Source organism: Python bivittatus, unplaced genomic scaffold (assembly GCF_059951505.1).
Source record: "Python bivittatus isolate LINGU-HERP-01145 unplaced genomic scaffold, Pbiv_v1 ctg000500_np1212, whole genome shotgun sequence".
NCBI lineage: Eukaryota > Metazoa > Chordata > Lepidosauria > Squamata > Pythonidae > Python > Python bivittatus.
The window spans coordinates 1,686,456-1,805,107 of record NW_028277079.1 but is presented as its reverse complement, the minus strand read 5'-3'; the positions used below and the strand labels follow the sequence as shown (position 1 = coordinate 1,805,107).

The following is a 118,652-nucleotide window of genomic DNA, read 5'->3' as shown; positions in this document are numbered from 1 at the left end:
TTCCTGACAGTTTTGGTGCATTGGCCGGGAAAGGACAAGCTGAGCATTTGCTCTCAGCTGCTCCTTCCTGGAACTACCCACACCGTTGCTTCAAAGGTCTAAAGGTAAGAAGGTACGTGTTTGGAAGTTCCAATGGGGTTTTGGTTTCTTCAGAATTTCTGATATGTATCTTATTATGTAAGAAGTATTCCGGCTATGGAAGAGTTGCTATGCTCGAGGGCGAAACAGTTCAGGAATTCCTGTAGCTGGGAACTTGTCGAAGCTGGCGTTGAAGGAGCTCCGCTAACGTGGTGTTGTAATCAAGGTCGCGCCTTGAAGTTTATTTCTCTATCCTTTTGTCTATTCTTTTGTTTCAGAGATCTATACCTTTACTTTGATGACTATTTTTCATACTTTGGTTTCTCTTTTCTACCTGATGGGGTGGCTTGGGTTTTGCTATGAGATTTCTCATTATTTGGCGATTATTATGTTGCTCATTTATTTTTGTCCGTGTTGTTTATATTGCATTTATTGTGAGTATTTACGGTCATTATTGTTTTATGTTTTTGTTAGTTGTTTGTCTAGCTGCTCTATTGTATTTCACATAGGGGCGTTGTCAGGATCTACGCAAACCAGAACCTTCAATTGTTTTTATTTCGCTTTTATTGCTAACCAAACTTTTGCTTTTACTGCTAAACGTAGGTCAATAGTGAAATGCTGGGAATGTTATTCTAACCGTTTGCTTGGCCTGCCATAAACAGGGGGGAGAGGAGGCCAGGTGCCGTTATCTTTATCTTGAAACAAGCATCCAAGGCCAAGAGGTGTGAGAACCGGGGCAAGGCGCGAAGAGCTGCAAGCGGGAATAGAAACCTAGAAGGGGGGGAAGTTGGGCTTAAAAGGACAAGGCTTTGCTATGTAGAATTAGACTCAACAAACTATGATGCTGTATGCTTCTCCTGAATAACGAAATCTCTGATGGAACTTTTAGTCTCCAGAGGATTTACTGAATTTTGGGATTGAGTGTGCAGACTCTGACATTTTGTTGAGTCTCACTCCACTTTACGAGGGATTTACTGGGGAACCAACCACCGTGGAGAAATCCCTCGAAAAGCCGACCGCGGCTGCGGAAATGGAGGAGGAGTGCCCTGTGGCCGGGGCCGTAGGTGGATCTGAGGGGGAGGAATCCCTGACCAGTACCTACCCGACTCCCCCGCCACCACGGAAACCTGACCGGTGCAAAACTAAGTTGTGGAGCATGGAATTGCTGACTGGGGAAATGTCATTCCTAGACATGGCCCCTGATAAGCGCTGGGCCCTGACGACAGGGAGAACCGAATCCACACGGAGGGGGACCGTAGAAGATTGCGTGCAGATCCTGCAATCGGAAAACACCTTGATAAAGAGGGAGCTGATGAGGATGAGCGAACTCGTCTGTCATTCAGGTCTGTACCAAAGCCCGGGTACAGAGGGGGAGGGCGAAGAAGAAGGGCTGGAAGAATCGCTAATAGCCCCACCAACCACGTCTGCAACCCCCGCAGCCTCGGCAGCCCCGGGTCCTCCGGCCGGCCCAGCTCCGCCACCTGCGCCCGCCCCGATGATACCTCGGAGGGTTGCTCCAATCCAAGCCCAGCAAGATGCCCTTTTAAAGCGCTGGGGGTTGACCGAAAAATTTAGCGGGGACCCAAAGGAAGTACCCAACTTCATGGCTCAAATCACCATATGCATGGAGCAGACGGGGCATCTTTTTGCCTCCGACTGGGAGCGCGTACTCTACACCTGCAGACCGTTCACCGGCAAAGCGGGGGAGTGGCTGATCCAGCTCCGAGCGGCACAAGCGCCAGAACTAAACTACCTGGGTGGGTTCCTAACCGCTCTTCGCAGGAGATTTGAGGACCTAGGAGTAGTCACCCGAGCCCGGGCGCAACTAAGCACGATGCGGCAGGGAACCCGTAGCCTCGGCGAGTACGCCCTGGAGTTTCGTGGCGTTGCGGGGCTGCTTCTGGATTGGCCAGAGCAGTTCAAAATTGACTGCTTCCAGCAAGGAATGCGTCGCGACCTCTGGAAGTTGGCGTTCGCCCGGGGAGACCCAAATTCCCTAGACGGATGGATCCAGCACGCAGATAATGTCGAAGCCCAGTGGAAAAGAGTAGACCCGGACTTCAGTAGGAGACTCAGCGCCCTGGCGTCGACGTCCCGAAGACAGCCATTGAGAGGAGGAGACGAGAGATTTCCTAGAGGGGTCAATCGCGTTTGCTTCCGCTGCGGAGAACCCGGTCATCTGGCGCCTTCCTGTCCTAAACCGCCGCCCGCACGGGAGGGGAGGCGAAAAAGCCTGCTGGAGCAGCACAAAAGCCCGGCACGAAAGGGAAAAAAGGAACCGCGGCGGCAGGCACGGAATCACCGTTCCCAGACCTCGTCATTTACAAAAATGGATCGGTGGGAAAAGAACAAGATGCAAGCGTCGAGCCCGACAAACCTGCTCACAAACCCAAGGCTGAACCAGAGGAGGAGGATGACTCCAATGACGATGAGTCGGTGAGTGTTACCACCCTTAAAGTGACTATTTCAGCAGTTAGAACAGAATTCAAAGCCACGCTAACCACGCTAATGGATACCGGCTGCTCACGCTGTTTGATCAGCCCCATACTGCTTAACGCGTTGGAGCTAAGGGTGAAGAAAATAAAGACTCCCATAGTGTTCACCCAGCTGGATGGGTCAAAAGCAGGGGGAGGGGCTGTGCTGTATCGCACGGAGCTTTTTGAGCTACAAGTAGGGACCCACAAAGAGACTCTTAAATGTTTAGTGGCTCCTTTAGGGAATTACGCCCTAATCCTTGGAGCAAACTGGGTGAAAAAGTGGGATCCCCGAGTTTTTGGAAGACGGGGCAATTGCAATTTGCAGATGGAATTTATTTTGGACCGGAGCAGCCAGGAAAAACAGAAAATGCAACGGCGGCAACAGCTAGCAGCATGGGCAAAACACTAGATTTGGACCCAGAGTACCTTAAAAGCATTCCTGAGCCCTACAGAGATTTACAGGCGGTATTCAGCAAAAACGAAGCAGATACACTGCCTCCCCACAGAGACACTGACTGTGCTATAGAGATTCAGCCAGGAGCTAAATTCTCAAAAAAGAAAACTTATTCAATGACCCAGAAAATGCTTGCCGCTCTGAGGGAATTTATTGACACCAATCTGGCAAGGGGATTTATACAGCCAGCTAAATCACACATGGCGGCACCTGTTTTATTTCGGGGAAAAAAAGATGGAAGCTTGAGGCTTTGTACGGACTATAGGGGTCTCAATGCAATTTGCAAAGAGAATAAATATCCCCTCCCTTTGATGAAGGACCTGCTTGCTCAACTGTCAAAGGGGAAAATATTTACTAAATTGGACTTAAGGGAGGCATATTTCAGAGTAAGAATTCGCGAAGGAGACGAGCATTTAACAGCTTTTTCGACCCCTTTTGGATGCTATGAGTACAAGGTCCTCCCATTCGGGCTTTCGGGAGCACCCGGGGTGTTTATGCAACTAATTAATGAAGTGCTACATGAGCATTTATATCAAGGAGTGCTGGTTTATTTAGATGACATCCTGATTTACTCAGACAACTTAAAGGACCATGTGAAATTGGTGTGGACTGTTCTAAAAAAATTGTTGAAAGCTCAATTATATGCCAAACTGTCAAAATGCGAATTTCATAGAACACAAGTAGACTACCTGGGGTATCGCATTTCTAATGCAGGAATTGAAATGGACCCCTCAAAAGTGAAAGATGTTTTGGGTTGGGAACCACCTAAAACTCAGAGGCAATTACAAAGATTTTTGGGCTTTGCTAATTTCTATCGCCAATTCATTCCAAACTTTGCACAAGTGGCTTTGCCGTTAACAGATTTACTAAAAACAAAAGGCAAAGTCATAGCGGAAGCTCAAAAGCCGGGGCCCCGTTAACATGGACAGAGGAGTGCCAAAAAGCCTTTGAGGCTCTGAAAGCTTTATTTACAGCAGAGCCTATTTTGAAACACCCAGACCCTGACAAGCCATTTGTGATACAAGCCGATGCCTCGGACGTAGCAATTGGGGCTGTTCTGCTTCAGAAAGATGAAGAGGGTGTACTCAAACCCTGTGCTTATATTTCTCGCAAATTTACTGAGATAAAAAGAAGGTGGCTGGTTTGGGAAAAGGAGGCTTTTGCAGTACGCTGGGCCCTTATGACCTGGAGGCATCTCCTGGAGGGGGGAGCCCAGCTTTTTGAGGTGTGGACAGACCACAAGAATTTGGAATCTCTCACAACTCCAAGTAAGTTATCTCCTAAACAAGTATGCTGGGCCCAATTCTTCAGTCGATTTAACTTCACTTTAAAATTCATACCGGGAGGAAAAAATTTTTTAGCTGATGCATTATCAAGGTTGCCTCAGAATAACAGCCAAAGGGAACAGGTGGTTGCCCCGGTAATCCCTAAAGCACCACCTCAGATAGAACCTGGCTCGGTGGCCCTAACCAGATCCCAAGCAAAACTGCAAAAACAAAAACCTACCAATGAACTGCTCCAAAAAATAAACGCTGCCTTAGATTCTGATGAATGGTTCCAGAATAATAAAAATACCCTAACCCATGAACACCAAGCTTGGTGGATGGCAGACAAACTGTATGTTCCACTCTCACTTCGTAAACAAATCCTAGAAAAGGGACATGATGATAAAACCTCGGGGCATTTTGGATTTATAAAAACCTTACTTTAATTACGTAGACAGTTTTGGTGGCCAACCATGAGAAAAGACATTTCTGAATATGTTTCTACATGTCCTGTATGTGCAATGTCAAAGAAAAGAGGAGGAAAAGTTTTGGGCCTTCTACAATCAGTGGCATCTCCAAAAAAACCTTGGGAAGAAGTTTCTATGGACTTTATTGTGGATTTACCTGTGAGCAATCACAACACAGCAATTTGGGTTGTAATTGATCTGTTTTCTAAACAAGCGCATTTTATTCCTTACACATCAATTCCGAATGCTAAAAAATTAGCTAAATTGTTCATAACACATATCTACTGCCTCCATGGCGCCCCAAGAGGGTGATTTCAGATCGCGGGCCACAGTTCACCTCCAAATTTTGGAGGAAATTTCTTACATTAATTGGATCTACTCAAGCTTTGAGTTCCAGTTTTCATCCGGAAACGGATGGATCTACGGAGAAAATTAACTCCTTATTGGAACAATAATTAAGATGCTTCACTAATCATCAACAAGATGATTGGTCTGAACTTCTCCCTTTCGCTGAGGTGGCTTATAACAACACAGTGCACCAAAGCACTGGATTTACACCATACAAAATAGCCTCTGGCCAAGATTTCCCACCTTTCCAGAATTACCACTTAAAAACCTCCCTGAACTCTCAACAGACCAATGGATAAATAACATTACAAGTCTGTGGCCACTAATTGTGAAATCTCTAGAAAAAGCAAAAAGCCAGCATAAAAAATTCGCCGATAGAAAACGCACTGCAAACCCCCCTTGGAAGGTAGGCGACCTAGTCTGGCTTTCTACAAAAAATTTAAAATCTTCCCAACCATCTAAAAAACTTGCTCCAAAATATGTGGGACCTTTCCCAATTGAGAAAGTTATAAATCCTGTGGCATTTAGATTGTCTTTGCCAAAACATTATAGAAACATTCATCCTGTTTTCCATGCAAATTTACTAAAAGCATTCAAGCAATCTGAAACTTGGCATCCAGAAACAACTCCACCAACACCCATCATGATTGAGGGACAAAGCCACTTCGAAGTAAAAGACATCTTGGACTCTAGAAAACATAAAGGCAAACTCCAGTACTTGATTCAATGGAAACATTTCCCCCAAACCCATCACGAATGGGTAGACAGTATTAATGTTAAAGCCCCTAAACTACTGGCTCACTTTCCCTCAAAATACCCTGACAAACCTAAGTAACCATATTAATGATCATTGTAATATCTCTATCTTCTTTTCCAGATTTTCTTCCGAATGTAGGAACATTCGTTCCATTGGAGGGCGGAATGTCAGGATCTACGCAAACCAGAACCTTCAATTGTTTTTATTTCACTTTTATTGCTAACCAAACTTTTGCTTTTACTGTTAACCATAGATCAATAGTGAAATACTGGGAATGTTATTCTAACCGTTTGCTTGGCCTGCCATAAAAGGGGGGAAGAGGAGGCCAGGTGCCGTTATCTTTATCTTGAAACAAGCATCCAAGGCCAAGAGGTGTGAGAACCGGGGCAAGGCGTGAAAAATTTCAAGCGGGAAAGAAAAGCTAGAAGGGGGGGAATTTGGGTTTAAAAGGACAAGGGTTTGCTTTGTAGAATTAGGCTCAACAAACTATGGTGCTGTACGCTTCTCCTGAATAAAGAAATCTCTGATGGAACTTTTAGTCTCCAGAGGATTTACTGAATTTTGGGATTGAGTGTGCAGACTCTGACAGGCGTGGACTTACAGCATTTTAGTTTGATTTGCCCTAATTGGGTTTTTTTTTTTTTTTTGCCCTTTTTGGGTTCCACTACCTTTCCCATACATAAGGGTCGGCTGTCTTGCCGAGGTAGAGTGACCCTTGCCACTATAGGCTTGCATAGTGGGAGTGGCCCTTTTCTGTAGATAAGGACTGTCTTATTGACGGGGGCTCGCTTCCCTGAACCTCTGGATCTGCACCCAGAAACAGGAAGAAAACAGGAAAAAAATAGAAGAAGTAGTAGTTGATGGTGTGTTGTTTTCCTTATATTTTCCCCCTGTGGACCAGGGCTGAGCGAGAAACCAATTACAGCCGCACCCAACTCCCTGCAAGGCCAATGGTCAATGACCAGGGTGTTTGGAAAGCAAGGGTGATTGGCGGACCTCTCGTGCCCCCACAGAAGTGTGCTGGATGAATGAGTGTGATTGTATGCTAACTGGGTTGTTGGCTGAGGCGCACTATTAAGTACGCAGTGTATGTGGAGCTCCAAAGTCTAGCGTATGAGGTGTATGAGTAATATAAAAGTAACCACAAGCACTTAATTCAGAAAGGAACATAAGGAGAACAAGTTATAAAGTAACCATATGATTTATTGCCTGGCTATCTGAGTTAATAGCCTGACTTCCTTATTACATTGTTGTTTTTGCAATTACGCTTGAGTTGTTTTTGTTTGAAAGATATGGGGAATAGAAAGTCTAAGATAAGTGATGCTCCTGAGAAAGGTACTCCAGCTTGGTTTATTTATACTCACGGGGTCCCAGATTTTGCCCCTTTTTCAAACAATGGCACTTGCTTACGGCTAAAGATTCTAAACGTCCGTTTCCTGTGGAAGGTACCTTTGATCGGGACCGAATTAATTTTTTGCGAGCATGTTTAGAGGGTGCTGATGATTCCTTGAAGACAGGAAACTGGGCTGCCTTTATGATTTGGTATGCAGAGATGGAGAAAAGACGTAGGGATCATCATTTGCAATCTTTTAAGCATTCTAAGGAGAAGATGGAAAAATCAATTGCTGATTTGCAAGCCTCAATTAAAGATATTCAGAAAGATGATGAGATGGAGGCCCGTAATCGATTGAGTACTTCTAAATGGCGCCCTTTGTCTACTGTCTCTGTTCCCGTTAATGAGGAGGCAGAGGAGGATCTTTTGATGGATTTGCCATGTTTTTCTTCCTCTCGTCCTCCCCCATATGTTCCTCCTTCTCCTCCTCCCTTGCCCGTGGCTCTAGCTCCATTGCCTCCTTCTATGGCAATACCTGCTCCTTCCATTTCTTCTTCTCCTCCAGCTACTGTGTCTGGACCCCCTCTAGCCTCAGCATCAATGGCCTCATCTTCTTCTCCTGCACCTGAATCTTCTCCCTTACCTGCTGACCTTTCTACTCTTATTCAGGAGGTGCAAAGGACTTTGCAGGCAGCAGACAATTTGCTTATTAGTCCTCAGTCATTCCTTAAGGCTGAGGTGGATAGGGTTAGCCAGACGTTGGGTCTGGACACAAGTTTGGCTTTATCTCCTTCCTCAACTCAGCCACTTTCTCCTGCCCTTGCATCTATTCTTTCTGACCTACAGTCTCGAGATCAAGTGGCACTTCGGACTCGTGGTGCAACTCCTTTCTCATCTACCCCAAAAGGGGTTGATTTGGTTTTTCCCCCTCGTGCTGCACAGACTTTAGACTTCTCTGAGCAGCCAGTGGGACAGTTTCCTCTTCGAGCTATGCCTGGGTCAACAGAAACTGTTAATGGACAGTCAGTTCCAAAGGTTATCCAGGTTCATGTGCCATGGTCTCAGACTGAGATTCGTAATATGGCTACTTCATTTCCTAATATTCGAGATGAACCAAATAAATTTAAAGAGGATTTAGAAACTATAATTGAGGCTTATAATCCAACCTGGGTAGATCTTATGCGTGCAATTTGCCCTAAAGGGGTATGGGAGCGTCTGAAGGAGAAAGCTGCGTGGCCCCCTCAGGCCCCAGCCCCTGGTGAGTTGGCCAATATTCGTGCACGTTTACTTGCTAATATTACTGAGGTTTGTCCTGTAAAAATGGACTGGAGTAAAATTAAAAACTGTCGTCAACTTGATTGGGAAGCACCGGCAGAATACATGGAGCGTCTCACTGTAGTTTTTGAACAGCATTCTGGAGTGGCTGAGCCACGAACTAATGCTCGAGAAGGCATGGTTCCCTTTTTGTTGATGGCTTACGTCCAAAAATTTCTGAGGCCATCCGAGTTAATGTTATTGGATGGAAGGCCAAGTGAAATTGCTGATATAGCTGACCACTATTCCTCTTCCCTTAAGAAACAAAAGGAGGAAAAGGAGGTTCAGCTTATGGCTTTACAGCTTCGTGCTTTGGAAAGCCCAGCACCCCCATCTTAACCTCCTCCTCAGCAGAGAATTCCATATCCTTCTTTTCCACCTGCTAATAACTCAGTACAATCTTCCTATCGTTGTTACAGTTGTGGGATGGAGGGACATTTTCGCAATGTTTGTCCCTACCTTGCTTCGGGGATTCAAACTTTGCCACGTCCCAGAGGTAGATTTCCTTCCATGGTTCCTCTTCCTCCTCCGAGGCCATCGCGGTTTCCACGGCTGCAAACCCCTGGGGTTCTGCCAGCTCTTTTGCCCATTCCACAATAGGACAGCCCGGGTCCTGCAATTTCAGTCCTTCTATTGTTTGTCCTCTTGTTCCTCTTAATCCTTCTGATCCAGAGCTCCTGGTTGCAATTAATGATCAGCCAGCTAAATTTTTGATAGATACCGGAGCTGCTTTTTCTACTTTAATGGGTAAGGATTTTCCTCAGATAAAATCTTCTGAGCAAGTGGTAAATGCGATAGGTATTGCAAATACTTCTGTGCAAATACTTCTGTTCCGCACCCAGTCTCACTTCCTGTTTCTGTCTCTTTTGGGCCTCTGCAGCAGGAACATGCCTTTCTCTTAAGTCCTTGTTCTCCAGTAAACCTTTTGGGCCGAGATCTTTTGTGCAAGCTTGGTTGCACCATTTATTGTCAGCCTGATGGGTTATATTTAGATATCCCTTCTGCTAATGAGTTTGCTGTTTTGGCATGTTTGCATACTTCTGCTTCTTCGGCATGTTCCAATTTTTCCTTGGAGTCAGATCAAATAACTTCCTCTTCCACTTCGTCTATTCTCGCTCAAGTTCCTGATTCTCTCTGGGCTACTCATTCTAATGATGTGGGTCGTATTAATTCTGCTGAACCTGCTCGTGTCCAGCTTGACCCCACTAAGCCCCTTCCTCGAATTCCCCAATATCCTTTATCTAAGGAAGCCCAAGATGGAATTCGACCTGTTATTAAAGCTCTTCTTGATCAAGGCATTTTAGTCCCTACTCTGAGCCCTTGTGTCAGAAAACGACAGACACGGGTTCGGTTGTCCAGTAGACAGAAGTTTTTATTGGGCACGTTTGCAAAGGTGGGTCCCTCCCGCAGCAATGGAGGAACCCCGAAGCAAGGTCTGACAGGTTTTTATACCCCCTATCTGTCCTCCCCCTCCTACGAGGGCTTGGCTCACAATCTCACCTTTTTTACCGCCCCGGAGCGCCGCTAATTAACCGCAAAACCGCAGACATTCCACTTTCCGAATCCAGTCAGCGCAATACACATTCCAATCCCCACTTGACCCGACAGCCGCCCCCTGCCGTCCCTCTTCATTCTGGTGCGAGTGTGCCTTCTGCCCATCCTCCCTCCTGCCGTCCCCCCCAAGGCTGCCCCATGGTGCACAGCGCTCTCCCCTAGCAAACATGGTTCCTTTGAGGCCCTCACTTCTCCCTGCCTTCTCACACTTGCAACACTCCTATTTTTCCAATTTGCAAAAAGGCCACTGGGTGGCGTTTTATACAAGATATGCGCCGTCTGAATGATATTGTTATACCTTCTTATCCAGTTGTTCCCAATCCTGCCACAATTCTTTCTTCTATTCCATCTGATGCTTGTTTTTTCACAGTTGTTGATTTGTCTTCTGCTTTTTTCTCTATTCCTATACACCCAGACTCACAGTTCCTCTTTGCTTTTCAATTTGAAGGTCTTCAGTTCACCTGGCATTGTCTTCCCCAGGGATACTGTGAATCTCCTTCAATTTTTTCGCAAGTCCTTCGCCAAGATCTTGCTACAATTTCTTTTCCTGCAGGCTCAACCCTAGTGCAGTATACTGGTGATTTGTTGCTTGCTTCTCCCTCTTTAGAAGCTTCACGAACAGATTCTTTGGCATTGTTAGTTGGTTTAGCTGAACGAGGCCATAAGGCTTCAAAGTCTAAATTGCAGCTTTGTCTCCCTGAAGTTGTTTATTTGGGGGTACAAATCAAGCAGGGTGCTCGCTCTATTTTGCCTTCTCGCATTGAAACTGTTTTGCATCATCCAAAGCCTACTGCCCAGAAGGCCATGCGTTCCTTCTTGGGTATGACTGGGTTCTGTCGCCAATGGATTCCTGCTTATGCTAAGCTTACCCGTCCCTTGTACAATTTAACTTTGCATGATGTTCCTGAACCCCTTTCCTGGTCTCCTGAAGCTGAAACTTCATTCACTGCTCTTAAACAAGCTATGGCTTCTGCACCTGCTTTGGGGCTACCTGATTATGATAAACCTTTCTTTCTTTATTGCCATGAACGGGAGGGCTTTGCCCTTGGGGTTCTTGCTCAATCTCATGGCCCTTTGAAAAAACCTGTTGTTTATTTTTCCCTTGTGTTAGATCCAGTTGCGAAAGGGTTACCCCCCTGTTTGCGTGCTGTTGCTGCAGCTGCTCTGTTAGTAGAAGGTTCTGCTGATTCAGTCTCGGGACATCATTTGATAGTCCCTGTTCCTCGTTCTGTATCCGCTCTTTTATCACGCACTCGCAATCAATTTCTTTCTACTGCACGTTTAACTATATATGAAGCTATACTTCTCTCCTCTTCCCATATTTACAGATGCCGACACGTGTCTGCCTCCCGTGTTTAACGGGGTTTTTCCCTGCCAGAGTGGTCACTAAATGAGGCAGTTGCTAAAAGAGGATTACCTCCAGTGACATTCTGTGGCTATTAAAACGGTTTTATTCTTCAGCCCCCCCCCCCCCCGCAACCACCAACCTTTTATTTCCCAAAAATTATCACTGCTACTCCTGCAACCTGAGGAGTTTTCCTGGCCTTGATGTCACCTCCCACTTCTGGTGGTTTGATGGGCTACATGGAGGTTCAAACTGCTACTTGTAGAGAGCAATGACAAGCTGAGGTGTCCCAAGGTGTGTGGGGGTGTCAAAAAAGTCAAGATGGCGCTGCAACTGTGCCATCAAACCCCGCCCCCCTTTCTGCATGCATTCCCGAAACGTACTTGAATGGAAAAAACACCAGGAAAGAGAACAGGTATACTGCTGTGAATATGAAAAAGAGGGTGTTGCAAGTCTTCTGCCACTTCAGGTAGTTAAACATCTTCGCGAACTGGGGAAAAAGAGAAAGAAAGAAGCAGAAATTGTTGAGCGGCTGAGGTTCCTATTGTGAAAGGACTTGACTTTCAGGATTCAGGGGTCAATTTTCTCTATGTTTAGACTGCAGCGCCCATCTTCTCTCTCCCACGAAGGATGCTGGGAATTGTAGTTTGGGGAATATGTAAATGCCCAAGAGAAACATGGCCATAGGTTAGCTTACAAGCCTGTCTTAGTCTCCAGCAGCTCAAACCTGTTCCAAACCTCCGGTGCTGAATGGAGACCAAGTGCAAAGTCATTGTTTCAGACTGAAAACTGGGCATCTGAAATATGAAACAATTCCAGCTTGAATTGCTTTGCATGCCGTTGCTATCTCTGAATTGCTTAGGCGTATTATTTCTCTTCCTTCATACGAGCCTTTAAACTGGGACTACAGCACCCATAATTTAGCCAGTCCCAACACACCTGGAGGGCTACAGGAAAGAGAAGGCTGGTACAAATTCCTTTCTTGATTTATTTCCTTTTTCCAAAGAACATGAAAGAGTTTTTTTCAAAAAGAGAAGGGGAAGAATCTGTTCTTCCTTCTTGGGGTAGAGGAGGAGTGTTCCTGAGCATTAACTTACGTGCAGGAAAACATCTTGAGGTTCGTGTATAATCATGACAACCAAACCGATACGGATGTAATTGGCGCAGTATGAGAAGCTCATCAGGAGGAGGGCGGCCCCATGGTGGACAATGTCCTTACAAAAGTCCTGCAGCAAGAGAGAGGATTCAACTGATGGATTTTGTAGCTGCTCATGGGGGCCAGACACCCCCATTATGGGGAAGGGGTTTAGAGAGGAATGTTTTGCATCTGCAGATGCACCCAGCTAGTGCCCTCGTTTTTCACTTTTTCTCTTCATTTGATTGATACTGCAGTTTTAAAATTAGCCGCCCAGAGTCTCCTTGGCGAGATGGGCAGCCACTGAAATCGACTGAAAGGCACAAATGCTGGTTGTGGGCCAAAAGGAGGAACCGTGTTCCCTCCTGGATCCGAATGGGGCTTCCTGACCAGCTGGACCGATCTCTTCCGCCAGAGACCACTCACCGTCCGTTTCACTTGAAAAGGCAGCATGACGACCAAGGAGCAGTAGAAGGAGAACTGCGTGAGGTAGTAGCCACAGATGCTGGGCTGGAGAGGCTGCAACGCACAAGGGGACAGGTGGAAGGAAGAGAAACGGCGTCATGCAATCCCAGCTCTCAGCTTCCCAAGCTAAGATAAAGCAGGGCTGGCTAGGGAATTCTTTGGAGTTGGAGTCCACACATCTTAAAGGTCCCAGGTGTGAGAAACAGTGTCCTCGAGAGGCCCTACAAGCAGGGTCTTCCCTTGACATTTCATTTCTATCTCCCTTTTACTTTTCAGCCCCCTCCCCCTGCTTTTTGTGCAATGCTCTAGAGAGGAAAGGGCGCAATGGGGATGAGGATGAAGGTCCGAGGCAGTGACTTGAGGTTGGGAAGAGGTCATAATAACGCAACCGGCCAGACCTTCCACACGTGTACATTGTAGATGCACAACGATGAGTTCTGAATTGGTCAAACTGTGAGGTCAGAGCAGACCTGCAGGGTTTCTCCTTTCTAGCTGCACGCAAAAGTTGAGCCAACCCTGGTCAAATCACAGCTTGTGCTAGAGGTTAGGAGGAATGCCGCAACTGGGCCAGATGTCGGGCAGCGGAGTGGGCTGCCACGTGAAGGAACGGGTTCTGCTTTGTTGGGAGGAAAGGCTGGAGGGTCGTCTGTCCGAGTTGCTCTACTACTGTACAGTGTTTTTCCAACCTGGCAACTTTAAGATGCTGGCTGGGGAATTCTGGGAGTTGGAGTCCACACATCCTAATGTTGCCAAATTGGAAAAGCATTGGCTCGTGCACTGAGCAGGGGCTGGACTAGACAAACTCCAAGGCTTTCCAGCTCTGTGATTCTGTAATTTCGCCCAATAGTTTGTAGCACCTCTTTGAGCAGAAACCACAGGGTCCAAACGTTTCCTGTAGGATCTTCCTAAGACCTTTTCTAATCTTGCTTTTGGAATTGTTTGCAGCTACTCTGCCCCTTCCCACGTCTCAAATTATAATTGTTTTTGTGCTTTCAAGAACCATGAGCTCTTCTAAGCAGTTGTCTGAGTGTTTGAAAATGAGGGTAATTCACTCTTACAAAGCTGGGAAGGCAGGGAGGGAGGGAGGGAGGGAGGGAGATGATAGATGAGAGAGAGATGAGAGAGACTTAGAAAACTAAACCCCCCAGTGAGCCATTTCAGCCATGAGAAACATTGTTCAGAAATGGAAGTTACACAGACTTGATCAAATCATGGCAACACCTGGAACAGCAAGAAAGCCTTTGCTAAAACTGGCTCCAAACTGGTCAGATTGGGAAATAGAGCCCATGGACAATCTGTTCAAAAGTTAGCTGACGCTGGAGTGGCTATCTGCTGGTCCACAGCACAACATCGCTCATACAACTGCGCAGAAGGAAAGACGTCTCCAACTAAAGTTCTTTAGAACTGTCCCAGAGCCAGTGAATGAATTGAAGCTGAAAAGAGACCGTTCACCAAGACAATGGTCCGAACCGTTTTTCTCCATTGTCTTCTGCAGAACTCTATGGTCCTGTGAAAACTTGATGGGGTTCTGTGAGGGTCTAAAGGACAGAAAAACTGTTCATTTCAGCACAGTCAATTTTCTATCACTACAGTTTTGAGCAGGACATTGGGGAAGGGTTTTGAATGGCCTTCTTGGTCCCTAAACCTAAATATCTCTGAACATATGGGGGGAGACCTTAAATATGCAGTGCATGGAAGGAGAATCTTTCTCAGCTAGGAGAGTTCTGAAAGGAAGAGTAGGAAAATTCCAACCCAGGAATAGAAAGACTCTTTGGTGGCTAGAAAAAAACATTTGGAAGCTCTTATTTCTGTTAATGGTGATGTTACAAAGTCCTGGTGCGAAGAGCATCCAAAATTCTGCATCTACCACATTCACCCTTTTCTTACTTTGAATCTGTACACAACTGCACCGCAATAGTAAGGAGGCATCCACATTTGCAGAAAGGTGTGGTGTTCAACTTTCTACCATGTAGCCCCTGTGTCAGCTGTTGTTCACTTAGGGATTCACTGACATCTATAACCTTTTGCAAATTACTCTAGGTTCATTCGGGGTGGCTGGTATACACTATTTTTCATCTCTACTCCTCCTGAGCACACCATCCTATGATTTTGCCTAGGATAACATGTTGGTAGAACTTGTTCTCATGTAATATTCCATTTATTTGTTTGTTTGTGTGTTTGTTTACTCAATTTATTAGCCTCCCATCTCTCTTTATCCAAGTGACTCTAGGCGGCGTAAAACAAGGTTGTATAACTATTTAATCCCTTAGGTGGGTTGCTTTTTAGCTGTAAGAAATGGAAAGAATTGAATTTTTAAGTTTGAATAAATGCTATGCATGGAAAGGCAGGATGCATTGCAGTTTCATGCCATTTTTGCAAAGGGGGATGCTAGTTGATTAACAATTTCCATCGAAATGTTCCTTCAAATGTCTCCCTCACTCCTTACCTGCTGCGGGTTCCCAACCCAACATTGGCGGAGATCCCAGAACCAGGGTTTCTGCAAGAAGACACAATTCATTAGGGATCACACCATACCAGCCCACCAACACTTCCCTGGAGCTCCCTTTTAAGGGGATGATGGGAGAGAAAGGAGACCACTGCATGAAAAAGCGACTCTGGGCACTAAGAAGTTTGAAAGAGGTTGGAAAATGAACACTTTCTTTCCTACACTCCCAACGTTTTCTAATAAAAAAGGGAAGCATTAAATATTGGGGGCTGGGAGGCAGAGAAGAGTCAGCCACATTACACGTGTTGAAGTGTCTTTTTTGACGACAACCAACAAAGGTGGGGAAAGCGTTGGAACTCACCTCGTAAAGGACGGCCAACCCCGTGCAGAAGGAAATAACATAGTAGGTGCCTCTCCAGCTGGAAAACAATCAGAAAATACATCAGGGCATATTGGACAGCAAGCCGGGAGATCCAGGGATTGCAGAGCTAGAAGGGAACGCAAAGGTCATCTAGTCCAGCTGACTGGGTGCAAGACATCCCCTGCTCCAACGGCCCTCATTCCACCTTCTGAAGCGGTGAAGAAGTTTTCCAATGCTTAGCTTTTCTTGTACTTGAGCCCCTTGGCACAGATTCTGATCTCTAGAATGATGCAAAATACCTTTTCTCTTCCCTGAATCTGATTGTTACGTAAATACTGAAAATGAAGATTTCGTAACTGCTGTTTTCTCAGATACTTTCCTATTTCCCCTCTTTAGCCCACAGACCTGGGATTTCCTCCCAGCCAAGGATTAACCTCGCTCAACCCTATTTATCTGCCAGACAAAAACCTAATTGTTCACTGCCCTCCAAAATATCTTAAGTAAACCAAAAGACCCAGTAGCAGAGGAAGAAAAAACAGGAGTCATCTACAACATACACTGTAGGGACTGAAACCAACACTATGTAGGGCCGACAGGCAGAAGGCTGGCAGAGCGCGTCCACGAACACCAACTGGCAGTCAGAAGACACGATGAAAACTCCCTCATGTCACCACACACGGACAGACTCAACCATCGTTTCAGCTGGGAAACCACCAGCATCTTAGACCAAGCCAAATCCAAAAATGTGAGGGAATTCCTGGAGGCTTGGCATTCAGACAAGTCAGCCATCAACAGGCATGTAGAGATAAGCAGCATCTACACACTTCAAAAGAGGCAATAGAAAAGAAAAGAAAAGACCAAAACATCTCCTCACCAGCAATCATCACCCAGATAAGCAGAGATTAACACCAAGATTATCACCAGACACACAATCCAGCAGCAAACAGCACCCTAATCAAGGAACTAGCAGAGGGAAAAAATAAAAGGAAACAGCGCACACGCACACGCACACCAACACTGGCAGGGCATGCCACAGCATATAAACAGAGGGCAAACCTGACCCACTCTAGCACTGAAGATGTTACCTAGCCGGGTAATGAAACGTTTGCAAGAACAGAGCCAAGCTGAGAGAACTCCAAGGACTCCATGGTTCAACCCTGAGCTATCGAAAACCCAACTGCACATCTCAGCAGGGCTAGGCACCTGGTTCAGTTGGGGATCAGGTATGGAGCGCTGATGGTACAGGGGGTGGATCCGTTAGCAGTTGCAGTAGGAGACATGCCTGTTCGTCCACAAAATGCCAGCCCTGGTTGGCACAACCAGTCACAAACCACCCGACAGATGCACTCTCTAACAACCCAGTGGGTTCCTTAACCAGCAATCGTAAGATACTGGAAAGTGACACTTCCCTTTGCATCACACAAACTTCCTTCTGGAATCGTTCACAATCCTCTTGGAGGGTCCGATGGGACAGAGATCCTGCTGGGCACTGAGGGGTGCACCGCTGCCCACGGGCTGCCCGTTGACCACCCCGCCCCAACAGCTCCCACTCACCTGGCTTCAGAGAATTTCTTCGTCAAGCTGGGCCGGTCCTGATTCAGGCGGCATCGAAACCACCTCTCTACCTGCCTTGGGTGGAGGTCGCACTGCTTGGCCAAGCTGCTGACCTCCTCCTGGAACGCAGGACGCAGAAGCAGGTCAGAGGAGCTGTAGATCCGACCCCGAGACCCCCTTGCTGGGATAAGGCACAGCCCCCATTTTTAAAAAAGGAAACTGAAGCAGTTTGCTTTGCAGAATCTCCCTGCACCTTTTCCCCCTTGATACCAAAATGGAACGGGTTTAGATGCTCCAATTCCTTATCCCACATTCCCTTCTTCGGGGTTGTTTTTCCAAATTTTCTCTCTGATGTACAGCCTTTGGATCCACTAGTGGTCTCCCATCCAAGGTCTCTCCAAATGACCGGCCCTACTCAGCTTTCAAATCAGCCAGTGTCTACTTTATAAGGCCAGTGAAAATCAGGAGTATTTTATCAAAGGCCAGAGTTTTAGCTCCCTTAGCCACACCTTCCAACACGTGTGGAAGAAACTCACCTTTTGGGGACGTTTCCTCCGCTTCCTGTAAAAGGCTTCCAGGATGGGGTTTGGAGAAGGTTTCCGCCGCACCTTTTCTCGCAGGCCCAGTTTTCTGCTCAGGGGCGTGCCGATGTTCCTGGGAAAGGGAACGGCTGGGGTCAGACGAACGCTGGCTAACGTTAGCCGGCCCTTGGCTTCCTCGTTTCACGCTCCGCTCAGGAACAGGCACGTGAAACCAAAGCAAGGAAAACAAGGCTCCTGAGCATCAGCTGCTTGTCAAAAAAATTGGTGAACTATAATAAGGAATACAACGGCTGCGACAGAATAAAGTAGTATTTAAATAATAGTGATTAAGATCACACTTAAGGGAGTATAATGTGAACATAGCAGGAGCTCAGTCCCTTAACATATTATTCTGTATTCTGTATTCTGAATTAAATCTAGACCATACAGAAACATATTGCTCTGTCTTCTCATTTTTACAGTATAAACACATTCAAAAATGGATAAGGAATATATTTCTTGAATGCATTCTTTAATATCGGGAGTGAGATTAACCCTAGCAAGACTGAGTGGCTTTGGGTTCTGGGTCCCCCTGGTTCCGGCCATTCTCCGTCTCTTGTTCTGGACGGGGCTGCACTGCCCCAAACAGGACCAGTGTGCAATTTGGGGGTCCTCCCGGACTTGTGGCTCCTGTCAAGGAACTGGTAGCAGCCAAGACTGGGGGGGGGCTTGACCGAGTTTCACATTGTGCCCCAATTCTGCCCTTTCTGGACTAGGAGGTGATTAGGATCAATAAGGAATGTCAGGAATGATGATGACGATGATGATGTCATTTTCAATTTCCCTTGCTTCTCGTTATTGTCAAATTCAGTTTGTGAAAAATGGATGCGAAAAGCGAGGTATAAAAAAGGGACCGTCCACTGTTTCAAGAGACGTTAGGCTTTTGGGTGGGGAGGGAAGGAAAGCTCCCTCCAAACAGTTTCCGTTGGCCAAGAGCTTGCCTTTCGAAGAACTGGAGGGCGACCAGCAGGACAGCGATGGGGAGGCCGAGCAGGAGGTGTCGGGGTTGGGGATAGTGGACGTCCTCCGTCTCCTGCATGTCCTCCCAGGTGAACCCTGGAGGTAGCCAGTACTCCTGTCTCCAAAGCCACCGCGTGAGCTGCGCCATCTCCCTGGGGAGGAGAGAAAAAGGCAGGGGGTGAGATGGGGCGCTGCAGGAGTGTTTACGGAAGGAGGGTCCTCTCTCAGCCCTTCCAGCCGTGGCTCAGGGGAGCAGCGCTCCTCCATCTTCCTTACCTCCCACCAGCCCTTGGAGGTAGGCCAGGTCAGGGAACAGACCACGCAAGGACTACTGGACTCTTCTGTGACGAAGTGTCACAACATAATCTTGAAAGCCTGCCAGAGTTTCCCTCGGCCCCCTCTTCTACCAAAGAGAATCACGGCGGAATTATCTTGTTTCTTAACCTTTATTGATTTTCAATAAACAATGAAACATAATAAAACAGAAAAAACAAAGAGAGAAAAGTTTAGAAAAAAGAAGTTAAATGTGCAGAAAAGGAAAAGAAAAAGAGAGAAAGAATAGGTGAGGTCCCACTTTCTCTGTTGCAGATACAAATATTGAATACATACCGCTTTTACTCTAAGAATAGAACCAATATAAAGTACTTCTCTAATCCGAATAATTATCAAATCCCCAAATCAACATGGCACTAGGACATAATGCCGAGCAAAAAGGAAGAACAAAAGCGATTTCCAAATAGAAACAAGGCTACCCCCCCTTTTTTTAAATCTCAATATACTATGTCACCTTCTCCGCCACTGCCATTATTGTCCAGTCGTAAATATCTGCGTGTTTTGACATCTGGGTGCGTAGCAAAAGGTCAGTAGTGTTACCATCTACCATCCTCCCTTCCCAAAGGCAATAGGAAACACTTCCATCTCACTCGTATTTCCTGTCAGGTTCAGCCGGCACGGCGCTTCTAGGAAAGCTCGCCCACCGTGCTGAGCTAACTCCGCCGCCTGCTTGCAAGCCAAGGAAAAGCGGAACTGAAAGCCGCGGCTGATTAATGGGCCAACTGCGCCTAGTCAAACGGGAAACCGCAGAGTGGAAGCGTTGAACTTACACTGATAAGCAGTGCAAGCCAACAATGAGCGGAGCTGCGAGCAGCGAAGCTAAGATCGCCGCGCAATCCAGAACCCCCGGTTTTGCATGCAACTGAAAGGACCCCAAGGGAACCAACCCAATCAAGGAACAATGGGACTCGGGCTGAACCTGCCATCCAGACAATTAAGGGGGATTGTTCGGGTGCTGATAATCCACACCCGGTAATGCGGTCGCGGGGCAAAAGCGCGGGAAGGGGAGAGTTATAAATGAGCAATGTAAATGTGCCAAGCCAGTCCTGGCTTTGTTTGTAACTGCTGCGTTACGCTTGAGTAAACCTCTTTTGTGAACCACACGTGTCACGGGAATTTCTCTTGTCGAACGGGGCATTCCTTACATTTCCTACCCACACTAACATCCGCTTACACAGCCCTAGCAACTTCCTCACTCAGTCCGAATCAACAAGAAACCCCTCTAACCACTCTCAGGAGTCGCAGTCTATATTCCTCTTTCCTGCTGTTAAAGAACAGTAATCCTGACCGCATCGTCAGACAATCCTGGTCCCAGGAAGTTACCATTAATCTGTCAGAAGCCACAGCCTATGTTTTAACCATGATCAAATAGGTTTACTTTGTACACTTTCTGTTTACTTTTAAGGAAGTGGTCATACTTTCATCCTAGCACGTACTACCCCACAGATTGAGTCTTTATTTTTTTCTGCTTAGCTGATTCTTTCAGGAGCAACTTCAGTACGCTCTCTTTATCTTTCAGTAATTTAAGACCTTCCTTTTGGAGATCCAAAATAATGTCAACATTAGACTGATCCAAGTTCTCTTCGCTTTGAAAGAGTTAACTCTTTGAACCTAGCAAACAGCGCCCACAAGTTGAATCTTTACTATTTTCTCCTCGTCTTCTTCTCTCAGGAACCACTTCAAGAAGTTCTCTTTATCTCTCAGTGATTTAAAACGTTCGTTTTGTAAATCCAAAACAATGTCATCATTGGGCTGATCCAAAATAACTGAAAGTCCAAAATAAGATTCTTTTTCTTTAAAGTCCAGTAAAATAGCCATCTCTCTTTCTTCTTCCATATCTGTATTACCCATATTGTTCTCCAAGATACCCAACTTATGTCCAACTTGCCTCACATCAACAGCAGCCTCATTGAATTTCACATCGAGTTTCTTGTTCAAATTATCAAATTTATCCTCCAGGACTGAATTATTTTTTCTGCAAAGTTTTGAAACCTAATCTTGAAAAACTCATCCCTGCGGTTTGCCCTCTTAGTAGCCATGGGCACTAGCGCTCTCTTGTGTCTGAAATACAAATTACGTTCCAAAGTAAGTAAAGAGTGAAAGGGAGAAAGTCCCTTTATTTTATTTAACGTTCCTCTCCAATCAGCAACAATTAAGTAAGAAAACAAAGCAGAGTTCACACACTTCCCATGTCCACATTCCAGTGTCACAAACCAAGTGCAGATTTGCCAGGAAAAATAATAAAAAAGAATTTCTTTTCTATTGCTTCTTACACATTTATAAAAAATCCAAGCTTTTGCCTTTTTTGCTGAATATACAAAACTATTTATCCTAATCAAGGGTAAGTGCAAATGTCTGGGGTTTTTTTCGGCTTCGTCGCAGCTTGGAATTTGAAGGTAACTCAACCTCCCAGCTGGTCACTCACCAGTCGATCCCAAAAGTCTCCATTTCGAGGTCTTCTGGCTGTGAAAAGCTGTCCGGAGGTCATATGGGATGATTTCTGGGATTTCCCTTGGATCCGGAGAATTCGTCAAGCTCCAGGAAGCCTGCCTGAGCCTAAAACTTCTGCAACAATGACCCTCCGCTTGAAAAGGAGAGCCTAGCGTGCAGCCATTTCTCACCGGAAGCTCCTCAAGGCAGAATTATCTTGAGTTTCTTTCTCATCTGCTCTTCCTTCCCAGGGCTAAATTCCTTGACAGCCAGCCACTCCTCCTTCAAGATTATCTCCAGACTCCTCCATACCTCCCTACGTTCAAGCCCAGGTTAGGACCCCCTCCTGGTGTAGAGATTCCAACTCCCAGGGTGATCAGCTATGGCCCTGCAAGCTGGGAATGCTGGGAATGAAACTCCATTCATTGAGAGGGTATCAGGATGGGGAAGCCGAGACTGGGTTAGACAGAGAAGACGGCAATGTTTATACTGCCCTCTCCCTGGTTAAATCCTGTCCATAGGATTGGACGGTTGCATACCAAAAATCCTTTCTAGGGAATCTCCCCACCACCACCAAAAAAGGAATGCAGCTTTATGAGAAGCAAAACGTTGGGTGAGAGATGCTAGAGGTCTTTTTTTTTATATAGTAACTTTCATTAAAAGCTTTAGATACAACATTAATAACAATAAACATTAATACAAATTAAAAAGAAAAGAAAAAAGACCCTAAGAAAGCAACTTCCCACCCACATCATCAGTATAAACAAATTTGTGATCTCCTTACCCCCTCTTCATTAACAGATAAAAAACTCTGCATCCCAGAACTCATCTCTTAACTATAGGCAAATCCAATAAGTAACGTCTTCTCCAATCCAGGTGTCAGCAAGAAGTCCAAACAGAGCCCTAAAATCACAGCATTAATTAACATACCTAAAACTCCACGGTTCCACCTCTCAGCTCTTAGCTGTAAGCAAAGCCACATTTAAAGGGCATAAAGTGGTCCCGTATCTAGGGGAAACAAAAACACTGAAGTCTGACGTGACAAAGAGGGGCCATTTCTCATTCACAAATATCCCTTTTTCGAGCATAACTGTAGGGAAAAAAGCTTAAACACCCTGTTAAGTCTAAGCAAACCCAATACAGAACATTTTCCCACTCCAAGTGCCAACAGTTCCAAAGAGATCCACCCCAAAGAGCAACATATCCCATTCAAATAAACGTTCTGCATCTCAACCCTTAACTATAAGCATTTAGCACATATGAAGTAATCCCAGTATCCCAATAGAAACAAAAGGCTAAAATTTAATGTAACAAAGAGGGATAATTTCTCCTTTAAGAAGAACAAGTTCACCAAAAGAGAGAGAGAGAGAGAGAGAGAGTGAGCCAGTTTGGTGTTGAAGAGGCAGTTTGGTGTAGTGGTTAAGGTGCTGGCCTAGAAACCAGGAGATGGAGGGTTCTAGTCCCGCCTGAGGCATAAAAAATGGGCTGGGTGACTTTGGGCCAGTCCCCCTCTCTCAGCACAACCCACCTCACAGGGTTGTTGTTCTGGGGGAAATAGGAGGAGGAAGGAGTATTTGGTATGAAAAAAAAAGGTGAGATAAATATCTAAAAAAAACACAAAACCTTCCAGACTTTAAGTAAAAAGACAGCTAAATACAGATTAGGATAAAGGAACTATAGGGGAAAAAAGTATAAACACCATGTTACCTGTAAGCAAATCCATCATTTTTCCAGTCCAGATATTAACAAATCCAAAAAGAAGCATCTCCCATTTTGTTGTTGTTGTTCAGTCATTAGGTTGTGTCCAACTCTTCGTGGCCCCATGAACCGCATCGCGCCAGGCCTTCCTATCCTTCGCTGCCCCCCTGAGTTTGTTCAGTTTTATGCTCGTTGCTTCAGTGATGCTATCTAGCCATCTCATCCTCTGCCGTCTCCTTCTCCTTTTGCCTTCAATCTTTCCCAGCATCAGGGTCTTCTCCAAAGGGTTCTCTCTTCGCATTAGGTGACCAAAGTACCTGAGCTTGAGCTTCATTATCAATCCTTCCAATGAGCAATCAGGGTTGATTTCCTTTAAGATTGACTGGTTTGACCTCCTAGCAGTCCAGGGGACTCTCAAGAGTCTTCTCCAGCACCACAGTTCAAAGGCATCAATTCTTCGGCGCTCAGCCTTCTTTATGGTCCAGCTCTCACAGCCATACATTGCTACTGGAAAAACCATATCTTTGATTATGCAGATCTTCGTCGGCAAGGTGACGTCTCTGCTTTTTAATAATCCTGTCTAGGTTTGCCATAGCTTTCCTCCCAAGGAGCAAGCATCTTTTAATTTCATGGCTGCAGTCTCCATCTGGGGTGATATTGGAGCCCAAATAAATGAAGACTGTTTCCATTTCTACCCCTTCTATTTGCCAGGAATTGATGGGTGCAGATGCCATGATCTTAGTTTTTTTAATGTTGAGTTTCAAGCAAGCTTTTGCACTCTCCTCTTTCACCCTCATCAAGAGGCTCTTTAGTTCTTTCTGCCATTAGGGTGGTATCGTCTGCATATCTGAGGTTGTTGATGTTTCTCCCTGCAATCTTAATTCCGGCTTGTGATTCTTCCAGCCCGGCATTTCTCTTGATGTACTCTGCATATAAGTTAAATAGGCAGGATGATAGTATACAGCCTCGTCGTACTCCTTTCCCCATTTTGAACCAATCGGTTGTTCCGTGACCGGTTCTAACTGTTGCTTCTTGGCCCACATACAGATTTCTCAGGAGACGGGTAAGGTGGTCTGGTACCCCCACCTCTTTAAGAATTGCCAGAGTTTGTTGTGATCCACACAATTGAAGGCTTTTGCATAGTCAATGAAGCAGAAGTAGATGTTTTTATTTATTTATTTTTATTTATTTAACTTGTCCCTGCCCATCTCCCCACAATGGGGGACTCTGGGCGGCTTACAGCACACTAAAAACATAAATACAATTAAAAGTTATAAAAACCTACCATTAAAAAATAAAAAAGCTAAAAAATCCAAGAGGATGATGGGGGCCACACCAGGCTGCTAAGGGGCCAGCCAGCCCCATTTCTGATATCCTCCCTCCCTCCCGCAAGCCAGATGGCAGAGCCAGGTCTTCAAATCCCTCCGAAAGGCCTGGAGTGAGGGGGCCTGTCTCACCTCCAGGGGCAAGATGTTCCAGAGGGCAGGGGCCACAGCAGAGAAGGCCCGCCTTCTGGATCCCGCTAAACAAAGTTCTTTTACCGCGGGCATCCGAAGCATGCCCTCTCTGTGAGGTCGGGTGGGGCGGGTTGAGATTGTGGGGGCGAGGCGGTCCTTCAGGTAGCCTGGCCCCATGCCATGTAGGGCTTTAAAGGTGATAACCAACACCTTGAATTGGACCCGGAAGCAAACTGGTACCCAATGCAGCTCACGGAGCAAAGGTGTTATATGGGTCCTTCTTCGGGCCCCAAAAATTGCTCGCGTGGCCACATTCTGGACCAGCTGAAGCTTCCAGATATTCTTCAAGGGTAGCCCCATGTAGAGCGCATTGCAGTAGTCTATCTGGGAGATAACGAGGGCATGAGTGACTGTTCATAGGGCATCCAGATCCAGGAAAGGGCGTAACTGGTGGACAACCCGAAGCTGTGCAAAAGCTCTCCTGGCCACAGCTGCCACCTTCTCTTTGAGCAGGAGTCGTGAGTCCAGGAGGACCCCCAAATTACGCACTGGGTCTGTCTGGGGCAGTGCTACCCCATCCAGAACCAACGATGACAATGTCCCGGATACAGAAGAGCCATTAACCCACAGCCACTCCGTCTTGCCAGGGTTCAGCTGGAGCCTGTTGTTCCCCATCCAGACCCTCACAGCCTCCAGGCACCGCGAGAGGGCGGAAACAGCATCACTTACCTCACCAGGAATGGAGATGTATAGTTGAGTATCATCAGCATACTGATGATACCTCATCCCATGATGACGGATGATCTCACCCAGCGGCTTCATATAGTTGTTGAAAAGGAGCAGAGAGAGAACCGAACCCCGAGGCATCCCACATGTGAGATTTGCCCCGTTCGACAGAGAAACTCTCGTGACACGTGTGGTTCACAAAGAAGGTTTACTCATGCGTAACGTAGAAGAACAAGCAAAGCCAGGACTGGCTTGGTACAATTGCATCACTTGTTATATTCCCCCCTTCCCGCGCTTTTTCCCGCCTCGTGATCGCGTTGCGGCTGTGGGCTATTAGGCCCCCCAATGTCCCCCCTGATCGTTCATGATGGCAGGGTCGGTCAGAGTCCATTGTCCTTGATTGCCAGTCCCCCTCCGGCTGGGTTGGTCCCTCCCTGCTACGTGCAGACCCGCGGGTTCTGTGCTGCGTTGCGATCTTGTTTCGCTGCCCTGCGGCCCCGTTCCTTGCTTGCTCGCGCCGTTATCAGTTCATAGTTAAAAACTTCCGCTGCGGTTTTCCTGTTTAGCTGGCCGCAGGTGGCTCGTTAATTAGCGGCGCTTTCGGTTCCTCTTTTCCCCGCTAGCTACTGCCGGTGGATTCCGCGTGGTCTGGTTGCGAGCTTCCCTGCAACCCCGTGCTTCCCTGAAGCCTCGTGCTGACCGAACCTGACATGCCGCCCCCCTGACGACAACTCCCCCCCCTCGGTCCTATTTCGGCTTCCCGGGGTATTTACTGTAAAAGTCCCGCACTAGGTCCGGCGCCCTTATGTGGGTTTTACTCACCCATTCGCTGTGGGACTTGGGGAAATGTTTCCATTGCACTAGGAGCTGGGTCTGCCCCTTGTGCCTCCGGGCGTCCAGTATCCGGTTGATTTCGAAATGCTGCTCCCCCCCGACCATGATGGGTGGTGGTACTCCCCCCGCCTTGTGCCAGGCGTTCCCCGGCTGGTGCAACTTTAGCAGGCTGCAATGGAACACCGGGTGGATCTTCCCGAGGCTTTTCGGGAGCGTCAGCCTGACGGTCACCGGATTGATGACCTCCGAAATGGGGAACGGCCCCACAAACCTCGGGCTGAGTTTTTTCGATGCCTGGTGCGTCTTTAGGTTTTTGGTTGACAGATACACCTGGTCCCCCACTTTCCACTTTTCCTCGGGGAGCCTCTTGCGGTCTGCGTGCTTCTTGTAGTCGGCTTTGGCTCTTTGCAATGCCGCGTGCGCCGCTCGCCGGGTCTCGTCGATTTGGGCGAACCAGGCGTCCAGGGAGTTGATCTGGGATTCCGGCTGAGGCAGCTCCGGCATGGGGACGAAATCTCTCCCGGTGGCTACTTTGAACGGAGAGAACCCGGTGCTCTTGTGGACGGCGTTGTTGTATGCCACCTCCGCGAATGGTAGTAGCTCCGCCCAATCGTCCTGTTGGTGCCCCACGTAGCAGCGCAGGTACTGTTCGAGCCCCCGTTCAGGCGTTCCGTGGCTCCGTCCGTCTGCGGGTGCGCCGCGGAGGATAGGGCTTGTTTCGTCCCCACCCGCTTCAGGAACTCCCGCCAGAACCGCGCGATGAAGTTGCCGCCCCGATCGCTGACGATACGTCGAGGTGCGCCGTGGAGTCGGTAGACATGCTGCACGAACAGTCTCGCCAGCCCCTCGGCCGTGGGGACTCGCCGGCACGCTACAAAGTGCGCTTGTTTGGAGAATAAGTCCGTGACCACCCAAATGGCGGTCTTCCCCTTACTCTCCGGGAGCTCCACTATGAAGTCCATGGCGACCTCTTGCCAAGGGCCGTCGGGTTCCGCTACCGGCTGGAGTAGGCCTCTAGGTTTGCCTTTGGCTCCTTTCGCTGTTGCGCACACCGGGCAACCCCCTGAGTACGCCTCCACGTCCTTCCGGAGCGTGGGCCACCAAAACTGCCGCCGGATTAAGTGGAGTGTCTTTACGAAGCCGTAATGCCCCGCGCTCCGGCTGTCGTGGGCTCTCTCCATGACCTCCCGTCGGCAACCCTCGGGCACGTACAGCTTTCCTTCGTGCCACCACAACCCCTCTTGGCCGGTTAGCGCCTCTCGGTTCTGCTTGAGCCAATCGTCCCGCTCCGCCGCCTCCGCGAACCCTTGCCTTACTTCAGACGCCGCGTCCCGTCGCTCCCCCTTGGTCTGGCTTCGGGTCACCGCCTTTGCAGCCAGCCTGCTGGCGGGGATGACGGAGTCCACGATCTCCTCCCGTAGGCTGGCGTGTTGGGGCATGCGAGACAGTCCATCCGCTAAGAAGTTGCGCTTCCCGGGGATGTGTTTCAGTGTGAACCTGAACCTCCCGGAGTATTGGGACCACCGTGCCTGTTTGGGGGATAGCTTACGCGGGGTCTTCAGGGCCTCGAGGTTCTTATGGTCCGTCCACACCTCGAACGGTTCAGTTGCCCCCTCCAGTAGATGCCTCCACGTGGCCAGCGCCCACTTGACCGCGTACGCCTCTTTCTCCCACACCATCCACCTCCTCTCCGTCTCGGTGAATTTGCGGGAGGCGTAGGCGCACGGGTGGATGGCCCCCTCCGGGCTGGGTTGGAGCAGGACTGCTCCCGTTGCCACGTCTGATGCATCCACTTGGATTATAAACCGCCGGTCTGGGTCGGGATGGCGCAGGATCGGCTCCGCGGTGAACCGCTGTTTTAGTTCCTCAAACGCCCCCTGGCATTCTGCAGTCCACGCGAGTGCCATGCTGGGCTTGGGGGGTTTCCCAGTGCCCTTGTTTTTTAGCAGGTCGGTTAGGGGAAGGGCGATTTGGGCGAAGTTCGGGATGAACTGACGATAGAAGTTCGCAAACCCTAGGAAGCTTTGGAGTTGCCTCCGGGTTCGCGGCGCTTCCCAGCCCAGGACATCCCTTACTTTCGCCGGGTCCATCTCAATTCCCCGGCTGGATATTCGGTAGCCGAGGTAGTCTAGTTGCTCTCGATGGAACTCGCATTTCGAGAGCTTTGCGTACAGCTGTGCCTTCAGCAGTCTCTGGAGCACCGTGCGCACCAGGCTCACGTGCTCCGCCAGGGTCTCGGTGTAGATGAGGATGTCGTCCAGGTAGACCAGGACGCCCCGGTAGAGTAGGTCGTGCAGCACCTCATTTATTAGCTGCATAAATATCCCCGGGCCCCTTTTAATCCGAACGGCATCACGGAAAACTGGTAGCTTCCGAGCGGGGTGTTGAACACCGTCTTCCACTCATCTTTTGCGCGGATCCTAACTCTGAAGTAGGCTTCGCGCAAGTCCAGTTTTGTGAACACCCTCCCCTTCGACAGGTGCGACATCAAGTCCTTCATCAGGGGGAGGGGGTATTTGTACTCCGTGCTGATTGCGTTCAGCCCCCGGTAGTCTACGCACATACGGAGCGAGCCGTCCTTCTTCTCCCGGAATAACACCGGGGCCGCTAATGGTGACTTCGCGGGTTGGATGAATCCCCGCGCTAGGTTCTTGTCTATGAACTCGCGCAGGGCCCCCATCTCCCTCCTCGACAGGGAGTACATTTTCGGCTTAGGCAGGGTCGCTCCTGGCTCTAGCTCAATGGCGCAATCACTGGGCCGGTGTGGTGGGAGCTGGTCGGACTCCTTCTCCCTGAACGCTGCCGCCAGGTCTCGATACTGCCTCGGGATTCCGCCGCCCGTCGGGGGTTCCCCGGGTCCGGCCCCTCGCTTTGCGGTCGCCTCGCCAGTCGCCGCTGCCTCCCCTCGCCTCGGGATCGTGGCGGGTCTCCGGGGTCCCGGCGCTGCTGCTGCTGCTGTTGCCGCCCGGGTCTCGGGCCCCATCTGCTCTCGCCCCGTCTCCCGGTGTCCCGGACCCTCCGCTTGTCCGCCGGTGGTTGCGGCTGCCTCCGTCTCCACGGCTCGGTCCCCTCTGCTCTCGCCCCTCGCCGGTCTGTCGACCCCGAACCGCACTGCCTCCGCCGTCCAGTCGACTCGTGGGTTCCGCCGCCGCAGCCACGCCAAGCCGAGTACCACCGCGTAGTCGGCCACCGGGACCACCACGAACCTCAGTTCTTCCCGGTGACTCCCGATCGTCATCTGGACCGGCTCGGTGTAATACTGAGCTGGGCCCCCCCCTGCCAGCGTGCCATCTAACTGGCTGAATGAAATGGGCTCCCGGAGGCGCCTCAGCTGTAGCCCGAGCCCCGAGACCACCGCTGGGTGCATCAAGCAGTGGGTGCAGCCCGAGTCCAGTAGCGCCCGTAGCTGCGCCTCCCCTCCGGATCTCACCCCCGGACGTGTATCCTCACCCGGAATGGTGGGCAGTCCTCGTCTCCTATTGGGTCCGCGCGCCTCGACTCCCCTGCTCGCACTGGGACGCCGTTCAGTGCGAGCGCGCCTCGTTTCCCGCCGGCTCCGAGTCCTCTCCGGAGGATGCTGTCTCCGGGGTCGACCACCCCCGCGTCCTTTCTCGGTCACCGCCGCCACTGCCCCCTTCCGCGGTCGGTCACCGGTCCTTTTCCCGTTCGCACGCGGGGTTTTGACTTCGGGCCGTGGTGGGGCGCCTTCCCGCTCCGTCGGGCACTGCGCTGCTCGGTGGCCTCTGCCTCCGCATCGGAAGCACAGATTCGGGGCTCTGGTCGCCTCTCGCCTCCCGGTGGACTGCCGTCGACCGCTCCGTCTCTCCTCGGGGTCCTCTCCCTCGGCCGGTCCCTCGTCTGGTCCCGTCGTCTTGTGCTCTGTTGGATCTGCCGCCACGCCGATTCCGCCGTTCCGGCCAGCCAGATCCAATCCTTCACTGTGGATGGGTCGTCCCGCCCCAGTGCCCGTTCCAGGATCTCTGGGTTGAGTCCCCTCTTAAAATACTTCACCTTCAGGGACTCCGGCCAGTCCGCGAGCTTCTCGGCCAACCTCCGGAACTCCAGGGCATATTCCGATACCGATTTGCCCCGCTGCCTGAACTGTAGGATGTCGTCCTCCGCCCGCTTGGCGCTCAATGTGTCCTCGAATCTGTCCCGGAGCGCCTGCATGAAGTCCGGGAAACTCCGTAGTTCCGCCGCGTTGGCATCGTACAGCCCGATCACCCAGCTGGCTGCTTGGCCATCTAGCAGCTCGGCCACGTAGGATACCCTGTCCTCGTCTCTAGCGAATAGGTGACCACCCCTCTGCATGAACCCCCTGACGTGCGTCAGAAAGTGCGGCAGCTGTTCGGGGTCCCCTGAGAACTTCCCAGTGATACCTCGAAGTCTCAGGGCGTCTGCCGCCCGTTGGTCCTCCGACCGGGGTGCCGTGGGTGGTGCCGGTGGGGGTGTCGGACCGCCCCCCCTGTCGCTCGCCTCCTCGTTCACCGCCGGTGGCCCCACTCTCTGTAGTAGGGTCTGGAGCATCGCCTCCACGGCGTCTAGGCGTCGCTCGACTCTCTCCTCTAGTCGGGCGAATTCCTCGCTCCACTCACGGTTCCGGAACCCCGAACCCCGGGTCATCGTAACGCCTGAATCGTCTGGTCCTCGGTTCACGCCCATCGACCACCGCTCGGATGGAGTGCGCCCGGCCCTGGCCGCTGCCCCGTCGCTCCCGGGCGGCTCCGACCGCCCTTCCGCGAGCCTGGATCCCTCGCGCTCCAGCTGACCCACGGATTCCTCGTCGCTGGTCATGCCTGTATTGAGAAAGAAAACGCTCCTCGGTGGTACCGGGTAGCGCTGACGGTGAGTCCTGGCTTTATGTGAGATTTGCCCCGTTCGACAGAGAAACTCTCGTGACACGTGTGGTTCACAAAGAAGGTTTACTCATGCGTAACGTAGTAGTCACAAGCAAAGCCAGGACTGGCTTGGTACAATTGCATCACTTGTTATATTCCCCCCTTCCCGCGCTTTTTCCCGCCTCGTGATCGCATTGCGGCTGTGGGCTATTAGGCCCCCCAATGTCCCCCCTGATCGTTCATGATGGCAGGGTCGGTCAGAGTCCATTGTCCTTGATTGCCAGTCCCCCTCCGGCTGGGTTGGTCCCTCCCTGCTACGTGCAGACCCGCGGGTTCTGTGCTGCGTTGCGATCTTGTTTCGCTGCCCTGCGGCCCCGTTCCTTGCTTGCTCGCGCCGTTATCAGTTCATAGTTAAAAACTTCCGCTGCGGTTTTCCTGTTTAGCTGGCCGCAGGTGGCTCGTTAATTAGCGGCGCTTTCGGTTCCTCTTTTCCCCGCTAGCTACCGCCGGTGGATTCCGCGTGGTCTGGTTGCGAGCTTCCCTGCAACCCCGTGCTTCCCTGAAGCCTCGTGCTGACCGAACCTGACACCACAAAGGAGGGGCCGAGGATGGGACCCCTCGCCCCCCATCACCACCGATTGGGATCGGCCCTGGAGAAAGGAGGCGAACCAGCACAATACCATGCCGTCCACCCTCAATTCCCTGAGTCGTCCCAACAGGATACCGTGGTCGATGGTATCGAACGCCGCTGAGAGATCAAGGAGAGAAAGGATGGTCGCACTACCACCATCCCACTCCCGCCAGAGATCATCCATAAGTGCGACCAATGCCGTTTCCGTTCCATATCCAGGCCTGAAACCTGACTGATAAGGATCCAGATAATCCATTTCCTCCAGAACCCTTTGGAGCTGCGAAGCCACCACTTTCTCAACCACCTTCCCCAAGAAGGGGAGGTGGGAGACTGGACAAAAATTGTCCAGTATAGTAGGATCCAGGGAGGGCTTCTTGAGGAGGGGGTGCACCAACGTCTCTTTAAAGGGTGCCGGAAACACTCCCTCCTGCAAGGATGCCTTAACCATCGCCTGGATCCAACTACATGTCCCCTCCCGAGCTGCTTTCACCAGCCAGGAGGGGCATGGGTCCAGATGACAAGTGGTGGCCCTCACAGCCCGAAGAATCCTGTCCACTTCCTCAGGAACAACAGGATCAAACCGTTCCCAGCTAACTGGGCAAGGACGATCCCCCGGTATCTCCCCAGACCCTGCACCACACTCGGAGTCCAACTGGGAATGAATCCGAGCAATTTTATCCTGCAGGTGCTCTGCAAATTCCTCCGTGCGGCCCTGCAAATGAACCACCACATCCCCTTTACCAAGGAGGGACCTGGTGATCCCAAACTGGACCGCCGGGCGGCACTCTGCAGATGCAATAAGGGCGGAGAAGTATTGGCGCTTCGCCGCCCTTATCACCACAATGTAGGCCTTAATAGCGGCTCTAACATGTGTTCGGTCGGATTCGGTCCGTGTCTTCCTCCAGCGGCGCTCTAGATGTCTCTTAACCCTCTTCAGCACCCTCAACTCCTCTGTAAACCACGGGGAGTGTCGAGGCTGACATGACAAGAGAGGTCGCAAAGGCGCGATCCTGTCCAAGGCCGCGGCCACCTCCCTGTTCCAGGCAGCAGCCAGGGCCTCCACTGGACCGTGCAGCAGGTCCACAGGAATATCCCCCAGCTCCCTCTGAAACCCCAACGGGTCCATCAGGCGCCGGGGGTGGACCAATCGCATGGGTCCGGCCTCCTTGCATAGGGGGGTGGCATAGGAGAAACTCAGGGTCACCAGGGCGTGATCTGACCATGACAGCGGGGAAAGCTGTACATCTCCCCTCAGATCACTTTGCCATTGCTCAGACAAGAAAACTAAATCCGGCATGTGGCCACTATCTCGGGTTGGGTCCCGCACAATTTGAGACAGGCCCATGGCTGCCATGGTAGCCATGAACTCCTGAGCTGCCTCAGAGGACCATCCCTGGGATGGCAGGTTGAAGTCCCCCAGAACCATAAGCCTGGGGAACTCCACCGCCAGCCCCGAGACAGCCTCCAGCAGCTCAGGCAGGGAGGCTGCCACGCAGCAGGGAGGCCAGTACAGTAGCAGCACTCCCAACTGTTTGCGCGCGCCCAACCTAAGAAACAGTGTCTCACAGCCAGAAACTTGTGGAGCAATGCCCCTGAAGGCCACTAGAGACTCTCGGATGATAACAGCCACCCCTCCTGTCAGAGTCTGCACATTCAATCCCAAAGTTCAGTAAATCCTCTGGAGTCCAAAGAGTTCCATCAGAGATTTCTTTATTCAGGAGAAGCGTACAGCACCATAGTTTGTTGAGCCTAATTCTACAAAGCAAACTCTTGTCCTTTTAAACCCAAATTCCCTCCCTTCTAGCTTTTCTTTCCCGCTTGAAATTCTTCACGCCTTGCCCCGGTTCTCACACCTCTTGGCCTTGGATGCTTGTTTCAAGATAAAGATAACGGCACCTGGCCTCCTCTCCCCCCTGTTTATGGCAGGTCAAGCAAGCGGTTTAAAATAACATTCCCACCATACCACTATTCACCCTTTGATATATACTTAGCAATAAAAGTAAAAGCAATAAAAAACAAATGAAGGTTCTGGCTTGCATGGTTCTGTCTTGCCCAGAAGCTATTTTATAGGGTGTGAACCCGGTACTTTGGTGCACTGTGTTGCTATAAGCCACCTCAGCGAAAGGGAGAAGTTCAGACCAATCATCTTGTTGATGATTAGTGAAGCATCTTAATTATTGTTCCAATAAGGAGTTAATTTTCTCCGTAGATCCATCCGTTTCCGGATGAAAACTGGAACTCAAAGCTTGAGTAGATCCAATTAATGTAAGAAATTTCCTCCAAAATTTGGAGGTGAACTGTGGCCCGCGATCTGAAATCACCCTCTTGGGGCGCCATGGAGGCAGTAGATATGTGTTATGAACAATTTAGCTAATTTTTTAGCATTCGGAATTGATGTGTAAGGAATAAAATGCGCTTGTTTAGAAAACAGATCAATTACAACCCAAATTGCTGTGTTGTGATTGCTCACAGGTAAATCCACAATAAAGTCCATAGAAACTTCTTCCCAAGGTTTTTTTGGAGATGCCACTGATTGTAGAAGGCCCAAAACTTTTCCTCCTCTTTTCTTTGACATTGCACATACAGGACATGTAGAAACATATTCAGAAATGTCTTTTCTCATGGTTGGCCACCAAAACTGTCTACGTAATTAAAGTTAGGTTTTTATAAATCCAAAATGCCCCGAGGTTTTATCATCATGTCCCTTTTCTAGGATTTGTTTACGAAGTGAGAGTGGAACATACAGTTTGTCTGCCATCCACCAAGCTTGGTGTTCATGGGTTAGGGTATTTTTATTATTCTGGAACCATTCATCAGAATCTAAGGCAGCGTTTATTTTTTGGAGTAGTTCACTGGTAGGTTTCTGTCTTTGTAGTTTTGCTTGGGTTCTGGTCAGGGCTACCGAGCCAGGTTCTGCTTGAGGTGGTGCTTTAGGGATTACCGGAGCCACTACCTGTTCTCTTTGGCTGTTATGCTGAGGTAGCCTTGATAATGCATCGGCTAAAAAGTTTTTCCCTCCAGGGATGAATTTTAAAGTGAACTTGAACCGGCTGAAAAATTGGGCCCAGCGTACTTGTTTGGGAGATAACTTTCTCGGAGTGGTAAGGGCCTCTAAATTTTTGTGGTCCGTCCACACCTCAAAAGGATGTGATCCCCCTTCAAGGAGGTGTCTCCATGTCATAAGGGCCCAATGTTTCTCAGGGGCCATGTCTAGGAATGACATTTCCCCAGCCAGCTCTTCCATGCTCCACAACTTCGTTTTGCGCCGGTCAGGTTTCCGCGGCGGCGGGAGGGTAGGGTAGGTACCTGTTAGGGTTTCTTCCTCCTCGGATCCCCCTACTGCCCCGGCCACGGGGCACTCCTCTTCCATCTCCGCAGCCGCGATAGGTTTTTCGAGGGGGTTTTCCACGGTGGTTGGTTCCCTGGTAAATCCCTTGTAAAATGGGGTGAGACTCAACAAAATGTCAGAGTCTGCACACTCAATCCCAAAGTTCAGTAAATCCCCTAGAGTCCAAAGAGTTCCATCAGAGATTTCTTTATTCAGGAGAAGCGTACAGCATCATAGTTTGTTGAGCCTAATTCTACAAAGCAAACCCTTGTCCTTTTAAGCCCAAATTCCCCCCCTTCTAGCTTTTCTTTCCCGCTTGAAATTCTTTGTGCCTTGCCCTGGTTCTCACACCTCCTGGCCTTGGATGCTTGTTTCAAGATAAAGATAACGGCACCTGGCCTCCTCTCCCCCCTGTTTATGGCAGGTCAAGCAAGTGGTTTAAAATAACATTCCCGCCATACCACTATTCACCCTTTGATATATACTTAGCAATAAAAGTAAAAGCAATAAAAAACAAATGAAGGTTCTGGCTTGCGTGGATCGTGACACCTCCTCCCCTGCCCTGGTATCTTTCCTGGCGCCATACCGTAAACCCAGCACATTTCCGAGAGGGGCACCACCCCCCCAGGCCCCAACCAGGTCTTGGTCATACATGCCACGTCTGCCCCCTCTTCAATGATCAAGTCACCTATGATGGGGGCCTTGTTTTTAACTGACCTGGCATTAAGCAGCAGCAGCCGGAGGCCAGGGCCCCTGTGAACCTGCTGGCCAGGACCTGGGAATGAGCAAGGAAGGCCAGAACATGCCACTGGTAAGAGGGCGTCTTCCCCGAAGATGGCCTGCCCCCCTGCTCCCGTTCTGGAACTCTCGTGCTTTCTCCATGATCCAGCGAATGTTGGCGATTTGATCTCTAGTTCCTCTGCCTCTTCGAAACCCAGCTTGTACATCCGGTAGTTCTCGGTTCATGTATTGCTGAAGCCTAGCTTGTAGGATTTTGAGCATAACCTTGCTAGCATGTGAAATGAGTGCAATTGTGCGATAGTTTGAGCATTCTTTGGCACTGCCCTTCTTTGGAATTGGAATATAAACTGACCTTTTCCAATCCCATGGCCATTGTTGCATTTTCCAAACTTCCTGGCATACTGAGTGCAGCCCTTTAACAGCATCATCTTTTAGCATTTTAAATAACTCAGCAGGAATACTGTCATCTCCACTAGCTTTGTTGTTAGTAATGCTTCCTAAGGCCCACTTGACTTCGCTCTTTAGGATGTCCGACTCAGGGTCAGTGATCACACCAGCGTGGACATCAAGGACATTAAGATCTTTCTTGTAGTGTTCTTCTGTGTATTCTTGCCACCTCTTCTTAATCTCTTCTGCTTCTTTTAGGTCCCTGCCTTTTTTGTCCTTTATCGTGCCCATCTTTGCACTAAACGTTCCTTTGATATCTCCAATTTTCTTGAAGAGATCTCAAGTCTTCCCCATTCTATTGTTTTCCTCGATTTCTTTGCATTGTTCATTTAAGAAGGCCTTCTTATCTCTCCTTGCTATTCTCTGGAAATCTGCATTCAGTTGCTTATATCTTTCCCTTTCACCCTTGCTTTTCGCATTCCTTCTTTCCACAGCTATTTGTAAAGCCTCCTCAGACAGCCATTTTGCTTTCTTGCATTTCTTTTTCTTTGGGATGGTTTTAGTTGCTGCCTCCTGTACAATGTTACGGACCTCCGTCCATAGTTCTTCAGGCACTCTGTCTACCAAATCTAATCCTCTAAATCTATTCATCACCTTCACTGTGTACTCACAAGGAATATGATCTAAGTCATACCTGAGTGGTCTAGTGGTTTTCCTACATTCTTCAATTTAAGCCTAAATTTTGCAGTAAGAAGCTCATGATCTGAGCCACAGTCAGCTCCTGGTCTTGTTTTTGCTGTCTGTATAGAGCTTCTCCATCTTTGGCTGCAAAGTATATAATCAATCTGGTTCTGGTACTGACCATCTGGTGATGTCCATGTGTAGAGTCGTCTCTTGTGCTGTTGGAAAAGAGTGTTTGCTATGACCAGCTTGTTCTCTTGACAGAACTCTATTAGCCTTTGCCCTGCTTCATTTTGTACTCCAAGGCCAAACTTGCCCGTTATTCCGATTACTCCTTGACTTCCTACTTTAGCATTCCAATCCCCTATGATGAAAAGGACATCTTTTTTTGCTGCTAATTCTAGAAGGTGTTGTAGGTCTTCATAGAACCGGTCAACATCAGCTTCTTCGGCATCAGTGGTTGGGGCATAGACTTGGATGACTGTGATATTGGTTTGACTTGGATTCGCACTGAGATCACTCTGTCGTTTTGAGGTTGTACCCCATTACTGCCTTTCCCATTCTCTCTTATTGACTATGAGTGCAACTCCATTTCTTCTAAGGGTTTCTTGCCCACAGTAGTAGATATAATGGTCACCCGAATTAAATTCACCCATTCCCGTCCATTTCAGTTCGCTGATTCCCAAGATGTCGATGTTCAATCTCGTCATCTCATGTCTGACCACATCCAGCTTGCCTTGGTTCATAGATCTTACATTCCAGGTTCCTATGCAATATTGTTCTTTGCAGCATCGGACCTTCTTTTCGCTTCCAGATGCATCCACGACTGAGTGTCCTTTCGGCTTTGGCCCAGCCGCTTCACTCTTTCTGGAGCTACTCGGAATTGCCCTCCGCTCTTCCCCAGGAGCATGTTGGGCACCTTCCGACCTGAGGGGCTCGTCTTCCAGCGTCATATCTTTTAGCCTTTTGACATCGTCCATGGGGTTTTCTTGGCAAGGATCCTGGAGTGGGTTGCCATTCCCTTCTCCAGTGGACCACATATTGTCCACTGAGTTATGCAAGCCCCTTCGCCACGACAAGGCAGTGATCCACGAAGGGGCCGCTGCACTAATCTAGGCAAAAAGAATACTTTTACGGGTTTTATGATCTTCACCTGAATGCCCGAATGCCCTGAGAGCTTACCTGTGCGCCCTGAAGCTTGGACACCAAACTGCAGACTTTGGGCGTGCCCTGTGTACCTGGGAAAATTTGGCGGGACCGGTGTGGCTGGGCAGAGCCCCGTGGTTGAGTCAGACGGGGAGCAGCAAGGGGGGAGCGGCAAGAGCTCAAGGAGAGCGCTTGGCTATAGGGAGGAACTTTTTGCTCCAGTCTGGGATCTTTGGGGGTGCTTGATGCTTCGGTCCCATACACCCGGAGGTTGGCGGAGCTCGGCAGGGGCCGGGCAGAGCTCCGCAATTGTGCCGGCCGATGCGGTGAGTGCACAGTCCGACGAGAGGTCTGGGCCACAGCAGCCTAGAAGTCAGTTGAGCTTGAGGCTGGACCTCTTCGCAGGCCCCAAAATCAGCTGGATTGGCACTGGAGCACTAGCGGTGACCCAAGTTGTAGCTGGAGTGGTGGCTGGAGCAGTTTGAGTGGGACTGATGGCGAAGGCCCGAGGCCTGGAAATCGGCCTAACAGCTGGTTTGCAATCTGGCACCCGAACAGTGGCTTTGGCCCCTGAGGGCACCCGAACGACTAGGAAGCCGACGGGTTCGATTCCAGGCACAGTGCTGGGGTCCCTTCAGTGGATGTTAGTTGGGCCTCCCTCCCTAGGCTGACAGGCAGGGAGGCAATCCGTCGGTGGATGTGTGAATGTGTGGGTGAGTGTTGCCCTCTACTGACCAGTGAGGGAAGCCAGTGCGTAGGGCATAGTGCGTAAAGGTGAGGGATAAGGCTCCTACGGTGCCGAGAGCAGGAGTTGGAGTGCCGGGGAGCACACAACCACCCCGATTGATTGAGTGCTTGTTAGTGTATGTTTGGATGGGATTCCCTAATTCCCTAATTAGGGAAGCTGGAGGTCCGAGACTGGGGAGAATCGGAGGCCCTGGAGGATTTAGGGCCAGTCATAGGTGTTATGGCAGGAGTCAGAGGGCGGGCTGCTCTCGGGGGAGACGCCCGCAGTGTTTATTACTGGTGGCATCTTCCGGCCCTCTGGACTCAGATCCAGGCCCTGGGCAGCAGACCCACCGCGGCCCTGGCTTTCGGCTGCTGCTGCTTAACGCCAGGGCAGTCAACAACAAGGCCCCCCTTATATGTGATTTGATCACTGAGGAGCGGGCCGACCTGGCATGCATCAGTGAGACCTGGCTGGGCCCTGAGGTGGGGGTCCCCTTTCGGAAATGTGCCCAGCCAGGTTCATAGTGTGGCACCAGCCAAGACCCCAGGGCGGGGGAGGAGGGGTAGCAGTTGTCATCCAGGAGCCTTCAGGGGCACTGCTCCACAAGTGGCCGGTTGTGAGACCTTGTTCCTGAAGTTGGGTTTACGGAGGAGTTGAGGGTCTTGAAAAGGATTAAGAGGCATCTAGAGCACCTCTGGAGGAAAACAAGGACCGAACCCGACCAAACACAGACTAGAGCCGCTATTAAGGCCTACCTTGTGGTGGTAAGAGTGATGAAACGTCATTATCTCTCCACTCTTATTGCATCTGCAGAATGCCGCCCGACGGCCCTGTTTCAGATCACCCGATCCCTCTTGGGAAAGGAGGGCCCAGTGGCCACACAGAGGAGTTTTCTGGGCATCTGGAGGATAAAATTGCTCAGATCCATTCCCAGTTGGATACCAAGCCTATGGAGATGCCCAGGGTACGGACTTACCCTGTTATCTGGGAACAGTTTGAACATTTGGACCCGAGGAAGTGGACAGGTCCTCTGGACTGTCAGTACCACCACTTGTCAACTACGCCCATGCCCTCCTGGCTGGTCAAGGCCGCTTGGGAGGTGACGTGTGGGTGGGTCCAGGCGATGGCGAATTCATCCTTGAGGGAGGGGGTGCTTCCAGCCATCTTTCCTCCTCAAGAAACCATCGCTGGATCCCACCATATTAGACACTTTTTGTCCAGTCCCCCACCTCCCCTTTCTAGGGAACGTGGTTGAGAAGGTAGTGGCGTTGCAGCTCCAGAGAATCCTGGAGGAAACGGATTATCTGGACAGGTTTCAGGCCCAGATATGGGGGTAGTGCGTCCATCCTTGCTCTTCTTCACCTCTCAGCAGCTTTCGATACCATCAACCATGATATCCTGTTGGGCCGACTTTGGGAATTTTGTGCTGGTTCACCTCCTTCCTCCAAGGACGGTCCCAATCAGCGTTGATCCAGCCCACGGCCCTTCTGTTGTGGGGCACCACAGGGTTCAGTACTCTCTCCACTACGTGAAGAGAGCATCTACGTGAAACCACTGGGTGAGATCATCCACCACCATGGGATGAGGTATCGTCGATATGCAGATGATACCCGGATATACATCTCCATCCCGGGTGATCTGAGGGATGCTGTGACTACCCTTTTGCGGTGCCTGGAGGCTGTGGAGGTCTGGATGGGGAACAATGGGCTTCAGCTGAACGCTGGCAAGATGGAGTGGCTGTGGATTGGAGGCTCCTCTGTATCTGGGGGTTTACATCTTTGGTTCTCGATGGGGTTGCACTCCCCAGACAGACCCGGTGCGTAATCTGGGGGTCTTCCTGGACTCACGACTCCTGCTCGAGGAGCAGGTGGCAGTCGTGGCCAGGAGGGCCTTTGTTCAACTTCATGTTGTGCGCCAGTTATGCCCCTTCCTGGATCCGGAGGCCCTCCGGTCTGTCACTCACACGCTGGTCATCTCTCATTTAGACTATTGCAACGCAGTCTACATGGGGCTACCCTTGAAGAGTATCCGGAAGCTACAGCTGGTTCAAAATGTGGCCACATGGGGAATTTTGGGTGCCCCAAGGATGTCACATGTAACACCTCTGCTGTGGGAGCTGCATTGGGTGCCAGTTTGCTTCCAGGTACCTGAGAGACCGTCTCGCCCCCATTACATCGACCCATCCCACCCGGTCCGGCAGAGAAGGCATGTTACGGATCCCATTGGTGAGAGAATGTCGACTGGCGGGTCCCAGGAGGAGAGCCTTCTCTGCCCTATGGAATACCCTCCCCCCAGAGGTGAGGCGGGCCCCTACCCTCCCAATTTTCCAGGAGGAATTGAAGACCTGGCTCTGCCAACTTGCGTGGGGCGAGAAAAGAAAACCAACCCTGGGGGCTTCTGGCACCTTGAAGACGCTCCCCAAGTTTATCAATACGTAATTAACATCACCCTCTTGGAAGTATTATAAAGGAATCTTGTTATAGTGTATTCTAATTAATTGATTAATATTTATTTTATTGTAATGAATATTTATTCTGCTTTTACTGTAAACCAGCCAGAGTCACTCTGTCGTGAGATGGATGGTGACAAATTTGAAATATAAATAAATAAATAAATAAATAAATATTTTTGTTTTGTTTTTTTAATGGTCAACTACAGCATAGAATTTGGAGACCTGCAAACTCTGTGGTGAAACTGCTGTTGACGTTCATTTTGGGAAATCCAAATTAGTTTCATCCCTTGAAAATGCAGACTGAATTCATTTCTCCTTCATCCCAAGAATGCCTTATGAAATTGGGTGCTGAAGCTAAATCTTTGCAAAGCTGCTGCTTAGGACAGCTTGCAGGATTTAGCCTGGTGACATCATTAAGAGAGCCTCCTTGAGGAGAAGACTACCTTTCCCACAATCCTAGGCTACGACTGGGATGACAGGGCATTCAGGTTTGTTTTGCACTTTGGGGAAAGTAGTGCAGAATGAGTTAAGAAACTGAGCAAGGGAAGCCCTTTCATTTGTCCAAAAAGAGTTTATTCTCGACTTCCAGTGGGAACATGGCGGCTTAAACACCTCTCCATGACAGGGAGAGATGTCACTGCAGCGGGATTGCCAGCCGTCCAATATGCTCCGGATAAAGGAGGAAATCGACCCATTTGGTTTCCTGACAGCTGTTCCTTGAAAGCTAATCGCGGAGGCTGAAGCCTCTGCAAATAGCTCTTGTCGAGCAGCTGGGAGGCAAAGGGAACCGTCTCTGTTCGCCACTGCGGTGCAGCCTTAATGGACACTAGAGCTGACCAACTGTCATTTCTTAAAGACTTTGGTTCCTAACCTTTTGAGCTTCAGAGGGACTTTCCTTCGCAACAGATAAGTAAATCTCTTGGGGCTTATCCTTATTTTTGGGACTATATTCTTAAATGAAGAAATGGAGTTTTAAATCGAGCTGATTAATTCGCAAAAGGCTGGAGGAAAAGTGTAATTCAAAAGAGACTTAAAATTTACGGGTAGTGGAAAAGGAAGATTTATTTGTTAAAAGTTTGTTTTTTCATGAAACTCCATCTGCAGCAACCAGGTTTGTCTTTTCTCCGGGGAAGTTTCTTGTTTGTTCAGTTCTGTCTGCTGATTGGTGGGGCTTTAGAAACTGAGCTAGACTGTAGCTTGATTCCTGTGTGATCCCTTTGAAGTGAGCACACACGCCTGCAATTTCAGCTTGAAAGGCACCAGAGGTGGTGAACTGCAGTTCACTTTCGCTTGCAATTAGCTATATCTGGCTATACATTTTAGTGGTCTAAATGGAAAGAAGAAGAAGAAGAAATGGCTAAAAGAGGCCCCTTGCAGCAGCCGCTAGAAGATAAAATAACCTCCTCCTAAAATAAGTCTAGCTCCAGTAGGAGCTGGATTTAAGTCCCTTGGAAAAAAGATAGAGGAAAAAGTGGATAAGTTGATTAAATTTGGAAGAAAGGTGGAGACTGAACCAAATGTGGAATTAGAGCTCAAAAAAACGTTGGATTATGAAGGTGATCTGAATAAAGAAGTTGTGGGTTTAAATATGGACTTAAGAGGGCCAAAAGGTGATATGGAAAAAGATGTTAGAATGGAATCACCAATGGAATCAATTGATGTTACAATGTTCAAAGAGGACATTCAAATAATGGAGAAGAGTGATCTGGAAAGATTTTTTATTTTGGATTTGCAAATGTAATGTATTGCATCCGTTCCTGGGAAGAGATGAAGAGAAAATATTGGAGATGCTTCTGGGAGAAGACAAGCAGGTGATGGGGAACCAGCTGGTGGGACATTAAAAGAAAGGACTGAAGTTTAAGCTTTTTAAAAGTAAACCAAAGGTTTACAAAGTGAATTTATTGGACAAATATGTTGAGGCTCTCAGTAGTTATTAATGGAATTTGTTTTTATGACCAGAGCTGAGTGACAATGTTTTAAGGATTTTGGTATAAAGTTCACTAAGGATAAGATATATTTGTTATTAAATCTATGCAATTTTTGTTCTTAGACGTGACAATAGTAGTAAGGTTTTGATATGTATAAAGGTGGAAGGCTATGACATTATTTATAATTTTTTTTTTATATATGAGAGCAGCAAGGTTTTTAAATGCGTAGAGGTGGAAACAAAAGATATTATCTATAGTGAAATAATGGTTTGTGAGTTTGAAGGACTTGGCCGAGATGGAGAAATTAATAGTTTTGATCTGAGATAAGACATTGGGTAATTTTACTGTTAATTGGATTGATTTTTTAAAAACTTTTTGTGGGATAAACAAAAATTAAATTATGTTGTATAGGTTTGATTATTAGAAATAAAATGGATTAATCGAAATAATGGCAATTATGTAGCAAATTAGAGCAAGAGTTTGATCCATATTGTTACTTATATCCCTTGTGGAGGGGGTCAGAAGTCAATTCTTTTGTGATTTTTTTTTCTTTTCTGCACTTTTGCCTTTTACTGTTTTTTCTTTTTTCAATTTTTTCAATATTTTCTTTTTCTTATTTTTTATTTTTATCTTAATTTGGTTAGTGTTTTATGCTTCTTTTGAAAAAATTAAATTATAAAAAACAACACAAAAAGGTTATTCTCAGCTCCAGCTACAGGAGAAGAAGGTGATCGCTACATCCCAGGTCTCCAAAAATAAATAAATAAATAAATAAATACATACATACATACATACATACATACATACATACCATCTTGATTCATTGGGTCCGTCTCCCTTGGAGAGAAGGTGGCCTGGCCCATGTGGTAGAACCAAGTTTAGATGCCTCCTCCAGGCCCAAGTCAGGTGAGGAAGCCCACAGCCACCTGCCTCTGCTCCAGTAGTCCTTCTCAGAGATGCCTCCAAACCGCCACCTTCTCCCCTTGCCTTCTTTTCCTGCTGCCCACATCCCCCAAACACAAGGGGCTTTGGGCCTTCTCCTACGATCCAAGATGCCAACGCCCCATGCAGACCTTCTCCCTGCCTTTGCTGCCCTGCCCCACTCATGGCCCTGTCTCTCGGGAGACTCCACCATCACTCGGGTGACCATTATCTCCCTCTTGGGACTGGGCTACCCACATCTTCCTCACTCACCCCACCCATAAGGGTTCTGAGCTAGGATTCTACAGCTTTCAAGCCACCCAAGAGGACCACTCCAGTGATGCTGCCGATCATCTGGAGAGGCTTTGCATCTTCTCGCTGCTGCTCTCGCAGCCATCGGAAGATCAGGCAAGAGTGACTGAACCAAGCACACAGCTTTGGCCGGGAGGCTTGAGCAATGTCCTTCTAGGCCTAGGAGGAGCTCAGGCAAGCAGAGGGAACGTCAGCCTTCCCAGGTAGACCAGACAGGAACCACGACCAGATCAGCTAATTCTATTTTATTGTAAGGCTACATTGACAGAATCTTGCAAGTCTGAAAGTACAATTCTCCCGCCATCTCTTTTACAGCCTGATAAGTGAGGGAGGTTCCTTTCTTTCTCTGCCCGTTATGCAGCTCTGCGCTATGCCCCCCCTTCTTTGATGATTCCCCAGCCAGCATCGACCCCAACACCACCACCACCACCACCACCTCACAAAGTCATTCCCACATACCATTAAAGGGAAAGGCAGGAGGGAGCAGTGATTACGGGCTCAGCTGGCTGGGGCTGGCTGGCTTTGGTGTGGCTGCTGGAGGGGGAGCCCCCCTGTTCAGTTCCAACTGCGCTCGCTTGGTGATGAAGGGCAGGTGGGGGTTGGGCTGGGGATCGACACTGCTGTTTTTCTGCTCTGCCTTCTGGTCCACCTCTTCCTCTTCCTCATCCTCGCTGCCCTCTGAGTCACTCCGCACATCCTTTTCCAGCTGCAAGAGAGAAACAGAGCTGTGGCCGCCCTTCGGTCCTGCTCGGCTGGAGTCCGTTGGAGGGCGGAAACCTTTGGGGGACACAGAACTGGCCTCTTCCATTGGGGATGCGTGACTTTTGTACAACCCGAGGGCCACACCAGGCGTTGCGTGGCTTGCAGGCAAGCCCAGGGCTCTTTGGGGCGAGGGGTTCACAAGTTTAAGGGGGCATGGGGGCTTAAACAACCTGCAAGGCTAAGACATCCATTTCACCTCTGGCATCTCTCCAAACCCTCAAAAATGCCACCATGGTCATCCCCCTCTCCTGAGGCTCTGGGGCTGAGGGACACAGTAGGGATCCTGCTGGACCTCAGCTGGTCTCTGGATTGTACATTTTTGGACCCATTTGGTATGATGAAAACAAAGATGGTGGCACTCCTTAGAAAATTGCAAGAGGGACCTGCAACTGAGATGCTGCAGCATGGAGCGGTTCAGTCCACCTTTTCAGCGACTCCATTCTGTTTCTTAGCAGTTTTAGTGTGCTTGCTTGGGTGTCGTGGGGGAGCAGAGGATCCCTCCCTTTAGTTATTTCCTGAAGGTATTTTGCATCTCTGCAGAGTTTCCAGTCCTTCCACACCCACCGAGCTCACCTTTTATGTGTACATGGTGCTGTTGGGACCTTACAAGCACAACACTCCTGCCTGGCTGCTGGCAATAGAAAGAGCGCTAGGATCGGTTCTCTTCACCCCACATGCCAAGCCAGGCCAGCTACGAACTTCATTGCGGTATTCCCACAGAGTGCTGGGCTGAATTAATGTCACTTGTGGTCAGCTTTATTTCTCATTGTGTTTGGATGGCAAAACTGGGTTGTGAAGACAAGAAGAAATTATTTGATTCAGCAATGCAGGTCAAGCAGCTTGTGGAAAACGTTTGGCAGAATGTTGCCTCCTTTCCGACGCCACTCGCATGTGGGTGGGTGCTGCCACGTGTGGCCTTCTCAGACATCTCGCAGGGACAGTGATAGGGGTATCCAGCCTCCTGTTGCTTCCTCAGGGCCCAAACGGGGGTGGGAGGGGTGGGGGAGCTGACCTGGGTCTCCCAAGCTCATGGGGCAGCCAAACAGATGCCTGTCCTGGCCGGGAGGGCCATCCGCGCTGAAAGGTGCCATCCTTGGACAGCCCCAGGTACACTGAAGACCAGCCTTGCACAAGCATCACCAGCCTTGCACAAGCATCAGGACGGATGATCGACAGCACAGGAACCCCCCACTGAATTTTCCTCTCCCATCCCCCCTCTTAACTGACTGCATGATCAGCATCTGGGCAGCGGGCATTTTGCAGAGCAGAGCAGAGCAAATCTCTGCCCCGCAGAGCTTACAATCTACAGTTCAGACTGGGAGAAATGAGAGGTGACAAGGAGGAGAGGCACGTGAGGCCGGGCAGAGCGAGGATCTGCAGAACCAAAGAATCGGGCATCCAGCGCGACAGCGGAGAGGAACTGAAAGTGCAGCAGGGTAAAAGGAAAGCAATTTCTGGTCTCCCCCCTTCCCAAGTGCCCGATTTCTGCCCTTACCTTGCCATGCATCAGGAACCTATAAACCATGCGAATGACCAAGGACAACCAGAAGAGATCAAGGAGGTACAGGACTATCAGAAGCGCGTTGAAGAAGTAGTAGCCGAAAAAAGTCTGGGTGAGCTCCATGGAATAGTAACACGTGTTGTAGAGAATCCTTTGGGGGTGCAAAAAGGAGGAGGAAAAGGGTTACGCTTGTATTGCTTCTCAGCACTGTTTAAGGCTGGGATAATCAATCGGGTCAGGAATTCTGGCAGGATGGTATCTATGAGGGCTTCAGAATGAGAACTAATGATCTCAATGGCGTCAGTCAACATTGTTGTTGAAATAACGGAGAATAATAGATGCTCTGCCTGGTCCAATGGCTTCTCAAGGCTTCTGGCATTCCTTAAATCAGGGCTACCCGATCGGGACTGCGCACATCTGCACAGCCACTAAGAGGCAGGAAAGGTGCAGATTCTGGTCTGTTTTCTTTTTCGCCTCCTTCTGCTGCTCAGATGCAGATACAGGCGTTTCCAGCGCTGACAGCCCTAACTTAAGAAGTCCTGTATCCCAACCTCTGCTGCAGTTGAGGGCCCAGGCTGGTCGTTACCGTTAATAAATACGGCGGAACGAGGTTTAGGCTGTAAGCTATATGCAGCAGGGACCTTTGCCTCTGCCTCACATTGTACTCTGGGGAAAATTGTGTAAGCACAGAGAGATTTGGGAAACACGGGGCACTTAAAATAAAGCATCGCTTTGCTGCAGGTTAGAGCTCCAGATGACTCATTGGCCATATCCGTCCACTTCATTCACACCAAACGAGCACAGATTGTCCTCCTTTAGGAGCCAGAATTGGGACCGGCAACTGGGTCGGTAAGCAAAGAAGTCGCTAAGTGAAACCGCCTATGCGCTTAAGATCTTCCTTCAACTTTCCTTCGCTTTACAGACCGGCGAAGGTCATCAATGTAAGGACAGGTGGCAAAGTGACTTTTTCATCACCACCGTAACTGCGAATGGTGGCGAAACAAGGCAGTTGCAAAACGAGACATTCTGTGGCCGTTTAGTCCCTCAGTCCCCCTCCCTCCCTCAACCACCGACTTTTTATTTCCCGAAAATTATCACTGCTACTCCTGCAACCTGAGGAGTTTTCCTGGCCTTGATGTCACCTCCCACTTCTGGTGGTTTGATGGGCTACATGGAGGTTCAAACTGCTACTTGTAGAGAGCAATGACAAGCTGAGGTGTCCCAAGGTGTGTGGGGGTGTCAAAAAAGTCAAGATGGCGCTGCAACTGTGCCATCAAACCCCGCCCCCCTTTCTGCATGCATTCCCGAAACGTACTTGAATGGAAAAATCACCAGGCAAGTGAACAGGAATAATGCTGTGAATATGAAAAAGAGGGTGTTGCAAGTCTTCTGCCACTTCAGGTAGTTAAACATCTTCGCGAACTGGGGAAAAAGAGAAAGAAAGAAGCAGAAATTGTTGAGCGGCTGAGGTTCCTATTGTGAAAGGACTTGACTTTCAGGATTCAGGGGTCAATTTTCTCTATGTTTAGACTGCAGCGCCCATCTTCTCTCTCCCACGAAGGATGCTGGGAATTGTAGTTTGGGGAATATGTAAATGCCCAAGAGAAACATGGCCATAGGTTAGCTTACAAGCCTGTCTTAGTCTCCAGCAGCTCAAACCTGTTCCAAACCTCCGGTGCTGAATGGAGAACAAGTGCAAAGTCATTGTTTCAGACTGAAAACTGGGCATCTGAAATATGAAACAATTCCAGCTTGAATTGCTTTGCATGCCGTTGCTATCTCTGAAGTGCTTAGGTGTGTGTTTCTCTTCCTTCAAACAAGCCTTTAAATTGGGACTATGGCACCCACAATTTAGCCAGTCTCAACACACCTGGAGGGCTACAGGAAAGAGAAGGCTGGTACAAATTCCTTTCTTGATTTATTTCCTTTTTCCAAAGAACATGAAAGAGGTTTTTTTCAAAAAGAGAAGGGGAAGAATCTGTTCTTCCTTCTTGGGGTAGAGGAGGAGTGTTCCTGAGCATTAACTTACGTGCAGGAAAACATCTTGAGGTTCGTGTATAATCATGACAACCAAACCGATACGGATGTAATTGGCGCAGTATGAGAAGCTCATCAGGAGGAGGGCGGCCCCATGGTGGACAATTTCCTTACAAAAGTCCTGCAGCAAGAGAGAGGATTCAACTGATGGATTTTGTAGCTGCTCATGGGGGCCAGACACCCCCATTATGGGGAAGGGGTTCAGAGTGGAATGTTTTGCATCTGCAGATACACCCAACTAGTGCCCTCGTTTTTCACTTTTTCTCTTCATTTGATTGATTCTGCAGTTTTAAAATTAGCCGCCCAGAGTCTCCTTGGCGACATGGGCAGCCACTTAAATCGACTGAAAGGCACAAATGCTGGTTGTGGGCCAAAAGGAGGAACCGTGTTCCCTCCTGGATCCGAATGGGGCTTCCTGACCAGCCGGACCGATCTCTTCCGCCAGAGACCACTCACCGTCCATTTGACTTGAAAAGGCGGCATGATGACCAAGGAGCAGTAGAAGGAGAACTGCGTGAGGTAGTAGCCACAGATGCTGGGCTGGAGAGGCTGCAGTGCACAAGGGGACGGGTGGAAGGAAGAGAAACGGCGTCATGCAATCCCAGCTCTCAGCTTCCCAAGCTAAGATAAAGCAGGGCTGGCTGGGGAATTCAGGGAGTTGGAGTCCACACATCTTAAAGGTCCCAGGTGTGAGAAACACTTTCGCCGAGAGCCCCTACAAGCAGGGTCTTCCCTTGACATTTCATTTCTATCTCCCTTTTCCTTTTCAGCCCCCTCCCCCCTCCCCCATTTTTGGTGCAATGCTCCAGAGAGGAAAGGGGGCCACCGGGACGGGGATGGAGGTCCGTGGCAGAGATGTGAGCGTGAGAAGAGGCCACAGCAACACAAGCGGCCAGATCTTCCACACGTGTACATTCTTGATATGTAAAGATGAATTATGAATCGGTCAAGCTGTGAGGTCAGAGCAGACCTCAAGGGATTCTCTATTCTATCTGCATGGAAAAGTTGAGCCAACCCTGATCAAACTGTCAGCTTGTGCTAGAAGTTAGAAGGAATGCTGTGACTGTACCAGATGTCAGGCAGTGGAACAGGCTGCTGGAAGCAAAGGCTGGAGGGTCTGGAAAAACATTGGATGATGCACTGAGCAGGGGCTGGACTAGACAGACTCTACGGTCCTTCCAACTCTATGATCCTATGACTTCAACCAGTAGTTTGTAACACCTCTTTGACCATAAACCACAGGGGCCAAACATTTCCTGTAGGATCTTCCTAAGACCTTTTCTAATCTTGCTTTTGGAAATTTTTGCAAATACTCTGCTCCTTCCCACCTCTCAAATTACAATTATTGTTTTGTCTGTTTTCAGCAACCATGAGCTCTTCAAAGCAATTGTCTGAGCATTTGAAAATGAGGATAATTCACTCTTGCAAAGCTCGGGAAATATGGGTGAACGGATGGATGGAGAGATAGACAGATAGATAGTTGATAGAGAGAGATAGAGTGATAGATAAGGAGAGAGGGGAGAGAAAGAGAGAGAACTAAACACCCCCAGTGAGAAATTTCATCTATGACAAACATTGCCTGAAAAACATTGTGTGGCTACAAGGAAGAATGGATTCAACAAAATATCAACATATCTTAGAAGGAACAGTCCCAAAGCCAGGGAAGGAACTGAAGCTGAAAAGAGACAGTTCAGCAAGACAATGGTCCGAACCATTTTTTTCCACTGTCTCCTGCAGAACTTTATGGTTCCGTGAAAACTTGATGGAGTGCTGTGAGGGACTAACGGCAGAAACCTTTCATTTCAGCACAGCCAATTTTCTATCACTAGAGCTTTGAGCAAGGTGTTGGGGGAGCGTATTGAATGGCCACCTTGGTCCCTAAACCTAAATATCACTGAAAATATTGGGGGAGACCTTAAACATGCAATGCAGGCGAGCAGATTGAAAAATTTTTCTCAGCTAGGAGAGTTCTGAAAGGAACAGTAGGAAAATTCCAAACCAGGAAGAAAGTCCTGGTGCAAAGAGCATCCAAAATTCTACATCTACCACATTCACCATTTTCTTACTCTGAATCTGTACACAACTGCTCAGAAATAGTAAACAGGCATCCACATTTGCAGAAAGGTGTGGTATTCAACTTCGTACCATGTAGAACCTGTTTCAGCTGTTGTACTCTTAGGGATTCACTGACATGTATAAACTTTTGCATACAACTCTAGGTTCAGGGTGGCTGGTATACACTAATTTTCATCGCTCCCCCTCCTGACCACACCATCCCATGGTTTTGCCCCGGACAACGTGTGCCTGTTATGCTTGCACTTGTTCTCATGTGGTATTCCTTATAACTGTTTAATCACTCAGGAGTGTTTCTTTGTAGCTGTAAGAAATGGAAATAATTGAATTTTTAAGGCTTGAATAAATGCTATGAATGGAAAGGCAGGATGCATTGCAGTTTCATGCCATTTTTGCAAAGGGGGATGCTAGTTGATTAACAATTTCCATCGAAATGTTCCTTCAAATGTCTCCCTGACTCCTTACCTGCTGCGGGTACCCAACCCAACATTGGCGGAGATCCCAGAACCAGGGTTTCTGCAAGAAGACACAACGTATTAGGGATCACATCATACCAGACCACCAACACTTCCCTGGAGCTCCCTTTTAAGGGGATGATGGGAGGGAAAGGAGACCACTGCTTGAAAAAGCAACTGTGATCACTAAAAGGTTTGAAAGAGGATGAACAATGGAGACTTTCCTGCACTCCCAACGTTTTCTAACCCAAAAGGGAAGCACGAAATGTTGGGGGCCGGGAGGCAGAGGAAGAGTCACCAGCTGCATTACACGCGGCAAACTCTCTTGTTTGACAACAACCAACGAAAGTGGGGAAAGAGCTGGAACTCACATCGTAAAGGACGGCCAACCCCGTGCAGAAGGAAATAACACAGTAGATGCCTCTCCAGCTAGAAAACAATCAGAAAAACCCATAAGGGCATATTGGACAACAAGCCGGGAGATCCAGGGATTGCAGAGCTAGAAGGGAACGCAAAGGTCATCTAGTCCTGCTGACTGGGTGCAAGACATTCCCTGCTCCAACGGCCCTCACTTCCACCTTCTGAAGGAGGGAAGAAGTTTTCCAATGCTTAGCTTTTCTTGTACTTGAGCCGCTTGGTTCAAATTCTGACCTCTAGAACAATCCAAAATTCCTCTCCTCTTCCCTGAATCTGATTGTTACATAAACACTGAAAATGAAGATTTCGTCAACTCCTGGTGAAGTCATGGAGGTTTCTACGGATTTTCATTTTTTGGCTAGCACTGCTCTTTTCTCGGATACTTTCCCATTTCCACTCTAGCCCACAGACCTGGGATTTCTTCCCATCCAAGTATTAACCAGGTTTGACCCTGTTTACCTTCCAAATGAGAACCCAATCCCACATCCTAACAGGGCTAGACACCTGGTTCAGTTGGGGATCACACATGGGGCACTGGGGATACGGGGGGTGGATTCTTCAGCAGTTGCAGTAGGAGACACGCCTGTCCGTCCACAAACTGCCCGCCCTCCTTGGCACGGCCAGTCACAAACCACCCACCAGATGGGCTCTCTAACAACCCAATGGGGCCCTCAACTGCTTGGGGGGCCAAAGGCACTGCTGCACATATTATAACACTTCCCTTTGCATCACACAAACCTCCTTCTGGAATCGTTCACAATCTTCTTGGAGGGTCCGATGGGACAGACATCCTGCTGGGCACTAAGTGGTGCACCGCTGCCCACGGGCTGCACGTTGACCCCCCTGCCCCAACAGCTCCCACTCACCTGGCTTCAGAGAATTTCTTCGTCAAGCTGGGCCGGTCCTGATTCAGGCGGCATCGAAACCACCTCTCTACCTGCCTTGGCTGGAGGTCGCACTGCTTGGCCAAGCTGCTGACCTCCTCCTGGAACGCAGGACGCAGAAGCAGGTCAGAGGAGCTATAGATCCGACCCCGAGACCCCCTTGCTGGGATAAGGCACAGCCGCCATTTTTAAAAAGGGAAACTGAAGCAGAAACTCACCTTTTGGGGACGTTTCCTCCGCTTCCTGTAAAAGGCTTCCAGGATGGGGTTTGGAGAAGGTTTCCGCCGCACCTTTTCTCGCAGGCCCAGTTTTCTGCTCAGGGGCGCGCCGATGTTCCTGGGAAAGGGAACGGCTGGGGTCAGACGAACGCTGGCTAACGTTAGCCGGCCCTTGGCTTCCTCGTTTCACGCTCCGCTCAGGAACAGGCACGTGAAACCAAAGCAAGGAAAACAAGGCTCCTGAGCATCACCTGCTTGTCAAAAAAATTGGTGAACTATAATAAGGAATACAACGGCTGCGACAGAATAAAGTAGTATTTAAATAATAGTGATTAAGATCACACTTAAGGGAGTATAATGTGAACATAGCAGGAGCTCAGTCCCTTAACATATTATTCTGTATTCTCTATTCTGTATTCTGAATTAAATCTAGAACATACACAAACATATTGCTCTGTCTTCTCATTTTTACAGTATAAACACATTCAAAAATGGATAAGGAATATATTTCTTGAATGCATTCTTTAATATCGGGAGTGAGATTAACCCTAGCAAGACTGAGTAGCTTTGGGTTCTGGGTCCCCCTGGTTCCGGCCATTCTCCGTCTCTTGTTCTGGACAGGGCTGCACTGCCCCAAACAGGACCAGTGAGCAATTTGCGGGTCCTCCCGGACTTGTGGCTCCTGTCAAGGAACTGGTAGCAGCCAAGACTGGGGGGGGGCTTGACCAAGTTTCACATTGTGCCCCAATTGTGCCCTTTCTGGACTAGGAGGTGATTAGGATCAATAAGGAATGTCAGGAATGATGATGACGATGATGATGTCATTTTCAATTTCCCTTGCTTCTCGTTATTGTCAAATTCAGTTTGTGAAAAATGGATGCGAAAAGCGAGGTATAAAAAAGGGACCGTCCACTGTTTCAAGAGACGTTAGGCTTTTGGGTGGGGAGGGAAGGAAAGCTCCCTCCAAACAGTTTCCGTTGGCCAAGAGCTTGCCTTTCGAAGAACAAACGGAGGGCGACCAGCAGGACAGCGATGGGGAGACCGAGCAGGAGGTGTCGGGGTTGGGGATAGTGGACGTCCTCCGTCTCCTGCATGTCCTCCCAGGTGAACCCTGGAGGTAGCCAGTACTCCTGTCTCCAAAGCCACCGCGTGAGCTGCGCCATCTCCCTGGGGAGGAGAGAAAAAGGCAGGGGGTGAGATGGGGCGCTGCAGGAGTGTTTACGGAAGGAGGGTCCTCTCTCAGCCCTTCCAGCCGCGGCTCAGGGGAGCAGCGCTCCTCCATCTTCCTCACCTCCCACCAGCCCTTGGAGGTAGGCCAGGTCAGGGAACAGACCGCGCAAGGACTACTGGACTCTTCTGTGACCAAGTGTCACAACATAATCTTAAAATCCTGCCAGAGTTTCCCTCGGCCCCCTCTTCTACCAAAGAGAATCACGGCAGAATTATCTTGTTTCTTAACCTTTATTGATTTTCAATAAACAATGAAACATAAGAAAACAGAAAAAACAAAGAGAGAAAAGTTTAGAAAAAAGAAGTTAAACGTGCAGAAAAGGAAAAGAAAAAGAGAGAAAGAATAGGTGAGTTCCCACTTTCTCTGTTGCAGATACAAATATTGAATACATACCGCTTTTACTCTAAGAATAGAGCCAATATAAAGTACTTCTCTAATCCGAATAATTATCAAATCCCCAAATCAACATGGCACTACGGCATAATGCCGAGCAAAAAGGAAGAACAAAAGCGATTTCAAAATAGAAACAAGGCTACCCCCCCCCCCATTTTTTAATCTCAATATACTATGTCACCTTCTCCGCCACTGCCATTATTTTCCAGCCGTAAATATCTGCGTGTTTTGACCTCTGGGTGCGTAGCAAAAGCTCAGTAGTGTTACTATCTACCATCCTCCCTTCCCAAAGGCAATAGGAAGCACTTCCATCTCACTCGTATTTCCCACCCACACTAACATCCGCTTACACAGTCCTAGCAACTTTTTCACTCAGTCCGAATCAACAAGAAACCCCTCTAACCACTCTCAGGGGTCGCAGTCTATATTCCTCTTTCCTGCTATTAAAGAACAGTAATCCTGACCGCATCGTCAGACAATCCTGGTCCCAGGAAGTTACCATTAATCTGTCAGAAGCCACAGCCTATGTTTTAACCATGATCAAACAGGTTTACTTTGTACACTTTCTGTTTACTTTTAAGAAAGTGGTCATACCTTCATCCTAGCACGTACTACCCCACAGATTGAGTCTTTATTTTTTTCTGCTTAGCTGATTCTTTCAGGAGCAACTTCAGTACGCTCTCTTTATCTTTCAGTAATTTAAGACCTTCCTTTTGGAGATCCAAAATAATGTCAACATTAGACTGATCCAAGTTCTCTTCTCTTTGAAAGAGTTAACTCTTTGAACCTAGCAAACAGCGCCCACAAGTTGAATCTTTACTATTTTCTCCTCGTCTTCTTCTCTCAGGAACCACTTCAAGAAGTTCTCTTTATCTCTCAGTGATTTAAAACGTTCATTTTGTAAATCCAAAACAATGTCATCATTGGGCTGATCCAAAATAACTGAAAGTCCAAAATAAGATTCTTTTTCTTTAAAGTCCAGTAAAATAGCCATCTCTCTTTCTTCTTCCATATCTGTATTATCCATATTGTTCTCCAAGATACCCAACTTATGTCCAACTTGCCTCACATCAACAGCAGCCTCATTGAATTTCACATTGAGTTTCTTGTTCAAATTATCAAATTTATCCTCCAGGACTGAATTATTTTTTCTGCAAAGTTTTGAAACCTAATCTTGAAAAACTCATCCCTGCGGTTTGCCCTCTTAGTAGCCATGGGCACTAGCGCTCTCTTGTGTCTGAAATACAAATTACGTTCCAAAGTAAGTAAAGAGTGAAAGGGAGAAAGTCCCTTTATTTTATTTAACGTTCCTCTCCAATCAGCAACAATTAAGTAAGAAAACAAAGCAGAGTTCACACACTTCCCATGTCCACATTCCAGTGTCACAAACCAAGTGCAGATTTGCCAGGAAAAATAATAAAAAAGAATTTCTTTTCTCTTGCTTCTTACACATTTATAAAAAATCCAAGCTTTTGCCTTTTTTGCTGAATATACAAAACTATTTATCCTAATCAAGGGTAAGTGCAAACGTCTGGGGGTTTTTTCGGCTTCGTTGCAGCTTGGAACTTGAAGGTAACCCCACCTCCCAGCTGGTCACTCACCAGTCGATCCCAAAAGTCTCCATTTCGAGGTCTTCTGGCTGTGAAAAGCGGTCCGGAGGTCATATGGGATGATTTCTGGGATTTCCCTTGGATCCGGAGAATTCGTCAAGCTCCAGGAAGCCTGCTTGAGCCTAAAACTTCTGTGACAACGACCCTCCGCTTGAAAAGGAGAGCCTAGCGTGCAGCCATTTCTCACCGGAAGCTCCAAAAGGGAGAATTATCTTGAGTTTCTTTCTCATCTGCTCTTCCTTCCCAGGGCTAAAGTCCTTGACAGCCAGGCACTCCTCCTTCAAGATTATCTCCAGACTCCTCCATACCTCCCTACATTCAAGCCCAGGTTAGGACCCCCTCGTGGTGTAGAGTTTCCAACTCCCAGGATCCTCAGCATGCTGGGAATGAAACTCCATGCATTGAGAGGGTATCAGGATGGGGAAGACGAGACTGGGTTAGACAGAGAAGACGGCAATGTTTATAATGCCCTCTCCCTGGTTAAATCCTGTCCATAGGACTGGACAGTTGCATACCAAAAATCCTTTCTAGGGAATCTCCCGCCTCCCCACCAAAAAAGGAATTCAGCTTTATGAGAAGCAAAACGTTGGGTGAGAGATGCTAGAGGTCTTTTTTTTTATATAGTAACTTTTATTAAAAGCTTAGATACAACAATAAACATTAAGACAAATTAAAAGAAAAAGAAAAAAGACCCTAAGAAAGCAACTTCCCACCCTCATCATCAGTCTAAATAAATTTGTGATCTCTTCACCCCCTCTTCATTAACAGATAAAAAACTCTGCATCCCAGAACTCATCTCTTAACTATAGGCAAATCCAGTAAGTAACGTCTGCTCCAATCCAGGTGTCAGCAAGAAGTCCAAACAGAGCCCTAAATTCACAGCATTAATTAACATACCTAAAACTCCACGTTCCACCTCTCAGCTCTTAGCTGTAAGCAAAGCCACATTTAAAGGGCATAAAGTGGTCCCGTATCTACGGGAAACAAAAACACTGAAGTCTGACGTGACAAAGAGGGGCCATTTCTCATTCACAAATATCCCTTTTTCTAGCATAACTGTAGGGAAAAAAGCTTAAACACCCTGTTAAGTCTAAGCAAACCCAATACAGAACATTTTCCCACTCCAAGTGCCAACAGTTCCAAAGAGATCCACCCCAAAGAGCAACATATCCCATTCAAATAAACGTTCTGTATCTCAACCCTTAACTATAAGCAAATCCACATTTAGCACATATGAAGTAATCCCAGTATCCCAATAGAAACAAAAGGCTAAAATTTAATGTAACATGGAGGGATAATTTCTCCTTTAAGAAGAACAAGTTCACCAAAAGAGAGAGAGAGAGAGAGAGTGAGCGAGTTTGGTGTTGAAGAGGCAGTTTGGAGTAGTGGTTAAGGTGCTGGCCTAGAAACCAGGAGATGGAGGGTTCTAGTCCCACCTGAGGCTTAAAAAATGGGCTGGTTGATTTGGGCCAGTCCCTCTCTCTCAGCCCAACCCACCTCACAGGGTTGTTGTTGTGGGGAAAATAGGAGGAGGAAGCAGTATTAGGTATGGGGAAAAAAGGCGAGATAAATATCTAAAAAAACCATAAAACCTTCCAGACTTTAAGTAAAAAGACAGTTAAATACAGATTAGGTAAAGTAACTATAGGGGGAAAAAGTATAAACACCATGTTACATGTAAGCAAATCCATCATTTTTCCAGTCCAGATATTAACAAATCCAAAAAGAAGCATCTCCCATTTTGTTGTTGTTGTTCAGTCATTAAGTCGTGTCCAACTCTTTGTGACCCCATGAACCGCATCGCGCCAGGCCTTCCTGCCCTTCGCTGACTCCCGGAGTTTGCTCAATTTCATGTTCATTGCTTCAGTGATGCTATCTACCCATCTCATCCTCTGTCTTCCCCTTCTCCTTTTGCCTTCAATTTTTCCCAGCATCAGGGTCTTTTCCAAGGCGTCCTCTCTTCGCATTAGGTGGCCAAAGTATCTGAGCTTGAAGTTCAGTATCAATCCTTCCAATGCGCAGTCAGGGTTGATTTCCTTTAAGATTGACTGGTTTGACCTCCTAGCAATCCAGGGGACTCTTAAGAGTCTTCTCCAGCACCACAGTTCAAAGACATCAATTCTTCGGCGCTCAGCCTTCTTTATGGTCCAGCTCTCACAGCCATACGTTGCTACTGGAAAAACCATAGCTCTGATTATGCAAATCTTCGTCAGCAAGGTGACGTCTCTGCTTTTTAATAATGCTGTCTAGGTTTGCCATAGCTTTCCTCCCAAGGAGCAAGCATCTTTTAATTTCATGGCTGCAGTCTCCGTCTGAAGTGATCTTGGAGCCCGAATAAATGAAGTCTGTTACTGCTCCCATTTCTACCCCTTCTATTTGCCAGGAATTGATGGGTCCAGATGCCATGATCTTAGTTTTTTTAATGTTGAGTTTCAAGCCAGCTTTCGCACTCTCCTCTTTCACCCTCATCAAGAGGCTCTTTAGTTCTTCTTCACTTTCTGCCATTAGGGTGGTATCGTCTGCATATCTGAGGTTGTTGATGATTCTCCCTGCAATCTTAATTCCGGCTTGTGATTCTTCCAGCCCGGCATTTCTCTTGATCTACTCTGCATATAAGTTAAATAAGCAGGGTGACAGTATACAGCCTCTTGGCCTGCATACAAATTTCTCAGGAGACGGGTAAGGTGGTCTGGTACTCCCATCTCTTTAAGAATTGCCAGAGTTTGTTGTAATCCACACAATCGAAGGCTTTTGCATAGTCAATGAAGCAGAAGTAGATGTTTTTCTGGAACTCTCGTGCTTTCTCCATGATCCAGCGAATGTTGGCAATTTGATCTCTAGTTCCTCTGCCTCTTCGAAACCCAGCTTGTACATCCGGTAGTTCTCGGTTCATGTATTGTTGAAGCCTAGCTTGTAGGATTTTGAGCATAACCTTGCTACCATGTGAAATGAGTGCAATTGTGCGATAGTTTGAGCATTCTTTGGCACTGCCCTTCTTTGGAATTGGAACGTAAATTGACCTTTTCCAATCCCACGACCATTGTTGTGTTTTCCAAACTTGCTGGCATACTGAGTGCAGCCCTTTAACAGCATCATCTTTTAGTATTTTAAATATCTCAGCTGGAATACTGTCATCTCCACTAGCTTTGTTGTTAGTAATGCTTCCTAAGGCCCACTTGACTTTACTCTCTAGGATGTCCTGGTCTTGTTTTTGCTGTCTGTATAGAGCTTCTCCATCTTTGGCTGCAAAGTGTATAATCAATCTGGTTTCGGTACTGACCATCTGGTGATTTCCATGTGTAGAGTCATCTCTTGTGCTGTTGGAAAAGAGTGTTTGCTGTGACCAGCTTGTTCTCTTGACAGAACTCTATTAGCCTTTGCCCTGCTTCATTTTGTACTCCAAGGCCAAACTTGCCCGTTATTCCGGTTACTCCTTGACTTCCTACTTTAGTATTCCAATCCCCTGTGATGAAAAGGACATCTTTTTTTGGTGCTAGTTCTAGAAGGTGTTGTAGGTCTTCATAGAACCGGTCAACTTCAGCTTCTTCGGCATCAGTGGTTGGGGCACAGACGTGGATGACTGTGATACTGAATGGTTTGCCTTGGATTCGCACTGAGATCATTCTGTCGTTTTTGAGGTTACTGCCCCCGTTACTGCCTTTGCCACTCTCTTATTGACTATGGGTGCAACTCCATTTCTTCTAAGGGTTTCTTGCCCACAGTAGTAGATACAATGGTCACCCGAATTAAATTCACCCATTCCCGTCCATTTCAGTTCACTGATTCCCAAGATGTTGATGTTCAGTCTCGTCATCTCATGTCTGACCACATCCAGCTTGCCTTGGTTCATAGATCTTACATTCCAGGTTCCTATGCAATATTGTTCTTCGCAGCATCGGACCTTCTTTTCGCTTCCAGATACGTCCACAGCTGAACGTCCTTTCGGCTTTGGCCCAGCCGCTTCACTCTTTCTGGAGCTACTCGGAATTGCCCTCCGCTCTTCCCCAGGAGCATGTTGGGCACCTTCCGACCTGAGGGGCTCGTCTTCCGGCGTCATATATTTTAGCCTTTTGACATCGTCCATGGGGTTTTCTTGGCAAGGATCCTGGAGTGGGTTGCCATTCCCTTCTCCAGTGGACCACATATTCTCCACTGAGTTATGCAAGCCCCTTCGCCACGACAAGGCAGGGATCCACGAAGGGGATCTCCCATTTTAGCCCTGGTCAAATGGACCGATTTTGTGTTCCTTCCTATTGCACCAAAGAATCTTGCTCTTTCATCCAGTCAGATGATGGATGATCCTTGTTTCAAAGTTCTTCAGTATTTTATGCAGCCTCTTTTGTAAGTCCAGCAAAAAGAAATTGTTCCAACTGCTCCCTGGGATTCTCATTTTTATTTCCTTCTTAATTTTTAAAGCCTCACCCAATTTTTTTCTTTATAGCCGATGACACGTTCTTACGCAAATTCTGGTTCATGTTGTTCTCAGGTGGATTTTGTCGTGCACCATTTTCTGCAACTTCTTCTGGGAAGAACAGCCTGTTCTCAAAAAGACTCCACATGGCTGATAAAACTGCACAACTGGCTGAGGCACCAGGTGGGGGGCGGGGGGGGCGTGCTATTAGCTCTGCTCCTGCCCACCTTCCCTGGCCGGATTTCAGGCTGTAACTCAACGGTCACCCAGAGAGCAAAGTCTGTCTCCAAAAGAGGGGCGGGACGATTGAAAGCAGCCCGGAGCCCCATCTGGGCCCTCCAGGGCACATCAGGCTGCCCCTGGGGCACAGCCGGTGGGGGCAAGACTGCCCTTCGTGGGCGCCCCTTGGCCCAATGCCGCACACTGCCCTCGGGAGCCTCATGCCCACTGGAAAACCAGCCCGGAGGAAGGCAGGGCGGGAGGGAGGGAGGGGAGGGCCTCTGTGTCCTCCCAGCTCCAGCCCCCCACCCAGATGCTGCAGGCCACCCCAGCGTTTCCCTCCGCTCCCACTGACTGGCCAGCTCAGCCACTTCCCACCAGCCGCCCCTCCAAGAACTGCGGGCCTCTGCAGGACCGTCTGGGCGATCTCGGGGAGACTCCGCTGCCACCACCGAGGGAACCTGCTGGCTGAACTGACCCCCGCCCGGGTTCACACGGCGCCTGAACCTGAACCTCCTTCCCCCGGTTATTTCAATCCGCCCCACTCGGTCCAGCCGAAGGGGCAGGGTGCAGACCCCACCGGTCAAGGAATTTCAATTGGTGGGGTCTAGGCAGAGAGCCTTTTCTGCTGTGGCTCCCGCCCTATGGAACATCTTGGCTCCCGAGGTCCGGTGTGCCCCCTCCCTCATGGCCTTCAGGAAAGGGGTTAAGTCCTGGCTTTGCCAGAAGGCCTGGGGGCCGGATGGGGGCTCCCATCTCTGGAGATGGCTGGTGGGGTGATGGTTGGCCCCCACAGCATCTTGAAAGTTTTAGTGCTAAAATTTATAGGGGGGGGTTAGGACATTTTTAATGCATGTTTCTATTGTAATTATTTATGGATTTTAGCCATTGTTGGAGGGATTGGTGTTTCTTCCTTTTTCATTATTCTGAGCTGCCCAGAGTCACCTGTTGGGGGAGATGGGGTGCATACAAGTTTAATAATACATAAATAAAAAGTAAATAAACGAGCCCGACCGGGGCGACCCACCGCCGGCTCCGCTCCGCCCCGCCCCTCCACAAGAGCCCGAAGCCGACGAAGAGGCACAGCTCAGCCCGGGACGGCAACGCTCCTTCGGCGCTTGGCTGCCTCTGCCCCCCGCGCTGGGGGCACGCGGCAGGGTCTTCCCCCCAGACGCACACCGCTGATGCCCCCCAGAAGGCCGCCCAGCGCCCACTCCCGCGCTGCCACACCTCTTCCCCATCACCCCCAGCCGGCCCTCCGGGAAGGCGGCGCTGGAAGTTGGAGCTCCACACGGGAGGAGGGTGCCGGGCTGGGGGATTCATCTCTCCCCCCCCCGTTTCTGACCCCAAAAGCGAGAGGCTCCTGGCCCTTTGCCCCCGGCCTCGTGGCCTCAGGCAGCGCCCCCACGTGCCCAGGAGGAAGAGGGACCGGCCTCTCCAGGGGGCCCGGACTGATGCCCTCCGGTGTGCCCAAATGGCGCCCGCCCGCCCGCTCCATCCCTCCGTCACAACACCAGACCTGCCGCCGTCCCCGCCGCCTCTCCTCGGACTGCTCGTTGGCCGGCAGTGGCCAGGGAGGGAGACGGGTGGCCTTGGGCGGGTGGAGCTCAGCAGGGGCGGGCTATGGCGGGGCCGAACCGGGTCTGCCTCTGACCGTGGGCAGAGCACCAAGAAGCTCCACAGGGCGGGGGGCGCATTCTGCAAAATGGGGCTCAGACATCCGTGGCCTCTGAGAGCGTGCAGAGGGTGAAAGGCAACAGTAAGAATAGAGAGGTGTTGGAGGGAGCTTTGTCTCACCTGACGGAGACAGTGCTCCTGAGCGTGTGCAGAGGCCTCCTCATTCCATTTCCCCCGGGAGAAGACAGGGTCCCCCCATCCCACAGCAAGTCAGGTGGGTGGGGCCCTGAGGCCACTCCCCCTGGCACAAAACATGCACACACACACAAACACACAGAGCAGAACCTTTTGCCTTTTCCAGGCCCAAAAAGAGTCAGTACACAATGTGCTTCATCGATCACAGAAAAGCCTCGGATCATGTTGATCGTGTCACATCGTGGAATGTGCTTAGAAAATGGGAATCGCAGAAGGTCTCCGGGTCTCACTGCAAAATCCGCTGCCAGGCCAGGAGCCCCAGAACGGGCAGGACACGGCAAAAGAGACGGCTCCGGGCTGGCGAAGGGGGGCGACGAGGCTGCACCCTCTCCCCGGATCTCCCCAGCCTCCGGGCGGAAGGTGCGTTCGGGGAAGGTGGGTGGGGAGAAGGCGAGCCTGGCCTTGGAACTGGAGGACAACCTGCGTCGTGCTGGTGGCAGGAACCCAAAAATGCAAAGGGTCCGCCAGCCCTAGGACGAAAAGTGAGGGAGCCAGGTGAAAATATGGGACTAAAATCAAATATGAAGGCGAAGGACAAAAGGAGCAGCAGCCAGCCTGAGAACTGGGAACCAGGATATGGAAGCGGTGGAGAATTTCTGCCTTTAGCATCAACCATCGACATCAAGGAACCAGCCGTCGAGAAATCCTCGGCGGAGCAGCCGCGCAGGCCTTGGAAAAGAGATCCAGATGGCCGGATGCGCCTGTGCCTGCAAAGACCAGAGTTGTGCAAGCCACGGGATTCCCCGTGACCCCCTCAGGAAGCAAAAGTTGGACTCCGAAGGCAGGAGAGGAAGAGCAGGGACGCTTTCGAACTTTGCTGTTGGGGAAGATGCCCGAGGAGACCGTGGACAGCCGAGAAAACCAGGTGTGGATCATCAAACAGATCAACCCAGAATTATGGGGCGCGAGCGATGAGGCGCAAACTGTCCGACTTCAGGCACATGATGCGCAGGCCCAGCAGTTCTCTGGAGGAGGCTCTGGTGCTGGGAGAGGCGGAAGGAAAGAGGCGAAGAGGACGACCAGCAGGCAGTGGGTGGGCTCCATGACAGGGGCGATGGGGGCACCGTCAGAAGGCCTGGAAGACCAGGGTTGGGACAGGTCATCATGGAGGGAATCTCTGTGTGGTCGCCAAGAGTTTATAATGACTTGATGACACACGATCGGTCAATCAAAAGTCTTGCCTGGCTGTGGTGGGGTCTCGTTTTCGCGTTAGGGTTTAAGGGAGGGAGTCCCCTTTGGGGCTTTATTTGCAGCCCCCAAGGGGGCCCTGGAAAGTGTCAGGAAGACTCTGGGCACATGCAGAGCCCTTTCCCACAACCTCACTGAGAAGCAGGAGCTGCTGGTTGTGGTTCATCTAAGGACGCGACCCTGGAAGTTATTCCCCACACCTGGGTGGGATGCTTTGCACAAGGCTCCCGAGCATATACAGAGTGCCTGCCCCACTGAAAACACAACTTGCCCTTTGGACCAGCCAATGGCTCACCCCAAAACCTGCTCCCCCGTCAGCTCTGCATTCAGCGAATGGTAACGTCCTGAAAGGTGCCCCTGGGCATGTGCAGGAGGATTTTCATATAGTAACAAGGGCCTGTAAATAGTCCATCCTTTGGAGCACTTGATCTGGAAGACGTAAAGTGGGGCAGCTGTAAGTTGAGGCGCCAGTCGTTCTGAGATTTGTTCAGAAAACATCCATAGGCCTGATTCTCTCAAGTGGGTTGGCACAAGAAAAGGACTCTGTTCATACAACTCAGGATCGTCAATCGCGTCTGTCTAGCTCATTGTGTTGTGTGAACACGAAGAGTGGCTGGGGTTCCTGCCAATCAGAGCTCCCTCAGCTCCAGGCTCTTATAGGCGGGGGGTTGAAGGGGGGCCCTTGAGCAGAAATCCTAGACCCCAGATTCACAGGGGCCCCGAGTCCTTGGCCACGCTCCGCAGGGCGGCCACAGGCTCTGGCCAGCCTCGGCCAGAATCCGCCCTGGGTCCACCCTTTGTCTGCCTTGGGCCACACGGGATGCACTCTGTCCTTGCACAGAGGCACCCCATCTATCTATCTATCTATCTATCTATCTATCTATCTATCTATCTATCTATCTATCTATATAGCCACCCATCTCGCACACGGTGACTATGGGCGGCGTACAGCAATGAAAAAAAAGAAAACATAAAAACAACTGGATATAAAAGACTGTAAAAACACACAACACAGCAGGGGACAAAGTTAGTAAGGGAGCCATCGCAAAAACTCCCCGGTCCCCTGGCAGCCCCAGGCCTGATCCCATAGCCAGGTCTGGAGGGACTTGCGAATGTCCAGAAGGTCCCTTCCGCAGGAGATGCTGATTCCTGGCAAGGGTGGGTTGCTGAACTTTCTGCGCCTGCCGGTCCAGTCCAGCCTGCCCTTGTCCACAGCGCTCCGCCCCTTCCCTGGCAGATTCTCAGGGCCGGCCACAAGCAGGCGCGCTGGAGCCCTTTCCGAGCCCACCCAGGGTTTCCTCCCTTTGCGCCAGTGTTGTTCTGCTTGGCCACTTTAAGAGGCGTGGACTTCAACTCCCAGCATTCTTTGAGCAACACTGCTTTAAATCTTCTTTGCGATTAACAGCTGGATGGGGGAGCGCAAGGGAATCTCAGGCTAGACCGGGAAGTGGAGGAGCATCCCAGAAGGCAATTGCAAAATGGATCCGAAGAGGGGCCAAAGAAAGCGGCAGAGCCGTGTTCCTAAAGGCCCTAAGAGGCAAACCTCATTCAGGTTTGTGTCTTTACCTTTCGTGCAGGACCCATGGGGGCGCTTAGCCCCCCTTGGCTAGCTTTGAAAAAGCTAAGCAGGATGTGGCCTGGTTAATTCTTGGGTGGGAGGCCACCAGGAGATCCTGATTTGTACCTCAGAAAGGGTTGGGAAGCCCCAGAAAGCGACCAGCTTGCTCCTTTTGTCTGCGGGACCGGGTGAGTCTGTTTCTCTGTTGAGGTTTTGCTGAAATAAAATTCCCAAAATCGTGTCCAGGTGTTTTCCGTACAGTATATTCCGGGCAGCAAAGCCGCTTTTGCACGAAACGCGCGCTTGAGAAGCTGGCTGAGACCATCTTGTTTCCCGGGTACGCATCAGAGTCTTCCTTTGCAGTTATCCTTCAAATACATATTTCAGCGTCGGATATCTGTCCTCAGTAAAGCCTCAGGTCCTTTAAAATGTGTGGACTTCAAGTCCCAGAATTTTTTCAGGACAAAACCCTCTATTTCTTAACAAATGAAAAACAGGAGAAGAGGGACACGGTTTTCAGGTTTGGCGAGTGTCTTGAATATCTGGCGGATAATTTTGATTTCGCGGACCGCTGGGAGGGTTCTGGGGCCCCGGGGCCCTCGGACCACACTAAGGGACGCTGCACCGCACCGACCAGCTCACTGGCTTTGATTACGGGGGCCTGACAAGCAGCCCCCTCGGACTTCAGGAGGAGCCGCGCCTGCCCCGGGGAAACGCGCGCCCGCCTCAGCGCCGCTCTGCTGCCGCGCTGCTTGGCCAGCCCCGGCCACGTGACCGTCATGGGCGATTCCCCGCGCTCTCTCCCGCCTCCGCCTTCCCCGCGCCCAATCGGCTGGCGGCGGGGCCCGCCGGGCGAGCGGCGATTGGCTGCGCTGGAGGCGAGGCAGAAGTTTGAAACCGCCAACGGCCGTTGGCGCCGAGGGAAGGCGGAGGGGGCGACTCGGAGGCCCGCCGGCTGGCCGGCGCTCCCTCGTCCCCCCTCGAGACGGGCCCCACGGGACAGGACGGGACGGGACGGGGAGTGGGGCGCATTCTCCTCACGGCCCGTGGCTCCCTCGGCTCCCCTCCCGCCGGCAAAGTGGCAGGCGCTTCCGCTGGCCAGCTGAGGGGGGCGGGGGGATTCACCGGGGCTGTCGTGGGGGGGCAAATGGCGGAAGCCTGTCTTAGAGGGGGGAAGGGGGGAGGTGCATGACGCTCCCTGCCAGCTCCCCACAAGCAAAGTCGATGGTCAACTCGCGCTCGCCAGGCCCCACAAGGCACCGGGGCCACGCCGAGGGCACCGGGCAGGCCACCGGCCAGACCTAGCGGGATGGGCAGGGACCGCCGGGGAGAGGCGCTCCCGCCAGCGACCTGGCTGCCCGCAGTCGGCCTTGAGGCGACAACCAGCACCCTTCCACGCCTGAAAGTGGCCGAGGTGCAGAAGCCCTGCCTGAAAGAGATGAGCTGAAAAGAAGAAGAGGAGGTTCCGCTGACCCAGACATCTCCCCTTAAGAAGCAGAAATCAGTGCAGAGACACCAGACGGGGCAGATACCTGGGAACTGCAAACTGAGCAGGAGCCAGCCGTGTGCTGTGGCTGCAAAACTGGCAAATGCAATTTTAGGCTGCATCCACAGAAGCGCATGTTTCCCCGTTGTGGGCATCCAGTAATAATCCCACTTAATGCTGGTTGGGCCACATCCCACCTTAAGAATAAAGGGCAAAAAGAAATTTGGAAGAAGTCAGCGGTCTTAGTGCAAAGGGGGTCAGAGAGTTGAGACGGGGTGATAGGATCTTCACCCCCTTTTTTACATGTGTTGCCATTGCCATCTTGACCTTTTTGACCCCTCCCCTACGGATACCGCTGGAAGGTACTTAGGGGAGGGCAGAAGACGTGGGGGGGCGGTATGGACAAGCCTTGTTCTCTCTCCTCCCGTAATCCAGCGCACAGATTTAAGCTACAGGAAGGCAGAATCTGAGCAACTCCTGGAGGGCGAGACCAAGGAAAAGATGGGCTCCCTTCACGGGACGCGTTCAGGCGGTCGACGGACGGCCATTTCTTGGGGATGCTTTAATGAGGCTCCCTGCCCAGAGCAGAGGATGGACTCGGGGATCAAACCTTGTCTTTAAAGGAAATCAGGTAGCTGCAACTCATCCTATTGATTTCTGGTCCTGGTTTCCGTGGCTGTGCTTCCTTTTCTGTGCCCGAACCCACCAGCGACCACATCTCCTCTAGTTTATTCTCCAGGCTGGTGTCCTCCAAATCTCTTGAGCTACAAGTCCGATCAACTCCTAGCTAGCAGGCCCAAGAGATTGTGGGCACTCAAGGCCACCCTCGGAGAGCACCTAGTTGGTGAAGGCATACACAGATACTGGCTCCTGCTCCAGCTGGTCCTTCTCAGAGATGCCTCCAAACCGCCACCTTCTCCCCTTGCCTTCTTCTCCTGCTGCCCACATCCCCCAAACGCAAGGGGCTTTGGGCCTTCTTCTATCATCCAAGCTGCCGACGCCCCATGCAGACCTTCTCCCTGCCTTTGCTCCCCTGCCCAACTCATGGCCCTGGCTCTCGGGAGACTCCACCATCACTCGGGTGATCATTATCTCCGTCTTGGGCTGGGCTACCTACATCTTCCTTGCTCTCCCCACCCGCAAGGTTTCTAAGCCAGGAATCTACAGCGCCTTGCCAGCTTTTGAGCCACCCAAGAGGGCCGCTCCAATGATCTTGCCGATCATCTGGACAGGCTTTGCTCCTTCTTGCTGCTGCTCTTGGGGTCTTCAGAAGATCAAGCAAGAGTGACTGAAGCAGCACACAGCTTCGGCCAGGGGGCTCGAGTGATGCCCTTCCAGGCCTAGGAGGAGCTCAGGCAAGCAGAGGGAATGTCAGCCTTCCCAGGTAGACCAGACAGGAACCACGACCAGATCAGCTAATTCTACTTTATTGTAAGGCTACATTAACAGAATCTTGCAAGTCTGGAAGTACAGTTCTCTTGCTGTCTCATTTACAGCCTGGTAAGTGAGGGAGGTTCCTTTCTTTCTCAGCCTCTTATGTAGCTGTGGGCTATGCCCCCTATTATCCGATCGTTTGGTAGGCAGCATCTCTTCCTCTGCCTCCCAAGGTCATTCCCACATAGCATTACAGGGAAGGGCAGGAGGGAGCAGTGATCAGGGGCTCGGCTGGCTGGGCTATCTGGCTTTCGTGTGGCCGCTAGAGGGGGAGCCCCCCTGTTCAGTTGCAAGGTGCTCGCTTGGTGATGAAGGGGAGATGCCGGTTGGACTGGGGATCGACGGCACTGTTTTTCTGCTCTGCCTTCTGGCCCGCCTTGTCCTCGTCCTCGTCCTCATCCTCGCTGCCCTCTGAGTCACTCCGCGCATCCTTTTCCAGCTGCAAGAGACAAACAGAGCTGTGGTCTCCCTCCGATCTTGTTTGGCTAGGATCGGTTCTCTTCACCCCACATGCCAAGCCAGGTCAGTTATGAACTTCATTGCTGTATTCCCACAGTGTGCGGGGCTGAATTAATGTCACTTGTGGTCAGCTTTATTTCTCATTGTGTTTGGATGGCAAAATTGGGTTGTGAAGACAAGAAGAAATTATTTGATTCAGCAATGCAGGTCAAGCAGGTTGTGGAAAACGTTTGGCAGAATGTTGCCTCCTTTCCAACACCACTCGCATGTGGGTGGGTGCTGCCACGTGTGGCCTCCTCAGACATCTCGCAGGGACAGTGATAGGGGTATCCAGCCTCCTGTTGCTTCCTCAGGGCCCAAACGGGGGTGGGAGGGGTGGGGGAGCTGACCTGGGTCTCCCAAGCTCATGGGGCAGCCAAACAGATGCCTGTCCTGGACGGGAGGGCCATCCGCGCTGAAAGGTGCCATCCTTGGACAGCCCCAGGTACACTGAACACCAGCCTTGTACAAGCATCACCAGCCTTGCACAAGCATCAGGACGGATGATCGACAGCACAGGAACCCCCCACTGAATTTCCCTCTCCCATCCCCCCTCTTAACTGACTGCATGATCAGCATCTGGACAGCGGGCATTTTGCAGAGCAGAGCAGAGCAAATCTCTGCCCCGCAGAGCTTACAATCTACAGTTCAGACTGGGAGAAATGAGAGGTGACAAGGAGGAGAGGCACGTGAGGCCGGGCAGAGCGAGGATCTGCAGAACCAAAGAATCGGGCATCCAGCGCGACAGCGGAGAGGAACTGAAAGTGCAGCAGGGTAAAAGGAAAGCAATTTCTGGTCTCCCACCTCCCCAAGTGCCCAATTTCTGCCCTTACCTTGCCATGGATCAGGAAGCCATAAACCATGCCAATGATCAGGCAGGACCAGAAGAGATCAAGGAGCTGCAGGATTATCAGAAGGGCGTTGAAGAAGTAGTAGCCGAAAAAAGGCTGGAAGAGCTCCGTGAAATAGTAACACGTGTTGTAGAGAATCCTTGGGGGGATTGCAAAAAGGAGGAGGAAAAGGGTTACGCTTGTAATGCTGCTCAGCACTTTTTAAGGCTGGGATAATCAATCGGGTCAGGAATTCTGGCAGGGCGGTATGTATTAGGGCTTCAAAAATGAGAATTGATGATCTGAATGGCTTCAGTCAATATTAATGTTGAAATAACTTAATGGAGAATAATAGATAATAGATTGGGACCAGCAACTGGGTCGTTAAGCAAAGAAATCGCTAAGTGAACCTGCCATGTGCTTAAGATCTTCCTTCAACTTTCCTTCGCTTTACAAACCCACGAAAGTCATCAAGGTGAGGACAGGTGGCAAAGTAACTTTTTCATCACCATCGTAACAGTGAACGGTTGTGAAACAAGGCAGTTGCTAAACGAGACATTCTGTGGCCGTTTAGTCCCTCAGTCCCCCTCCCTCCCTGAACCCTCAACTTTTATTTCCCGAAAATTATCACTGCTACTCCTGCAACCTGAGGAGTTTTCCTGGCCTTGATGTCACCTCCCACTTCTGGTGGTTTGATGGGCTACATGGAGGTTCAAACTGCTACTTGTAGAGAGCAATGACAAGCTGAGGTGTCCCAAGGTGTGTGGGGGTGTCAAAAAAGTCAAGATGGCGCTGCAACTGTGCCATCAAACCCCGCCCCCCTTTCTGCATGCATTCCCGAAACGTACTTGAATGGAAAAATCACCAGGCAAGTGAACAGGAATACTGCTGTGAATATGAAAAAGAGGGTGTTGCAAGTCTTCTGCCACTTCAGGTAGTTAAACATCTTCGCGAACTGGGGAAAAAGAGAAAGAAAGAAGCAGAAATTGTTGAGCGGCTGAGGTTCCTATTGTGAAAGGACTTGACTTTCAGGATTCAGGGGTCAATTTTCTCTATGTTTAGACTGCAGCGCCCATCTTCTCTCTCCCACGAAGGATGCTGGGAATTGTAGTTTGGGGAATATGTAAATGCCCAAGAGAAACATGGCCATAGGTTAGCTTACAAGCCTGTCTTAGTCTCCAGCAGCTCAAACCTGTTCCAAACCTCCGGTGCTGAATGGAGAACAAGTGCAAAGTCATTGTTTCAGACTGAAAACTGGGCATCTGAAATATGAAACAATTCCAGCTTGAATCGCTTTGCATGCTGATGCTATCTCTGAATTGTTTAGGCATTTGTTTCTCTTCCTTCAAACAAGCCTTTCAAATTGGGACTACAGCACCCATAATTTAGCCTGTCCCAACACACCTGGAGAGCTGCAGGAAGGCTGGTATAAATTCCTTTCTAGATTTATTTCCTCTTTCCAAAGGAAAATGAAAGTTTTTTTCAAAAAGAGAGGAAGGAGAATAATCTCTTCTTCCTCCTTCGCGAAGAGTATTCCTGAGCATTAACTTACATGCATGAAAAGAGCTGGAACATCATGTAGAATCATTACAACTGAACCAATACGGATATAATTGGCGTAGTATGAGAAGCTGATGAGGAGGACAGTGGCTGCATGGTGGACAATTTGCTCACGAAGGTCCTGCAGTGAGAGGATTGAACTGATGGATTTTGCGGCTGCTCCGTGGGGGCCAGACACCCCCGTTTATTTTATTTTATTTTATTTTATTTTATTTTATTTTATTTTATTTATTTATTAAATTTTTCAACCGCCCATCTCCCCCCAATGGGGGAACTCTGGGCAATTCACAACAAACATTAAAAACATAAAATATATAAATATTTTATTTATATATTTTATGTTTTAAACCTTCATTAAAAACATTAGTAAAAAGAAGAAGGAGAGACCAAGAAATAGGGAAGGGGTTTAGAGAGGAATGTTTTGCATCTGCAGATGCACCCAGCTAGTGCCCTCGTTTTTCACTTTTTCTCTTCATTTGATTGATACTGCAGTTTTAAAATTAGCCGCCCAGAGTCTCCTTGGCAAGATGGGCAGCCACTGAAATCGACTGAAAGGCACAAATGCTGGTTGTGGGCCAAAAGGAGGAACCGTGTTCCCTCCTGGATCCAAATGGGGCTTCCTGACCAGCCGGACCGATCTCTTCCGCCAGAGACCACTCACCGTCCGTTTCACTTGAAAAGGCAGCATGACGACCAAGGAGCAGTAGAAGGAGAACTGCATGAGGTAGTAGCCACAGATGCTGGCCTGGAGAGGCTGCAACGCACAAGGGGACGGGTGGAAGGAAGAAAAACGGCGTCATGCAATCCCAGCTCTCAGCTTCCCAAGCTAAGATAAAGCAGGCCTGGCTGGGGAATTCTGGGAGTTGAAGTCCACATACCTTAAAGGTGCCAGGTGTCAGAACCTGCATCAATCAAATGTCAATTTATAAAGCTGTAGCAGTTAATGGGTGTTTGCTTGATTTGATTCTGCCATTTGTATCTGGGGGGGGTGGTAGTTTATAGTTGTGTTTGGGTTATTGCTATGAGGTGGAGAGGTGCTCACACTGATATGGGAATTTACAGCAAGACCTGAATGCAGACAAAACCGGTGGTAGTCTGAAGGCTGGGAGGAACTGTGTTATCAATGGGAGGAATGCACAAGGCCACCATTCTGTGAGAAAGGGTTTTGGCGCCAGTGTAGTAAAGGGGGGGGGGGGAATAAGTAGAGGGAACTTTACACAGGCTTTAGTTTTAGCAATGCTTTGCTTCAAGCTGCATGTACCAACCAATAAAGGAGCATTTATCTGAACCAGGCCTGGTTTTATGAGAATTCTTCTAAATTGGGGTTTGGACTTTGTGGATTTGACATTTTTGCTAAAACTCCTTGATACTGGATTTTACCCGAGAGAGTAACTCTACAAGGAAACTCCAGCAACCGACAATGGCCTCAGAGGAACTACAGAAAAGTTCGCCTGAGTTACCAGCCAAGGAGGAGAGAGACATACTGCAAATGGAGGCAGATCTTACCAGATTGGACCTTGGAGCAGCTGGGGGAGACGGCTGGACAAGCTCCCCGCAGATAGTGGTCGAGGAGATGCATATTCCCCCCCAACCCATAGAAGTGCAATTTGTGGTCAAACCGAAAGACCCATCAAGGCGCCTGGCACACCGCTGGGGCCCACCGAGCGATTTGAACCTTTGGGATGTATCCGAAGGTTTCCCACCAGAGGTGCCAACACGTCCACAATGGGCAAGAGCCATGGGGGCAGTGACCGGATGTACAGCACCATGGGATGAGGGGCGACGAGCGCGGGAGCTGGAAGGCGAAGTACACGCCTTGAAGGAGCTTTTAAAACTTTGCGATCAGCAGGAGGCAATGGGCAACCTGGAGCCTTCGGCTCTGCCTCCCGCACAACCTTCCAGACCCAGACAGGGGTTTGCGCAGCTCACCCAACCCTCCCCGACAGCACCGATGAAGCCACCAACCCTTCCCCCTCCTCCACCTCCGGACCAGCAACCAGCAAGGCAAGGTTGGCGAGCCCCGTACGGCTGCGAGGAGAGGGGCCCCCACCCGGGCACCGGGGAGCTGGTCTACAAATTCCAGCAGCCCAGGAACCAGCAGCTCAACGGCCCTATCGGGAGGAGGGGAACCTATTGAAACGATGGGGTCTAGAGGATAAGTGCAGCGGAGACCCAGCCCAGCTGCCTGCTTTCCTGAATCAGGTGAGAATCTGCATGGGTACATGCGGACACTTTTTCGCAAGCGATGCCTGGAGGGTGCTGTCCGTATCCCGCTTCCTAGTAGGCGTCGTGGCTGAGTGGGTGAACGACCTGAATGAAGCAGAGGCAATCGGGGGCTAAAGCAAGGGGCTCGCTCCGTAACCGAGTACTCGCTGGAGTTCAAACGCTTAGCTGCAAAGCTCCCTGACTGGCCAGAAGGGTTCCTCGTGCGTTGTTCCAAGAGGGGCTGAATCAAAAGCTATTTGAGATGGCAGTGGTTCGAGGTTGCCCAGAAACCTTGGCGGGGTGGATCACTCATGTCTCCGTATTGGAGACACAACTGGCAAAAGTCAAGCCCCACGTACCGGAGGCGAGATGGAGGCCACCGAGCACCGCGCGGCAACAAGCGATGAAACCGGCAACGAGGGTGATAAGATCGTCAGCACCGACGCGAGCAGCGGGGAAAGCATGTTTCATCTGCGGCGAGGAGGGGCATTTCGCTTCAACCTGCCCTAAGAAGCCGAATCTAAAAGCCGCGGCAAAAACAAAACCTGGCGACCAACCTGCTAAGACGGCAAAACCGACAAGGAAAGGTACGGCAGCAGGAGGGGAAGAGGAGCGGTTTGTAATTCAATACCTGTCGGACAGCGAGGAAGAAGAGGAGCAGCCGGCGGGAAACGCAAGCCACCTGCTCTAAACCGCGCCTGAGAGCAGGTGGGAAGCCCGAGGCGTGACCAGCCGACACCGAGCGAATCGATCGAAGACATCCGGGTGAGTCCGATGGCGTCTGAGGTAATAATCTGGGCATCGAGATCGACTTGTCGAGCCAAGCTAACGGCTTTAATTGACTCTGGGCATTCCAGGTGCTTAATCAGCCCAGTGTTAGTCACCGGATTGAAATGAAAAGTACACTGGCTAAAAACACCGATAATTTCCAGGCAAATGGATGGAACTGGGGGGGTGGGGGGGGCGGTGCGCTACTATACCGAGACTTTTGAGCTAAGACTCGGGACGCACCGGGAGACTTTAAAGTGCCTGGTGGCGCCGCTTGCCCATTACCCCCTCATTTTGGGAACGTCCTGGCTAGAGTTGTGGAACCCAAGCGTCAACTGGCGGGAAAAGACTTTAACCTTCCCAGATGGCGTGAGCGAGGTCGAAAAGGTGGAACCTCGCCAGCGTGTGCAGTTGGGGTTTGCAGCCACTAATGAACAAATACGAGGGGGGAACCCCACGAGGGAGGGGCTACTGAAATCCCTAAGCAGTATCGAGACTTGGAGAAAGCTTTTAGCGAGGCTGAATCTGACCAATTGCCGCCACACCGCCCCACTGACTGTGAGATTGAGATGGAGCCAGAAGCGAAATACCCAACCCCAAAAATGTACTCAATGACTCAAAAAGAAACGGGAGCATTGCGAGAATTCATTGATAAAAACTTGAGCCGGGGCTTCATAGTGCCTGCTAAGTCCTCACTAGCGGCGCCAGTGTTATTCAGGGAAAAGAAAGATGGGACTTTACGTTTGTGCACGGACTATCGGGGGTTAAATGCAATCTGTAAAGAGAACAAGTACCCACTGCCATTAATGAAAGACTTGTTATCTCATTTGGCAAAAGGAAAGATTTTTACCAAACTTGATCTGAGGGATGCATATTTTCGCGTGCGAATAAAAGCGGGGCAGGAATGGATGACTGCATTCCGATGCCCGCTTGGACACTACATGTACCGAGTTCTCCCATTCGGATTAAAAGGGGCCCCCGGGGTGTTAATGCAATGGATTAATGAGGTGTTGCATGAGTTCCTCTACAAGGGAGTGTTGGTGTACTTGGATGATATTTTAATGTATACAGAAACCATGGAGGAACATGTGGAATTTGTCAGGAAAGTGTTGGAAAAACTGCTAAAGGCACAGCTCTATGCAAAACTGTCAAAATGTGAATTCCATAAAGATCGCATTGACTATCTGGGATACAGAATATCTAATAAGGGAGTGGAAATGGATCCCGGTAAAGTGCGGGATGACATAGCCTGGGAGGCACCCAAAACAAGGAGACAACTGCAAAGTTTTCTAGGTTTTGCAAACTTTTACAGACAATTTATGCCAAATTTTGCCCAGGTAGCATTGCCTTTAACAGACTTGTTAAAAACTAAAGACAAGAACACTGTAGAAGAGGAAAAAACGGGCTACCTTAAATTGGACAAAAGAATGTCAGGAGGCTTTTGAAAGCCTCAAAGCGTTATTTACAGTTGAACCCATTCTGAAGCACCCGGATCCTACAATGCCTTTCGTAATTCAAGCAGATGCTTCAGATGTGGCCATTGGGGCAGTCCTGCTGCAAAAAGATGAGGGAGGAGTATTAAGACCTCGTGCTTACTTATCCAGAAAGTTTACTGAAACTGAGAGGAGGTGGCTGGTGTGGGAAAAGGAGGCTTTAACGAATTGGAGACATCTGCTAGAAGGGTCAGAAAAGCCATTTGAAATTTGGACAGATGTAGTAAGGGGGGGTGAGAATAAGTAGAGGGAACTTTACACAGGCTTTAGTTTTAGCAATGCTTTGCTTCAAGCTGCATGTACCAACCAATAAAGGAGCATTTATCTGAACCAGGCCTGGTTTTACGAGAATTCTTCTAAATTGGGGTTTGGACTTTGTGGACTTGACACCAGGTGTGAGAAACACTGTCCTCGAGAGCCCCTACAAGCAGGGTCTTCTCTTGACATTTAATTTCTATCTCCCTTTTATTTTTCAGCCCCCCTCCCCCTCCCCCACTTTTAATGCAATGCTCTGGAGAGGAAAGGGGGGCAACCGGGATAAGGATGGAGGTCCATGGCAGTGACGTGAGTGTGACAAGAGGACATAACAATATAACTGGCCAGATGTTCCACACTTGTACTTCATTGATGTATAAAGAAGAGTTGTGAATCGGTCAAGCTGTGAGGGCAGAACAGACCTGAAGGGATTCTCCATTCTATCTGCCTGGAAAAGTTGAGCCTGATCAAACCACAGGCTTGTGCTAGAAGTTAGGAGGAATGCTGTGACTGTACCAGATGTCAGGCAGTGGAACAGGCTGCTGGAAGCAAAGGCTGGAGGGTCTGGAAAAACATTGGATGATGCACTGAGCAAGGGGTGCATTAGACAGACTCTAAGGGCCTTCCAACTCTATGATCCTATGATTTCAACCAGTGGTTTGTAACACCTCTTTAAGCACAAACCACAGGATCCAAACATTTCCTGCAGGATCTTCCTAAGACCCTTTCTAATCTTGCATTTGGAAATCTTTGCAAATACTCTGCCCATTCCCACCTCTGAAATTACAATTATTGTTTTGTCTGCTTTCAACAGCCAAACAGCCTCTTCTAAGCAATTGTCTGAGCAGTTGAAAATGAGGATAATTCACACGTGCAAAGCTCAGGAAGGATGGGTGAATGGATGGATGTAGAGATAGGCAGATAGATGATAGACAGATAGAGATGATAGATAAAGATAGAGAAGAGAGAGAGAGAGAGAGAAAAGTAAACACCTCCAGTGAGCAGTTTCAGCTATGACAAACATTGTTCAGAAAACACTGTGTGGCTACAAGGAAGAATGGATTCAACTAAGTATCAACAATTCCAGTGAAGGAATTGAACCTGAAAAGAGACAGTTCAGGAAGACAATGGTCCAAACTGTTTTTTTCCACTGTCTTCTGCAGAACTCTACAGTTCTGTGAAAACTTGATGGGGTTCTGTGAAGGACTAAGGGCAGAAAAACGGTTCATTTCAGCACAATTTTCCATCACTACAATTTTGAGCAGGTGTTGGAGAAGGGTTTTGAATGGCCTTCTTGGTCCCTAAACCTAAATATCACTAAAAATATGGGGGGAGACCTTAAACATGCAATGCAGGCAAGGAGATCGAAGAATCTTTCTCAGCTAGGAGAATTCTGAAAAGAACAGTAGGAAAACTCCAAACCAGGTGGCTACAAAAAAAACATTTGGAAGCTCTGAATGGTAGTGTTACAAAGTCCTGGTGGAAAGAGCATCGAAAATTTTGCATCTACCACATTCACTGTTTTCTTACATTGAATCTGTACACAACTGCGCAGAAATAGTAAGCAGGCATCCAAATTTGCCCAAAGGTGTGGTGTTCAGCTTTCTACCATCTAGCCCCGGTGTCAGCTGTCATTCAGTTAGGGATTCTCTGACAACTATAAACTTTTGCATAGGACTCTGGGTTCAGGGGGGCTGGTGTACACTACTTTTCATCTCTTCCTGTCCTGACCACACCATCCTATCGTTTTGCTCAGGACAGCGTGTGCCTGTTGTGCTTGCACTTGTTCTCATGAGGTATTCCTTATAACTGTTTAATCACTCAGGAGTGTCTCTTTGTAGCTGTAAGAAATGGAAATAATTGAATTTTTAAGGCTTGAATAAATGCTATGAATGGAAAGGCAGGATGCATTGCAGTTTCATGCCATTTTTGCAAAGGGGGATGCTAGTTGATTAACAATTTCCATCGAAATGTTCCTTCAAATGTCTCCCTCACTCCTTACCTGCTGCGGGTACCCAACCCAACATTGGCGGAGATCCCAGAACCAGGGTTTCTGCAAGAAGACACAATTCATTAGGGATCACACCATACCAGCCCACCAACACTTCCCTGGAGCTCCCTTTTAAGGGGATGATGGGAGAGAAAGGAGACCACTGCATGAAAAAGCAACTGTGGTCACTAAGAAGTTTGAAAGAAGTTGTAAAATGAACACTTTCTTTCCTGCACTCCCAACATTTTCTAATCCAAAAAGGAAGCACTAAATGTTGGCATCCGGGAGGCAGAGGAAGAGTCAGCAGCTGCATTACACATGGCAAACTCTCTTTTTTGACAATGACCATAAGTGGCGAAAGAGTTGAAACTCACATCGTAAAGGATGGCCAACCCCATGCAGGAAGAAATAACATGGTGGGTAGCTCTACAGCTGGAAAACAATAAAAAAAATACATCAGGGCACATTGGACAGCAAGCCGGGAGATCCAGGGATTGCAGAGCTAGAAGGGAACGCAAAGGTCATCTAGTCCAGCTGACTGGGTGCAAGACATCTCCTGCTCCAACGGCCCTCACTTCCACCTTCTGAAGGAGGGAAGAAGTTTTCCAATGCTTAGCTTTTCTTGTACTTGAGCCGCTTGGTCCAAATTCTGAGCTCTAGAACAATCCAAAATTCCTCTTCTCTTCCCTGAATCTGATTGTTACATAAACACTGAAAATGAAGATTTCGTCAACTCCTGGTGAAGTCATGGAGGCTTCTACAGATTTTCATTTTTTGGCTAGCACTGCTCTTTTCTCGGATACTTTCCCATTTCCACTCTAGCCCACAGACCTGGGATTTCTTCCCATCCAAGTATTAACCAGGTTTGACCCTGTTTACCTTCCAAATGAGAACCCAATCCCACATCCTAACAGGGCTAGACACCTGGTTCAGTTGGGGATCACACATGGGGCACTGGGGATACGGGGGGTGGATTCTTCAGCAGTTGCAGTAGGAGACACGCCTGTCCGTCCACAAACTGCCCGCCCTCCTTGGCACGGCCAGTCACAAACCACCCACCAGATGTGCTCTCTAACAACCCAATGGGGCCCTCAACTGCTTGGGGGGCCAAAGGCACTGCTGCACATATTATAACACTTCCCTTTGCATCACACAAACCTCCTTCTGGAATCATTCACAATCCTCTTGGAGGGTCTGATGGGACAGAGATCTTGTTGGGCACTAAGGGGTGCACCGGTGCCCACGGGCTGCCCGTTGACCACCCTGCCCCAACAGCTCCCACTCACCTGGCTTCAGAGAATTTCTTCGTCAAGCTGGGCCGGTCCTGATTCAGGCGGCATCGAAACCACCTCTCTACCTGCCTTGGCTGGAGGTCGCACTGCTTGGCCAAGCTGCTGACCTCCTCCTGGAACGCAGGACGCAGAAGCAGGTCAGAGGAGCTGTAGATCCGACCCCGAGACCCCCTTGCTGGGATAAGGCACAGCCCCCATTTTTAAAAAAGGAAACTGAAGCAGTTTGCTTTGCAGAATCTACCTGCAGCTTCCCCCCAATATTGGGGAGCAAAAAGGTCTGACGCCTTCTCTCCCCCCCAGCTGGAAAACGGGGATGCTGTGCAGATGGCAGATCTGTGACTTGCAGCTTCAGCAGCAAGTTTGGCCTGAGTTAAGGGAGGTTATGTTGGTCCCACCATCAGCAGGGGCCCCAGTCGGTCGAGAAAGCCCTGCCAGGGCATGGAGGGAAAAACTAAATCGCTACCACTTGCCCATCCGGATCGCTCAGCCGCATCATCTACTTCAGTGCTGGCCAGGGAATTCTGGGAGTTGAGGTGCATCCCTTTTAGAACATACAGATCTACGTGCTCAGGGCAGAAGCCCACCTAGCTGAATGGTTTGTAAATTTTTCCTAAACTTCTCTATATCTGTCTCTGTACACACGCAGGGCTATATGCAGAGAGAGAAAGGGAGAGGGAGGGATCTTTACGGCATCAGATGGCATCTCATCAGAAAACTCCCAGGAGGCAGAGCATCCCTTAAGCCCATTGGTCTCCCTCTGATCCCCTCTCGGGTGTTGGGGTTTTAACTCCAATTTCCAGGGTAGAAATTCCAGGTCTTGCACCCTTGCAATACATGCCGCTTGCTAAAAGGAGTCAAACCGAAAACACCTCAACCCCACTGCTGGTCTTTCATGGTTGTCACACTTCTATGCGCGCACACACACACACAAAAGCACACACAGGTGCACTTTAACTGGGTTCAGTGCTTCAGGGTGTGCGCCTCAGAGTTCAAGAAGATTTGCTGCCCTAACAACCCTTTAAAGACATTGACTGCGAGGAAAACGGAGCAGATCTCTCTGGGATCAGCCTTAGAAAGAAGTCCTTCTTTGCTCTTTCCAGCAGCAGAAGCAGAATCGCCTTAGACGTTCCGCGTAGGCCTGGGGAACTCACTGCTACAGGACGCTTGCAAGGCCACCAACTTTCCTCTCTCTTTTTTGCTTTTCCCCCGTCTTCGGATTTAGAGAATGTGCAGGGCTGAGCCGTGGGAACTGCCGCTCTCCAGCTCAGGCCAGAAACAGGGATCCTATTTGCAGCCCAAACAGCCCAACCGGAACAAAATTGGTGGCTTGAGCAGGTTGGGGGCACCAAAAGCTTAGGCAGACCAAAAGCCTAGGAAATGAACTGTTCATGGAGGGGGAGGAACCAAAAGACACAATAAAGGGACATGAGGAGGCTCAAACTCTGTAACAACAGAGTGCCATTTTCTCTTTCGCGGACTGATTCAACGGGGACGGTACATTCAAAAAGAATAAGAAAATACACCCACCCACACACAGCCCTTTTACGTGCTATTAAATCTAGATGAAATAGAAAGATACTGTTCCATAACATTTATACTGCATAAAGACAGTTTAAACAGCAACCAAGAATGGATCTCTGGCATCCATATTTTCCATATTTTGGGAGTATCGTTCATTATCACCTTTACATCTCTAGCAACTGCAGTTTTCCCCAGAGGTGAGGCCAGAGGTTTAGCCCCTTTTGCCACACCTTCCAAGACGTGGGAAGAAACTCACCTTTTGGGGACGTTTCCTCCGCTTCCTGTAAAAGGCTTCCAGGATGGGGTTTGGAGAAGGTTTCCGCCGCGCCTTTTCTCGCAGGCCCAGTTTTCTGCTCAGGGGCGCGCCGATGTTCCTGGGAAAGGGAACGGCTGGGGTCAGACGAACGCTGGCTAACGTTAGCCGGCCCTTGGCTTCCTCGTTTCACGCTCCGCTCAGGAACAGGCACGTGAAACCAAAGCAAGGGAAACAAGGCTCCTGAGCATCACCTGCTTGTCAAAAAAATTGGTGAACTATAATAAGGAATACAACGGCTGCGACAGAATAAAGTAGTATTTGAATAATAGTGATTAAGATCACACTTAAGGGAGTATAATGTGAAGACAGCAGGAGCTCAGTCCCTTAACATATTATTAAATCTAGACCATACAGAACCATATTGCTCTTTCTCCCTTTTAAAATATAAAGACATTTCAAAAACGGATAGAGAACATATTTCCTGAATTCATTCTTTAACATCAGGCGTGAGATTAACCCTAGCAACACTGAGTGGCTTTGGGTTCTAGGTGCCCCTGGTTCCGGCCATTTTCCGTCTCTTGTTCTGGACGGGGCTGCACTGCCCCAAACAGGACCAGTGAGCAATTTGGGGGTCCTCCCAGACTTGTGGCTCCTGTTCAAGGAACTGGTAGCAGCCAAGACTGGGGGGGCTTGACCGAGTTTCACATTGTGCCCAATTGTGCCCTTTCTGGACTAGGAGGCTAATACAATCAATAATGTGAGAGATGATGATGATGATGATGATGAGCACAAGAAGAACAAACAGGAGTCATCTACAACATACAGTGTAAGGACTACAACAAAGACTATGTAGGGCAGACAGGCAGAAGGCTGGCAGAGCGCGTCCACGAGCACCGACTAGCAGTCAGAAGACATGATGAAAACTCCTTAATCTCACAACACATGGACAGACTTAGCCATAGTTTTAACTGGGAAACTGTCAGCATTTTAGATCAAGCCAAATCCAAAAATGCAAGGGAATTCCTGGAAGCCTGGCATTCAGACAAGGCAGCCATTAGCAGGCAGATAGAGATAAACAGCATCTACATACCATTCCAAAGAGACAATAGAAAGACCAGAACATCTTCTCCCCAGCAATCATCACCCAGATAAGCAAAGGTCACCACCAGGCACACAATCAAGCAGTGAACAAGACGCTAATCAAGGAACTACCAGAGGAGCAAAACAAAACCCGCACGCCCAGCAGCACTGGCAAGGCAGGCCACAGCACATAACCAGAGCAAACCTCACCCATTCTAGTACTGAAGATGTTGTCAGGTTCAGCTGGCACTGCACGCCCAGGAACTTGCCCAGCCGCGCTTTAGTCAATTTCACCGCTCGAGCGCTAGCCCAGAAAGAGGAAATGCGAAACCGCAAGCTAATGAATGGGCCCCCTGGCGCCACTTCACTAATCTGGAGCGGATGCGTAGTGTTAAGCCAGAGGGCCGCGGGCGCTATAGACAAAGGAGAGAGCCGCGGAATTGAGGAAGAGATCAGCGCGCGAGGGGATGCTCCTGGCTGGGCACGCACAAAAGCCCCAACGAAGGCAATGACCATGCCACAGGCAACAACAATCAAAGAAACAAGAGAACTGGGCTGAACCTGCCATTCGAGTAGAAGCGGGGGATTACAGGGGGCAATCTGTAATCTAATTTGTAATATGTAACCTAGCAACGGGGCCTGCGGGGGGATTGAGACAACTATAAAGGAGTAATGTAAATGTACCAAGCCAGTCCTGGCTTTGCTTGTGACTGCTACGTTACGCAAGAGTAAACCTCTTTTGTGAACCACACGTGTCACGGGAGTTTCTCTGTCCAACGGGGCAAATCTTACAGATGTTACCTAGCCGGGTAGTGAAATGTTTGCAAGAAAAGAACCAAGCTCAGAGAACCCCAAGGAGTCCACCATGATGATGATGATGATGATGATGATGATGATGATGATGGTGATGGTGATGGTGATGGCGATGGTGATGATGATCATGATGATATCATTGAAGAAATTGAACATTTCCCTTCGTTCTCATTTTTGTCAATCTGTCAAATTCAGTTTGTGAAAAATGATTGCTAAAAGCAAGGTATAAAATAGGGACCTTCCACTGTTTCAACAGGCACCAGGTTTTGGGTGGGGAGGGAATGAAAGCTCCCTCCAAACAGTTGGAGTCCCCATCCCCATATAGTTTGGGTCCCCGAGCTCTGGCTCGGTTTCATCTGGCCTAGAACTTGCCTTTCGAAGAAGAACTGGAGGGCGACCAGCAGGAGAGTGATGGGGAGGCCGAGCAGGAGGTGTTGGGGTTGGGGATAATGGACGTCCTCCGTCTCTTGCATGTCCTCCCAGGTGAACCCTGGAGGTAGCCAGTACTCCTGTCTCCAAAGCCACTGCGTGAGCTCCGCCATCTCCCTGGGGAGGAGAGAAGAAAGACAGGGGGTGAGATGGGGCGCTGCAAGAGTGTTTCCAGAAGGAGGGTCCTCTCTCAGCCCTTCCAAGCCAAGGCTCAGGGGAGCAGTGCTCCTCCATCTTCCCCACCTCCCAGCAGCTCTTGGAGGTAGGCCAGGTCAGGGAACAGACAGTGCAAGGACTACTGGACTCTTCTGTGACCTAGTATCATAGCATAAGCTTGAAAGCCTGCCAGAGTTTCCCTCAGCTTCCTCTTATACCAAAGAGAATCAAGGAGAAATTATCTTGAGTTTCTTTCTCACCTGCTCTTCCCGGGGCTACGTTGAGAGTTCCTTGATGGCCCTGCACTCCTCCTTCAAGATTATCGCCATACTCCTCCATAACTCCCTAGATTGAAGCCCAGGTTCGCACCCCCTCAAGGTGTACGGATTCCAACTCCCAGGATTCTCAGCCATGGCCATGCAAGCTGGGAATGCTGGGACCAGAACTCCATGCATCGAGAGGGTATCAGTATGGGGAAGCCGAGAGAATTACAGAGAGAAGATGGCAATGTTTATAATGCCCTCTCCCTGGTTAAATTCTGTCTGCAGGAGTGGAGAGAACTCCCAGGATCCTCAGGCATGGGCATGCAAGCTGGGAATGCCAGGACTGGAACTTCATGCATTGAGAGGGTGTCAGGATGGGGAAGCCGAGACTGGGTTAGACAGAGAAGACGGCAATGTTTATACTGCCCTCTCCCTGGTTAAATCCTGTCCATAGGACTGGACAGTTGCATACCAAATATCCTTTCTAGGGAATCTCCCCCCCCCCCCAAAAAAGGAATGCAGCTTTATGAGAAGCAAAACGTTGGGTGAGAGATGCTAGAGGTCTTTTTTTTTATATAGTAACTTTTATTAAAAGCTTTAGATACAACAATAAACATTAAGACAAATTAAAAGAAAAAGAAAAAAGACCCTAAGAAAGCAACTTCCCACCCTCATCATCAGTATAAACAAATTTGTGATCTCCTTACCCCCTCTTCATTAACAGATAAAAAACTCTGCATCCCAGAACTCATCTCTTAACTATAGGCAAATCCAATAAGTAACGTCTGCTCCAATCCAGGTGTCAGCAAGAAGTCCAAACAGAGCCCTAAATTCACAGCATTAATTAACATACCTAAAACTCCACGTTCCACCTCTCAGCTCTTGGCTGTAAGCAAAGCCACATTTAAAGGGCATAAAGTGGTCCCGTATCTACGGGAAACAAAAACACTGAAGTCTGACGTGACAAAGAGGGGCCATTTCTCATTCACAAATATCCCTTTTTCTAGCATAACTGTAGGGAAAAAAGCTTAAACACCCTGTTAAGACTAAGCAAACCCAAAACACAACATTTTCCCACTCCAAGTGCCAACAGTTCCAAAGAGATCCACCCCAAAGAGCAACATATCCCATTCAAATAAACGTTCTGCATCTCAACCCTTAACTATAAGCAAATCCACATTTAGCACATATGAAGTAATCCCAGTATCCCAATAGAAACAAAAGACTAAAATTTAATGTAACATGGAGGGATAATTTCTCCTTTAAGAAGAACAAGTTCACCAAGAGAGAGAGAGAGAGAGAGAGAGAGAGAGAGAGAGAGAGAGAGAGAGAGAGCGCGCGCCAGTTTGGTGTTGAAGAGGCAGTTTGGAGTAGTGGTTAAGGTGCTGGCCTAGAAACCAGGAGATGGAGGGTTCTAGTCCCGCCTGAGGCATAAAAAACGGGCTGGGTGATTTGGGCCAGTCCCCCTCTCTCAGCACAAGCCACCTCACAGGGTTGTTGTTGTGGGGAAAATAGGAGGAGGAAGGAGTATTAGGTATGGGGAAAAAAGGCGAGATAAAAATCTAAAAAAACCATAAAACCTTCCAGACTTTAAGTAAAAAGACAGTTAAATACAGATTAGGTAAAGTAACTATAGGGGGAAAAAGGATAAACACCGTGTTACATGTAAGCAAATCCATCATTTTTCCAGTCCAGATATTAACAAATCCAAAAAGAAGCATCTTCCATTTTAGCCCTAGTCTAATAGATGGATTTTGGCTTCCTTCCTATTGCACCAAACCATCTTCCTCTTTTATCCAGTCAGATGATGGTTGATCCTTGTTTCAAAGTTCTTCAATACTTTATGCAGCCTCTTTTGTAAGTCCAGCAAAAAGAAATTGTTCCAACTGCTCCCTGGGATTCTCATTTTTATTTCCTTCTTAATTTTAAAGCCTCACCCCATTTTCTTCTTTATAGCCGATGACACGTTCTTACTCAAATTCTGGTTCATGTTGTTCTCAGGGGGATTTTGTCGTGCACCATTTTCTGCAACATCTTCTGGGAAGAACAGCCTGTTCTCAAAAAGACCCCACACGGCTGGAAAAGCTGCACAAGTCCCGGTGAAGTTCCCGGTGCCGTTGCTCAAAGATATCTCTGAACGCCGTTGTAAGTTCCTTGTTTTGTTAGATCGCCAGTTGTAATGGAATGGAATTATGGAGGCCAGGCTCAGGGAGATAAACGTGTTCTTAGTTCACCGGAGGAGTGTGGGAAGATCAAGAGGATGAGGCTGGCACCTCCCTGAGGAATTCAGGGTGTCGCGGCTGGCTCGCTTGGGATCTAGGTTTGAGTCTGGGGAGATTTTCTGTATAGCGGTTAGGGCTAATAAACACAGTAGAACTGGATTTGTATTGCCGCTTGGAGTTCTTTGGGCTAAACCTGACACCAATATCAAAAACAGTTTTTCTTTCCTACAAAAATGCGTTGAAACAACCAGGACTAGAACTCACCCCTTTGGAAGTGGCAAAGCGACACCGCGATTTGGCAACCTTGGGAGGGTCGCCACCGGTCCCTGCTCCTCTGCCGTTGCAGCTGCAGGCTGCCCAGCCTCGGTTGGGCTGAGGCTCCAGGTTGGGGGCGGGGGGGGCGTGCTATTGGCTCTGCTCCTGCCCACCTTCCCTGGCCGGATTTCAGGCTGCAACTCAACGCTCAGCCAGAGAGCAAAGTCTGTCTCTGAAAGAGGGGCGGGACGGTTGAAAGCAGCCTGGAGCCCCGTCTGGGCCCCCCTGGTCACATCAGGCTACCCCTGGGGCAGAGCCAGGGGTCAAGGCTGCCCTTCTTGGGTGCCCTTTGCCCCAATGCCACGAGCTCCCCTCGGGAGCCTCCTGCCCACCCGGAGAACCAGCCCGGAGGGAGGCATGGAGGGAGGGAGGGGAGGGCCTCTGCGTCCTCCCAGCTCCAGCCCCCCCCTCAGACGCTGCAGGCCACCCCAGCGTTCCCCTCCTCTCCCACTGACCGGCCACTTCAGCCACTTCCCGCCAGCCGCCCCTCCAAGAATTGCGGGCTTCTGCCGCCCCGGTCTGGGCGATCTTGGGGAGCCTCCGCTGCCACCACCGAGGGAACCTGCGGGCTGAACTGACCCCCGCCCGGGTTCACACGGTGCCTGAACCTGAACAAGCCCGACTGGGCGACCCACCGCCCGCTCCGCTCCTCTCCGCCCCGCCCCACTGCAAGATCCCGAACCCGATGAAGAGGCGCAGCTCAGCCGGGACGGCAACGCTCCTCCGGCACTTGGCTCCCTCTGCCCGGCGCGCTGGGGGGATGCAGCAAGGTCTCCCCCCAGACACACACCACTGAAGCCCGCCCGCCAGAAGGACCCCCAGCGCTCGCTCCTGCACTGCCGCACCCCTTCCCCATCACCCCCAGCCAGCCCTCCAGGAAGGCGGCGATGCGAGTTGGAGCTCCACTCGGGAGGAGGGTGCCGGGCTGGGGGACCCACCTCTCCCCCCCCATTTCCCTGCTTGCACTGACACTGTGCCCGGCTACCGCAGGATGCACCGGGGGAGGTCTCGTTTCCGACCCCTGAAGTGAGAGGCACCCGGCCCTTCGCCCCCCGCCTCGTGGCCCCAGGCGGCTCCCCCATGTGCCCAGGAGGAAAAGGGACCGGCTGCTCCAGGGCGCCTGGACTGATGCCCTCCGGGGTGCCCAAGTGGTGCCCACCTGCCCAACTTCTCCGTCCCTCCGTCACAACGCCAAACCTGCCACCGCCGCCGCCTCTTCTGGGAGAGATCTTTGGCCGGCGCCAGTCAGGGAGGGAAACGGGCGGCCTCGGACGGGTGGAGCTCACCGGGCGCGGGCGAGGTCGTGGCCGAGCCGTGCCTGCCTCTGAGCATGGCCAGAACACCCATTCTGCAGCTTAACGACTCTGCAAAACGGGGCTGGGGCCACGTTGCCTCTGAGAGCTTGCAGCGGGTAAAACGAAAGAGTAAGTATCGAGAGGTGTCGGTGGGAGCTTTATGCGCCACACCTGAAGGAGACAGTGCTCCTAAGCGTGTGCAGAGGCGTCCCCATTCCATTTCCCCCGGGAGAAGACAGGGTCCCCCGCATCCCACAGCAAGTCAAGTGGGTGGGGCCCTGAGGCCACTCCCCCTGGCACAAAACATGCACACACACACACACAAACACACAGAGCAGAACTTTTCGCCTTTTCCAGGGCCAAAAAGAGTCAGTACAGAATGTGCTTCATCGATCACAGAAAAGCCTCGGATCATGTTGATCGTGTCACATCGTGGAATGTGCTTAGAAAATGGGAATCGCAGAAGGTCTCCGGGTCTCACTGCAAAATCCGCTGCCAGGCCAGGAGCCCCAGAACGGGCAGGACACGGCAAAAGAGACGGCTCCGGGCTGGCGAAGGGGGGCGACGAGGCTGCACCCTCTCCCCGGATCTCCCCAGCCTCCGTGCGGAAGATGCGTTCGGGGAAGGTGGGTGGGGAGAAGGCGAGCCTGGCCTTGGAACTGGGGGACAACCTGCACCATGCTGATGGCAAGACCCCGACAGCCGAAAACCCAAAAGGTCCGCCAGCCCTAGTACGAAAAGTGAGGGAGCCCGGTGAAAATACAATGGGACTAAAATCAAATATGAAGACGAAGGACAAGAGGAGCAGCAACCAGCCTGGGCACAGGGAACCAGGATATAGAAGCGGTGGAGAATTTCTGCCTTTAGCATCAACCATCGACATCAAGGAACCAGCCGTCGAGAAATCCTCGGCGGAGCAGCCGCGCAGGCCTTGGAAAAGAGATCCAGATGCCCGGATGCGCCTGTGCCTGCAAAGACCAGAGTCGTGCAAGCCACGGGATTGCGAGCGATGAGGCGCAAACTGTCCGACTTCAGGCACATGATGCGCAGGGCCAGCAGCTCTTTGGAGGAGGCTCTGGTGCTGGGAGAGGCGGAAGGAAAGAGGCGAAGAGGACGACCAGCAGCCAGCGGGTGGGCTCCATGACAGGGGCGATGGGGGCACCCTCGGAAGGCCTGAAAGACCAGGGTGGGGACAGGTCCTCATGGAGGGAATCTCTCTGTGTGGTCGCCAAGAGTTTAAAATGACTTGATGACACACGATCAGTCAATCAAAAGTCTTGCCTAGCTGTGGTGGGGTCTCGTTTTCGCGTTAGGGTTTAAGGGAGGAAGTCCCCTTTGGGGCTTTATTTGCAGCACCCAAGGGGGGCCCTGGAAAGTGTCAGGAAGACCCTGGGCACATGCAGAGCCCTTTCCCACAACCTCACTGAGAAGCAGGAGCTGCTGGTTGTGGTTCATCTAAGGACGCGACCCTGGAAGTTATTCCCACACCTGGGTGGGATGCTTTGCACAAGGCTCCCGAGCATATGCAGAGTGCCTGCCCCACTGAAAACACAACTTGCCCTTTGGACCAGCCAGTGGCTCACCCCAAAACCTCTTCCCCCGTCAGCTCTGCATTCAGCGAATGGTAACGTCCTGAAAGGTGCCCCTGGGCATGTGCAGGAGGATTTTCATATAGTAACAAGGGCCTGTAAATAGTCCATCCTTTGGAGCACTTGATCTGGAAGACGTAAAGTGGGGCAGCTGTAAGTTGAGGCGCCAGTCGTTCTGAGATTTGTTCAGAAAACATCCATAGGCCTGATTCTCTCAAGTGGGTTGGCACAAGAAAAGGACTCTGTTCATACAACTCAGGATCGTCAATCGCGTCTGTCTAGCTCATTGTGTTGTGTGAACACGAAGAGTGGCTGGGGTTCCTGCCAATCAGAGCTCCCTCAGCTCCAGGCTCTTATAGGCGGGGGGTCAAAGGGGGGCCCTTGAGCAGAAATCCTAGATCCCAGATTCACAGGGGCCCCGAGTCCTTGGCCACGCTCCGCAGGGCGGCCACAGGCTCTGGCCAGCCTCGGCCAGAATCCGCCCTGGGTCCACCCTTTGTCTGCCTTGGGCCACACGGGATGCACTCTGTCCTTGCACAGAGGCACCCCATCTATCTATCTATCTATCTATCTATCTATCTATCTATCTATCTATCTATCTATCATATTTATATAGCCACCCATCTCGCACACGGTGACTATGGGCGGCGTACAGCAATGAAAAAAAAGAAAACATAAAAACAACTGGATATAAAAGACTGTAAAAACACACAACACAGCAGGGGACAAAGTTAGTAAGGGAGCCATCGCAAAAACTCCCCGGTCCCCTGGCAGCCCCAGGCCTGATCCCATAGCCAGGTCTGGAGGGACTTGCGAATGTCCGGAAGGTCCCTTCCGCAGGAGATGCTGATTTCTGGCAAGGGTGGGTTGCTGAACTTTCTGCGCCTGCCGGTCCAGTCCAGCCTGCCCTTGTCCACAGCGCTCCGCCCCTTCCCTGGCAGATTCTCAGGACCGGCCACAAGCAGGCGCGCTGGAGCCCTTTCCGAGCCCACCCAGGGTTTCCTCCCTTTGCGCCAGTGTTGTTCTGCTTGGCCACTTTAAGAGGCGTGGACTTCAACTCCCAGCATTCTTTGAGCAACACTGCTTTAAATCTTCTTTGCGATTAACAGCTGGATGGGGGAGCGCAAGGGAATCTCAGGCTAGACCGGGAAGTGGAGGAGCATCCCAGAAGGCAATTGCAAAATGGATCCGAAGAGGGGCCAAAGAAAGCGGCAGAGCCGTGTTCCTAAAGGCCCTAAGAGGCAAACCTCATTCAGGTTTGTGTCTTTACCTTTCGTGCAGGACCCATGGGGGCGCTTAGCCCCCCTTGGCTAGCTTTGAAAAAGCTAAGCAGGATGTGGCCTGGTTAATTCTTGGGTGGGAGGCCACCAGGAGATCCTGATTTGTACCTCAGAAAGGGTTGGGAAGCCCCAGAAAGCGACCAGCTTGCTCCTTTTGTCTGCGGGACCGGGTGAGTCTGTTTCTCTGTTGAGGTTTTGCTGAAATAAAATTCCCAAAATCGTGTCCAGGTGTTTTCCGTACAGTATATTCCGGGCAGCAAAGCCGCTTTTGCACGAAACGCGCGCTTGAGAAGCTGGCTGAGACCATCTTGTTTCCCGGGTACGCATCAGAGTCTTCCTTTGCAGTTATCCTTCAAATACATATTTCAGCGTCGGATATCTGTCCTCAGTAAAGCCTCAGGTCCTTTAAAATGTGTGGACTTCAACTCCCAGAATTTTTTCAGGACAAAACCCTCTATTTCTTAACAAATGAAAAACAGGAGAAGAGGGACACGGTTTTCAGGTTTGGCGAGTGTCTTGAATATCTGGCGGATAATTTTGATTTCGCGGACCGCTGGGAGGGCTCTGGGGCCCCGGGGCCCTCGGCCACACTAAGGGACGCTGCACCGCACCGACCAGCTCACTGGCTTTGATTACGGGGGCCTGACAAGCAGCCACCTCGGACTTCGGGAGGAGCCGCGCCTGCCCCGGGGAAACGCGCGCCCGCCTCAGCGCCGCTCTGCTGCCGCGCTGCTTGGCCAGCCCCGGCCACGTGACCGTCACGGGCGATTCCCCGCGCTCTCTCCCGCCTCCGCCTTCCCCGCGCCCAATCGGCTGGCGGCGGGGCCCGCCGGGCGAGCGGGGATTGGCTGCGCCGGAGGCGAGGCAGAAGTTTGAAACCGCCAACGGCCGTTGGCGCCGAGGGAAGGCGGAGGGGGCAACTCGGAGGCCCGCCGGCCGGCCGGCGCTCCCTCGTCCCCCCTCGAGACGGGCCCCACGGGACAGGACGGGACGGGACGGGGAGTGGGGCGCATTCTCCTCACGGCCCGTGGCTCCCTCGGCTCCCCTCCCGCCGGCAAAGTGGCAGGCGCTTCCGCTGGCCAGCTGAGGGGGGCGGGGGGATTCACCGGGGCTGTCGTGGGGGGGCAAATGGCGGAAGCCTGTCTTAGAGGGGGGAAGGGGGGAGGTGCATGACGCTCCCTGCCAGCTCCCCACAAGCAAAGTCGATGGTCAACTCGCGCTCGCCAGGCCCCACAAGGCACCGGGGCCACGCCGAGGGCACCGGGCAGGCCACCGGCCAGACCTAGCGGGATGGGCAGGGACCGCCGGGGAGAGGCGCTCCCGCCAGCGACCTGGCTGCCCGCAGTCGGCCTTGAGGCGACAACCAGCACCCTTCCACGCCTGAAAGTGGCCGAGGTGCAGAAGCCCTGCCTGAAAGAGATGAGCTGAAAAGAAGAAGAGGAGGTTCCGCTGACCCAGACATCTCCCCTTAAGAAGCAGAAATCAGTGCAGAGACACCAGACGGGGCAGATACCTGGGAACTGCAAACTGAGCAGGAGCCAGCCGTGTGCTGTGGCTGCAAAACTGGCAAATGCAATTTTAGGCTGCATCCACAGAAGCGCATGTTTCCCCGTTGTGGGCATCCAGTAATAATCCCACTTAATGCTGGTTGGGCCACATCCCACCTTAAGAATAAAGGGCAAAAAGAAATTTGGAAGAAGTCAGCGGTCTTAGTGCAAAGGGGGTCAGAGAGTTGAGACGGGGTGATAGGATCTTCACCCCCTTTTTTACATGTGTTGCCATTGCCATCTTGACCTTTTTGACCCCTCCCCTACGGATACCGCTGGAAGGTACTTAGGGGAGGGCAGAAGACGTGGGGGGGCGGTATGGACAAGCCTTGTTCTCTCTCCTCCCGTAATCCAGCGCACAGATTTAAGCTACAGGAAGGCAGAATCTGAGCAACTCCTGGAGGGTGAGACCAAGGAAAAGATGGGCTCCCTTCACGGGACGCGTTCAGGCGGTCGACGGACGGCCATTTCTTGGGGATGCTTTAATGAGGCTCCCTGCCCAGAGCAGAGGATGGACTCGGGGATCAAACCTTGTCTTTAAAGGAAATCAGGTAGCTGCAACTCATCCTATTGATTTCTGGTCCTGGTTTCCGTGGCTGTGCTTCCTTTTCTGTGCCCGAACCCACCAGCGACCACATCTCCTCTAGTTTATTCCCCAGGCTGCTGCCCTCCAAATCTCTTGAGCTACAAGTCCCATCAACTCCTAGCTAGCAGGCCCAAGAGATTGTGGGCACTCAACTGGGTTGTTAAGCAAAGAAGTCGCTAAGTGAAACTGCCCCTATGCTTAAGATCTGACTTCAGCTTTTCTTTGCATTAATGAGCTTTGCAGGTCACAAAGTTACTTTTTCATCACTGTCGTAACTGTGAATTGTGAGGGGAAAATTATTAGTAGTTTTATAAAGTTTTATGTAAGCTAGAGTGCATTTAATAAGGCCTAGATAACTGATGTATGACCTGTGGGGGCATTTACAGGAAATAAGAGATACTTAGAAAGTGAAGGAAATTACAAATTTGTTGACAGTGAAGGGCATTGTTTTGATACACAATTTTACTCTCTCTCATAATGTGTGGGCATGCATGTGATAGTGCACTCTATCTTATTTACAAAGGATTATCTTGCTTTGTAAAGAGCACAGCGTTTCTTTCCCCCACCTTATCCCTTTGTTGAATGCCTGATTGCCTTCTAAGAGAGCACAGCAGTCCCCCACCCCATTTCCTTAGAAGCAATAAATTAGATCGGTACCAGGCAGAGAAGTTGCAACGAGAGAGGCCCTAAATTCCAAAGAAGTTAGGTATTTAAACTTAGATTCACCTCTTTAGGCCCACCTTTACTTTTCTCTGGGTCATCCCAAAATTCCCTTGTATGGATATGAGGGGATGTACTATCTGAAATATCTGAATATGCCTATAAAATCTTTGTTGCTTGCTTTGCAAGGTGTGGTTCTGGGCAACACTCCTTGAGCCATCCAGGTGGTTTCATTGGCCAATAAAACCTCTGTTAAAAGCCTCATCTCAAGTCTTCTTATTTGGCTTTACTGAAACTTGGGAAATAAAAGGTGCCATACAACAGGAACAGAAGGGCTAAAAGGCCAACCGACGCGACACGTGTCGGCATCTGTTCTGGGAATGATCTGATCGTCATAATGTGGTTTGTGGTTTAACCAGGTAAATGGCACCTCTTGAACGAGCTGTCAGTTTGACGGCTCGGGCAACCAGGTTGGCATTACAATGTGTAAGTACCTTGTATGTTGTGATTGCATTTATTTTTATGCTGCATTTTATTTTCAATAAAGTTTAAGTAGAACTTAGAACTTTGAAGTGACTTGTTTTATGGTGTGTCTGCCTCCCGTGTTTAACGTGGTTTTTCCCTGACAGTTTTGGTGCATTGGCCGGGAAAGGACAAGCTGAGCATTTGCTCTCAGCTGCTCCTTCCTGGAACTACCCACACCGTTGCTTCAAAGGTCTAAGGTAAGAAGGTACGTGTTTGGAAGTTCCAATGGGGTTTTGGTTTCTTCAGAATTTCTGATATGTATCTTATTATGTAAGAAGTATTCCGGCTATGGAAGAGTTGCTATGCTCGAGGGCGAAACAGTTCAGGAATTCCTGTAGCTGGGAACTTGTCGAAGCTGGCGTTGAAGGAGCTCCGCTAACGTGGTGTTGTAATCAAGGTCGCGCCTTGAAGTTTATTTCTCTATCCTTTTGTCTATTCTTTTGTTTCAGAGATCTATACCTTTACTTTGATGACTATTTTTCATACTTTGGTTTCTCTTTTCTACCTGATGGGGTGGCTTGGGTTTTGCTATGAGATTTCTCATTATTTGGCGATTATTATGTTGCTCATTTATTTTTGTCCGTGTTGTTTATATTGCATTTATTGTGAGTATTTACGGTCATTATTGTTTTATGTTTTTGTTAGTTGTTTGTCTAGCTGCTCTATTGTATTTCACATAGGGGCGTTGTCAGGATCTACGCAAACCAGAACCTTCAATTGTTTTTATTTCGCTTTTATTGCTAACCAAACTTTTGCTTTTACTGCTAAACGTAGGTCAATAGTGAAATGCTGGGAATGTTATTCTAACCGTTTGCTTGGCCTGCCATAAACAGGGGGGAGAGGAGGCCAGGTGCCGTTATCTTTATCTTGAAACAAGCATCCAAGGCCAAGAGGTGTGAGAACCGGGGCAAGGCGCGAAGAGCTGCAAGCGGGAATAGAAACCTAGAAGGGGGGGAAGTTGGGCTTAAAAGGACAAGGCTTTGCTATGTAGAATTAGACTCAACAAACTATGATGCTGTATGCTTCTCCTGAATAACGAAATCTCTGATGGAACTTTTAGTCTCCAGAGGATTTACTGAATTTTGGGATTGAGTGTGCAGACTCTGACATTTTGTTGAGTCTCACTCCACTTTACGAGGGATTTACTGGGGAACCAACCACCGTGGAGAAATCCCTCGAAAAGCCGACCGCGGCTGCGGAAATGGAGGAGGAGTGCCCTGTGGCCGGGGCCGTAGGTGGATCTGAGGGGGAGGAATCCCTGACCAGTACCTACCCGACTCCCCCGCCACCACGGAAACCTGACCGGCGCAAAACTAAGTTGTGGAGCATGGAATTGCTGACTGGGGAAATGTCATTCCTAGACATGGCCCCTGATAAGCGCTGGGCCCTGACGACAGGGAGAACCGAATCCACACGGAGGGGGACCGTAGAAGATTGCGTGCAGATCCTGCAATCGGAAAACACCTTGATAAAGAGGGAGCTGATGAGGATGAGCGAACTCGTCTGTCATTCAGGTCTGTACCAAAGCCCGGGTACAGAGGGGGAGGGCGAAGAAGAAGGGCTGGAAGAATCGCTAATAGCCCCACCAACCACGTCTGCAACCCCCGCAGCCTCGGCAGCCCCGGGTCCTCCGGCCGGCCCAGCTCCGCCACCTGCGCCCGCCCCGATGATACCTCGGAGGGTTGCTCCAATCCAAGCCCAGCAAGATGCCCTTTTAAAGCGCTGGGGGTTGACCGAAAAATTTAGCGGGGACCCAAAGGAAGTACCCAACTTCATGGCTCAAATCACCATATGCATGGAGCAGACGGGGCATCTTTTTGCCTCCGACTGGGAGCGCGTACTCTACACCTGCAGACCGTTCACCGGCAAAGCGGGGGAGTGGCTGATCCAGCTCCGAGCGGCACAAGCGCCAGAACTAAACTACCTGGGTGGGTTCCTAACCGCTCTTCGCAGGAGATTTGAGGACCTAGGAGTAGTCACCCGAGCCCGGGCGCAACTAAGCACGATGCGGCAGGGAACCCGTAGCCTCGGCGAGTACGCCCTGGAGTTTCGTGGCGTTGCGGGGCTGCTTCTGGATTGGCCAGAGCAGTTCAAAATTGACTGCTTCCAGCAAGGAATGCGTCGCGACCTCTGGAAGTTGGCGTTCGCCCGGGGAGACCCAAATTCCCTAGACGGATGGATCCAGCACGCAGATAATGTCGAAGCCCAGTGGAAAAGAGTAGACCCGGACTTCAGTAGGAGACTCAGCGCCCTGGCGTCGACGTCCCGAAGACAGCCATTGAGAGGAGGAGACGAGAGATTTCCTAGAGGGGTCAATCGCGTTTGCTTCCGCTGCGGAGAACCCGGTCATCTGGCGCCTTCCTGTCCTAAACCGCCGCCCGCACGGGAGGGGAGGCGAAAAAGCCTGCTGGAGCAGCACAAAAGCCCGGCACGAAAGGGAAAAAAGGAACCGCGGCGGCAGGCACGGAATCACCGTTCCCAGACCTCGTCATTTACAAAAATGGATCGGTGGGAAAAGAACAAGATGCAAGCGTCGAGCCCGACAAACCTGCTCACAAACCCAAGGCTGAACCAGAGGAGGAGGATGACTCCAATGACGATGAGTCGGTGAGTGTTACCACCCTTAAAGTGACTATTTCAGCAGTTAGAACAGAATTCAAAGCCACGCTAACCACGCTAATGGATACCGGCTGCTCACGCTGTTTGATCAGCCCCATACTGCTTAACGCGTTGGAGCTAAGGGTGAAGAAAATAAAGACTCCCATAGTGTTCACCCAGCTGGATGGGTCAAAAGCAGGGGGAGGGGCTGTGCTGTATCGCACGGAGCTTTTTGAGCTACAAGTAGGGACCCACAAAGAGACTCTTAAATGTTTAGTGGCTCCTTTAGGGAATTACGCCCTAATCCTTGGAGCAAACTGGGTGAAAAAGTGGGATCCCCGAGTTTTTTGGAAGACGGGGCAATTGCAATTTGCAGATGGAATTTATTTTGGACCGGAGCAGCCAGGAAAAACAGAAAATGCAACGGCGGCAACAGCTAGCAGCATGGGCAAAACACTAGATTTGGACCCAGAGTACCTTAAAAGCATTCCTGAGCCCTACAGAGATTTACAGGCGGTATTCAGCAAAAAAGAAGCAGATACACTGCCTCCCCACAGAGACACTGACTGTGCTATAGAGATTCAGCCAGGAGCTAAATTCTCAAAAAAGAAAACTTATTCAATGACCCAGAAAATGCTTGCCGCTCTGAGGGAATTTATTGACACCAATCTGGCAAGGGGATTTATACAGCCAGCTAAATCACACATGGCGGCACCTGTTTTATTTCGGGGAAAAAAAGATGGAAGCTTGAGGCTTTGTACGGACTATAGGGGTCTCAATGCAATTTGCAAAGAGAATAAATATCCCCTCCCTTTGATGAAGGACCTGCTTGCTCAACTGTCAAAGGGGAAAATATTTACTAAATTGGACTTAAGGGAGGCATATTTCAGAGTAAGAATTCGCGAAGGAGACGAGCATTTAACAGCTTTTTCGACCCCTTTTGGATGCTATGAGTACAAGGTCCTCCCATTCGGGCTTTCGGGAGCACCCGGGGTGTTTATGCAACTAATTAATGAAGTGCTACATGAGCATTTATATCAAGGAGTGCTGGTTTATTTAGATGACATCCTGATTTACTCAGACAACTTAAAGGACCACGTGAAATTGGTGTGGACTGTTCTAAAAAAATTGTTGAAAGCTCAATTATATGCCAAACTGTCAAAATGCGAATTTCATAGAACACAAGTAGACTACCTGGGGTATCGCATTTCTAATGCAGGAATTGAAATGGACCCCTCAAAAGTGAAAGATGTTTTGGGTTGGGAACCACCTAAAACTCAGAGGCAATTACAAAGATTTTTGGGCTTTGCTAATTTCTATCGCCAATTCATTCCAAACTTTGCACAAGTGGCTTTGCCGTTAACAGATTTACTAAAAACAAAAGGCAAAGTCATAGCGGAAGCTCAAAAGCCGGGGCCCCGTTAACATGGACAGAGGAGTGCCAAAAAGCCTTTGAGGCTCTGAAAGCTTTATTTACAGCAGAGCCTATTTTGAAACACCCAGACCCTGACAAGCCATTTGTGATACAAGCCGATGCCTCGGACGTAGCAATTGGGGCTGTTCTGCTTCAGAAAGATGAAGAGGGTGTACTCAAACCCTGTGCTTATATTTCTCGCAAATTTACTGAGATAAAAAGAAGGTGGCTGGTTTGGGAAAAGGAGGCTTTTGCAGTACGCTGGGCCCTTATGACCTGGAGGCATCTCCTGGAGGGGGGAGCCCAGCTTTTTGAGGTGTGGACAGACCACAAGAATTTGGAATCTCTCACAACTCCAAGTAAGTTATCTCCTAAACAAGTATGCTGGGCCCAATTCTTCAGTCGATTTAACTTCACTTTAAAATTCATACCGGGAGGAAAAAATTTTTTAGCTGATGCATTATCAAGGTTGCCTCAGAATAACAGCCAAAGGGAACAGGTGGTTGCCCCGGTAATCCCTAAAGCACCACCTCAGACAGAACCTGGCTCGGTGGCCCTAACCAGATCCCAAGCAAAACTGCAAAAACAAAAACCTACCAATGAACTGCTCCAAAAAATAAACGCTGCCTTAGATTCTGATGAATGGTTCCAGAATAATAAAAATACCCTAACCCATGAACACCAAGCTTGGTGGATGGCAGACAAACTGTATGTTCCACTCTCACTTCGTAAACAAATCCTAGAAAAGGGACATGATGATAAAACCTCGGGGCATTTTGGATTTATAAAAACCTTACTTTAATTACGTAGACAGTTTTGGTGGCCAACCATGAGAAAAGACATTTCTGAATATGTTTCTACATGTCCTGTATGTGCAATGTCAAAGAAAAGAGGAGGAAAAGTTTTGGGCCTTCTACAATCAGTGGCATCTCCAAAAACCTTGGGAAGAAGTTTCTATGGACTTTATTGTGGATTTACCTGTGAGCAATCACAACACAGCAATTTGGGTTGTAATTGATCTGTTTTCTAAACAAGCGCATTTTATTCCTTACACATCAATTCCGAATGCTAAAAAATTAGCTAAATTGTTCATAACACATATCTACTGCCTCCATGGCGCCCCAAGAGGGTGATTTCAGATCGCGGGCCACAGTTCACCTCCAAATTTTGGAGGAAATTTCTTACATTAATTGGATCTACTCAAGCTTTGAGTTCCAGTTTTCATCCGGAAACGGATGGATCTACGGAGAAAATTAACTCCTTATTGGAACAATAATTAAGATGCTTCACTAATCATCAACAAGATGATTGGTCTGAACTTCTCCCTTTCGCTGAGGTGGCTTATAACAACACAGTGCACCAAAGCACTGGATTTACACCATACAAAATAGCCTCTGGCCAAGATTTCCCACCTTTCCAGAATTACCACTTAAAAACCTCCCTGAACTCTCAACAGACCAATGGATAAATAACATTACAAGTCTGTGGCCACTAATTGTGAAATCTCTAGAAAAAGCAAAAAGCCAGCATAAAAAATTCGCCGATAGAAAACGCACTGCAAACCCCCCTTGGAAGGTAGGCGACCTAGTCTGGCTTTCTACAAAAAATTTAAAATCTTCCCAACCATCTAAAAAACTTGCTCCAAAATATGTGGGACCTTTCCCAATTGAGAAAGTTATAAATCCTGTGGCATTTAGATTGTCTTTGCCAAAACATTATAGAAACATTCATCCTGTTTTCCATGCAAATTTACTAAAAGCATTCAAGCAATCTGAAACTTGGCATCCAGAAACAACTCCACCAACACCCATCATGATTGAGGGACAAAGCCACTTTGAAGTAAAAGACATCTTGGACTCTAGAAAACATAAAGGCAAACTCCAGTACTTGATTCAATGGAAACATTTCCCCCAAACCCATCACGAATGGGTAGACAGTATTAATGTTAAAGCCCCTAAACTACTGGCTCACTTTCCCTCAAAATACCCTGACAAACCTAAGTAACCATATTAATGATCATTGTAATATCTCTATCTTCTTTTCCAGATTTTCTTCCGAATGTAGGAACATTCGTTCCATTGGAGGGCGGAATGTCAGGATCTACGCAAACCAGAACCTTCAATTGTTTTTATTTCACTTTTATTGCTAACCAAACTTTTGCTTTTACTGTTAACCATAGATCAATAGTGAAATACTGGGAATGTTATTCTAACCGTTTGCTTGGCCTGCCATAAAAGGGGGGAAGAGGAGGCCAGGTGCCGTTATCTTTATCTTGAAACAAGCATCCAAGGCCAAGAGGTGTGAGAACCGGGGCAAGGCGTGAAAAATTTCAAGCGGGAAAGAAAAGCTAGAAGGGGGGGAATTTGGGTTTAAAAGGACAAGGGTTTGCTTTGTAGAATTAGGCTCAACAAACTATGGTGCTGTACGCTTCTCCTGAATAAAGAAATCTCTGATGGAACTTTTAGTCTCCAGAGGATTTACTGAATTTTGGGATTGAGTGTGCAGACTCTGACAGGCGTGGACTTACAGCATTTTAGTTTGATTTGCCCTAATTGGGTTTTTTTTTTTTTTTTGCCCTTTTTGGGTTCCACTACCTTTCCCATACATAAGGGTCGGCTGTCTTGCCGAGGTAGAGTGACCCTTGCCACTATAGGCTTGCATAGTGGGAGTGGCCCTTTTCTGTAGATAAGGACTGTCTTATTGACGGGGGCTCGCTTCCCTGAACCTCTGGATCTGCACCCAGAAACAGGAAGAAAACAGGAAAAAAATAGAAGAAGTAGTAGTTGATGGTGTGTTGTTTTCCTTATATTTTCCCCCTGTGGACCAGGGCTGAGCGAGAAACCAATTACAGCCGCACCCAACTCCCTGCAAGGCCAATGGTCAATGACCAGGGTGTTTGGAAAGCAAGGGTGATTGGCGGACCTCTCGTGCCCCCACAGAAGTGTGCTGGATGAATGAGTGTGATTGTATGCTAACTGGGTTGTTGGCTGAGGCGCACTATTAAGTACGCAGTGTATGTGGAGCTCCAAAGTCTAGCGTATGAGGTGTATGAGTAATATAAAAGTAACCACAAGCACTTAATTCAGAAAGGAACATAAGGAGAACAAGTTATAAAGTAACCATATGATTTATTGCCTGGCTATCTGAGTTAATAGCCTGACTTCCTTATTACATTGTTGTTTTTGCAATTACGCTTGAGTTGTTTTTGTTTGAAAGATATGGGGAATAGAAAGTCTAAGATAAGTGATGCTCCTGAGAAAGGTACTCCAGCTTGGTTTATTTATACTCACGGGGTCCCAGATTTTGCCCCTTTTTCAAACAATGGCACTTGCTTACGGCTAAAGATTCTAAACGTCCGTTTCCTGTGGAAGGTACCTTTGATCGGGACCGAATTAATTTTGCGAGCATGTTTAGAGGGTGCTGATGATTCCTTGAAGACAGGAAACTGGGCTGCCTTTATGATTTGGTATGCAGAGATGGAGAAAAGACGTAGGGATCATCATTTGCAATCTTTTAAGCATTCTAAGGAGAAGATGGAAAAATCAATTGCTGATTTGCAAGCCTCAATTAAAGATATTCAGAAAGATGATGAGATGGAGGCCCGTAATCGATTGAGTACTTCTAAATGGCGCCCTTTGTCTACTGTCTCTGTTCCCGTTAATGAGGAGGCAGAGGAGGATCTTTTGATGGATTTGCCATGTTTTTCTTCCTCTCGTCCTCCCCCATATGTTCCTCCTTCTCCTCCTCCCTTGCCCGTGGCTCTAGCTCCATTGCCTCCTTCTATGGCAATACCTGCTCCTTCCATTTCTTCTTCTCCTCCAGCTACTGTGTCTGGACCCCCTCTAGCCTCAGCATCAATGGCCTCATCTTCTTCTCCTGCACCTGAATCTTCTCCCTTACCTGCTGACCTTTCTACTCTTATTCAGGAGGTGCAAAGGACTTTGCAGGCAGCAGACAATTTGCTTATTAGTCCTCAGTCATTCCTTAAGGCTGAGGTGGATAGGGTTAGCCAGACGTTGGGTCTGGACACAAGTTTGGCTTTATCTCCTTCCTCAACTCAGCCACTTTCTCCTGCCCTTGCATCTATTCTTTCTGACCTACAGTCTCGAGATCAAGTGGCACTTCGGACTCGTGGTGCAACTCCTTTCTCATCTACCCCAAAAGGGGTTGATTTGGTTTTTCCCCCTCGTGCTGCACAGACTTTAGACTTCTCTGAGCAGCCAGTGGGACAGTTTCCTCTTCGAGCTATGCCTGGGTCAACAGAAACTGTTAATGGACAGTCAGTTCCAAAGGTTATCCAGGTTCATGTGCCATGGTCTCAGACTGAGATTCGTAATATGGCTACTTCATTTCCTAATATTCGAGATGAACCAAATAAATTTAAAGAGGATTTAGAAACTATAATTGAGGCTTATAATCCAACCTGGGTAGATCTTATGCGTGCAATTTGCCCTAAAGGGGTATGGGAGCGTCTGAAGGAGAAAGCTGCGTGGCCCCCTCAGGCCCCAGCCCCTGGTGAGTTGGCCAATATTCGTGCACGTTTACTTGCTAATATTACTGAGGTTTGTCCTGTAAAAATGGACTGGAGTAAAATTAAAAACTGTCGTCAACTTGATTGGGAAGCACCGGCAGAATACATGGAGCGTCTCACTGTAGTTTTTGAACAGCATTCTGGAGTGGCTGAGCCACGAACTAATGCTCGAGAAGGCATGGTTCCCTTTTTTGTTGATGGCTTACGTCCAAAAATTTCTGAGGCCATCCGAGTTAATGTTATTGGATGGAAGGCCAAGTGAAATTGCTGATATAGCTGACCACTATTCCTCTTCCCTTAAGAAACAAAAGGAGGAAAAGGAGGTTCAGCTTATGGCTTTACAGCTTCGTGCTTTGGAAAGCCCAGCACCCCCATCTTAACCTCCTCCTCAGCAGAGAATTCCATATCCTTCTTTTCCACCTGCTAATAACTCAGTACAATCTTCCTATCGTTGTTACAGTTGTGGGATGGAGGGACATTTTCGCAATGTTTGTCCCTACCTTGCTTCGGGGATTCAAACTTTGCCACGTCCCAGAGGTAGATTTCCTTCCATGGTTCCTCTTCCTCCTCCGAGGCCATCGCGGTTTCCACGGCTGCAAACCCCTGGGGTTCTGCCAGCTCTTTTGCCCATTCCACAATAGGACAGCCCGGGTCCTGCAATTTCAGTCCTTCTATTGTTTGTCCTCTTGTTCCTCTTAATCCTTCTGATCCAGAGCTCCTGGTTGCAATTAATGATCAGCCAGCTAAATTTTTGATAGATACCGGAGCTGCTTTTTCTACTTTAATGGGTAAGGATTTTCCTCAGATAAAATCTTCTGAGCAAGTGGTAAATGCGATAGGTATTGCAAATACTTCTGTGCAAATACTTCTGTTCCGCACCCAGTCTCACTTCCTGTTTCTGTCTCTTTTGGGCCTCTGCAGCAGGAACATGCCTTTCTCTTAAGTCCTTGTTCTCCAGTAAACCTTTTGGGCCGAGATCTTTTGTGCAAGCTTGGTTGCACCATTTATTGTCAGCCTGATGGGTTATATTTAGATATCCCTTCTGCTAATGAGTTTGCTGTTTTGGCATGTTTGCATACTTCTGCTTCTTCGGCATGTTCCAATTTTTCCTTGGAGTCAGATCAAATAACTTCCTCTTCCACTTCGTCTATTCTCGCTCAAGTTCCTGATTCTCTCTGGGCTACTCATTCTAATGATGTGGGTCGTATTAATTCTGCTGAACCTGCTCGTGTCCAGCTTGACCCCACTAAGCCCCTTCCTCGAATTCCCCAATATCCTTTATCTAAGGAAGCCCAAGATGGAATTCGACCTGTTATTAAAGCTCTTCTTGATCAAGGCATTTTAGTCCCTACTCTGAGCCCTTGTGTCAGAAAACGACAGACACGGGTTCGGTTGTCCAGTAGACAGAAGTTTTTATTGGGCACGTTTGCAAAGGTGGGTCCCTCCCGCAGCAATGGAGGAACCCCGAAGCAAGGTCTGACAGGTTTTTATACCCCTATCTGTCCTCCCCCTCCTACGAGGGCTTGGCTCACAATCTCACCTTTTTACCGCCCCGGAGCGCCGCTAATTAACCGCAAAACCGCAGACATTCCACTTTCCGAATCCAGTCAGCGCAATACACATTCCAATCCCCACTTGACCCGACAGCCGCCCCCTGCCGTCCCTCTTCATTCTGGTGCGAGTGTGCCTTCTGCCCATCCTCCCTCCTGCCGTCCCCCCCAAGGCTGCCCCATGGTGCACAGCGCTCTCCCCTAGCAAACATGGTTCCTTTGAGGCCCTCACTTCTCCCTGCCTTCTCACACTTGCAACACTCCTATTTTTCCAATTTGCAAAAAGGCCACTGGGTGGCGTTTTATGCAAGATATGCGCCGTCTGAATGATATTGTTATACCTTCTTATCCAGTTGTTCCCAATCCTGCCACAATTCTTTCTTCTATTCCATCTGATGCTTGTTTTTTCACAGTTGTTGATTTGTCTTCTGCTTTTTTCTCTATTCCTATACACCCAGACTCACAGTTCCTCTTTGCTTTTCAATTTGAAGGTCTTCAGTTCACCTGGCATTGTCTTCCCCAGGGATACTGTGAATCTCCTTCAATTTTTTCGCAAGTCCTTCGCCAAGATCTTGCTACAATTTCTTTTCCTGCAGGCTCAACCCTAGTGCAGTATACTGGTGATTTGTTGCTTGCTTCTCCCTCTTTAGAAGCTTCACGAACAGATTCTTTGGCATTGTTAGTTGGTTTAGCTGAACGAGGCCATAAGGCTTCAAAGTCTAAATTGCAGCTTTGTCTCCCTGAAGTTGTTTATTTGGGGGTACAAATCAAGCAGGGTGCTCGCTCTATTTTGCCTTCTCGCATTGAAACTGTTTTGCATCATCCAAAGCCTACTGCCCAGAAGGCCATGCGTTCCTTCTTGGGTATGACTGGGTTCTGTCGCCAATGGATTCCTGCTTATGCTAAGCTTACCCGTCCCTTGTACAATTTAACTTTGCATGATGTTCCTGAACCCCTTTCCTGGTCTCCTGAAGCTGAAACTTCATTCACTGCTCTTAAACAAGCTATGGCTTCTGCACCTGCTTTGGGGCTACCTGATTATGATAAACCTTTCTTTCTTTATTGCCATGAACGGGAGGGCTTTGCCCTTGGGGTTCTTGCTCAATCTCATGGCCCTTTGAAAAAACCTGTTGTTTATTTTTCCCTTGTGTTAGATCCAGTTGCGAAAGGGTTACCCCCCTGTTTGCGTGCTGTTGCTGCAGCTGCTCTGTTAGTAGAAGGTTCTGCTGATTCAGTCTCGGGACATCATTTGATAGTCCCTGTTCCTCGTTCTGTATCCGCTCTTTTATCACGCACTCGCAATCAATTTCTTTCTACTGCACGTTTAACTATATATGAAGCTATACTTCTCTCCTCTTCCCATATTTACAGATGCCGACACGTGTCTGCCTCCCGTGTTTAACGGGGTTTTTCCCTGCCAGAGTGGTCACTAAATGAGGCAGTTGCTAAAAGAGGATGACCTCCAGTGACATTCTGTGGCTATTAAAACGGTTTTATTCTTCAGCCCCCCCCCCCCCCCGCAACCACCAACCTTTTATTTCCCGAGAATTATCACTGCTACTCCTGCAACCTGAGGAGTTTTCCTGGCCTTGATGTCACCTCCCACTTCTGGTGGTTTGATGGGCTACATGGAGGTTCAAACTGCTACTTGTAGAGAGCAATGACAAGCTGAGGTGTCCCAAGGTGTGTGGGGGTGTCAAAAAAGTCAAGATGGCGCTGCAACTGTGCCATCAAACCCCGCCCCCCTTTCTGCATGCATTCCCGAAACGTACTTGAATGGAAAAAACACCAGGCAGTTGAAGAGGTATAATGCTGTGAATATGAAAAAGAGGGTGTTGCAAGTCTTCTGCCACTTCAGGTAGTTAAACATCTTCGCGAACTGGGGAAAAAGAGAAAGAAAGAAGCAGAAATTGTTGAGCGGCTGAGGTTCCTATTGTGAAAGGACTTGACTTTCAGGATTCAGGGGTCAATTTTCTCTATGTTTAGACTGCAGCGCCCATCTTCTCTCTCCCACGAAGGATGCTGGGAATTGTAGTTTGGGGAATATGTAAATGCCCAAGAGAAACATGGCCATAGGTTAGCTTACAAGCCTGTCTTAGTCTCCAGCAGCTCAAACCTGTTCCAAACCTCCGGTGCTGAATGCAGAACAAGTGCAAAGTCATTGTTTCAGACTGAAAACTGGGCATCTGAAATATGAAACAATTCCAGCTTGAATTGCTTTGCATGCCGTTGCTATCTCTGAATTGCTTAGGCGTATTATTTCTCTTCCTTCAAACAAGCCTTTAAACTGGGACTACAGCACCCACAATTTAGCCAGTCTCAACACACCTGGAGGGCTACAGGAAAGAGAAGGCTGGTATAAATTCCTTTCTTGATTTATTTCCTTTTTCCAAAGAACATGAAAGAGGTTTTTTTCAAAAAGAGAAGGGGAAGAATCTGTTCTTCCTTCTTGGGGTAGAGGAGGAGTGTTCCTGAGCATTAACTTACGTGCAGGAAAACATCTTGAGGTTCGTGTACAATCAAGACAAGCGAACCGATATGGATGTAATTGAGGCAGTATGAGAAGCTCATCAGGAGGAGGGCGGCCCCATGGTGGACAATTTCCTCACGAAAGTCCTGCAACAAGAGAGAGGATTCAACTGATGGATTTTGCGGCTGCTCGTCGGGGCCAGACAACCCCGTTATGGGGAAGGGGTTTAGAGAGGAATGTTTTGCATCTGCAGATGCACCCAGCTAGTGCCCTCGTTTTTCACTTTTTCTCTTCATTTGATTGATACTGCAGTTTTAAAATTAGCCGCCCAGAGTCTCCTTGGCAAGATGGGCAGCCACTGAAATCGACTGAAAGGCACAAATGCTGGTTGTGGGCCAAAAGGAGGAACCGTGTTCCCTCCTGGATCCGAATGGGGCTTCCTGACCAGCCGGACCGATCTCTTCCGCCAGAGACCACTCACCGTCCGTTTCACTTGAAAAGGCAGCATGATGACCAAGGAGCAGTAGAAGGAGAACTGCGTGAGGTAGTAGCCACAGATGCTGGGCTGGAGGGGCTGCAACGCACAAGGGGACGGGTGGAAGGAAGAAAAACGGCGTCATGCAATCCCAGCTCTCAGCTTCCCAAGCTAAGATAAAGCAGGCCTGGCTGGGGAATTCTTTGGAGTTGGAGTCCACACATCTTAAAGGTCCCAGGTGTGAGAAACAGTGTCCTCGAGAGGCCCTACAAGCAGGGTCTTCCCTTGACATTTCATTTCTATCTCCCTTTTACTTTTCAGCCCCCTCCCCCTGCTTTTTGTGCAATGCTCTAGAGAGGAAAGGGCGCAATGGGGATGAGGATGAAGGTCCGAGGCAGTGACTTGAGGTTGGGAAGAGGTCATAATAACGCAACCGGCCAGACCTTCCACACGTGTACATTGTAGATGCACAACGATGAGTTCTGAATTGGTCAAACTGTGAGGTCAGAGCAGACCTGCAGGGTTTCTCCTTTCTAGCTGCACGCAAAAGTTGAGCCAACCCTGGTCAAATCACAGCTTGTGCTAGAGGTTAGGAGGAATGCCGCAACTGGGCCAGATGTCGGGCAGCGGAGTGGGCTGCCACGTGAAGGAACGGGTTCTGCTTTGTTGGGAGGAAAGGCTGGAGGGTCGTCTGTCCGAGTTGCTCTACTACTGTACAGTGTTTTTCCAACCTGGCAACTTTAAGATGCTGGCTGGGGAATTCTGGGAGTTGGAGTCCACACATCCTAATGTTGCCAAATTGGAAAAGCATTGGCTCGTGCACTGAGCAGGGGCTGGACTAGACAAACTCCAAGGCTTTCCAGCTCTGTGATTCTGTAATTTCGCCCAATAGTTTGTAGCACCTCTTTGAGCAGAAACCACAGGGTCCAAACGTTTCCTGTAGGATCTTCCTAAGACCTTTTCTAATCTTGCTTTTGGAATTGTTTGCAGCTACTCTGCCCCTTCCCACGTCTCAAATTATAATTGTTTTTTGTGCTTTCAAGAACCATGAGCTCTTCTAAGCAGTTGTCTGAGTGTTTGAAAATGAGGGTAATTCACTCTTACAAAGCTGGGAAGGCAGGGAGGGAGGGAGGGAGGGAGGGAGATGATAGATGAGAGAGAGATGAGAGAGACTTAGAAAACTAAACCCCCCAGTGAGCCATTTCAGCCATGAGAAACATTGTTCAGAAATGGAAGTTACACAGACTTGATCAAATCATGGCAACACCTGGAACAGCAAGAAAGCCTTTGCTAAAACTGGCTCCAAACTGGTCAGATTGGGAAATAGAGCCCATGGACAATCTGTTCAAAAGTTAGCTGACGCTGGAGTGGCTATCTGCTGGTCCACAGCACAACATCGCTCATACAACTGCGCAGAAGGAAAGACGTCTCCAACTAAAGTTCTTTAGAACTGTCCCAGAGCCAGTGAATGAATTGAAGCTGAAAAGAGACCGTTCACCAAGACAATGGTCCGAACCGTTTTTCTCCATTGTCTTCTGCAGAACTCTATGGTCCTGTGAAAACTTGATGGGGTTCTGTGAGGGTCTAAAGGACAGAAAAACTGTTCATTTCAGCACAGTCAATTTTCTATCACTACAGTTTTGAGCAGGACATTGGGGAAGGGTTTTGAATGGCCTTCTTGGTCCCTAAACCTAAATATCTCTGAACATATGGGGGGAGACCTTAAATATGCAGTGCATGGAAGGAGAATCTTTCTCAGCTAGGAGAGTTCTGAAAGGAAGAGTAGGAAAATTCCAACCCAGGAATAGAAAGACTCTTTGGTGGCTAGAAAAAAACATTTGGAAGCTCTTATTTCTGTTAATGGTGATGTTACAAAGTCCTGGTGCGAAGAGCATCCAAAATTCTGCATCTACCACATTCACCCTTTTCTTACTTTGAATCTGTACACAACTGCACCGCAATAGTAAGGAGGCATCCACATTTGCAGAAAGGTGTGGTGTTCAACTTTCTACCATGTAGCCCCTGTGTCAGCTGTTGTTCACTTAGGGATTCACTGACATCTATAACCTTTTGCAAATTACTCTAGGTTCATTCGGGGTGGCTGGTATACACTATTTTTCATCTCTACTCCTCCTGAGCACACCATCCTATGATTTTGCCTAGGATAACATGTTGGTAGAACTTGTTCTCATGTAATATTCCATTTATTTGTTTGTTTGTGTGTTTGTTTACTCAATTTATTAGCCTCCCATCTCTCTTTATCCAAGTGACTCTAGGCGGCGTAAAACAAGGTTGTATAACTATTTAATCCCTTAGGTGGGTTGCTTTTTAGCTGTAAGAAATGGAAAGAATTGAATTTTTAAGTTTGAATAAATGCTATGCATGGAAAGGCAGGATGCATTGCAGTTTCATGCCATTTTTGCAAAGGGGGATGCTAGTTGATTAACAATTTCCATCGAAATGTTCCTTCAAATGTCTCCCTCACTCCTTACCTGCTGCGGGTTCCCAACCCAACATTGGCGGAGATCCCAGAACCAGGGTTTCTGCAAGAAGACACAATTCATTAGGGATCACACCATACCAGCCCACCAACACTTCCCTGGAGCTCCCTTTTAAGGGGATGATGGGAGAGAAAGGAGACCACTGCATGAAAAAGCGACTCTGGGCACTAAGAAGTTTGAAAGAGGTTGGAAAATGAACACTTTCTTTCCTACACTCCCAACGTTTTCTAATAAAAAAGGGAAGCATTAAATATTGGGGGCTGGGAGGCAGAGAAGAGTCAGCCACATTACACGTGTTGAAGTGTCTTTTTTGACGACAACCAACAAAGGTGGGGAAAGCGTTGGAACTCACCTCGTAAAGGACGGCCAACCCCGTGCAGAAGGAAATAACATAGTAGGTGCCTCTCCAGCTGGAAAACAATCAGAAAATACATCAGGGCATATTGGACAACAAGCAAACATATTCCTCCACTTCCTGTAAAAGGCTTCCAGGATGGGGCTTGGAGAAGGTTTCTGCCGCACCTTTTCTTGCAGGCCCAGTTTTCTGCTCAGGGGCGCGCCGATGTTCCTGGGAGAGGGAACGGCTGGGGTCAGACGAACGCTGGCTAACGTTAGCCGGCCCTTGGCTTCCTCGTTTCACGCTCCGCTCAGGAACAGGCACGTGAAACCAAAGCAAGGAAAACAAGGCTCCTGAGCATCACCTGCTTGTCAAAAAAATTGGTGAACTATAATAAGGAATACAACGGCTGCGACAGAATAAAGTAGTATTTAAATAATAGTGATTAAGATCACACTTAAGGGAGTATAATGTGAACATAGCAGGAGCTCAGTCCCTTAACATATTATTCTGTATTCTCTATTCTGTATTCTGAATTAAATCTAGAACATACACAAACATATTGCTCTGTCTTCTCATTTTTACAGTATAAACACATTCAAAAATGGATAAGGAATATATTTCTTGAATGCATTCTTTAATATCGGGAGTGAGATTAACCCTAGCAAGACTGAGTAGCTTTGGGTTCTGGGTCCCCCTGGTTCCGGCCATTCTCCGTCTCTTGTTCTGGACAGGGCTGCACTGCCCCAAACAGGACCAGTGAGCAATTTGCGGGTCCTCCCGGACTTGTGGCTCCTGTCAAGGAACTGGTAGCAGCCAAGACTGGGGGGGGGCTTGACCGAGTTTCACATTGTGCCCCAATTGTGCCCTTTCTGGACTAGGAGGTGATTAGGATCAATAAGGAATGTCAGGAATGATGATGACGATGATGATGTCATTTTCAATTTCCCTTGCTTCTCGTTATTGTCAAATTCAGTTTGTGAAAAATGGATGCGAAAAGCGAGGTATAAAAAAGGGACCGTCCACTGTTTCAAGAGACGTTAGGCTTTTGGGTGGGGAGGGAAGGAAAGCTCCCTCCAAACAGTTTCCGTTGGCCAAGAGCTTGCCTTTCGAAGAACAAACGGAGGGCGACCACCAGGAGAGCGAAGGGGAGGCCGAGCAGGAGGTGTCGGGGTTGGGGATAGTGGACGTCCTCCGTCTCCTGCATGTCCTCCCAGGTGAACCCTGGAGGTAGCCAGTACTCCTGTCTCCAAAGCCACCGCGTGAGCTGCGCCATCTCCCTGGGGAGGAGAGAAGAAAGACAGGGGGTGAGATGGGGCGCTGCAGGAGTGTTTACGGAAGGAGGGTCCTCTCTCAGCCCTTCCAGCCGCGGCTCAGGGGAGCAGCGCTCCTCCATCTTCCTCACCTCCCACCAGCCCTTGGAGGTAGGCCAGGTCAGGGAACAGACCACGCAAGGACTACTGGACTCTTCTGTGACGAAGTGTCACAACATAATCTTGAAAGCCTGCCAGAGTTTCCCTCGGCCCCCTCTTCTACCAAAGAGAATCACGGCGGAATTATCTTGTTTCTTAACCTTTATTGATTTTCAATAAACAATGAAACATAAGAAAACAGAAAAAACAAAGAGAGAAAAGTTTAGAAAAAAGAAGTTAAACGTGCAGAAAAGGAAAAGAAAAAGAGAGAAAGAATAGGTGAGTTCCCACTTTCTCTGTTGCAGATACAAATATTGAATACATACCGCTTTTACTCTAAGAATAGAGCCAATATAAAGTACTTCTCTAATCCGAATAAATCAATAATCCCCAAATCAACATGGCACTACGGCATAATGCCGAGCAAAAAGGAAGAACAAAAGCGATTTCAAAATAGAAACAAGGCTACCCCCCCCCCATTTTTTAATCTCAATATACTATGTCACCTTCTCCGCCACTGCCATTATTTTCCAGCCGTAAATATCTGCGTGTTTTGACCTCTGGGTGCGTAGCAAAAGCTCAGTAGTGTTACCATCTACCATCCTCCCTTCCCAAAGGCAATAGGAAGCACTTCCATCTCACTCGTATTTCCCACCCACACTAACATCCGCTTACACAGTCCTAGCAACTTCCTCACTCAGTCTGAATCAACAAGAAACCCCTCTAACCACTCTCAGGAGTCGCAGTCTATATTCCTCTTTCCTGCTATTAAAGAACAGTAATCCTGACCGCATCGTCAGACAATCCTGGTCCCAGGAAGTTACCATTAATCTGTCAGAAGCCACAGCCTATGTTTTAACCATGATCAAACAGGTTTACTTTGTACACTTTCTGTTTACTTTTAAGAAAGTGGTCATACCTTCATCCTAGCACGTACTACCCCACAGATTGAGTCTTTATTTTTTTCTGCTTAGCTGATTCTTTCAGGAGCAACTTCAGTACGCTCTCTTTATCTTTCAGTAATTTAAGACCTTCCTTTTGGAGATCCAAAATAATGTCAACATTAGACTGATCCAAGTTCTCTTCTCTTTGAAAGAGTTAACTCTTTGAACCTAGCAAACAGCGCCTCACAAGTTGAATCTTTACTATTTTCTCCTCGTCTTCTTCTCTCAGGAACCACTTCAAGAAGTTCTCTTTATCTCTCAGTGATTTAAAACGTTCATTTTGTAAATCCAAAACAATGTCATCATTGGGCTGATCCAAAATAACTGAAAGTCCAAAATAAGATTCTTTTTCTTTAAAGTCCAGTAAAATAGCCATCTCTCTTTCTTCTTCCATATCTGTATTATCCATATTGTTCTCCAAGATACCCAACTTATGTCCAACTTGCCTCACATCAACAGCAGCCTCATTGAATTTCACATTGAGTTTCTTGTTCAAATTATCAAATTTATCCTCCAGGACTGAATTATTTTTTCTGCAAAGTTTTGAAACCTAATCTTGAAAAACTCATCCCTGCGGTTTGCCCTCTTAGTAGCCATGGGCACTAGCGCTCTCTTGTGTCTGAAATACAAATTACGTTCCAAAGTAAGTAAAGACTGAAAGGGAGAAAGTCCCTTTATTTTATTTAACGTTCCTCTCCAATCAGCAACAATTAAGTAAGAAAACAAAGCAGAGTTCACACACTTCCCATGTCCACATTCCAGTGTCACAAACCAAGTGCAGATTTGCCAGGAAAAATAATAAAAAAGAATTTCTTTTCTCTTGCTTCTTACACATTTATAAAAAATCCAAGCTTTTGCCTTTTTTGCTGAATATACAAAACTATTTATCCTAATCAAGGGTAAGTGCAAACGTCTGGGGGTTTTTTCGGCTTCGTTGCAGCTTGGAACTTGAAGGTAACCCCACCTCCCAGCTGGTCACTCACCAGTCGATCCCAAAAGTCTCCATTTCGAAGTCTTCTGGCTGTGAAAAGCGGTCCGGAGGTCATATGGGATGATTTCTGGGATTTCCCTTGGATCCGGAGAATTCGTCAAGCTCCAGGAAGCCTGCTTGAGCCTAAAACTTCTGTGACAACGACCCTCCGCTTGAAAAGGAGAGCCTAGCGTGCAGCCATTTCTCACCGGAAGCTCCTCAAGGCAGAATTATCTTGAGTTTCTTTCTCATCTGCTCTTCCTTCCCAGGGCTAAATTCCTTGACAGCCAGCCACTCCTCCTTCAAGATTATCTCCAGACTCCTCCATACCTCCCTACGTTCAAGCCCAGGTTAGGACCCCCTCCTGGTGTAGAGATTCCAACTCCCAGGGTGATCAGCTATGGCCCTGCAAGCTGGGAATGCTGGGAATGAAACTCCATTCATTGAGAGGGTATCAGGATGGGGAAGCCGAGACTGGGTTAGACAGAGAAGACGGCAATGTTTATACTGCCCTCTCCCTGGTTAAATCCTGTCCATAGGATTGGACGGTTGCATACCAAAAATCCTTTCTAGGGAATCTCCCCACCACCACCAAAAAAGGAATGCAGCTTTATGAGAAGCAAAACGTTGGGTGAGAGATGCTAGAGGTCTTTTTTTTTATATAGTAACTTTCATTAAAAGCTTTAGATACAACATTAATAACAATAAACATTAATACAAATTAAAAAGAAAAGAAAAAAGACCCTAAGAAAGCAACTTCCCACCCTCATCATCAGTATAAACAAATTTGTGATCTCCTTACCCCCTCTTCATTAACAGATAAAAAACTCTGCATCCCAGAACTCATCTCTTAACTATAGGCAAATCCAGTAAGTAACGTCTTCTCCAATCCAGGTGTCAGCAAGAAGTCCAAACAGAGCCCTAAATTCACAGCATTAATTAACATACCTAAAACTCCACGTTCCACCTCTCAGCTCTTGGCTGTAAGCAAAGCCACATTTAAAGGGCATAAAGTGGTCCCGTATCTACGGGAAACAAAAACACTGAAGTCTGATGTGACAAAGAGGGGCCATTTCTCATTCACAAATATCCCTTTTTCTAGCATAACTGTAGGGAAAAAAGCTTAAACACCCTGTTAAGTCTAAGCAAACCCAATACAGAACATTTTCCCACTCCAAGTGCCAACAGTTCCAAAGAGATCCACCCCAAAGAGCAACATATCCCATTCAAATAAACGTTCTGCATCTCAACCCTTAACTATAAGCAAATCCACATTTAGCACATATGAAGTAATCCCAGTATCCCAATAGAAACAAAAGGCTAAAATTTAATGTAACAAAGAGGGATAATTTCTCCTTTAAGAAGAACAAGTTCACCAAAAGAGAGAGAGAGAGAGAGAGAGAGGGAGAGTGAGCCAGTTTGGTGTTGAAGAGGCAGTTTGGTGTAGTGGTTAAGGTGCTGGCCTAGAAACCAGGAGATGGAGGGTTCTAGTCCCGCCTGAGGCATAAAAAATGGGCTGGGTGACTTTGGGCCAGTCCCCCTCTCTCAGCACAACCCACCTCACAGGGTTGTTGTTCTGGGGGAAATAGGAGGAGGAAGGAGTATTTGGTATGAAAAAAAAAAGTGAGATAAATATCTAAAAAAAACACAAAACCTTCCAGACTTTAAGTAAAAAGACAGCTAAATACAGATTAGGATAAAGGAACTATAGGGGAAAAAAGTATAAACACCATGTTACCTGTAAGCAAATCCATCATTTTTCCAGTCCAGATATTAACAAATCCAAAAAGAAGCATCTCCCATTTTGTTGTTGTTGTTCAGTTGTTAAGTCGTGTCCGACTCTTCGTGACCCCATGAACCATATTGCGCCAGGCCTTCCTGTCCTTCGCTGCCCCCCTGAGTTTGTTCAGTTTTATGCTCGTTGCTTCAGTAATGCTATCTAACCATCTCATCCTCTGCCGTCTCCTTCTCCTTTTGCCTTCAATCTTTCCCAGCATCAGAGTCTTCTCCAAAGAGTTCTCTCTTCGCATTAGGTGACCAAAGTATCTGAGCTTGAGCTTCATTATCAATCCTTCCAATGAGCAATCAGGGTTGATTTCCTTTAAGATTGACTGGTTTGACCTCCTAGCAGTCCAGGGGACTCTCAAGAGTCTTCTCCAGCACCACAGTTCAAAGGCATCAATTCTTCGGCGCTCAGCCTTCTTTATGGTCCAGCTCTCACAGCCATACATTGCTACTGGAAAAACCATATCTTTGATTATGCAGATCTTCGTCGGCAAGGTGACGTCTCTGCTTTTTAATAATCCTGTCTAGGTTTGCCATAGCTTTCCTCCCAAGGAGCAAGCATCTTTTAATTTCATGGCTGCAGTCTCCGTCTGGGGTGATATTGGAGCCCAAATAAATGAAGACTGTTTCCATTTCTACCCCTTCTATTTGCCAGGAATTGATGGGTGCAGATGCCATGATCTTAGTTTTTTTAATGTTGAGTTTCAAGCAAGCTTTTGCACTCTCCTCTTTCACCCTCATCAAGAGGCTCTTTAGTTCTTCTTCACTTTCTGCCATTAGGGTGGTATCGTCCGCATATCTGAGGTTGTTGATGTTTCTCCCTGCAATCTTAATTCCGGCTTGTGATTCTTCCAGCCCGGCATTTCTCATGATGTACCCTGCATATAGGTTAAATAAGCAGGGTGACAGTATACAGCCTCGTCGTACTCCTTTCCCCATTTTGAATCAATCGGTTGTTCCGTGACCGGTTCTAACTGTTGCTTCTTGGCCCACATACAGATTTCTCAGGAGACGGGTAAGGTGGTCTGGTACCCCCACCTCTTTAAGAATTGCCAGAGTTTGTTGTGATCCACACAATTGAAGGCTTTTGCATAGTCAATGAAGCAGAAGTAGATGTTTTTATTTATTTATTTTTATTTATTTAACTTGTCCCTGCCCATCTCCCCACAATGGGGGACTCTGGGCGGCTTACAACACACTAAAAACATAAATACAATTAAAAGTTATAAAAACCAACCATTAAAAAATAAAAAAGCTAAAAAATCCAAGAGGCTGATGGGGGCCACACCAGGCTGCTAAGGGGCCAGCCAACCCCATTTCTGATATCCTCCCTCCCCCCCGCAGGCCAGATGGCAGAGCCAGGTCTTCAAATCCCTCCGAAAGGCCTGGAGTGAGGGGGCCTGTCTCACCTCCAGGGGCAAGATGTTCCAGAGGGCAGGGGCCACAGCAGAGAAGGCCCGCCTTCTGGATCCTGCTAAACAAAGTTCTTTTACCGTGGGGATCCGAAGCATGCCCTCTCTGTGAGGTCGGGTGGGGCGGGTTGAGATTGTGGGGGCGAGGCGGTCCTTCAGGTAGCCTGGCCCCATGCCATGTAGGGCTTTAAAGGTGATAACCAACACCTTGAATTGGACCCGGAAGCAAACTGGTACCCAATGCAGCTCACGGAGCAAAGGTGTTATATGGGTCCTTCTTCGGGCCCCAAAAATTGCTCGCGTGGCCACATTCTGGACCAGCTGAAGCTTCCAGATATTCTTCAAGGGTAGCCCCATGTAGAGCGCATTGCAGTAGTCTATCTGGGAGATAACGAGGGCATGAGTGACTGTTCATAGGGCATCCAGATCCAGGAAAGGGTGTAACTGGTGGACAACCCGAAGCTGTGCAAAAGCTCTCCTGGCCACAGCTGCCACCTTCTCTTTGAGCAGGAGTCGTGAGTCCAGGAGGACCCCCAAATTATGCACTGGGTCTGTCTGGGGCAGTGCTACCCCATCCAGAACCAACGATGACAATGTCCCGGATACAGAAGAGCCATTAACCCACAGCCACTCCGTCTTGCCAGGGTTCAGCTGGAGCCTGTTGTTCCCCATCCAGACCCTCACAGCCTCCAGGCACCGCGAGAGGGCGTAAACAGCATCACTTACCTCACCAGGAATGGAGATGTATAGTTGAGTATCATCAGCATACTGATGATACCTCATCCCATGATGACGGATGATCTCACCCAGCGGCTTCATATAGTTGTTGAAAAGGAGCAGAGAGAGAACCGAACCCCGAGGCATCCCACAAAGGAGGGGCCGAGGATGGGACCCCTCGCCCCCCATCACCACTGATTGGGATCGGCCCTGGAGAAAGGAGGCGAACCAGCACAATACCATGCCGTCCACCCTCAATTCCCTGAGTCGTCCCAACAGGATACCGTGGTCGATGGTATCAAACGCCGCTGAGAGATCAAGGAGAGCAAGGATGGTCGCACTACCACCATCCCACTCCCGCCAGAGATCATCCATAAGTGTGACCAATGCCGTTTCCGTTCCATATCCAGGCCTGAAACCTGACTGATAAGGGTCCAGATAATCCGTTTCCTCCAGAACCCTTTGGAGCTGCGAAGCCACCACTTTCTCAACCACCTTCCCCAAGAAGGGGAGGTGGGAGACTGGACAAAAATTGTCCAGTATAGTAGGATCCAGGGAGGGCTTCTTGAGGAGGGGGTGCACCAACGTCTCTTTAAAGGGTGCCGGAAACACTCCCTCCTGCAAGGATGCCTTAACCATCGCCTGGATCCAACTACATGTCCCCTCCCGAGCTGCTTTCACCAGCCAGGAGGGGCATGGGTCCAGATGACAAGTGGTGGCCCTCACAGCCCGAAGAATCCTGTCCACTTCCTCAGGAACAACAGGATCAAACCGTTCCCAGCTAACTGGGCAAGGACGGTCCCCCGGTATCTCCCCAGACCCTGCACCACACTCGGAGTCCAACTGGGAATGAATCCGAGCAATTTTATCCTGCAGGTGCTCTGCTAATTCCTCCGTGCGGCCCTGCAAATGAACCACCACATCCCCTTTACCAAGGAGGGACCTGGTGATCCCAAACTGGACCGCCGGGCGGCACTCTGCAGATGCAATAAGGGCGGAGAAGTATTGGCGCTTCGCTGCCCTTATCGCCACAATGTAGGCCTTAATAGCGGCTCTAACATGTGTTCGGTCGGATTCGGTCCGTGTCTTCCTCCAGCGGCGCTCTAGACGTCTCTTAACCCTCTTCAGCACCCTCAACTCCTCTGTAAACCACGGGGAGTGTCGGGGCCGACATGGCAAGAGAGGTCGCAAAGGCGCGATCCTGTCCAAGGCCCCGGCCACCTCCCTGTTCCAGGCAGCAGCCAGGGCCTCCACTGGACCGTGCAGCAGGTCCACAGGAATATCCCCCAGCTCCCTCTGAAACCCCAACGGGTCCATCAGGCGCCGGGGGTGGACCAATCGCATGGGTCCGGCCTCCTTGCATAGGGGGGTGGCATAGGAGAAACTCAGGGTCACCAGGGCGTGATCTGACCATGACAGCGGGGAAAGCTGTACATCTCCCCTCAGATCACTTTGCCATTGCTCAGACAAGAAAACTAAATCCGGCATGTGGCCACTATCTCGGGTTGGGTCCCGCACAATTTGAGACAGGCCCATGGCTGCCATGGTAGCCATGAACTCCTGAGCTGCCTCAGAGGACCATCCCTGGGATGGCAGGTTGAAGTCCCCCAGAACCATAAGCCTGGGGAACTCCACCGCCAGCCCCGAGACAGCCTCCAGCAGCTCAGGCAGGGAGGCTGCCACGCAGCAGGGAGGCCAGTACAGTAGCAGCACTCCCAACTGTTTGCGCGTGCCCAACCTAAGAAACAGTGTCTCACAGCCAGAAACTTGTGGAGCAATGCCCCTGAAGGCCACTAGAGACTCTCGGATGATAACAGCCACCCCTCCTGTCAGAGTCTGCACATTCAATCCCAAAGTTCAGTAAATCCTCTGGAGTCCAAAGAGTTCCATCA

At 49.1% G+C, this 118,652-nt stretch overlaps 4 protein-coding genes and 1 long non-coding RNA gene across 19 annotated transcripts; 2 read left to right on the top strand and 3 right to left on the bottom strand.

Annotated features, from left to right (window-relative positions):
- Positions 1–126: 126 nt before the first annotated feature.
- On the top strand, positions 127–6,493 carry LOC148214856 (uncharacterized). Its single transcript, XM_088147440.1, has 2 exons — positions 127–2,514; positions 5,967–6,493. Exons 1-2 carry the CDS (start codon positions 1,109–1,111, stop codon positions 6,067–6,069), a joined length of 1,509 nt encoding a protein of 502 aa, XP_088003566.1. The 5' UTR covers positions 127–1,108; the 3' UTR covers positions 6,070–6,493.
- A 38,206-nt stretch (positions 6,494–44,699) lies between these two features.
- LOC148214855 (ceramide synthase 4-like) lies at positions 44,700–62,254 on the bottom strand. Of its 5 annotated transcripts, XR_015797339.1 has the most exons (12): positions 60,471–61,051; positions 53,808–53,981; positions 52,815–52,932; positions 52,579–52,697; positions 51,667–51,724; positions 51,306–51,356; positions 49,224–49,316; positions 48,760–48,888; positions 48,046–48,152; positions 46,725–46,881; positions 45,803–46,014; positions 45,053–45,173 (listed from the first exon to the last, which is right to left on the bottom strand). XR_015797339.1 is itself a non-coding variant. In XM_088147427.1 (11 exons), the coding sequence occupies exons 2-11, from the start codon at positions 53,975–53,977 to the stop codon at positions 44,958–44,960; spliced, it is 1,218 nt and encodes a 405-aa protein (XP_088003553.1). In that variant the 5' UTR covers positions 53,978–53,981; positions 62,198–62,254; the 3' UTR covers positions 44,700–44,957. The 5 variants fall into 5 exon arrangements, 4 of the variants coding, with proteins under 4 accessions (XP_088003553.1, XP_088003550.1, XP_088003551.1 ...); XM_088147427.1 differs by lacking the exons at positions 45,803–46,014; positions 60,471–61,051 and adding an exon at positions 62,198–62,254 and having other exon boundaries at positions 44,700–45,173; XM_088147424.1 differs by lacking the exon at positions 45,803–46,014 and having other exon boundaries at positions 44,700–45,173; positions 60,471–61,038.
- Positions 62,255–68,193: 5,939 nt separating this feature from the next.
- LOC103060356 (ceramide synthase 2-like) lies at positions 68,194–103,581 on the bottom strand. Of its 10 annotated transcripts, XM_088147430.1 has the most exons (15): positions 87,322–87,698; positions 86,618–86,731; positions 86,112–86,334; positions 84,479–84,555; positions 83,150–83,323; positions 80,885–81,002; positions 79,102–79,220; positions 78,190–78,247; positions 77,828–77,878; positions 71,983–72,006; positions 71,766–71,858; positions 71,097–71,225; positions 70,393–70,499; positions 69,548–69,704; positions 68,194–68,655 (listed from the first exon to the last, which is right to left on the bottom strand). In XM_088147430.1, the coding sequence occupies exons 4-15, from the start codon at positions 84,538–84,540 to the stop codon at positions 68,500–68,502; spliced, it is 1,248 nt and encodes a 415-aa protein (XP_088003556.1). In that variant the 5' UTR covers positions 84,541–84,555; positions 86,112–86,334; positions 86,618–86,731; positions 87,322–87,698; the 3' UTR covers positions 68,194–68,499. The 10 variants fall into 10 exon arrangements, with proteins under 10 accessions (XP_088003556.1, XP_088003559.1, XP_088003554.1 ...); XM_088147433.1 differs by lacking the exon at positions 84,479–84,555 and adding an exon at positions 84,333–84,451 and having other exon boundaries at positions 86,618–87,698; XM_088147428.1 differs by lacking the exon at positions 86,618–86,731.
- LOC148214854 (uncharacterized) lies at positions 93,115–102,689 on the top strand. Of its 2 annotated transcripts, none has more exons than XM_088147422.1 (2): positions 93,115–96,251; positions 99,703–102,689. In XM_088147422.1, exon 2 carries the CDS (start codon positions 100,875–100,877, stop codon positions 102,447–102,449), a length of 1,575 nt encoding a protein of 524 aa, XP_088003548.1. In that variant the 5' UTR covers positions 93,115–96,251; positions 99,703–100,874; the 3' UTR covers positions 102,450–102,689. The 2 variants fall into 2 exon arrangements, with proteins under 2 accessions (XP_088003548.1, XP_088003549.1); XM_088147423.1 differs by having other exon boundaries at positions 93,232–96,251; positions 99,703–100,229.
- A 1,660-nt stretch (positions 103,582–105,241) lies between the features above and the next one.
- LOC103052023 (uncharacterized) lies at positions 105,242–109,651 on the bottom strand. The gene is made up of 3 exons (XR_015797340.1): positions 106,689–109,651; positions 106,225–106,353; positions 105,242–105,616 (listed from the first exon to the last, which is right to left on the bottom strand). It is a non-coding gene; the product is annotated as an uncharacterized LOC103052023 (long non-coding RNA).
- Positions 109,652–118,652: the final 9,001 nt, after the last annotated feature.

Excerpts from the sequence above, each read along its gene's own strand:
- LOC148214856 (XM_088147440.1), top strand. The coding sequence starts at position 1,109 with ATGGAGGAGGAGTGCCCTGTGGCCGGGGCCGTAGGTGGATCTGAGGGG. Across the intron at positions 2,515-5,966 it reads ACTCCAATGACGATGAGTCG|ATTTTCTTCCGAATGTAGGA; the intron begins GTGAGTGTTACC and ends CTTCTTTTCCAG.
- LOC148214855 (XM_088147424.1), bottom strand. The coding sequence starts at position 60,607 with ATGTGGAGTCTTTTTGAGAACAGGCTGTTCTTCCCAGAAGAAGTTGCA. Across the intron at positions 51,357-51,666 it reads GGTTGGCCGTCCTTTACGAT|AAACCCTGGTTCTGGGATCT; the intron begins GTGAGTTCCAGC and ends GTCTTCTTGCAG. Across the intron at positions 48,153-48,759 it reads CTCAAGATGTTTTCCTGCAC|TTCGCGAAGATGTTTAACTA; the intron begins GTAAGTTAATGC and ends CTTTTTCCCCAG.
- LOC103060356 (XM_088147430.1), bottom strand. The coding sequence starts at position 84,540 with ATGCCCTTTAAATGTGGCTTTGCTTACAGCCAAGAGCTGAGAGGTGGA. Across the intron at positions 77,879-78,189 it reads GGTTGGCCATCCTTTACGAT|AAACCCTGGTTCTGGGATCT; the intron begins GTGAGTTTCAAC and ends GTCTTCTTGCAG. Across the intron at positions 70,500-71,096 it reads TTCCAGCTCTTTTCATGCAT|TTCGCGAAGATGTTTAACTA; the intron begins GTAAGTTAATGC and ends CTTTTTCCCCAG.
- LOC148214854 (XM_088147422.1), top strand. The coding sequence starts at position 100,875 with ATGGGGAATAGAAAGTCTAAGATAAGTGATGCTCCTGAGAAAGGTACT.